Genomic DNA, 142,010 nt, shown 5'->3' on the forward strand with positions numbered 1-142,010 from the left:
CGGCTCCCCACCTGGCTGGCGAGGGGGCCTGTGGTTCAGGCCACAGAGTCTAAAACTACTTGGCTTCTCTGCTCTTCAGTCCTGCAAGTACATATTTAACAAGCTTTTTTCCAAAAGGGCTCCCATCCCCCCCCAAAGCCTCACCCACCCCCAGAAAAGTCTGAGGAGCTCCTCATGCTAGGAGAGTCAGTGGCAAACGGAGAGGGGCAAAGGTCACAGGTGAGGAGGACGGGAAGGGAGGAGGACACACTGGGGCACCCCCAGGCCAAGACCAGACTGACCCCCTCAGCCCCCAGGAGAGGGCGGGCAGGGGGTGAGCTTGAGGGCTGGGTTTATTTTATTGTATTTTACCCCCAGGGCTGGGCCAGGGAGGCCTCTTCCTGGATTGGTGGGGGTGGACGGGGGGGGGGGGGGACACAAAAGGTCCGCGGCAGCGACTGGCGTCCCACCCTGCTGGGAGGGCGTCTCACCCCTAGGAATCTCTGTCCTGAGGTTGAGACCGTTGGTTACCGCGGCTTCAGAGAGCAGAAAATCGTGGGACCAATTCCCCCACCCACCTACCCACACACACGCTCTGGACCATCTAACTGGGGGACCAGGGGAGGTGGTGAGTTGGTGGCAAGCTCAGCCCTGCTGTCCCCCACTCATCTCCCACATGTCTCCGGACGCCCGGAGTCCCCGGTGATGGCCTAGGAGCTGGGAAGAAAGGAAGGCTGTTCCCAAGGGTTCGGCAGAGCCAGGGGTGTCAGCAGCAGGCTGACCTACGCCCCGCTGCACTTCTCGCTCCTCCTGCTGCAGGAGGCCAGGGACGACCTGAGCAGCAAATCCCCCCCCCCAGTTCGTCTCAGTGAAGAAGTAAAAATCCTTCTGGGGCGGCACCCAGCCTGCTCCCCCAGGGAGGGAGCCGTTGTCAAGGAAAGTTCAGAGTTAGTGATCTAAAGGGAGAAGAGGTGGGTACGGTGGACTCGAGGCCGGGAGGCCGGGGACAGCGGGAGAGGACAGTGGAGCGCCAGCCCGAGGCCGGCTGTCCACACAGCCGAGGCAGCTGGCCAGGGACCCGAGCAGGGAGCACGCAGCCGCCGGTTGTCTCTGGACGGTCTTTGGAAGTTGCCCCCGCCCTTTCTCCCAGCACCCCAAGCCCACTCCTCCCCGCGGACACTCCACACCCCCACACCCCGGGCCCCCTCTATTTTCATCAAGTTTCAAATTATCTCCCTCTCCCACCACCCCCTCGGAGAGAGGGAGAGAGAGAGAGAGAGAGAGAGAGAGAGAGAGAGAGAGAGAGAGAGAGAAGAAACGAGGTCGAGTCGGAGATTAGAAAGAAAGAACGACAAAAAATTCGTCGGCCACTTCTTTTCCTTACCGTCCCCTCTCCCTCCCGAGCTGAGCCCCCTTCCCTCCTCATGAATAAAAGAAAAGTCCGAACCTATCAGATCTCTCCCGCCGCCGCCGCCTGCCCGTCCCCCGCCACCACCCCCACCCCCGCGCCCCGGCGGTTGAGCACTTTTGCACAACTTACCCAGCTGATCGCTCGCGCCCCCTCGCTGTTCCTCTTCTCCACCCCAGCCCTGTCACCCCGGGTCGCCTCCCCTCCGGCGCGCGCGTCCCCCGCTCCTGTCCTCCTCCTCCTCTTCCTCCTCCTCCTCCAGGGGGGACGGGGTGTGAGGGCCAGCCGAGAAGAGGTGTGGAGAGGAGGCCTCCAGGAGAGGAGGAGGGAGGCCGAGGCCGAGCCGGAGAATAAATATATAAATAAAGACGCAAAGAAATCCTCCCCGCAGCCGCTCGGCTCGGGAACTCGGACCCGGGGCGCCCGGAGCCTGTGGCCCGCCTGGCGCAGCTCGGACCTCGGCCGCCGCGGTCCTTCGGCTTAACTTCTGGCCGGGCCCGGCGGGAGGAGGCGGACTTGGGGTTGGCGTGTTTGTTTGTTTGAACTTCCCCGTCGCCACCTTCCACTCCCCCCTCCCCTCCGCACCTCCATCTCACCCCCCACCCCCGCCCAGCTTCTGGAAGGGGCGCGTCTGCAGCCGGGTGGGGGGGAGTGTGCAGAAGGGAGGGGGAAGAGAGTAGGGCGGGGGGGGGGGAGGAAGAGGAGGAGGAGGAGAAGGAGAGGAGGAGAGGAGGATCGCAGCAGGGGTGAGAGGGAGAGACGCCGAGGTCCCTGCAGCCGACTCCGGAGTCGTCCGCGGCGTGCGTGCGCAGGCATGGCGGCGCTGCCCGGCGCGGTGCCCAGGATGATGAGACCCGGCCCGGGCCAGAACTACCCGCGCACCGGCTTCCCCCTGGAAGGTAAGAGCGCGCCCGGGGGGCCTTCGCGGGGCGCCCCGGGGAGGTCGGGGCGGGTCCTCCCGGGCTCCGCGCGCGCCCTGGGAACTTTCCCCGCCGAGCGGCGGGTCACCGGGGCCCGGGCTTTCCCCGCGAGCTGCGGCTGCCCCGGGGTCCGCGTCCGCCCCGGTCTGCGTCCCGGGGAACCCCACTGTCCCCCGCTCTCCCGGGCCACCGCGGAGCTCCCGGGGCTCTGCGCCGCGCCGCCGGCTCGCCTCCCCGGCTGTGACTCGATCGGTCCCCGGTCCCCGCGATGGGGTCCCAACCCCTTTTATTTCGAAACGCAAACAAGCGAGGCTCTCGTCCCACTTCGCCCAACTGTCCGCCTCCTCCGGGGCAACTTACCACCTCGCTTGTTTGTTTGTTCGTTTGTTTGTTCGTTTGTTTGTTTGCTTGCTTTTCGGCCCGGAAACAAACTAACTGGAAATGATAAACACATAGAACCGTATTTCCCCGCAAAAACAAAAAAGCCCCAGACACAACTTTTCGCTCCGATTTCTAAAGTCTGCAAACGTCCCGCGAGAGCAACTCGACACCGAGAAAAGGTCCAGCGCCGTCCGTTCCGGGGGGACTGTTTCGGCCCTGAAACGGTCGGCCAAATTCTCCGGCCGCTCGGGGGTGTGGAGGGGACAGCCGGTGGCGGCCGGGCCCGGAGAGGAGACAGGGCCCCCTGCGCCACCCCCGCCCCCACTTGCATTTAAACCGACGGGAGACTCTCTGCCAGCCGCGGAGGGGTCCTCTGGCTTCCCCGGGTCAGGCAGCCCCGGGACGTCACCACGGCGCGCAGATTTTATTTTATTTTATTTTATTTTATTTTTTTAGTCGCCCCTCTTGTCATTGTGTGGGCCCGGCTGGCGGCTGCGGGAGGGATGGGGAGAGCAGGCGAGAAGGGGCGGTCTGGCAGCCTGCGGATCTGGGGAGGGAGGCCCCCCTCGGGCGGCGAGAAGCCGCCGGGTCCCCGAATTAGACAGAGGCGAAGAGAGCGGGCTGCGTGATCAAGTGCGCGCGAGCGGCCACGCAGGCGGGAGACGCCGCAGCCGGGGATTTGCCGGAGTCCTCTCCCGGAACGAATGCAAGCAAAACAGGCGGCTGAGGACGCGCGAAGGATTAGGACAATATTTGCCCAACATGACGCAGAATACTGAGGAGAGCCGAGAGCCGGTCGCTAAAGAGCCTCTTGAATATAAAGTTAGGCGTTCGAGAGCTCTCCAGCGCTAATGGCGTACCCCGCCGCGGAGACCGAGTGACTCTGGCTTGGCGACGCACGATTCCTGATTAAATCCGAGGGTGGCTTCGGATAGCTACTTTTACAAAGAAAAATTGGTGGTGGGGGGTGTGGAGCGGGAGAGTGAGGAGGGGGGCGGCAGGAACAGCTCTGCAGCCCGAGCCTCCTCAAGCCTCCTCCTTTCCAATTATTCTGTGTGCTTCCTCCGCTTGGGCCGCTGTGAAATCGGTGTAATCTTTCAGATCTCTGCAGCCGCGAGTCCCCAAATTGGGGGGATCGAGGCCGGATTAGTGCACCGGGTTCCCCCCCACACCACAACCTTCTGTGAGAAAACTGTGTAGACTTTGCATTAAGGACTGCCTAAGTTCTCCTCTCCCCCAGAACACGCCAGGTATGGCCATCTTCCTGGTACACACACACACACACACACACACACACATACACACTGTGACCCAGCTTCATTCCGGCAAGGACTGCCGCCGCCACGGTTACTGCATTTCTGAGACCAAGTTGGAGCTTGTGGCCCCTGCTGAGCATGCCCCCAGTTTGTCCCCAAACAAAATGAGAACTTTGAGGGTGTTTGGGAGCAAGGGGAACCCACTAAGGGATGTCTGTGCTGCACTGCCGGCTTCATGTCACCAAACCTTAAGCTGTGCGGACTCAGTCCCGCAGCCCTGGCCGCTCTAACTGGAGCTGGGAACGCTGGGAGTCAAGTGGCCTCTTAACTAACCGGCCAAACAGTTGAGTCCGCCGCCAGGATTGTAGGACCGACCTGCTGGGCTACCTCTCTCGAGCTGTCAGGCTCTTCCAGAGGCAACAGGCCTGTGACTTCAAGCCAGGGGGTCATTTGCAGCTGCCCCTAGGATCTCTATTCTCCACCAGGCTCCACTCTCTGTCTCTTCAGGGATTCATATCGCCCAAAGGTGTATCTTCACTTCCTGCAGTGTAGGGTGACTTTGGGGGGCAAACAACCAAAGGCTCTGAAGCCAGGACTCCTTTTGCCCTGTAGAAGCCTCCCAGGACTTCAGGAAGACCTTGGAGAGTAGCTGTTGGGGGGGGGTCTGGGGTCAGAGGGTGCTGTTCTCCTCCTCTGACTCTCGCTCACCGTCTTCCCTCCCTCCTCCAGTGTCCACCCCTCTTGGCCAAGGCCGGGTCAATCAGCTTGGTGGGGTCTTCATCAACGGGAGACCCCTGCCGAACCACATCCGCCACAAGATAGTGGAAATGGCCCACCACGGCATCCGGCCTTGCGTCATCTCCCGTCAGCTCCGTGTCTCCCACGGCTGTGTCTCCAAGATTCTGTGCCGGTACCAGGAGACTGGCTCCATCCGGCCCGGGGCTATCGGCGGCAGCAAACCCAGAGTGAGTGTCTTTGCCTCTGAGGCTGGCAGCAGGCCTCCCCTAGTATCAGGACCTCGGCTGTCACCTCTCTCCTGAGCCCGTGCCACCCAGCCGCCCTGGGTATCTGGAAGCTTTCCCTGGAAAGGACAGTCGGAGCTTGTTCTTAGCTCTCAGATAGTGTCCCATTATTCGAAAATTTGAAGGATGGACTAGCTGAGCTTCAGACTGCCCAAGACTTTGAAGCTGATAATCCCTCACTGGAATGTCCCCACATCTGCCCTCCACCCCCGTGTTGCCCGAGGTGGTGGTGGGGGGACAACAGGGTTAGGAATTATATTTTATTTTGTTACTTGTCCCTGCCCCCATCATGCCATCCTGGGAACCTTGAAAAGCTAAAAGCCCATCTTAGGACGAAGGGCACGGCCACCACCGGAAAGGCCAGCCTGGCTGGCAGCTTTTGGGAGGTTGATACTAAAACTGTTTCCCTTCCCCCATCCCATCTCTCCATTCCTGCTCTCCCACCTCCACCTATGAAGCAGGTGGCGACTCCAGACGTGGAGAAAAAGATTGAGGAGTACAAGAGGGAGAACCCCGGGATGTTCAGCTGGGAAATCCGGGACCGGCTCCTCAAGGATGGCCACTGTGACCGCAGCACAGTGCCCTCAGGTGAGAAGGCAGCTGAGCCAAGGCTGGCCAGGAGTCTGTCTGCGGGTTCCGAGGGGTGGACAGAAGGGTGGACAGAGGAAGGGCATAGATCTGTGACAGGCACTTGGGAGGAAAAGTTCAGCCTAGAGGTGAATCAAAAGCAGAAGGGAAGAAAGGGAGGAAGAGAAAGATGGAAAAGGAGAAGTCTGAAGAAGGAAGGCAAATGGGAAGAAAGGAGAGAGGAAGAGAGGTAGGGATACACTGGAGAGGACTAGAAAGGAATTTAACCTTGAGGCTGGGGTTCCCTTGAGCTTTGGGGAAAGTGATCTGGAGAAAGAGAGACCTGGTCCTGGGGGGCTGGAGTCCCTGGACTCCCCCACTCCTCCGCCAGCACCTCTGTGAGGAGGCTCCGGCCCCAGACTGCGGGACACGGTCCTGTGCTGTGAGGACGGGAAAGTTACCTGACTTGCGTCTAGCTGGACAGACGCCTGTGTGCAGGCGTGCAAGGCCAGGGCACACCTGCATGGCTGCATCGAGGCCGGGGCTCTCTGGGTAGCACTGGGGCCGTGGGCTTGTTGTGAGTGGGGTGCACAAAGATGCGATGCACACTGAGAGGCACTGCGTGGTCGCCCCTGCAGGCTTACCTGGACGTTACCTACGTGCCCCAGGAGCGACCGAGGTCTCTTGGGCCGCGCTGGGGCAAATGCGAGCCTGACATGCTTGGGTGCGAGGGGTCTGCCTGGGGGCTGCCTGACCTCTGCCCCGCCCTCGCTTCCCTGCCCCAACAATTTATACTCTCTCTTTTGCCTTTCATTTCTGAGGTTTAGTGAGTTCGATTAGCCGAGTGCTCAGAATCAAGTTCGGGAAGAAGGAGGACGATGAGGAAGGGGACAAGAAGGAGGACGACGGCGAGAAGAAAGCCAAACACAGCATCGACGGCATCCTGGGCGACAAAGGTAGGAACCAGCCGCGCTCGCTCGGCGACCGCGTCTCCCGGCACTGGCTGGTGCGGACTGACCTCTGCCGCGGCCAGGACGGTCGCCCCGCCGGCCGGCGGCCTGGGTTTGGAAAGGCTTTAGGTGCGCGGCGGCGCGTCCGTTCCCCCGCCCCAGCCTTGGGGGGTGGCCCTGGCGGGTACCACCACCGGGGTAGGGCGGCTCAGCTGTTACCCCTGCGCATCCTCCGAAGCTGGCGTCTGGGCGTCGATCAATGATTTCTAGAAAACTTGGGCAAGCGTGCGGGTGGGGGGGGGGGAGAGAGGACAGGAGGAGGGTGAGGAAGGAGGAGCCCGCCCGGGGCTCCCTAAATGAATTTGTTAACTAGACCCGCACACGATTTCTAAACGGTCCCTTGAAACCCCGCCTGACAGCTGACTGGCCTCTGCAATCAATAAAAATTAGCGCGGGCTGCGCGGGCCGCCTCTCAGCCCCGCGTGGCCGGGGAGGAGTGAGGGCTCCCGGGTGCTCTCCTCTTGGCACGCGCTGCCGTGGCGGAGGCTGGAGGCCAAGTTCCCAGATGCCAAGGGTCGGGGGATTCGGGGTCAGGCGCCCCACACCCTCTGCCGGACCGTAGCTAGGCTTCCCTGCGCTCGCTCCGGCGCTCAGCTTCCTCTCCGGAGCGGCTGAGGCCGGGGTTTCTCTCTCGAACGCCCGCGCCCCGGCTTTCCCGAGACGCGTTTCTGTTTCCGTCGCCCCTCCCGCGGAAGTTTTCTTGTCTGTGTGGAAGTGGGGTTTAGTGGGGGGAGGGGGGAAAGGAAGACTGCAGAGTCACAAAGACTGACCCGGGAAAAGAAGGAGACGGAAACACACATGCCAGGAAGGCAGGATGAAGCTGAAAGGCAAGTTAGGTGTCTCTGGAGAAAGTACCCCTGGCTGTCCAAGGATTCCTCTGGAGGTTTTTGCAGAGTCCCTGCCCAGCACCTCCAGGCCTGGGTCACTCTCTGATTTCTTAGGAGCGCCTCCCAACCTTGAAGATGAACTTCAAAGACAAAAGCCCACTTCTAAAGGCAACACCCGGAAACCCGGGCCCAACTCCTGCAGCTCAGTGCAGTCGGGGAAGGACTGGGGTGGCCGCGGCAGCCGCTTGTCAGGCTGTTGACACCGCCCGGGCCCGGGAGGAGCTGCTGTTCCTCCGGGGACAAAAGCGCCGGGGAAGAAAGGCCGGGAGAGCAGCCTTCGTGCCCCGCTGTGCCAGGCTTGCCTGGGGGGCCTTGAGTGAGCTGCGGAGAGGCAGCCGCGACTCTGCCAAGTAGCCGCTACCTTGACCAGCCTTTCTGCCCAGAGCCGTGGCACTCCTTCCTGGGACCCGGGGTTTATCTCAGTTTATCAGAAAGACAAATTAGAGTCTTTATAAAAACAACAACAACAACAAAAAAAAAAAAACAGTACTACTGGTGGGTCCCGAATTTGAATAATCCTTTTGAGGTTCTCACTGCACCCCAGACAGCTCTAGGAGTTACCCCCAGGAAGCAGTTGGGCTATTTGAGTTGGTTTGGAGGTTGCTCGTGCTTTGTGTATGAAGGGGGATCTTTCTAGTTCAGCGTGTGGTGAAACGCAAGAGGCTTGTGTCTTGAGGGAGCCCGCTGACCTAAGAGATCTCATAGGCCTTAAAAAACAGTGAACAGTGAACCAGGGGCTTCGCTGGAGAGAGGTTTTCCCCGCCGGAGTGGGTCAGAATGCTCTAAGTCTCCAGGGGTTTGGAAACCAGGTCTGGCCTTTGCAGCTGGGGACAGCTGAGCACACAGGTGTGAACCTGCAAAGCTGTGAGATGGAAATGGCTCGCAGGGGGCTGGTATCCTGTGACAGATGATGGGGTTCGAGTTGCCGGTGGGGCATGAGTGGCACTCGGGAGCCCTGGATGTTCTTGCGAGTGCCTGCATCTTTCAGGTGGCTGTGTGCCTGCCTACCCAGTGCGCCTTCTGGTCAGGAAGGCCTGGGGTTTTAGCGGGCAGGGGTCTGCAATTGTGGAGAGGCGGCGGTGTTCAAATAAGAAAGGGTTTTCATTGTGGGCAGATTTGGTGTCCAGCGTGAACCCTGGCCTGTGGGCTGGCGGGCATGTGGGGACCTCCCATCTCTCTCTGAGACTCTAGACATCAGTTTCACAGTCGAATTAATGCTGAAAAGCCCCTTCAGCCAGCAGTCCAGAGAGGGGAGGTGCCCCTACCATGAGCAGGGCAAAGGGAGCCGTACACACACACACACACACACACACACACACACACGCACCAACTTTGTTTTGGCTTCTTGCTTTTTGACAAATGCTTTCTCCCAGGGTCGCCCCTCTCGTGGCGGGGAGCCACCAAAGAGGGGTTTAAGAGCGCGCCTCTTTAAGCACTAAAGAGAGATCCCTCCCTGAGTCCGTTTCTTCCTATCGTCCGCTTGGCGTTTAATAATGTTAAGACTTATTAGAGCTGGTAATGAAAACTGAGGCTGCTGAATAGGAAGCAGTGTTGGAGAGGGGTGTAATAGCTTCCAGGCATGGTAAGAAACTATTTATCCCCAATCAGTCTTCACTCTCAGAGTTTGAAGCACAAACGTTAAGTTGAAGGGTTTTAAAGCAGATTAAATTGAGCTTTTATTTCTCCGCACTTTCATCTCTGAACGGCTCACTCCTGCTTCCCTTGGGCTGATATTCATGAGACTGTGGGCTTTTTTTTTTTTCTTCTTCTTCTTTCCCTCTTATCCTAGTTAAGACTGAGTTATTAGGATTTTTCCTTGTGAGAATTCTCAGGACTGCTGCCGATAGGGGCTGCGGCCGAGCTCGGCTTACCTGGGGAAGGGAAGGGGGCAGTTTGTACCTTTAGTGGGGTAGAGCCTCTCCCCTCCATCCTTCTCCCCAAGAGGCAGGGGATGGGGAGAGGTGGCCTGCTAGAGATCCGAGCAGAAAAAGCAGAGGAAGAGACCCTAGCCCAAGAAACTGATAAGGGCATACAAAGAAGGGTTGGGACATTCTCCTGTAGTCACCGAGATAGGCAGGGTGGAGAGAGAAACAGACAGCAAGGTAACAATGGCTGTCATACCACCACCGGCAGCCAAAGCCCCTGGCATCTGGCTGCGATCAGGTCCAAGCCTAGGCTCCACACCTCAGGCATAGGACTGACTGGTCCCTGGGGTACAAAGTCCGGTGGGGTTACAATTACTATGAAACATTCAAAAAGTTAACCGGGGAACGAAAAGTCGTTTCCCTGTGTGACCAGGAATTACCCATGGGTGTCCCAAGTCCGATGGGAGAAGACAGTTCGGAGCGTGAAAGGCCCTGGAAGGCGAGGGAGAAGAAAAGAGTGGGCCCCGGGATTTAATCTTTCCTCAGAGAGGCTTGGACGGGTCTTGCACATGCCAGGCAAGCACTCTCTCAGCTCGGGCCTTTGGTTTGTTTTCTTTGCGTTTTCCCCCCTCGATCTATTTGAAGAAAGCTGAAGGTACAGGTGTGGAGTGGGATGTGACGGGGAAGGATGGAGAGGAGGGGAGAGCCCGAAGTGTCGGTTTTAGACACTTGTAAAAGGAGGTGGGAAACAATTTAATTTGGCAGCGGCGAAGGCCGCTAATGCGGTTTTCGGTCGTTTGCCGCACCGGAGGAAGCTGTTTTGATTGTGTGTACAAGGACCTGCCAAATTTAATTAGGCTCCGGGGGAGCGAATGAATAGGGGAAGGGGGGTTAGGGCTCCTCGCAGCCCACACTTTTTCTTAGTGTTTTTCCCCCTCCGGAGACTTCACACCTGGAAGGGTCGATGTTGGGGGGGGGGCTGTAGGTGCGAAGGGTGGGGCCCTGGAGAAGAGGGCTGGGCCGGGAAGGGACCGAGACCGGCCATTTATCGGGAGGCGATCTGCGCCCATTTAAACCTACAACTTCCCTCCTCTGTAAATGTGTGTTTAGAGAAAGGTAATTGACACTCCACCAAATCAAAGGATTACCCCGGGTTGGCAATCTAATCAAACACAGTCCAGGCGGGATTTGAGTCTGTTCAGAGGAGGATCAGCTTCGCATAATGGGGGCTCCGAGGAGGATAGGGGGTGTCGGGCAATTCCGCGGCTTTAGGCAGCGCTCCGCTACGGCGGTGAAGGGAGCAGAGCGAGTGTGGGAGGGGGCCCTGAGAGGCCCACGCTCCGGTGGGGGATGGGACGCGGGAAGGTCCCGGGGGGGGGGGGGAGCTCCTAGCGAGGGGGCGAGCCCACACTGAGCTGACAAGACTCCCTCCCCCCAATCTCCCCCCCCCCGGGAACCCCAGACGAGAGTGAGGAGGAGGGAGCCGCGACTCAGCGGCCCAACAATGCGGCGGTAACTGTTACAAAGGCGAACACGCGCTCGCACGCCCCGCATCCCGCGGTAAATAAAGTCCGTAAACCGCGCTGCAGATAAACGGGCGCCTAAATCCGGTGTGACGGGCCGGGAGAGAAGAGACAGGAGGAGATAAGGTTGGGGAGGGGCGGCGAAGGAGCATAATCTAACAGGAGGCGTTCAGAAAAACAAAACTTTATCAAACAAGAAAGCCGGCGAGGGCCGAGCGCGGGAGCCGCGCAGGGCCGCCGCGGGCCGCGGGGCCCGGAGAACGGGGATGCCGCGGGGACGCTGGGGGTGCCGGAGCCGGGGCCCCGGGGCGAGCCAGGGGGAGGGGAGGCCCGGGCCTACAGAAGTTGCCGGGAGCCTAGCAAGTGGGGTCCCCCGCTGAGCGGACGCGCGCGTTCCGTGTTCACCTCCGGGCACGCACCCGCCGAGCGGCGGCCGTTTCAAGGACTCTGTACCTAAAAGATTCGCGTGCACCGAGCGGCCGTTAGAGGAATTAGATATTTACCAGTCTGAAATAAGCCTGGCTAAGAAGAAGGGAGAAGAGAGAGAGAGAGAGAGAGAGAGAGAGAGAGAGGCACACACACACACACACACACATTGAAAAGACGAGGCTGGGGGAAGACTTCAAACGAATTCATCATTTGGAACGGTGAAGGGAGATTTAGCAGACAGTGTTGGGAAGTTATTTAGATATTAATAACACATTTTCCTGAGGCGCGACCACGGCAGCCGTCTGCGCTGCTCTCCAAGCTATTTGGCTGGGTAAAATATGGGCGTCTCAAATGTGGGGAGGCGATAAGGCAATCGGGCCGACCCTGGTCCTGAGTCTGCGACGCGGGAGCGTTAAACCGGGATTAACCTCCCCCACCCGCCACCCCTCCCCTTTCACAGCTTTCCAAATTTTTTGAGTGGAATTTACATGGGAGGCTTTTAAGGCACGCGTAACAGGGACAACGAGGCAGCGAGGTGATGGGGGGGGGGACTTTTATTTTTATTAAGGAGACTCTTTCTGAGAACGGTGGTGGCGCATTACATCCCAAGTCTGTATCCTATGAGGCACAGAGAGGGCCCGGCCAAAAGGCGCTGTTCTTTGTAAAGTTGTGGTTAGTCTCTGGCCATCAACAAAAGTTAAGGCGGCCCCTGTCCGCAGCTCCAGGTAAGGGCGTCTAAGGTTATAAACCCACAAACTAACAGCCTCAGAAGACAATCGGCTTGTGAGGAGGGCTCCCGCTTTGCAACCCCAAAGGGAAGGCTCTCTTTGGGGCCAAGGAGGCCTGACTAAGGGGGGGGAGCATTCCGGGAATTCCTGAAAAATAGCCGCTTCCCCTCCCACTCCGCTAATGGGGTAATTAGGAAACCCAGTTGGGGACCCAAGGTGATTGGAAGACTGAGGTGCCCCCTAAGTTTTTGTTACCCTGGGCCCTCCCTCCCTTATTCCCTACCCCTAACTCCCGCTGAACGTGGGGAGGGGGTGGAAATGGGGTCAGCGCTGTGTGACCCGCTCGGTTGGGACTGGCCCCAATGGGGTCAGGTCGGGGGAGGGAGGAAACTCTCCTTCCCAAATCTAATCAAGGCAGAACGGCGGCGACCTAAGGAGGAAGCCGCGCCATTTGTAGCTAGCTCTCTCCTTAACTTCAAACAAAGTGGGGCTGCGGAGAGGAGAGGCGAAGCCGGGACGCGCAGGGGGGAAAGGGGCTTAGGGGAGGGAGAGAGGGAGGGAGGTGCGGGGAGGGAGGGGGGCATTCAACAAGCGAAGGGGAGGGGCCTGCAGGAGGAAGAGAAGGGGTCGAGGGCAAAGGGGAGGCGGGGGCCAAAGGGAAGGGTGTGGGGGGGGGAGAGCCGCGAAGGCGGGGTCAACTTAAGCCCCGGTGGAGGGGGGAAAGCTCCCGACAGATCCCATCACCCTCGGAAGGGCTGAGGGGAAATTTGTGTGAGCCCCGAATCCAGTTCCGAACGGCCCCCAGGGAGTTTGTCTGGTCCTCTGGTGCGGCCGCTGAGTTGAGCTCGGGCGGGTTTCCAGGGGCCAGGGGGCCGCCGCAGGTCCCTGGCAGTCCTCTGCTGCCGTGAAGTGGCCCAGCGCGCCCGAGGTCTGGGGTCAGCTCGCTGGCTCGGTTCTCCAGGCCCTGGAAGCGCTGGAGGCCCGAGTCAGAGCGGAGAGGCAGGCAGCGGTAGGGGTGGTCGGTGGGGATGGGGAGCTGCATCCGAGGGGGGTGAGAAAGTCGGAGAGGAGGTCTGAAGAAAAAAAAAAAAAAAGGCGCGAGCGTGGAGGACCGCGCAGGAGAGAAGACCGGGCGGGGTGGAGTGTGGGCCGCCGCGCGGGGCCCGGGGAAGGCGGAGGGGCGCGCAGGACGGCGGCGGGAAAGACAAAGGGGCGCAGTGGCCGAGGGCCTGCCCTGGACCGCCAGCGCCACCGGCTGCAGAGCTGGCGGGGCCGGGCGGCGGGGCGCGGGGCTTTTGATGCTCCGCGCTGGGTGACAACCAGTACAAAGGCGGCTCATCGTATTACCGAGCGGCCCCGCCGGCTCCCCAGCCGCTTAATTAGAGGCGAGCGCGCCGGGCGGGTGGGGCGAGGACCCCGGCGGCTCGCGGTGACCCGGCGCTGGGTCTCGGCCAGGGGCGCCGCGGTGCGCGATCTCCCCTCCAGCCGGGTGCGTGGTTCGCTCTTTCCCGCCTTACTGTCCCGCGGCGAAGGGTCCGGCTCTGGGAAGCAACAGCTCGCACTCCAGCGGCTCCAGGGTTCAGCCTGGGAGGCAGGGGATGGGGGGCCGGGAACACTGGAAGGAGAGCAGAGAGACTGCTCCTGGCGAGCGAGGAGGCTTTGTGCTTCCTCGTGGTCCCGTTCCTCCCACCGGTTCTCCGCGGCTGAGTGTTCGCGGCCATCCTTCGCCCGGGCGAGCGACCCAGAGGACCAGGGAGGGATAGAGTGCACCGGTCCCCAGGCCCCAGGCCCCAGCACGCTAGCCTTGTAATTTGGCACGCGTGGAGAAGTATCTCTGGGCCTCGATTTTTCATGGACAGAGATTTACACCAAGATTCCTATCCTTTGGATGGGATTCTGGACCCGTATGAAAGTCAGGTAAAAGCTGAACAAAAGCAACCAACAGAAAGCCCAACCCTTGGCCTGGGTCTGCAGGGGCAGAATTTGAGATACTGTGTGGAGAGGTGACTCTGCTTCTTGAAGTCACTCGCTGCTCGCTCCTCCACAGCCGGTATTCTCTAAAGGGACCGCGCTTCCCCAGAGGAGCCCTGGACGAAAAGATTTCAACGAAGGGGTGGGGGACCCATGGGAGGTGAGAGCCAGCTGTCTGGCCTCGCTGCTCCTTCTCTCGTTCCAAAGCCCTCAAAGGACCCAAGACACAAGTAGTCTCTAGTCTGATTCCAAAACTGGGGCGGCCTCCCAGCTGTGGGTTGGAAGGGCGCTTTCCTAGACTTTAAACACACACACACCTCTAACTATATCTGTCTATCTGTCTATTGTTTGGGGTTGAGTTTGCACCTGTGTAGGTCAGAGGACAACTTGCAGGAGTTCTTTCCTTAGTCATGTGGATCCTGGTGTGGAACTCAAGTCCTCTGGCTTGAAGTGCAGCGCCTTTCCTGGCTGAGCCATCTCACTGGTCCCTTCAGAGATAAGCGCATGTGTGCTGTCCTCTTTCATCCCATATCACTAAAGAGAAAGAAAGGAAAGAACGAAAGAACGAAAGAAAGAGGAAGAGAGAGAGAGAAAGGGAAGGAGAGAAAGTCTCGCCCTGAGAAGTAAATACCCATGAATCTGTTCATCTCTTCTTAGAATGTTGTTGAAAATATGGGAGGTGCCAGGTACAGCGTGCAGTGCCCAAATAATATGTCAGATATCAGGACCGTCCCTGCCATCAAGAAGTTCTGATCCCGGTTGTGGGAACAGACACTAGCCCCAATAAACAGACTTCTTCCCTCCCCGGCCCCCAGTGTGTGTGTGTTCACCTGGGTCTCTGGGAGTGGTGTGTGTGTGTGTGTGTGTGTGTGTGTGTGTGTGTGTGTGCTCGCGCTCGCAGGTATTTGTGAATAGCGAGTGAGCGCATTCAGGTCTGCTTGGGAGCGTACAGCGGGGCGGGCTTGGGGTTGCCAGTGGAAGTAGCAGGCGGCCCCCAAGCTGACCTTTGGAGTCCCAGGCATCCGCTGCCTGGCTTCCCAGCACTGAGGGTTCAAGGCAGTGGTAGAGGGAAGGCAGAGTCTCTCGCCTTCACTGAGCCCTTTGTCTGAGGGGCCAAAAGACCTGACATCAGAGAAGCCCTGGCCGGACAGAAAGGGGGTGGGGACAAGAGACGTAGCTTCAGAAACTCTAACCTGAACTTTTCCGGGGTCCTTCTGAGGGAAGCCCTGGCAAGTGGTCTGGGACCTTTCTGGGAGTTCCTCCACAAGGTCCCCAGCCTCCGCCGGCAGGACAGGTGACCAGCCACGCCTCCGGATGTGGGTTTAATTTCTGACCGCAGATCTTTAGGTGACTGGGAGAGTGGAGCCCCGCCTTCCAGAGGTGTTCTGTGGGGGTATGGGAAGGAGTTGGGGCGTGTGGTGTGGAGACTGGGGGTGGGGGGATCTGGGTTCAAGCTTCCCTGGTTTTATACGTGCCGTGTAGACAGGAAAACCAAAGCTGGAGTTAGCTTCCTAGGCACGTTTTGGGGCTGATAGGGATTAGAGGGAGTTTGAAGGAGAGTTTTGGATCCTCGATTTCCTGAAGGAAGCTTCCAGAAGCGCCCCCATCTCCTGCCTTGTTGATCACAGAACCAAGAGAGTGGTGTACTCAGGCTCCTCCCCAGGCCGCTGACAACCCCCCCCCCCCGCCATTCTTGTAATTTCCTTCAACAGAACTTCCTGGATTTGCCCTTTGCAGGGCCCAAAAACTCCAGTGGAGGAGCGAGGGCCCCAGCTATAAGGTACCTCAGCTTCTGCTTTTGAGCCCTCTGACCCTTTCCTCTTCCTCCTGCTGTCGGAGAATGAACGGAAGTGGGAATGCACCCCACTCTTTTGTCAGGGATGGAGAAGAGTATGGGTTACCACAGAATCCCCATCTTTCACGCATTTATTAGTGGGGCTCCAGCAGGACTGTAAGGGTAGAGTCTCTGGAACGTTCCTGAAAAGTGGGCGGGTCTCAATGTGTTCCGGTTGAGACTTTCCCTTCCGGAACCTGTTGGGGCTGCACTGAAGTCTCATCAGAGAGTGGCCTCAGCCAGGCTACAAATGGGCTTTTGCTCTGCTCCCCACCCCACCCCACCCCACCCCAAAAAAGACTCACTTTTCCCTCTCCGCTTTTTGGTGGGTTCAGATCCTGAAGCCCAGCTCCTGGCAGGGAGCCTTGCAGCAACAGTGATCTCCCAGCCAGCCAGCCAGGGCCTCAGTTTCCTCACCTGATCAGGGCGGAGGAAAGGCACCTGGCTGGAGGAAAGAGGAGACGGGTAGCGGGGAAGATCCCGAGCCTTGCGGGGAGTCCCTTGCTGGAGAGAAGCCCTGGCTGCTCCTCCCCTCAGTCTGCCCACTCTCGCCTCAATGGCCACTTTAGAAATACAAACAACTTTAGAAATAAAGTAACCAAACCCCCAAGGGGCTTTGAAGCAGCGAATGCCTGGTGGCGCTTTGCTGTGGTGTGGGCCAGGGCCTGGCCTAATCTTGCTTTCATTTCCACCGATGGCTGCCGGGGAAGCGCTCCCGGCCTCCCGGCCCCTCAGGAGGCTGATTAGGCTACAAAGAGACCCCATTATCCCGAGGAGAAAACGGGGGGGGGGGCGAGGGGGAGCGAGGGGAAGGCAGCCTGTGAGCTGATCTGTTGACTTAGTGGATGAAGTCAAGAGTCCTGCACACGTGGGGCAACCAAAGGGAGGGAAAGGGGTGGCAGGCCACAAAACCCCCAACAAAACCAGGGCAGATAGCCTAGGGTACGGGGTACAGGGATCACTCTGCTGAGCTGCTTATTGGGTGATTGTCCAGGCTAGCCACGGAGGGCCTAGGTCAGTGAGCCCCACCACTCTAGACCTTGGCTTGCTGGGTGAGGGGGCTGCTGCTGGTGGTGGTGGTGATGGCCTCCACTGCTCTGCCCCTGGAATGTCCCTCCTTTGTGAGCAGAAGTCACCTGAACAGTGGCCTCCTTGGCTGTCAGATGCTGAAAGAGAGGTGGTTGAAGCCCTCCTGGGAGTTTAGGGAGGATAAGAACAAGGATGGTAGAACCTGAAAGATCCTGCTAACTCAGGGTAAGGTTTTCCCGAGACTCCATGTACTCTTGACGAATGGCAGATGGGCATAGGTATCAGAGGCTTCTGGGAAGAGAAAAAGATGTCACCGTACAAACTCAGAGCAAACCACCGCAGGCTAGGTAAATATCACCCCCAGTTCTCCCAGCAGCCTTTCCTCCTCCCAGGCTTCCTTTAAGGCAGAGACCCTCCACTAGGACCTTGGACCATTGCATTGCATCCTTTCCCAGGGTCCCCTTGAGGCAGAGTACATGTGGCCCCTGCCTAGCATGATATGCCAGGCATGGTACTCTTCAACCATTCATTTCATCATAAGTGACAAAGCTTGTCATGGTGGACTATGCTGGGGAGGACCCTCCCGGGTCCAAGTAATAGGTTCCTAAAAAGCTTCAACTGAGGGCTTATTCCGAGGGCGGCGGGGAGCCGCGGAAGGATTTCAGCTGGGGACTGATGGACTGGCAGAGAATGTTGTGGAGGGTGTAAAGGTCCATCCTGTGACCCAGAAGCCGGGGGAAATGTGGGTGGGAGTGGAGAGCAGAGAATTCGGATTCGGATTTGTGGAGATGTGGGAGGGACCGCCCTGCTGATGATGGAGGGAGTGGGCACTCAATCCCTGAGTCCCCTCTGCACTGCCCACCTGGGGGTTCCTCTTCAGACCAGGAGGGCACAAACTTGGACAAGCCCTGAGCTCATCATCTCACAATGCAAATTCAAAAAAGTGACAGGAATGAGCCACCCGGTTTATGGATAAAGGAGCAAGATAAGCAGGGCAGAGGACTGGGTATTCGGAGAGCATGGGGTAAAATTGGCCACCTTCTCATCTCTACAGACTCGTTGTGTTGACTGTGGCATACTTCATAGAGGGAGAAACTGAGGCAGAGGGAGGTGGTCGGTCCAAGAAGTGGTTGGTGCGGAGGAGGGCTCTCGTCTCGGTCTGCTAGACCCTAATGTCCTTGACTCCCAGTGGCCTGGAGGGGACCCAGCTCTGCTCTTGTTTGTCTGGTCTACACAACTGAGGCTCCTGCACCCTCTTCTGTCTTTCATGAGCCCTGGACCCTCTCTAGCCTCAGCAGAGACTCCAGCTCCTACAGGCATCCCTATTAACCACTGAGGGTGTCAGCATCCCCCAAATCTTATATAACAGCTGAGACTGGACAGATGTCTCAAAGTTGGCCTCTGTAAAGGTCCGTTTTCCACCCCGTGAAAACCCCAGTAAATGACAGGGAAATGGAGCCCAGAGGCCCGGTGGTTGCAGGTTGGCAGGAGTTGGAGGTGGTCAGGGTAGGCCTCTTTGGGTCTCTTTGTCTGAACCATGACAGAGCTCAGCCTCAAGCTGTGGTGGGTGGGCAGCGCAGCTCCAATGCCTCCAGGTGAGCACTGGAGGGGAGATGTACAAGGCAGACTTGTCCAGGCTGATGGAGGGCATTCCAGTGAGGCTGGGCTTTGTCCCAGGGAGGAGCAGGTCAGGCTGTTCTCTCAGAGGCTTCTCTGGAGGGGGTGGAGGGGAAACTCTTGAAATCGGAGCCCTGGAGCTGTAGTTATTGGGCCTTAGAGATAAGGTGATAATGCTTATCTGGTGACAAGTGATTGCTCTCCCTTTCTAGTCCCCTGATTAGGAAACTTTCTCTCCTGGCTGACACCCCTGAGAACAGGCAGGGCTGCTTTGAAAACACGGCCTCCCAAGTTCGCCCAGCTTGCTGTATGGCCATGGCAAGCAGTCACCCCCTGTGCTTCACTGGCCCTGGTGGGAAGGGGGTGGTGCTGGCTGTGCGGCACATTAGAGCAGGGGTTTCTTGGGAGGGAGGTGTTAGAAGGAAGATGTCACAAAGTGTAACGAATGGCTGTTCTCTAGCCATCAAGGCAAATGTCTGTCCCAGAGACAGCCTTCCAGGTAATTGGATGGCCACCAAGACTGAGTCACTCACTAGTCTAGAATAAAACACTGGTGCATAGCTGCACAGAGGCCCAGAGAAGGGAGAGGACTTGATAATTGTCACAGGGCAAGTCACGAGCAGCCTGAACACACTATACTCTCCAGACCACCAGGCTAGGTCTTTGCCAGCCCTCCTGGGGCAGAGGCAGGCTGATCCCTGAGCTCAAGGCCAGCCTTGTCTACAGAGTGAGTTCCAGGACAGTCAGGGCTACACAGAGAAACCCTGCCTCAAATAAACCAACAAAAATGAAACAAAAGCAGGTCCTTCCATGGAACCTTCTTCCGGTGTTGCTAGGTTTCTTACGTATCGTTTGGTCCTGTTGAGGATCTGCTCTGGCAGGGCACCACGCCCTGCCTTGTTGCTGCTCCAAGCTCTTGCTCCATCTATGGGTTGGCCTTCTAGGCAAGGTGTCTCCTTCTCAAGCCTGGACTCAACCTGAACCATGGCTTTCATTCCCTCTGCCCTCTGTCTTGACTCTCCCACCCAGCCATAGAGGATAAAAGTCACACACACACACACACACACACACACACACACACACACAGAGGAAGTGAGATGATGCAGAAGAGGCGACTGGCCTTCAGGAGTGCCTGGTTAAAATGAGACAAATTATTGGAGAGGGGCCTGTGTGAGATGGAACAGACACGGAGGCTGGTTAGATGAAGGATTTCCAAGCCAGGTGCACGTGACTCACCAGGGGCTTTGAAATAAATACAAATAGAATTTCCCCTCTTGTGCATTTAAAGATTTACTGCAAAGGTGATGATTTCACATGCTTGTGAAATTTATTAACTTAGTCTTTTTTTTTTTTTTTTTTGAGACAGAGTCTCACATATCTCAAGTTAGTCACAAAGTTACTATGTAGTCAAGGTTGTCCTTGAACTCTAGATGATCCCCCTGCCTCCACCTCCAAATGCTGACATTATAGGCTCACAGTACATGGGGTTCGCACAGCACCAGTGACTGAGCCCAGGGCCTCATTCTGGCTAGCCAAGCACTCTTAAGAACTAAGCAGCATCCGCTGCCCTTATGTCGTTTCAAACAATAAAAAGTATTAGCTGGGGCTGGAGAGACAGCTCTGTGGCTAAGAGCAGTAGCTTCTCTTGCAGAGGACTCACACTGTGGCTTACAACCACCTGGACCCCCAATTTTAGGGAGTCTGATACACTCTCTGGCTGCCACCAACCCCAGGCACACAGGCATGCACATAAAAGAAAATTAATTTGAAAAACAATTTTTAAAATATAGGAATTAATGTTGAAGGATTCACATACAGATCGATGGGGAACCTTTCAGGTTCAGGACAGAACTGCGTGGCCATGGCTGTGTTTACCCGAGTGTCCCTTACAGACCCAGGGGACCTGAATGACAGCATAAAATGGGCCATGTCCACTCACTCCGTGACCACAGTGGTGTCAGGGGGTGAACATGACCTTGAACCCCAGACTGGGTTTCCAATTTTATTATGTGTGCTGTCCCCCTGGGGAGGAAGCTTGGGGTTTTGTTTGTTTGATCATTTTCTTCCCCTGCCCTCAGGGATACAAAACTGTACCCTCAGCTCCGTTGTCAGAACTCACTGTCCCTAAGAGGTACATTTACAGGTGTTTGCCCTCTCAAAGCAGGGCAACACACACACACACCTATATGCCTCCCCTCCCTTCCCCTTCCTGCACCTGCCTCAGCTTCCGGCCTCCTCCGCTTCAAAGCAGCAGGCTGGGCTTTACCTGCCCACCTCTGAGAAAAGCAGCCAGGCTTCAAAGGGGAAGTGGTATTTTAGGTACTTAATTAGACCCAGGACAAGAATGGAGGCTGATGCTTTGGTCAGGCCAGGAGAGGCTGTTGGGATTAACACCCAAGTAACCGTATCAAGGTATCAAAGCCTCTTGGAAGCAGGCAGCAGGCAGCAGGCAGCAGGCAGCAGGAAGCCAGAGACTCCTAGGCAGCAGAAAGACTGGTCCCTTTGGGCTGGCATTCCAAGAACCATACTGACAGGGGTTAGGGGTCACGGTGGTGTGTGTTGAGAGGACAGGTCCCCCAGCTGTCAATCAGGTATTTTTCTTTCCTCCACCCACTCCTTTCCCCTGAGAAATGTGAAGTTAGAGCTATCATTTTATTCCTGCTAGAGATGTGGCTATACGGACCGTGGGAGGGGTCAGGGCTAAGAGCATAGCCATAGAGGGGCAGGACCCACTGCAGGCTGACCCACCGGGGAGCACAAACGAGTGGACACTTTTAGAAGGCTGGAATGGAGCTCTGGAAGGGGAAGCTGAACCATGGGAAGCGAAGGATGGGAGGATGGGCGATGGGAGATGCTGGGGGGCGGGGCCACAGGGCGCTTCAGGGCAGATGCAGTTTGACCTGAGACCTGAAAGGCAGGAGGGAGGCAGACATTTATTGAGGATAACAACCAACCAAGCAGGGAGATATATGTCTGCAATCCCAGACCCAGCACTGTGGAGACTGAGGTTGGAGGGTCACAGGTTGGGGACCTGCCTGTGCTATATGGTAAGATCCTGACCCTGTTCTTAAGAAAACAAAACAAAACAACGGAAACCTCTACTGTTTGTTTGCTCTGACTTTACAGAAGTGAACTCCCTAGGTCCAGCAACACCTGGAAGCAGAAATTACCACAAAGCCCACATAGAGGTAGAAAAACTGACACACGGTGGTCGCGCTGGGACAAGGGCTGGTCCGAGGACATCCATGTTCAACTGGACCACCTTTACGCTAACCTGAGGGTCAGTGCCGAGTGCATTATAGACCTCATCTCATTTAACCAGCCAGCCCTGTCACTGGGCTCAGAGAGGTTCCCTCTGCCACCTGCTGTCACACAGCCAGGAAAAGGCAGAGCCCGGAGAAAATATAGGCCTTCCTCCTGGAACATCTTCAGAAGTTCACAGGGTCCTGTGTTCTTGGAGAATGGCGTCCCTGTGTCCTCCAGAAAAGGGGTTTGCCCTTTAAGAAAGCCTCATGGAGAGCAGTGGCTGGCTCCTTTTTTCTAATGGAGTTCCAGATGGTAATGTTGCCAATTTGATGCTTATGATCCTAAATCAAGAAACCTCAGTGACCAGGGAGGGTGTTGAATGGGTAGATGGCGCAATTCTTGTTAAGGGCATTTTTTTTTCTCTCGTGTGGATTTTGTTGTCCTTGACACTGTCCTGTGTATACCAGGCTTTTACTGGGTTATGTCTTGGGTGATAGCATAGCAATAGTCTCCGGTCATTGGCGTGTGTGTAAGATAGCCTTGTGGTACGGCATGCGCCAGCTGAGTGCTGTGTACATGTAGGTGCGTTATCCACTGTGTAGCTACAGAACAAAAGAGGTGCGTGCTCATGTGACTTTGTGGAGCACACTCTGTTGGATGCCGGCTTGCAGGTTTGCCCACGATAGATAGGAAACGGGATTCTAAGGGGCCAAGTCAGTTTTGCGAAAGGCATCTAGCTGTGAGAAGCCTAGTGGGGACAAGAGGCCTGCTTCAGAGCCCAGCCTCTCTGCTCTGCTCCCCAGGGAAGATTTAAGGGACAACAAAAAGTTTAAAAGCGATGGCAGCGCGCAGTGGCCCGCCTGTCACCAAGAGGTCTGGCGGACGTGTGTGTGATCACATGAACGCCCCCTCCTCACGCTGGCCTCTTGGCTCCTGCCCATTCCTGGGCCCCTAGCCCAGCCCCGTCACACGAGGGCCTTTCTTTCTGTGGTTTGCAAACGCGCCAAAGATTAATGCCTGCAGCTGGCTGTAGCCTCAAACAATGGCAAGACCTAGGAAGTGAAGAACTCGCAGGAGGAGTACAGAGCCCTGTCCAGTGAGGCGGGTGGGTCACGGTCTGCCCGCTTGACTCCAAGTGACCCCGGCTGCCTGCCCTTCCCCCAACTCCAGCTCCAACCTCCAGGCTGGAAGTATAAACAGACTGTAGAAATTCTCTCTGCAAAAGACCAGACCACTTTGCACAAGAAATAATTTCTACAGAGACTTGGTGGGGGGTGGGGGGAGGTCAGGCAGTTAGGGGAGAAGAAGAGCACCCCTCCACCTGAGGCCTGATACCAAAGTCCCAGCTGGACCCCGAAGCTTCCCCTGTTCTCCAAGGACAAGATAAAACTGACATAATGCCAGCACATGTCAGGCTGAGTTAGGAGAACGGACAGGGTACGGTGTTCCAGGCCAGCCTGGGCTACTAGCAAGATCTGGGGGTGGGGGGGTGGGGAGAGGGTGCTGTAGGAAAGACAAAAGCAACCCAGGCAGGGGAATTGCCTTTCTTCTCCCCATTTCTCTTACTCCTTCCCTCCTGTGACAGCTGATTAGCCCCAGCTACCTGAAAACTTCATCCCTAAGCTTCTCTAGAAAGAAAGAAACCAAAATGGGAAAGGCCAGGTGGCTATCCGCACTAATTTTCAAGGCAGGAAGAATGAGAGTTGGGGCTAGGACATGTAGCTCAGCGCTCCAGCACCAAAATAGATGACAGGGCACAGAGCATAAGGAGAGCAGAGCAGGCTGGCTTGTGGCTGGAGTAAAGTTCTAGGCTCAAAGGTATGTGCACGGGTGACTTGCTGTGTGCAGGTAACAAAATGGCAGCCACGAGGTTTAGTCACTAGGCCCAGGTCACAGGGCCAGAGAAAGAGGCACAAGAGTCATTGGGTTCTAGCCTCTCTGGCTCCAGTTCAGGACTGCTAGCTCAACAGGCATGGTGGTAGAGGCAGGCAGATCTCTGGGTTCAAGGCCAGCCTGGTCTACAGAGTACATTCCAGGACAGCCGGGGCTACACAGAGAAATTCTGTCTTGAAAACAACAAAAGCAAACCAAGAAAACAACCAACCAAAACAAAACAAAGCAAAAAAAAAAAAATTGATATTGTGTTTATGGTGGAGTGTCTGCGTGTCTGCCTGCCTGCCTGCCTGCATGTCTGTATGTCTCTCTGTCAGTCAGTCAGGGGAAACCCATCAAAGGGAGAACTGACCTTGCTTGGCCTGCCTAGCTGGCAGCTACAGTGCTATGGAGATTTTTTTTAGCTCCCCCTCTGGAGCCGCCTGTGTGTTCCTTGAATTTGGGCATTATTAGTAAGTTCAGCTCTTTTCTTTCTCGGGGCCGCTCAGGTACCTGACAAGTTCTTTCTGGCCCTTCCTATAGCACACAAAAAATAAAAATAAAAGAAATAAAGACCACAGTGTGGGTGAAAAAAACAATGTATGTCCCTTCTCGTAGCCAGATGTGGGTCTCCTTGGATCAGAAAACAAGGGCTGTGGCAGGTCCCAGCCCATGACTGCTGAGCTCAGAAATGCAGGTGGTGAGTCCCCTCCGCAGATGAAGCCACTTAATTACCACGCAATCAATATGCAAACAAGTGCCAAGCTGGCTTTGAATCAAATTTCTCATTGGGGACTCAGTGGGGGAGGAGAGTTAGGCAGAAGGGGGACCCACCACGGTGGACAGAAAGGAGGGGGCTGGCTGGTAGAGAAAGGGGTATCTGTGGGACCCAGACACTCCAGGGCCACTCAGGGGCCCCCCAGAGCCTCCAGAGACTGGCAGGGGGCCCTGCTTCCCACCGAGAGGAGCTGGGGTCTGTGCCTCAGGGCTGCTGTCTTCAGGAGGGTTCCGAGGCCTGTCAGCTGAAGTCTGGCGGCCTCTGCTAATTCATTTGACTCGGAAATCTCAACTTGACCAGCTTCCCCCTCCCCTCTTTAAAACAAACTCATTAAACTTGTCAACACTCATTAGGCCTGTAAAACATTGAACTGGAGCCACTGGGGGGACTCCGGAGAGGGTGTGCGTTAGCTGTGTGTGAGCATCTGGGAGCAGGCACTCCAGAGCTGAGCCAGGCCCTGGGAGACCCCGCTCAGGCTTGGCCACCGGACCACAAGTCACAACCGTTTGTTTTCTTGCATCTGCCGGTTATCAAAGGCAGAACAATGCGGGGAGTGAGAGCTCCTGAGGAGCTCCAGAGTCAAACTTCAATTGGAGTTTGCATCTGACGGTTTGGTCTATCACAGTGGGTCTTAGCACACTGGGCAATCGCTCTGCCACCAGGCTGCACCCCGCAACCTGAGCCTGCTGCGTTTTTAGAACCCGGCACTGGTGGCAGCGATGATTGCAAGGAGTTTTTACCCAGCTCTGGGTCAGTCTCTGCAGTACAGCCTTCCCTGCCCACCCCCTCCCTCACCCCCCAAGTAAAAAGTGTAATGAAGAAACGGGGTTCTGGTGAGGGGCAGGTTGGCACAGGATCAAGTCTGGTCCTGCAGGGATCTTAGGAAGAGAATTTCTTCTTTGATCCCCAACCTCTTCTACCTGCTCCCCGGACCCAGCCCCTCGCCACGCACTGTGAAACCCTCACCTCCCGGAGTTGGAGGGTCTGAATCTCAGTCCTTTGGTGAGAGGTATGTGTTTGGAGGGGTACCCTAATCCGAAGTTGGAGAAGTGGAGACTTGCAGAAGAGGGTCTGGACCCGAGAATGGAGGGGCAAGGGGAGACTTAGAATGAGGAGGCACGTTTAGGAAGGGGAACTTGATTGCTGGGTAAGGGGTATGGTTTCATCGCAGAGCGTTTTGCAGCGGGTGTGCGTGCAGGAGACCTGGAGTTTGATGGCCCTCAGCATGGGGGTGGGGAGTGGGGGGTGGGTGGGATGGGTCACAGAAGAGGTGACTTTAAAGGAGAGCTAAACGCAGTGACCCTCTCGCACCCCGCTTTTAAACCCTGCCTGTCGCAGAGGATCCCAGATCTCTCAGGTCTGCAAATGGCAGCTGGAAGAAGCCTGCCGCTGCGTTCAGACTCTCCTCTTGGGCCCCAGTCTACAGGGTCTAGAGATGGCCTCCCTGCCTCCCTGGGCCTGCTCTAGGGCCGGGGAAGCAGCATCCAGTCGATGAATAGCCGTTTTGTCTGGGTCCCCTTTTAGGATCTGTGATGTGTTCTTTTTCCCTTTAAAGTGGGGTGTCTGCAGTCTCCGGCTCTTTCTCTCTCCCTTTCCCCCTTCCCCCTCTTATTGAGAATGCCCCCTTTAAAAAAAAAAAAAAAGACGCCAGCCTTCTGCTATTTTCCCCTCTCCTTGAAAATGAGAACATCAGCCATTGAAGTGGATTGATGAACTCTTCCAAAAAGTTTATTAAGGGAAGGTTAGACAAAAGCCCCCGGGCCTGCAGGCAACTGAGCAGTCAGTATATATACTGGGCCCTTTTGTCCCCCCAGGGCCGACGCTTGAATACCTCTCAATGGCCCTCTTCAGAGTGACAAGATCAAGCCAGACAACGGCTTGTTAAAAGGAACTGCTAGCTGTTTCTCTCTGGCGGCCGCAAAGCTGCGTCCCCCCACTTCGCTCCTGCATTAATGTACATCTGCACCCGCGGGAATAATCGGCTGGAATTCTGTTGGTTTTGTGTGGGTTTTTCTTTTCTCTTAAATACACCCTCCTCCTCCTCCTCCTCTGCCCTGCCCCCACCGGCCCCTCTCCTAGCCGCCCCCTTCCTCCCCACAGCTGTCCTGTAGGCATATGTTACCCAGTTCTGCTGCCTGTGTCTCCAGAGTATCCCTGGATGGCTTGTTCTAGAGAGGAAGGAGAAGAAGATAGAGCCTTTATCTCTTTCCGTTCCATCCTCACAGATGCTCCCATGCCCCAGGGGATGGGATGGGAGATGAAAACTTAGCTACATTATCAGTCCTGTAGCCTTGAACAACAAGTTGGGAATCCTCCGTCCCATTTATGGATGGAAATCCAGGAAGGTGGGGAAGAATCTGGGATATTCCCTAGACTTGGCCAACAGTGTCTGTGTTCCCTAGGTCAGATAGGTTTCCCTTGTGGCAAGAGGAAGCTGGTGAGGGCAGGGCAGTTGTTCTGAGAGGCAGGGACAGCTGGATGTCTGACTCTAGGAAGCAGTGTGGGCAAGGCTGTGGGAGAGCCAAAGGAGTGGAACAGGAAGGGAGGAGAAGTTGCCTAGAGAGGATCTATGGATGCTGACAGGGTGGACACTGGACAGAGAAGCCCAACAAGGGTCAGATCTGCTCTCCTCACCTTGGATGGGCAGTTTGCATAGGTGTGTGTGTGATGCAAGTGTGTGTCCATGCATACATGCTGTGGATTGCTATTCTAGAGTTTCATTCTATTGCCGACTGCATCTTGTTCTGTTTGGATTCCCCAGCTCCGGGGTCAGGACACTGTGATAAGTAGACAGGTGCTCAATGAATGTTCCTTGATTCTAGAACCTTTTTGAGATCTAGAGAGTCAGCTGCTTCTGGGGACTGAAGTTCTTCCCTCCCAACCGCAGAGACAACCACCTTCTCCTCTGAACAGCCCTGTCCTGGTATTGCTGGGAAATTGACTATTCTCATCTGGGAAGAGTCCTCCCCTTGAGGATAGGAATAGCATGAAGGAGAGAAAGGGACCTTGGGCCAGCAGCCTGAGCAGGAGCCTTCTGACCCCAATGGTCCTCTCTGACAGGGACCCATGCTCCCACTTTCTCCTTATTGCTTTCTTCTTATTGCCCCTCCCCCACCACCACCCAGCTCCAGGCCATCTAGGCCTGTGGATGGCCCAGAGGGCTCATGTGGATTGAATTCGTACTTTTAGCAGGGTAGCCTCAGCCTCAACCCACCTTTAGTGTAGACCAGTTCTGGTTCAAATCCTGCCCCTGCTGCTTGCCAACTGAGTCACTGTGACCTAAGTCTTTCTGGCCAGCAGAAAGGAAAAGCTACCAAAAAAAAATACTCAGACTGGGACAAATGTTCAGGCATCCAGGCCAGCTCTGTCTGCTCTTGCCCTACCTCCCTTCATGTCTTCTGCCTTACAGATAGAATTGAGAGAAAGGAGAACAGGAAATCCAGACTGTGTGTGTGTGTGTGTGTGTGTGTGTGTGTGTGTGTGTGTGTACTCCAGGTGGGGAAGTGATGGTATAGTCACTGTAATTTAAGAAATCTCCCTCTCACCCCTGTCCACCCACCCCAGTGAAAGATAACTATTTCACGGATGATTCAAGCCAAACTTCCCTGAAGGAAGGGCTGTGACCCATGACCCCCGTAACCTGTATTTAGCACCTTCAAAAGCCCCAGAGAGCTGCCCTGAGCCAGACAGAGGGAACAAGGGAGGGAACAGGGCCATCAGCAAGCCAGGTCCTGAGCTCAGGAATCCTGAGTAAAAAACCAGGAGGGCTCTGGGAGGTAATATCCTAGCCTGTGAGTGAGTAGCCACAGGGAACCAGGGAGGGGGCAGGGAGGAGGGCATGAAGGAGGCAGAGAGAGTTAAGAAGATGCTTCTTCTCGCTGGCTGTGCTGGCTCACCTGTAAAATGGGCCAGCCTTGCCTTCCTTGTGGGGCTTTGCAAGAATACATAAATGGCATAAGTGATAGCAGCTCTCGTGGGCCTAGCTAGTAGAGAGGGCTTGTCTGTGTTGGAAGGGGACAGCACAGAGGTCTGTTCCCAGGCAGGACAGAGGATGGAACAGATACAGTTATTAGCTCAAGGGTGTGAGCTCATGGCATACATATGTTGGCTCATCACTGGCAATGCCAGACGTGTGCAAAAGCCAAGAACAGGGTGAACTCAACTCTGTCCCCAGGGACCCCTTTTGTGATAAACAGGCAAATGTGTCCCCTCTCATTCTCTGTGAGCTGTCTCATGTTGGACAGGTGATGGGTGGTCTCTGTCTCTCTGTCTGTTTCTGTCTGTCTGTCTCTCTGGCATTTTGAGACATGGTCTCATTCTGTAGCTCAGACTAGCCTGAAACTCACCCTGTAATCCAGGCTGGCACAGAATTCATGCTCTCCCCTTCTCAGCCTCCCAAGCACTGGGATGACAGGCATGAGTCACCACCTGGCTTGGGTTTGCCTTGATTATTCTCAAATTGCATTTCCTGTAAGTCTCGTCAGACTTTCAGATCTCTGGGCTGGGAATATAGCTCATCTGATAAGAGCTTGCTGTGCAATGTGAGGACCCAGGGAGCATGTAGGAAGTCAAACATGGCCACGCGCACCTGTAACCTCTGTGCTGTGAGGGTGCAGTGGAGACAGGGGAGTTTGGGGTTTGCTGGCCACTGCTCTAGCTCCAGATTCGTTGAGAGCTAGACCACGGAGATGAAGTGGAGATTGATGGGACGAGATACCATCATCCTTCTGTGGTCTATGCCTGCGTGGGAATACATGTAATCATCTCACACACGCACACACTGAGAGGGGCAGAGACAGAGAGACAGAGACAGGCACAGAGAGATACACAGAAAGAGAGACAAAGACAAAGAAAAAGAGAGATTCTGACCTCTGCTTCTTGCCCCAGGCTTGCTCTGTCCTAGCCATAGCTCTCAGACACCAGTTCTCGCTCATCTTCAGTTCTCTCTCATCTTCAGGTAGGAGAGCAAAGGCTGCTGGGGAGAATGGTCTGTTCCCACTATCCCTACAGGTCCCTTTGGAAGCTGGAATTGGGCAGGCTCCTATCTTAGCTCAGTCCTTGCTCTACCACCTCAAGCACAGAACCATCTCTGTGAGTCGAGGGGGGAGGAGGGTAGGTTCGCCATCTCACAGTGGGAGGAAGTCCCACACTGAGTTCCTGTCCTGGCACACAGTAGGTCCTTAGGGCATCCGTGCTCACGTCCAAGAGGCCCTGGGGTCCCCATGGGCTTCCTGGCTGTGCACAGAGCCTGGGCTCCCACAGGCTGGCCATCCTTTGAAGGTCACTGCAGCCCTTTATTACCACAATGAATCACCCAAAGACAATGGCGTTGACATGCCCACAGCCTGGCCTTCGAGGGGCAGGGGTGGGTGGAGGGCACCTGAGGGTGTCTAAGCAGCTGCCCGTTTGTTTAGGGGTGCAAAACACTTCGCTGGTTTGCACTGCAGCCCCGTGCTGGAATTTTAAAGCGTGTTCCTGGAGAGAATCCAGTCAGTCTGGACCTAGAGGGAGGCTTGCTTCTTCTGGAACACAGCTTGCTCTCAGCTGGGTGGCCAGGGGTTAGCGATGCCACCTTTCTAGGTTGGCTAGGTAAGACAAGGAACCTTGGTGTCTTCAGGCCCAAGACGAACATTCCTTGGTGTATGACTGGAGCTGAATAGAGTCTCCTGCCTTCTCTGAGCTTTAGACTCCTTCCACAGGTGAAAGGTAACCAGTACCTCAGGGATGTGCTGGGGACACTGGTGGCATCCAATTATGAGCCTTTGTAAAGTGTTAGGGTTTGACTATGCCTTCCTTCTGTTCACCATTCATTCCTCATTCATTCATTCATTCATTTATTCATTCATCATCCATCCACTCATTCATCTCCCACTCATCCATTCAGTCTTCTTCCATCCATTTCTTCACTACATATTCATCATTTGTTCATTATTCATTCATTATTAGTGATTTCATTGAACATTATTCACCATTCATTCGTATTCACCTTTCACTCTCTTGCTGGGCTTCAGGTCAGACATCTGCCTGGAATTTCCACAGAAGAAATCTGGTTTAAACATTTACAAACAGTTCGTTGACTTTTCTTATTGAAAAAAAAAAAATCACTTGCTTAATGATTTAAGCAAGAGCAAGAGGAAATCAGTCAAAGTGCACAGGAAGTCTGTCTGTCTGTCTGTCTGCTTTCCACTGCTTAGAGCTTAGATGGCAGGTAATTGAGGGTCTGATATTCTAGATGTTTCTCTCTGGGGAAGTGTGCTTATCCCCACCCGTGTCCTCCAACAGTGGGACAGTGCAGTGACATTGTTGGAATCTTCTCTGGTGACAGTGTGCCAGGAACAGTGTTTGCTAGGCACCCGAGGTTTCTTCCTTAACACCCTGTCTGTGTCAGGCTTCCTCCTTTCCTTTGGCTGCTGTGTTGGTTTGGGCAGGAGAAGCTGAGTTGCGAGGTTCCAATCCCTTGGTTGCCTTTTGGCTCAGTGGGCCAGTGCCAGGGCTGCTTCACAGAGAGTAAACCTAGAGCCACAGAACTATTGTGACTGCTAGTCTCGAAGTAGCTAGAATTTGGGTTGGTTTTAAGTGTGTGTGTGTGTGTGTGTGTGTGTGTGTGCATGTATGCACTCCTTTGCCCAACCTTTAATGTTACTACTCAGGATCCAGCAGCTAGCTTTCTTTTCATTTTTTTAAAAAAGATTTATCATTGTGTGTGCATGTGTTTTTCTGTGCACTTGACTGCAGATGACAGAAAAAGCCAGAGGCTTTGGATGGCCCTGGAGCTGCAGTTACAGGGTTGTGAGCTGCCCTGTATGGGTGCTGGTCCTTGGCAAGAGCACTGCACTTCTAATTGCTGAGCTGTCTTCCCAGAGGCACACTTTGTATCTTAAAATAGTCTTTCACTAGCTGGGAACTCACCAGGCAGGCTAGGCTGGCAAGTCAGCAAGGTACAGGGCTCTGCCTGTCTCTGTGCCCCTGGCAATGAGATGCCCATGGTACTCAAGCTCCAGCCTGAAATCCTTGGGGAAATGGCACCATCTGTCTGTGCGTCCGTCTTCCTATCCACAGCATGTAGCCTGTGATTCTTTTTTGTTTGATTGTTTGGACTCACTTTGTAGACCAGGCTGGCTTAAAACTCACAGCGATCCACCTGCCTCTGCCTCCCTGAGTGCTGAGACTAAAGGCGTGCGTTGGGCTGGAAAGATGGATCAGTGGTTAAGAGCACTGTCTGCTCTTCCAAATGGACCCGGGTTCAATTCCCAACACCAACATGGCAGCTCACACTATCTGTAATGCCAGTTCCAAGGGATCTGACACCTTCCCACTAACACACACGTTAAAAAAAAAAAAAAAAGAAAGAAAGAAAGAAAAAAGGGTGTGCATCACCAGACCCCGCTAGCATGTGTTTATTTAGTACTTGAGAGGGAGAAAATCAGCCTAGTCACAGCAGGGACTCAACACATGCAAATGCCCCAAGTACCATTGTCAGACTGGCTAGGAGAGGTTGGCAGCATCTCTGCTCTCAGTTTTGGGGCCCCCGACAACATACCCATAGCTTGTGCTGTTCATGGATGACTGGAGGTGGTTAAGGTGGGGAGCATGTGGGCTTGTGCCTGGGGCTGGAGAGAAGGGGTGTGCGTGAGCTCCACTGTGGAAATGGTGCTGTTCTGAGGAAGAGCAAGGAGTTGCGGCCTCTCTCTCTACCCAAGGCACAACAGTCAGCCTCAGCTTCAAAGTAACAGCTTGATTCCTTCAAATTGTTCTGCAGCCCGCCCTGTGGCTCATCCCTCGCATCTCTGCACCCATGCAGGAGGCGGGAGGGTGACACATTCCAAATCGGCCTGGGCTGCATACCCTGTTACAAAACCAACAACAACAAAATCTAAAATAAACCAGGTGCGGTAGCATGTGTCTGTAACCCCAAGTCTTGAGAGTAGAAGCAGGAGGATCAAGAGTTCAAGGCCAGCCTTGGCTACAATGAGACCCGGTTCTCAGAAGCCCCCAAATAAATAAAGAAATAATAAACTCAAGACAAAGACAGCTAGAGAGAAAATTAGCCGAAAAGATAGAAAATAATTCTGCCTTCCTGGATGAAAGCCAAGCCCAAAACAATGTCTGCCCCCACGCCTTCACACACATGGTTCATTCATCTTGCTCTGAGGACAGATGCTGAGCTTGTGCTGGCGGGTAGGAACCAGACTCCCAAAGAAGTTGTTGGGGGACGGGTGGTCCGCATTCTCCCTCAGGCCCAGAATGGCTACTGCATGGGTGGACACCTCCCCCAGGGGCCTCTGTTCTCTATAGGTGCAATGACATAGGGGCCAAGGGACCCCGCCTGCTGCTGCTGGCTCAGCCTCCATTATGCCTATGACCATGGGAAAGCCTTGGGAGAGGAGAGGGACCAGCGAGGCCAGTGCAGAAAGCATCTGACTATTTACCAAGCCGAGCACCTCCCTGATCCCTGGCAAGGTCCTCAGGGTCCCACCTCTCACCCAGGTAGTGTGAGGTAATAATTCACCTAAAGACAGGCTTTGAAAGTCAATTATTTGAAACAAGGCAGCCAAGGCCTCTCAGAGAGCTCGGAGCAAACAGATTTTTGGCAAGCACAGACCTAAGGAAACAGGATTGAATTTCCCCCCACTTCACCTGGGGGAAATCCATACTGCCTGTTGGTGAGCCTGGCTCAGAGGCTTAAGGGTAGGGGCCTTTCATGGTTATTGAGGAAAGGCTCAGAGATGCTCCACAGCCCCCCTGACAGCCCCCACACCCCGCCCTTGCCTGTTGCTTCTAGGGTTTAGTGCTACCAAGGCTGGCCAGTTCTTCCTTTGGTCTGACTTCATTTCCTCCCGATTCAGGTTTGGGAAAAAAAAAAAAGACAGCTTGCCCTGCCAAAGCTAAATTAAGGAGAATGTTCAAGTCCTGATCCTTCCACGGAGATTCGGGCGTACCATCAGGCAAATCCCTCTCCCTCTCTGCGGCAACTATCTGTGAGATGGAGGAGGGTGCCGACACCCATGTGAGAAGCTCCTGAGCAAGGGCCGGGTGTGGTGGCGCACACGTTTAATCCCAGCGCTTAGGAGGCAGGGGCAGGCGGATCTCTGTGAGTCCGAGAGTCTGAGGCCAGCCAGGTTTATATAGTAAATTCTGGGACAGCCCGGGCTACATAGTGACACCCTGTCTGGCGAGGGTGGGGGGGAGAAAGAAAAAAGTTCCTGGGCAAATGTAACAGAAAAGGGGACGAGCTGGGGTGGAGGGTGCGTCCTTCTGCGTCCTCTGCGTCGTCATCTGAGTCCTTCTGAGAACCTGTGGGGTGTAAGAACGATTTGTCCTGCAGTCGCATGCACACACACACACACACACACACACACACACACACACACCTGACAGGATCTCTCATAGCCTAGTCTGGCTACACAGCCAAGGATGACCTTTCTAATTCATCTCCAGAGTCCTTAAAGCACAACCACTCCCAGGTCAGGGCTGGGGGGTCAAATTCACTGTGTCCCGAGTGCTCAGCCATCACGCTGTCAACTGAGCTATGACCCATAAAGATGCTTCTCATGGCTGGAGCACAGGAGCCCCGACTTCAGCAGACGGGCCTGAGGGACACAGAGGCAGCACGTGAGGGCAAGTGCAGGGGCGTGTGCCTTGCTCAGCACCTATCGAGTGCTGCGGTGGGGGGGGGGAGGCCTGAGGATTTTGCAAAGCACTCCAAACACAGAGGCAGTGGCTATTCCCGTTTCCAGTCCTACCCAGGCACTTGGGCATACTGTCCCCTTGAGCTAGGACCCCGGTGCCTGTCTGGAACTTCCTCCAGCCCAGAGTAGGCTTGGGTAGTTGTTAAAAAGCTCCCGGGTAAGGCTGAGGGTGTAGCCCAGACAACGGGGTGCTCCCCTAGAATGCGCAGAGCCCTGGGATAGACGCCCCAACACTGTACCAGATAGGATGTGGTGACACATGTTGGAAAACTCAGTCCTCAAGAGGTGGAGGTAGGGAGGTCAGAAGTTCAAGGCCATCCTCAGCTACATAGTGAGTTTGAGGTCATCCTGGGCTATATGAGACCCTAACTCATCTCCCAAGACCTTTATAAAAAAAAGTCCAAAAGAAAAAATCTCATAGGCAGTTTCAGCCACCGAGGCTGAATAGGAGCACTATGGAAAGTCCAATAGCCGCTGCCCAGGCCAGACCCTTCGGGTCACAGGCCTATAAAACCCAGCATTATCAGTCATCATGCGAGAGGGCAGGCAGATTAGAGGAGACACCAGTTCAAGAGAGCGCTCACCTGGCATCTAACAGGCGCCCACTGAAAGCTTGCTAGCCATAATAACGGCTTCCATTTCTGGAGCGCCACTCAGATGCCCTTCCCTTTGCATGCATTTATTTCCATGGGCTTTTCTCTGGAGAAGAGCATTCCTGAGGCAACACACACACACACACACACACACGCACGCACGCACGCACGCACGCACGCACGCACGCATGCACGCACACACACACCAGGAGGAGGGTTGCCTTTGTCCTGCTTTGGGGACCCGGGTGTGTCTGCAGCTGGAGCAGGCCTTGGGCGCATGCCTGTTGGGACATATCTAGGCAACCTTTTCAGCAAACAGTGACTCAGCCACATGGCTAGAGATAAGTCTCTTCCCAGGCTAGTCCTGGCTTCCTCAGGTTTCTCCCCAACATGTCAGGGCCCAAGAGGATGTGGCAAGCTCCTGTGTCAGTTTTCCCGAGGGGCCCGGGGAGGGGCTGGGGCTGAGAGGCGGGGATCCTTACTTAACCCTGTTTCTCCTGTCCTTGATGCCTCTGGTTCCCCCAGGAGCGGAGGATCCCAGTTTGGTGGGCTAACCCTCCATTCCCGGCACTGGGGAAGGGGTCTCTCCTTTTCCCCCTTTCTTGTTTCTAGGGACACCCTCACTGGGGGGTAGGATGGCCTCGCTTCTGAGCTCCCAGGGGAGAGCAGAAGGGAGCCACCAAGCTTTACAGACAGTGATGGGTGACCTGAGGACTTAATGAAACACCGCTCTAGGACAGATGCCCTCACTGGCTAGGCACACTGTCGTTCACCTCACTCTTCAGCGACATACTCCAAGCACATTCCTGGAGATGTGGAAAGAAAGGAAGACGGAGAAGCCTTGATAGCATTCCTTACCCCGGCTCAGCCATCTACTGTGTGACTTCTCATGAACCCCTTGCCCTCTCTGAGATCAGGCAGGCAGGGAGATTCTTGGTGTAGACAAGTAGACGAACACCCACAGTCAGCATGTAAGTTCTGTGACCCGGAACGTAGCTTCGCCTCTGTGGGCTGCTTTATCTGTCATGTAGTGGAGGGAAGGCCAACTCTTTGTGATAGTCAAGCAGAAAGAACTATTCTACAAATGGCTCTAAGGCACCTGGGGCACGGGAGCTGCCTTCAGTGTTCCCTCAAGGTCGCTGGTAGGGTGACACTACCATTTGGAACCTGGGGCTCTCACACGGACATGATGGTACCCGCCTGGCCAGAGGTGCTCCTGCAAGGATTAAATGAGATACTAGGTACCCGGAGCTTGGTTGGCAAAGAGCCTCAATCATTGCAAAAATCAATTATCTCCATGGGTATGGCTGAGTCCATCTCCCTTTGCCAAACCCTGTCTTAAGAGTAGGATAGGAGGGTTTGGGAGCCAAAGAGCGTGACGCATAAAGTGGAGTGGCTTTGGGTGACTCTGCTCAGGTACATGGACACCCTGGATGTCCGGGGTCTCTGTCCCACCTGTGCTGTGCTGGACTCCTTTCGCTCATGGTTGTGGTTCTACCCGCCTAAGCCTGCGTTACTTGCTCAGCAAGCTCTCCTTCCATCCACTTGTATCCCCTGAATCAGGATTCTCTAGCCCAAATTCCTGAAGCCCATGGACTCAGGGTCCTGATCTGCAACAATAGCCACCTACCCCACCACCACCACACACACCCGGCCCCCACCCTTCCCCATCCCCGCCAGGTATCCAATCATCTGTGTATTCTCCTATCCTGAAGGAAGCCTTACTGACCAGGTTTGGGTGGTGCTGACCAGTGAAGCCTTGGGCTGTGCAGATGGCTGCCCTGGCCCACGGGGATACTATCCACCTGGCTCCTGAGCCCATCAGGCCTCACTTAAGAGGATGTTCCTCACGTGGAGGGCTCGTCTGGCTGGAGATGCCTTCAGAAATGGAAATGCAGTCCATTTGTTTGTGATTTACTCCCTGACCCTTAACGGGAACCCGATGGGACCAATAAAGGCTCCCAGCGTGCCCAGTGCCCAGCCTCGGGAAGGCTGGAGCCCATCCAGTTCTCTGCAGGCAAAAGCCATCTCAAAGTGGAGCCGACTGCTCCACTCCCTCCCCCGCCCCACCTCCCACTCACCGCGACTTCCTAAACTTTTGAAAGATGCCTCACTGTTCCCTGGGTCAGCCTGGGGCCACCTGCCTTTCCATGCTGAGGGCAGGATGCAGAGAATTCTGTTTCGGAGGCAGATGAAGGCCTCAAGGGGATGTAGAGCAGAGTGAGAGTATTCTGAGCACAAGGTAGGCAGAGAGAGGGGCCAGGATGGAAAAGAAAATCCAGCTTTCAATTTTCCTCAAGAGGAAAGTGAGTTCGCAAGAGACAGAATAATTTTCCAGCGTGCCGGCCATAAGTACAACCTCCTTGAGACGTGGTGAGTTATTAACGAGGAGAAAGAAAAGCAATTGTAAAACCTCTTTGCGTTTAGCAGAACTGCACAAAACCTTTTATTTCCAGGGGAATCTAATTAGAGGGCAGCAGTGCAGCTGGGGAGGGAGAGCGGCCTAGGATGGGCTGCGAGGCCTCAGTTCCGCAGAACAGTGTGGAGCTATATTTCTATTCCCAGCACCACAGAGGGCTTAGGGGTGCGAGCTCTGAGTGCAAATTCTGCAGCTTGGCTTGGCCAGAAATACAGCATAGAAAATGGTTGCAAGTTCATGCCTATAATCCTAACATTTGGTAGGGATGGAAGGGTTGTCAAGACTGCAAGACCAGATTGGGCTACGCAGGTATTTTGGGCTTTGATCTTGTTTTGTCCTGTATCCTAGACTGACTCGAACTTCCCACGCAACTGAAAATGCCTTTGAACTTCTGATCCTCCTGTTTCAGTCTGTGCGGTGCTGAGGACTGAACTCAGGGCCTCACCCGTGCTAAGCAAGCACTCTACCAACTGAGCCACATCCCCAGGGCACAGAGTGAGCTTCAGGCCAGTGCGGGCACAGAGTGAGCGCTTGCCTCAAAAATGGAAATCAAGACAACCCCCCCCCCCTCCAGAATCATAAGGAACACGGGTAGCCACTCCTGTGCCTGGCTGACCCATACCTGGTATTACAGGGGAGGCTATCTCCTTCAGCCCCACCACACATAGCACCTACCATCATAAGTGTCTACGTCCAGGGTGCTTCATCCATTACCACCAAATGCAGACTCAGTGCACAGAGATCCGGTCCTTATCAGCTCCCCTCCAGGCCATTCATAGCCAACAGAAAGTGGTTCTGGGGCGGAGGAGAGGAGAGAGCTTAGAAGGAAAGTAGAGGCAGCAGTAGGAGCCGGAGAGTGCTCCACGGTCTCCCTAGCCTGTTTGATAGCTTCACCTCACAAAGGGCGACAAAGTGACAGGAGGTCTGGGTTCACGTCCTGACTGCCACCCATAGCTGTGTGATCCTGAGTAAGCCCCAGCCCTTCCTTGACCCTCATTCTTAAAGTGAGCTTGACCTGGCCTCCCATAGGGACCTGACGCAGTTAGGGGTGCGCAGCTTGGTACCCAGTGGGCATCTCAGGTGCCCAGTTTCGGTTTCATCATCACACAGTTATCCCCCAGCTCTCCAGCCGGTCGTCTGAGCGCGGGCTCAGTTTGTCAATGAGAACGTTTCGTCCTTGTTCACAGTACCCAGAAGCAACGGTGTTGCCTCCTGAGAACCAGTGTGTCTTCAGAGTTTACCACCTCCTGGTAGCTTAACACCACCGCCCCAGGATGGCATTTGTGGAAGATGAGACTATTTTAACAAGATTCGGCTAACTGAGCTCAGAGCAGCAACTGCTGCAGGTTACAAGTAACAGGTTCTATCTGTTGACCTGTCTATGTATTTCTTTATCATCTACCATCTATCCATCTATCATCTATATTATCAAAAACACATACACATAGAAACGGCCTAGGCAGCAGAAGATTGGGTTTTGACTCCACCATCACCCTGTTTACAGAGCTGTTTGACTTTCCTGAGCGAGTCCCCAGGTTAAGGGAGTTAGTCCGCAGCCATGATGAAGACACTGTGTTTGCAGGGGGACAGGAGTGAATTGAACATCTGGATACAGATAGGGGATTGGATGGAGGGTTGGCATGTCTGTCGGTTTCCAGGGCTCAGGTTCTCAGCCCTCTTAGAGCAGTCAGCAGGGACCAGGCAGGCAGCCGGTGCCACATAAATCCATCTCTAATGAGAGTCTTGCGCAAGGAGATGCTAACAGACCGCCCAGCAATCGCTCCGGCTTAAAGAGCAAACTGCTGTTGGCATCTGCTGGGGCTTTGAAGTTAGGGCATCCATCTGGACATGCAAAGAAATCACTCACTCATTCATTCATTCATTCATTCATTCATCCATCCATCCATTCATTCCTGTAGGCCAGCTTTCTCTCCTGGGCATCAAGAGTAAGGCAACGAACAAACCAGAAATGAGTGTATGTCATCAGTATATGTGGCAACATATACTCATGTGGGCACATCAAACCATTCAACCGCAGAGCTGTTCTGGGACATGTGCAGTGGCAGTCCTGACTTCAGCCTTTTAAAACCTCTCTTGGTTGGGTGACAGCTCTTTACCCTGGAAGTGTCAGGGTTGTCTCTGACTGCAGAGCATAGCGGGGAAGACTCAGGGTGAAGAGAACAGGACTTAAGTCAGAGCCTAGATGTGGAGGAGGGGTGTGCCCAGAGGGGGCAGCCTGGAGTCTGGGACCTGTGGGAGGCAGTCAGGAGGGCTGGGGACTGCCAAGAACCCTGTGAGGCAGTGGTTATGTCAAGCGGCAGGAGCAGGCTTGGAGAAGGACTCCTGCACGCACGCATGCACGCTGCAACCATAGCGGATGACTTCCAGGCTTTCCACCTTCGCAGTAGGGGAGGAGAGCTGTAGGTCTTCATGGCTCTTCCCTCTCTGCAGAGAGTCCCACCTTGTGTGTTGCTGGGATCGGTTCCCGCAGAGCCTCGAGCGGTCCTCAAAGCTGCCAGTGACCAGCCTTCACAGGTCACACTTGGGATCTAGGCTGCATACACACATTCTTAGGCCCACCCGGTGATCCCCCTGTGGGAAGCTTGGGAGGCATTGTTGTCTTACAGTACATTGACTGAATACAGTCTTAGCTCTGAGGCCCTTTCCTGGCTTTGAACCCAGACCTTACATCTGACCATCAGCTCAGGTCTCCTCACCTTTCTGAGTGTTTCCTGAGGAGTCCCGACTGCCCCATACATAAGGGAATGGAGGATTCTAACTGCTTTGTGAGCTCCTGGAGCATCTCAGGTCCAAGCTAATCCTTAATCAACAGCCATCTCCTTCTTCCCTCTATCACGCCGTTACGGACGGACAGAACCCGTAAAAGGCAGCCAGCTGTTCAACAGGCCCGTACTGGTCACTTTTGCAAATCAATTTCTGCAACTCTGAGAATGAGAATCCCCCACCCCGAGAGCACCAGAGAGGCCGGATGTTAGAATTCACACAAAGCACCCAGAGAGACTGTCTAGTCTACCCCCTTCTTGTCTGGAAGAGAAGGAGCATTGCACCTGGTCCAGGTGATACAGTGTGTCAGAGCCAGCTGCCCACACCCTCCTGACTACCTTCCCTGCTGTCACCCTTTGGGTCCTCACAGCCGGGCAGCTCTAGGGAAGCTTAGCCCAAGTTCCAGATTTATCGTTCTTTTCCAAGTATGGTGGTGTCGTCAGGATGGGGTGGGACAGGGGTGACGGGGGCACCTGGCCAAGGGCACAGAAAGAAGTTCTGGGTCGGCCCTTGCCCTCATGGCAAGTGATGGCTCCCACCCTCTAGGCTGCCCACCAGAGCCTGTGTCAGGCCCTGATTTCAGGCCAGTGTTTGCTCTGGACCACGCCTCGCAGGGCAGGGGTGTCTGCCTGCTGTAAGACGTAACCGTAATTAAGAAATAAGCCACTTTGCCCAGCGCCTTGGCAATCATTTGGCTAAGTAACTAGCATGGTCCAATGCCTCAGAAATCACCATTAGAGTACGCTCCTTATGGCCATAAAATTTCTCGTTTTCTGCCTCTCGTCAGCCTCCCCCACCATCTTCGCCTTGCTTTATTTACACATTCGTCCTCAAACAATGGCAATAAACTCTTTCCCAGAGTGTTGCAAATCAGAAATTTGTCCACATTTTTCCACCACCTTCCACTGCGGACCTGACCTGCTCTGCTTGGGAACAGCCTGGCCAGGCCAGCTGGAGTGGGCTGGGCAGCCTAGATTGATGGAGGGTCGTTAGACCCCAACCCCCGACCGGGGAAGAGGTTGCCCCGGGAGAGGGCAGGAGGGGAAGAGGCAGATGCTCTGGCCAGTGACCAGCCAGATGTAAGGGGCCTCATGGGGAAAGAGAGAGAGGAAGAGACACACACACACACAGAGAGAGAGAGAGGCAGACACACACACACAGAGATAAAGACACAGAGACAGATACAGAGAGAGACAGAAGCGAGGAAAGGAGGAGAAAGGAGAGGGGAAGGGCAGGGAGAAGAGGGAGAACTTGGCTTACCTCTTCCCTTCTAAGAGAAGAAAGGGGCTTAGGAGACGGAAGAAGCAGAGCTGATCCCATACAGCTTGCGGAGGAAAAGCATTCCCCCCGACCCCACACAAGAAAGATGATTCTAGGTTGTCCTTTGGCCCACACATTAACACACACCCCCAATTTAGTTTTCAGACTCCTTCTGGAACTCCAACCCATACTTACCTTATCTGTGGTCCTTTCTAAGGTGAGAGGCATTTATGACAGCCAGCCCTACTCTGTGTTGAATTCACACACTGTCTTGGGCTTTGAGGTAGAGTGATGAGTAAGCCCCGTACAGCCAGGACGCCTTCCCAGGTTGGTCTTAGACACCTAGGACCACCCCTCTTCTCAAAGATGGGGGAGCAGGGCTCAGGGTGGGTGAGACTCAACAGAGATCGCAAGGCATGTTGGTGACATTTCAAGCTTCCTGTCTGGAGTTTTTATTTTATTTATTTATTTATTTATTTGTTTGTTTATTTATTTATTTATTTATTTTTAACTAGCCCAAAGGCTTTCTGGGACACTTCCCATGGATGAGGCTCTGGTCCTCTTATCTGGGTGAGGGGCAGGGCTTCTGCAGTCACACACACACATTTGAGACACAGTCTTTTTTTTTTTTTTTTTTTTCAATGCAGTTTATTCAGGAACATTGAACAATCCTCGGACCCCGGGGAAAGCCAGCCCACAGCTTAAATAGCCTCTGGGTAGCCAACCCGAGACACAGTCTTATGTAGCTCAGGCTGGCCTCCATGTGCTACATTGTAGGCGTGTGCCAGCCCCTGGATCTGGAGTTACAGTCGGTTGTTAGCTTCTATGTGGGTGCTGGGAATCGAACCCAGGTCCTTTGCAAGAGCAGCCAGTGCTCTTAGGTGCTGAGCCACCTCTCCAGCCCTTCATCTTAGTTTTTTAAGTGAGATGTAGTAGTTGCCTTCGTCTGTAGGGCACAGGAGGCATTTCAGTGAACACAGAGTATGTAGTTCACTCACCTACCCCCTCAAACACATGTCATTCCTTTGTGCTGGGGACAGGGACACTCCTGCGTCCTGGCCATTTAAAAATATCCCATCATTCATTGTTACCGTTGTGCCCCACCACACACTGGCACGCTAGAAGTGTGGGTGTGAAAATCAGAAGGGGAGGATAAAGAAGGATTCATTTATGTGGTCATATTTTTCATTCATTCATTCATTCATTCATTCATCTACTCTTGTATTTACTCTTTGCTTTTGGATTTTGGGTCAGACAAATCTTCGCCTCTGTGGCCCAGAGTAAGCTAAGTTCTCTTTGTTGGGGGTGCTGGTGGTGATAGCAGCCTAATACCGTGGCTCATTCATTCATTCACTCATTTATCCACCTATTCATTCTTTGCTTAGCTTCCCTTGACACCTTCATCACTGATCTTTTTAGCAATGACCAGCCCAGCACTTGTGGCTGGAAGGAGGCAGACAGATCCCCCAGCCTGAGCCACCAGCTCTGGTTCCTCCCATTTCTCTGGAACCCTTGTCTGCTTTGGTTGCTCTGGCCATGTCTTCTTAGAGAGGACTAAAGGCACGAGGTGGGTGTCCTGGGCTCTACTCTGCCTAGTACTCTCTGCTTGGCACTTATTGTTCTCTCTGCTTGACACTAACAGTGGCCTAAGTGAACCCTTATTCCAGTCATTGGAATAACCCAAGGAAAGGCGGGGGAGTTGGCTCATTTGGGAGAGTCCTTGCCTGGCAAGCAGAGGGACTTGGGTTCAATCCCCAGGAACCACCACGACTCAGGCTTGTAATCCCAGAGCTGGGGAGCTTGAGGCAGGCAAATCCCTAAGCCTGCATGTTAGAGTTCCAGGCTTATCAAAGACCCTACCTCAAACCAAAAATGAGGAACGACATCCAAGGGTGTTCTCTGACCCCCGTGTTTCCTCATGTCCCTCCCCACCCATAGGAAGAGTGTAATTTTTGGAGCTCAGCTCCAGTTAAGGTAGGCCTGTCTCCAAGGCACCCAGGTTATTCCATACAGCGGCCACCTCTACCCACAGTCCATATTAGCCACGTGGGACAACAGGATAAAGAGAATGAGCTGGAAAGTTCCCCAGGACTTTGACCTTCCATCTTCAGGCAGATAAAGCCTAGCTTTGAACTCTATACCCAAGGACCCTCAGTGTCCTTGGCTCTGGTGTTTCCCACCCTGGACACCTGGCTTCTCTTCTACACATGACATATGCTTGGTTCCCAGCTCAGTCCAGGAGAAAGAAAAGATTACTGAATTCTGACCACACGATGCTGGTCCAAGCAGTACTACTTCCTTCTTCCTGGATCCGCCTCTTCCTGTTAGGGATGTATACACAGCGCCCCCTAGTGCCTAACAAAAGTACTGTGCTCTTAGCACAGGATTATGTTAAAAATGCCCCACATTGACCCCACATTTTATCATACAAATGATCATTCCAAGGCTCAGATTTTGAAAGTACAACCTAAAGGAGTTAGGCAGGGCTTCCTAGCTGAGAAAGAGTTTTGATAATTTGGAAATTCAACTCCAGCTTTCCCTGAAAGGCTATGTCAGTTTTTTTGTTGTTGTTTTGTTGGGGGGGGGGGGGGTTGGGAGAGTGAACCATCTAAAGACTGGGGCCTGCCCCTCAACAGTAGAGGAACCTCTAAGGTAACAAGGGTTCTGACAATCTGGAGTCCTTCAGACCCGAGGGGGTGGGCGTTTACCCTCTGGCAGACCAGAGTCTGCCTTGAGAAATAGGAATAGCTCCTGCTGGAATGATGCACCACCTTCCTAGACAAGGGGTAAATAGGCAGAGCTCCTGAGGTGGGCTGGCCTCAGGCTGTGGAAAACCTCAGAGCAGAGTGTTGGAGGCATATCCTCCCTACCCCTGCTCCAACTGGCCTTCTTGACTGTGGTCACGGGCAAATCCCTGAGACTCTAACCTCAATATAGACTCTTACGTCGGTCATGTCTTAGGTCTTGGCTGAGAAGCTGGGGTTAATGGGGTCCCTCGAGACCCTGGACATTTGGGTTCCACCATACCCCCACATAGGGTCGGGAGAGAAGGTAAGAGGGCCTGGGAATTGATGGAGACCCCTCTCTATGCAGAAAGACCCTTCAGTCGCTTCTGAGCTCCAAGCCCCCTCCCTTCTCCCCAAACTGGTGGGTGCAGAGCCTGCGTGGGGCAAGGTGCATGGCTGAATCCTGGCCACCAGGGCTCAGGGGAGATTGTGAGGGACAGTCCAGGGTGGGACAGAGAGGGCAGACTTTCACAGGACAGAGGCCTGGGACCTGAGGTTGAATTGCTTGGTGCTAGACTGAGGGCCCAAGAGGAACATGGGTAGAAGAGGAGGGCAGGAATTGGGGGTGCTTCATCCCCTTGCAGGAGTCCCCACGTCTCTGCATCTTGCGTGGGCCAGTTCCCGCAGACCAGCCTAGTGTGTGCACACCTGGTGAGCTGGTTACAGCTGAGCACTCTGCACAGAGGGGGCGAAAGGATGGGAAGGCGCCTGCCACTCTGAGGCCGGCGGCCCCCAGCTGAGCTGTAAATGACTTTTCCATTTGCTGAGGCCTGGGCGCAGGCCTGCTTGGTATTCAGGGACACCGGGCCCATACTCGCCAGCTCTCGGCTCTGCCCGAATTACTTGATTAAAACGCATATCAACTATTATGTGATTCGTTTCTCCACCGCAGCTCCACACCAGGGCCTATGTTAAACTGTAATAACTGGGATGGGAGGTGGAGGGAGAGAGGGGTGGGGCACGGAGCTGGGGGGGGACTTCTGTGATGGGGTGCAGGGTAGAGAGACCCTGTGCCTCTTGGCTAATGTTGGCTTCCACTGCTTGGGGGTGAGGAGGCGCTGGAGGTGTGCACCTTCAAAAGCCACCACTGTCTGCGGAACCTCTCCAGCCAGGAAGAGGAGGGAAAGGCTGGGAAGGGGGCAGCAGCCACCATGACTTCAAGATCACAGGCTGCTCGAGAGAGCCGCCGTGGCAGGTGTCTGCGGCCAGCCGCAGAGCCAGGCTCCTTGGCTTTTGTTCCAGCCTCGCTGCTCCATGGCTCCAGTGGGCACCTGTCCAGTGGGCCAACCTCATCTTCTGGCGTTCCAACCAATGAGAACAATGGTTTCGTGTTAGCAGGGTGAAGAGTCTGCAACCCTCCCACCCCACGTTCGTGGAGATGGGTGTTGCAGGGTGTCAATCGTCAAAAGGTACTTAGGATCACTCTGCCAGGATATGGGCAAGCTAAATACCTGATGTGTGCCAGGCACCATCCGTGTCACAATCAAGAGTCTGCGGGCCTAGCAAGGCCAGAAGACCCATCCACAGACATGGCCATTGTCTGTGGAGACCAAGGCATGACTCTGTGTTGGAGGATGAGTGATACGTGGAGGGACCAGAGGTCCACTTTGGGTGTTATTTCCCTCAGGACCTGTCTTTTGAGACAGGTTTTCTGTCTTATTAGAACCTAGGGTTTCACCAATTAGACTGGGGTGGCTGGCCAGTGACTTCCAGGGACTCACTTGTTTCTGCATCCCCTGTGCTGAGATTTCGGGTCTCCACCTCTGGCCGGCTCTTTATGTGGGAGCTGGGGCTTGAACTCAGGTCCTCACACTTGTACAATGAGCACTTTGCCGACTGAGCTATTTCCCAGCCCTTCATCTCTGATTTCTGATGGGTTGAGATTTAAGAGCCTCCTCCCACCCCCATGCAACGATGCTGAAAAGGTACCTGGCCTGGCTCAGGGAGCCTTGCTGGGAGGTCACCGGCTGGGAGGGGCTGTGCTGGATGAGCAGGCTCCATCCCACAGCAAGGACATGGCTAGAGGCAGAGGCAGGAGAGGCCCCTTTGCATTTGCATAGGAAATGATGAGTTTGATTGGGAGCCTCCTGTGTGGACACCCAAATAGGGGATGGTTACCAGCTTTACTATTTCAGAGACTCCTTGGCATAGCCCAGCACTTGGTGATGGCTTCATGGGATGGGATGGGATGGGATGGGATGGGATGTAAAAAAAAAAAAAAAAGACCCTGAAAAAGGCAGAAGTCGAGAGGCTGGCGGAGGTTATAGCCACTCCCAGAGACTTCCCATTCTGTCTGTCTCCCACTGTTAGCCTGTGCTAGGCCATCTTGGGCTTTGATGAGCATCTCTGGTCCCTTGCAGTCCTTGGGCTTCCCTGGCTTTTGCAGGTCACGTCATGGTCTCAATGTCTGCTGTCTGTCTGCCCTGTGTACCCTACAGTGCTTCCCACCCTGGACAGGAGCAATGTCTCCTTCATCAGCCTGGAAGCTCCATAAGACAGATTGTTTCTCTCTTCATAAGATTGGAAGCCCCAACTTAGAGACCATTCTTCCTTGCTTGGAGTGGGCCTCCCACTCCTCTAAGTGGAGACAGGATTCGGGAACCCAGAGAGGGCTCCCTACTTTCCCTTTCCTTCGGGGGCATCTCCAGACCAGCAGTTGATCCATGAGGCAGTTGGGTCCACTAACTGCAGGGAAAGTAGGAAGGCAGGGGTCACAGCTGGCCAGGAGCTGCTCCCCGATGCCCACCCCAACCCTGCTGATGATTTCATGAATGCTTCTCCGTGTCTGCTTTCCCCACAATCCTCCTCCCCAGGCCCGATGCCCAGGCTCCAATCAATCCCAGCCTTCTTTGCCCAGAGGACTCAGCCACAGCCTGCAGGGATGCCATCACCCTTAGTCTTGTCGATTAATTTAATTCAGAAGGTGAAGGATGATTTCTAGGGGTAGAAAGGGGGTGCTGAGAAGGTGGGGTACAATGAACTGAATCAAGGGCACTGAGGGCTATAGAGGCTCTTTGTGTTCCTTCTCAGGCCTCTCTGATCCTTCCCTCTCCCATATTTCTCTCACCTTTCTACCATCATTAATAACGATGGTCCTGTTGTGTGCATTGCATCCCAAATCACTCTCCATCTACTTGGTCCCAGCCCCAAAGCCTTCCGGGGGTATGGGGTGCATAAATATATTTCATCCTCTCTTCCTAGTTGGGGAAACCATGGTCCCCAGAGAGGAAGTGACTTCTCCAAAGGCACATGCAAGTGCAAAACAGTGGCCTGAGTCTAGCCTTCAGGCCCTAGATGTACCAAAGTTGACTCAGGAGACCTCAAACACACAAACTGTCTCTAAGCTACATCCGTCCACGGCAATGAAGAGGCTTGGGCTTACGGACTGTGCAGCCTTCGAGTGACTGAATCTCTGTTTCTTACTTGGACTGTTTTTAAGAGACTCTGTAGCTCAGGCCTGTCAAGTGAGGCTGCACAGAGCAGGCTGCAGGAATGGAGGTCTGCTCTGGGGGTAGGCCAGAGAGTTGAAAACTGAAGTCACACATAGCCTGTGGCCTTGATTTCTTAACTCTCTGGATCTTTGTGGGCAACAGGATAGACCTGTTCTTACTATCCAGAGGGTTGTTATGGCAATGCTTCACCCCAGAGGACCAGCTCTCTCAAACAGCATGGGTCTGTGGGCCCTGCTTTGCCGCTCTCCATTTGGGCTTGGATTTGGTGTCTCTAGATCCATAGATCCCTGATCACTAAGAATAAGGGACAGGGAGCCAGGGAGGAAGCCAAACCAGAAGTTCGTGGTCTGTCCAGAAAATCTGAAAAGCAGCGAGAAAAGGGTGAGGAAGGAGCATGAGGCTATCCATGATAGAGCACCGTGGGTTTCAGCCCACAGCAGGCAGGGTGGTCCCTGCTCAAGCTTTTATTCCTGACCATTCTGACCTCAGCTAGTGTCTGAGCTCTGAGGGTCACCTGAAGGGACATTGCCTGGAGCTGCTCCTACCCTGCTTACTTCCTCCCCTGACCTAACTGCTCTCCTAGTCCCCATCAGGACACTGAGGCCATTGGTATGTCTGGCTTGGAGTCCCAGGTGTGCTGGGGAGAGGACCCCAGGTTGCCATGTATGCCTACCTTTCATGTTTTCACTGGGTGGTGGGCAGCTGGCAAGCTGTCTAGAAAAGAACAAGGAGAGAGTTGGCTCTGACCTTAGGTGTGCAGCCATTGGCTCTCTGGCTATGGAGCTTAGTGCAGTAATCAGACACAGCCTGGCAGTGGTCGCTAAGAAACAGAGAGGAGTCCTCAGTGAACAAAATACAGTGATGGAGGGAACGAAGGCACTGAGGAGGAAGCCAGCCTAAGCCAGGGCATTGGCCAAGACTCTTCCTCTCCCTGTGTGCCACCTGGTTCCTGGCAGTGGACGCAACCCCGTGGCAAAATGACCCCTTTTACCTTTTGATGCACAGGTCTTTTGCGCATGCTCTTCCGTCATCCTGGCACACTTTCCCCTCGACTCCAGATGATTTCTAAATTGCTGTATTTTTTTTTCTCTCGTTATCAGTGTGTTGTGAGTCGGGTGGAGGGCGTGGGAGCTGTTCATTGTGGGAAGGGCCTAGACTCTCATGTAACCAATCCCTGAGGCAGCTGATTGTGTGCTGGTGGGTCGGTCAGAGACCAGGGTGTAGGCTGCAGTGTGGACACTTGCCCAGAGACTTTGCCCAGCCTGACTTTCCGTGACTCTGTTTCGCCATACTATGAGCAGGCAGCTTTTGAGGCTCTCTAGCTTGTCGCTGACTGAGCACTCTAGGCACAGAGTCCCACCTTGCCCACTGTGCGCTTGGCCCACTCAGGAGCATGGTAGGTGCTTTGTAAATGGTCTCTAAATGAATGAATGAGTGAATGAATGCATGAATGAATGAACATAAAGTCCCAAGAATCCCAAAGATGGCATAGCAAAGGGAAGGAGGGAGAGGAACAGGGCTGGTACCCTCTCTCGTCCTGCTTCCTCCCAAGAGCTCTCATCTCTGCATTTCCCAGGGCTGCTGGGATTACAGTAAAGATCACCTGCTGATGTCTACTCCACCAGGCCAGAGAACAGCTAGAAGCTTAGCACTGGTGCGATGCAGAGCCAGTTCTGTTCCCCAGGTCTTAGCCCCAACAGCTGGGACTCAGAGCTCAGCCCCTTCCCGAACAAGCCTGGCCCCTGACTCCCTCCCGCCTCACCTAGGAGACCAAAGCCTTTACCTTGCATGCTTTTCCCAAAGGTGGAGCTGCTCCTTGCTTCCCGGCTTATGCTTTCCTACTTTTCTCAGAGACCGGCTTAGACGCAGTGAAAACACAACCACACTCCTCCTGCCTCTGAGCTTATCCTCCTTTGAGAATTTTTTAAATTTTATTTTACATTTATTTATTTTGGGGGAGGGGCACACACCACAGCATGTGCGTACTTGCGGGATGGGGTTATCTCCTTCCACCATGTGGTTTCCAGGGAATTGAACTCAGGATGGCAGGTTGCTGCAGCCTTTACATTCTCCCCACCCCCCGCCCCAACCCCTGCTCCCCCTAGAGCCGTCTCGATAGCCCCCTATCCTTTGAGTTTTGAGAGATGTATTTCATCAAGTCTTAGGTCAGGGGCTTCCATGTCAGCGTAGATAAATCTAAATGCCCAGCTGGAGGGGACTGGCTTTAGCAGTGGACTACTTGGGGCAGAAAGCGTTTACCCAGGCTCCTGGGCTGGGCATGGAGGCTATTCCCCATCCTTCATGGCTAAGCCATGGTGGGCTCAGAAGCCGCCTTCCTTTGGGAGACACTGGACCCCCAGTGCAGTGTCCAGAGGAGGACACAGGCGTGACCTTGTGCCCACCATGTCACCTGGCTGTAGGGAACCGTCTGGACGAGGGCTCAGATGTGGAGTCAGAGCCTGACCTCCCGCTGAAGCGCAAGCAGCGGCGCAGCCGGACCACGTTCACTGCCGAGCAGCTGGAGGAACTGGAGAAGGCCTTCGAGAGGACCCACTACCCGGATATTTACACCCGAGAGGAGCTGGCGCAGAGGACCAAGCTCACGGAGGCGCGAGTCCAGGTGAGCAGAGATGCAGCGCTCGCTGGGGTCAGAGGGGGCAGAGGATGGGGGAGGGAGGATGGGAGGAGGGTCCTGAGTCTGTGCTTGCTCCATGGGCGATCCTGGAACCAAGCATACCCTAATGCATGCAGCCCCGAAGGGGCAGCCCATGTCGGTAGGTCATGATTTACAGATTGACAGAGAGTCGGAGAGCCCAAAGGGGAGGAGGGAGACAGGGAGAGATGAGAAGAAAGAAGAAAAGGGAGAATGGGAACGAGAAGTGGGGGTCGGGGGTATTCAGAGAAGGGGGCAGGCACATAATCTCCAAATCTCCCATGAGGAGGAAAATTACCCAGCAGGCCTATCTTCCTCAGTCAGGGAATGAGTTTCCCATTGCTAGAAGAATGCAAGATGTGTTCTGGGTAATTTCAAACCATCGGGACTGGGAAGGCTCACCCAAGACCTTAAACACCGGAAGTACACGGTCCCTAATCAGAGGGCCCGTGACAGGAGAAAATGCAAGCTGAGGTTCAGGTCCTTTCGGAGAAGGGGAAGGGGGAAGGGTAGCCTATTTCATCAGCCCCAGGGTGAGCCCCGTGGATCTCTCCTCCAGAAAGCACGGACTAGACTCATCTCTGCACCTACCTGGACAGGGCTAAGGCTGTGGAGGAGATGTGGGGGAGGGCAGAGTGAGGGGATGAACCTCTTGCATGGCAACCTTGTCCTGGGCTGTCACCTTTAAGGACAGAGGAGGTAGGTCAGCAGAGGGGCCGCACCAAACCATGCCACCCTAAGAAGCAGCTCCCCTCGGCCACCCCACGGCTGCAAGCCACAGTGTTGAAGGTGATGGAGCCTCAGACTCAGGCATCAGGTTGGGATGGTCACTGCTCCAGCTCAAGTCACAGATACAGAGGCTAGGGCTCAGAGAAGTGGCCGGTGGGACACAGAGATAGACTGTGGCAGCCTGGCCTGGCTCACACCAAAGCCTACGTTGTTCTTTCTGTGCCCAAGAGAAGGGAGCTGACACAGGAGCTGGAGTTAGAAAGCAATAAGGGAAGTCCCAGAAGAAACTGGCCCCAAACCCTCCGGGAATCTGTGTAGCTCCCTCCACTCTCCTTCCACTCTCCCACCGACAAGGGGAAGAGGGTGGGTGTGGCAGCCGGCTAGCTCATCCCATCCCCTCCCTCCTGGTGATACCGGAGCCACAGACTGCCTTCTCTCTCTCCTTGATCCCTGCAGCTGTTGTCCCGGGATGCATTCCTCCCAACTCCCTCATTGCCTGTCTGGCAGCCTCAAGGCTTCCCACCGCCAGGAGCCTGGCAGCTCTTAGAAAATCTCCTGGCTGTCAGGACAGTGCTTTCATTGGCCCAGGGGACCAGGAAAACAGGTGTTGCTCAAGGCCCTAGGAGGAATGGAGAAGGCCGAGCCTTGGCAAACCACAGAAAGGCCACCAGCCACAGATTCACTGGGCCCCTCTCTACCCACTGCCTGTGAGCTCCCAGAGTAGGATAGAGCAGAGGAAGAAACAACAAGAGAATTTTAAGAGTGGACAGAGCCTGACTGAAAAGCTGAAGATCTAGCCCTAAGAGAGGTGTCTTGAAGCACCCAGATGCTCAGAGGCCTTGAAGGCAGGACTAGAGCTGATAGGGCATCCACTCGGGTCCAATAGAGACGTATGCAGGAGGAGGCCCTAGGTGGAGAGCCTGCATCCCTGACACTGACCAGCTGACCACCAGCAGCTCAGCTTCCTCTTTCAAAAGGAAGTTTGTACCAGGAGCTCAGGGTCAGAACTCAGTGGTCACCAGGACTCTTTTGGTTTCTGTGGTCACTAGCATAGCAGATGCCCAGCGAGGGCAAGAGACCACTGTCTATGAAGTGTTCAAGCAAAAACACAATGTCGATGGATTGGGAACCCTGGTGAGGGGTTACCACTGTGGGAGTGGAACAGGGACTCAAGGCCCTGGCTGCTGCTGTGACTCCCCAACTCTGTGTGCCTTGCGACTTAGCCTCTACTTTGAAGACTCTGTGCTTTTGCAGGTCTCACCACCCTGCATCAGCTCATCTCAGTGTGTGGGTGAGTGGAGTGGTCAGGCATGAGGTTGGAATCTGCCCCTAAATAATCCTCCCTGTCCCCAGTGTCCTTTTCCATAACAGCAGGGTCTGCGTGCCTCTAGGGTTACACGATTAAATGCAAAGCAACAAGATGTTAGGGCCTGACTGATGTGTGAGCGTGTGGCTGAGTGGGTTGATTGCTTGCCAGCCATGCACAAGGCCCTTGGTTTGATCCCTGGCACAACATAAATTGGGTGGCATACACCTATAATCTCAGGAGAAGGAAGGAAGATCACAAGCTTAACACCATCCCTGGCTACATATCAAGTTCGAAGCCAGCCTAGACTACATGAGACCTTGTCTTAAGAAGGAGGAGGAGAAGGAGAAGAAGTTAGATGTTAATGAAATACACCTTTAATCCCAGCACTCAGTAGGCAGAGGCAGGAGTTTCTGTATGAGTTTAAGGCCAGCCTGGTCTACACAGGGAGTTCCAGGACAGTCACATAGAGAGGTTTTTGTACCACCTTTGTTTCTTTCTTCATCCATCTAGTATTTACTTATTTAGTGAGCATTTATTGATCACCTATGGGATGCTCCCCCTGCAGGGTACAGGGAATGCCTGGCCTCTGCCCAGGATGTCCTAAACATGATGGGAGGCTGAGAGTTACTCAGCCAGGAGCAGATAAACAGATGATGGTTCACATAATGGAGGCCCAAGCAGGGCCTCCCTTGAAGGGGCAGGGGCTCACCTGCCCCATCTTAGAAGCAGAATGAGGGTGAAGACATAGAAGGGCTTTTATGGCCAGAAGTGCAGCAGGGTGTGTGCCTAGTGTGTTTGTGTATCTGTGCATGCCCTATTCTAGCAGGGCCTGAGCTATGTGACCAGGCAGGATCTCAGCTCCCACTTGGCACAGATGGTGCCAAGGCCCTCAGGAAGTTCCGTATGCGTGTTCCCCTCTGGGAGGGCTTCCTGGAGGACCTGGAGCAAGGCTTGGAGACCCTGCCATGGGAAGAGCTCCGGACTGAGTGTCTGGCCAACTTCTCCAGGCCTTCCCTCACCCTGTCTGTCCTGTGGCCGTCACCTGCTTCCTCTAGTTCTCAGTTCCTCATCTGTCCATCAGGGATCATTCTAAAAGACCTCCCTGGGTAGTGGTGCCGAGGCCCCGCCTCTGACGTTCCGTGCAGACCACCCTGAGCCCCACAATGGTGGGCTCTGCTTCTTAGAAGAAGATACTGACCAGCTGGGTGCTGCCTGCTCGGGGAACCACCCTATCCATGTCTCAGCTCTCTGCAGGGAGCCAGGCTCAGCGTCTTCTCCCCTTCAGGTCTGGTTCAGTAACCGTCGCGCCCGCTGGCGCAAACAGGCAGGCGCTAACCAGTTGGCCGCCTTCAACCACCTTCTGCCTGGAGGCTTCCCACCCACTGGCATGCCCACCCTGCCACCCTACCAGCTGCCGGACTCCACCTACCCCACCACCACCATCTCTCAAGGTGAGTGTCTGCTGTTAGAAAATAATGTCATCCGTTGTTCTGACCTTGGAACGCCTGATCACTCAGGGGTGAAGAGTTAAGCTCCTCTTCCCCCATGCCCTGGGCCACAATGGGCCTTTGAAACCCCTCAAGGAAGGAAGAACCTTTGGGCACAGTTTTTCCAGTAGCTTCTAAGATGCCGAAGAAGGGGAATGCTGAGGGAGGGAGTGGACAGAGAGAGCCCAGGATACCCAAGGGCCTTGGGAAGTTTCCTTCCCCAGTTTTCCGAATGGCCCATCTTGCTCCCACCCCAGCATACATAGGAAGCTCTTGACAGCTACTGCACAGGGCTGCCTCCTGAAGGGCCCAGAGGCTGGCATTCAGGAGGCTAAGGAACCAGAGATACCTGCCCATGATTCTCAATAAGAAATCAAGTCAGTGTCGAGGGCAGCAGGGACCCAGCCTCAGAGGGCTGTGCAGAACAGAGCAGAGAAGAAACGCAGTGGCTGGAAGGAGAAACAACTGGACTTTGGTCATTTCAAACATGGTTTGCTCATTGGCCTCAACTATAAGCCAACCTGGCCGAACCTCAGTCTCCCCCAGCACACACAACCCCTCCGCCATAAGCTAGGACTCACTCAGCACGGGTGAAAGCACCTGGCAGGTCACTGGTACCCACAAAACAGTGATAGGACGAGTCTGGGTGGATTCTAGATCCCATCGGGTACAACTTACAATCCGGTTTGCATTTATTGAGCATTTACTGTATGCCCAACACCAAGCACCAAGACCTGTGTGCAGGTTGCCTGGAGGTCAGCTTGGTGTCAGTCAAGCCCTGGTCAGGCTGTAGGGCTGCCTGTGAACCAGCTTGTCTCAACCCAAGTCACTTGAGAAGCTGGTCCCTTCCCTCCAGATGGCACCACTGGGTGGAAGAGTTCCAAGGACCTCTCTGGGTCTCTCCTCAGATGGCGGCAGCACAGTGCACAGGCCCCAGCCCCTTCCACCATCGACCATGCATCAGGGGGGGCTGGCTGCGGCCGCTGCGGCAGCTGACACCAGCTCTGCCTACGGAGCCCGCCACAGCTTCTCCAGCTACTCAGACAGCTTCATGAACCCCGGGGCCCCCTCCAACCACATGAACCCCGTCAGCAATGGCCTGTCTCCTCAGGTAGGTGGTCTCTTTGCTCCATTTGAGGTCTCATTGTCAGACTCCTGCTGGCCCAGAGGGGCTCAGGGTAACCCAGACTGTTTCCCTCCCATAGGAGAAAAGGGTCACTCAGGACTCAAGGGTCTCAGGAAGCCCCTGGCTGCTGGGGACCCGGAGACTGAGTGGGAAACAAATAATGCTTCTTCCTTCTGTTGCCTGTGTCTGTGGCCATCTCCCTCTTGCTGCCAAGCAGAAGGTGGGAAACAGTTGTCATTCTCCCCAAATCAGCAGGGACTGATTGTAGGGCTTGCCTTCAGCCCAAAAGCCATTCTGAGCTTGGATAACTGACCCATGGAGCCTTGAGCATAGGAACTCAGGTTCATTCCCGTGCAGTTGATGACTGGCTTAGTCACTCCTGGCTCCATGGAGTCGTGGCTTTGGAGAAAGATAGAAAGATAGTACAAGGCTTGGAGTGGTCATGGCTGGGTTTGTTGAACAGCCCTGTTGTTTTGGAATCTGAGTGATCTTGGGGAGCTGATGGTTTTGTTTCTGTCTCTCCCAAGGCCCCCTGAGAAAACGAGTTTATTCTGCCTCCCACCTGCTGCTCCCTCTTCCTCTTGTCTGCAGGAGACAGGCTTGGCCTGGGAGGCAAACTGATCTGAACAGCTGTGTTGCATTGGGGTAGAGGGGAGGTCCAGGCTTTGGGGAGCTGGGGACTGAGAGCCTCCTTCTGCTTCTCGGGGTGGTGGTGGGGCAGTGTGCATCTAGGAACCTCAGCTTCTCCCATTTACAGGATCTGTTCCTAAGACCCTGTCCAGGAGCCCTCGCTGTGATCCGTGTGTGGCATAGCCTGGTTCGGAATCGAGCCAAGCAGACATTGGTTTTCTTGTCCTCCTTTTGCTCAGGCAACATATTAATAATTAATATGACAAACCTGTTATCTGAAGAAAGAGAGCAAAGGTGGCTCAGAGGAGCTACCTCACTTGGAGTTCTTGCCTTGTAAGCAGAAGGACCAAAGTTCAGATCCTCAGCCCCCACGGAAAAAGCCAGCGGTGCTGGTGCACATCTGGAGTCCCAGCACTGGGAAAGCAGAGACAGGAGGATCCCTGGAGCTTACTGGCCGGCCAGCCTGGTGGACTGTGAAAGATGTGTTAGAGAATAAGGGGAAAGTGATTGGGGAAGGCACTCAACACCAGTGCCTGGCCTCTAGCCATATGCGCACATTCATGAGCATGCACACATACACACACACACTCGGACATACACATATGCACTTGCACACATATGCGCACATGATCTTGAGTGCTCCAAAACCATATGCACAGCTCCTGGTAGGGATATATAGACCTCGGAGGCCTCCAGGTCAAGGGTGATGCCATCAACTTGTCAGGACCTGCCAGTTTTGGGCTGGCTCTCACAAGACATCCTAACTCTCTTACTGGTACCTAACATCAGGTCAGCCTCTCTGGGGTTTGAGGTCATGATTTCTGTTGCATTGATGTCAGTGCTAGCTGGCTAGCCTGTGCTAACTTTCCAGTGTCATCACAAGGGAACAAAGAAGAGGGTTCTCTCCAGGTGGGGTTCAGGGATGAGGTAAAGGTGAGGAGGGAAGCGCAGGGTAGAAAACCAACCTATTAAAGGGGAGATATCCCCTAGGGACTGGAGTCTGGGCAGGAAGTTCTGTTTTCTGCCTCTGCCTGGAAGTTCCTGGATTGTATCCAGAGCCTCTGTCCAGATGAGACCTGAGGTGGCTTCCACTGGCAGCCCATCCATCCTAGTCTCTGGGCTGAGAGGCTTCAAGGACTTGATGGATTGGCTGTCTCTGAGCCCTTTAGGTTCCCACCAAAGGTGTGAAGACAGATGGAGGGTCTGGACAGCAGCAGAAGGGACATGGACAGAAACAGCTTCAGGGGAGAGGTGAGGGCCAGCAGGTGTGTGTGTGTGTGTGTGTGTGTATGTGTGTCCCCACTGAGGGTGGCGAGGGTACTCTCTGAACATCAAGGGTTGAGTGAAGTCTGGTGCTAAGTCAGAAGTCTCAACATTTCAAAGCCCCTGCTCAACTCGGGGTTCACTCTGCTCCTCACGGCTCTGGCGTCTTGGGAGGAAGCTGTAGGGGGAGAGGGGATGATTCATAATACAAGTTGACCCACCTTGTCCTCTGCATCCAATAAGAAACCCCCCTAAGTCTCATCTAAGCCCTGTAGGTGTGCCACTTGGGCCACACTGCTGCCGGGATCAGAGGTCTGGTCCCTGTCACCCGGAGAGTGTTAGCCTTGCAAACTAAAAGGTGTTTTTGTTCTTCCAGAAGCTTCAGCTGGGAAATTTGGGGGTAGGACCAGGCTGTGCATCTTGCTGGTAGTCCATGGTTGCCTGGGGGAAAAGAGATCTTTTCCCATGCTTTGACTAAGGCCCCTGTCTCCACCTGGTCTTGGAAATGGCTGCCTCTGGGTGTCAGGGACCCTTCCACCCCCCCACCCCCACCCCCGAGAGGCCCGGCAGGATTCATAAGAAATCCCTTTGTTCCTTGAAGTTCTGCAAGGTTCCCATTCTGGAGGTGGCACCTCAGAGGACCGATGTACCTAGTGCGGGCCAGACACCAGGTGCTGTCCCTGCACTTGGCACAAATTAGTAAAAACAAGTGGGGAGCTCCTGCCCTGGGGTGCTGCCAGAGCAAGGATGTCTGCAGTGACTGGACAATGCTTGCTGCTTTCCTGCAGCAGAACCTGCTCTGGTTGTTACATTCATATTTCAACCCATGTATGGGTCAGGATTCAAATTCACACCTCAAGAACCCCAGGTCCTAACATCTCAGCTGGATGGAGGGAAGGGTTCCCACGAGCCATATTGTGAGTTAAAAAAAAAAAAAAAAACAGAGGTCTGAAGGCCTCAGGTTGGAGGCTGCTGGCAGAGAAAGCAAAGTCAGTCAGAAACTTTTCCTTGAAGCTTGAAACCTTCAATGCCCCCCCCCAACCATCTTATAGCCCCAGCCATTGAGTGTGTCACATGAGATCTAGTCTGTCCTGAGTCCTTCCGATGAGGTGCTGGGAAAAGAAAGCCTTTCCGGAGACCTCAGCCTCGCTTCTGATGTCTCCTCTGCTTAAGACTTTGTTCCTGGCTGGGGACCGCTTACTTGAAAAAGGGACTTCAGAAAACAGCTCCTGAGAAACTGGGCATGGTGGTGAACACCTGTGATCCCACTCAGAACTTGGGAGGTGAGAGCAGGAAGGTCAGAAATTCAAGAGCATCCTTAGCTACTTAATGGATTCAAAACCAGCTTAGCACACTGTCTGGAAAAAGGAAAGGAAGGAAGGCAAGTGGGCAGGCAGCACTATACATGGGTAGTCCTCAGTACTATACATGGGTAAGATGGATAGTTGCTTTTAGTCCTTTCCAGGAACATCATGAAAGACCCTTGGGACAGGGAAGATACCAGCCTGATGGAAGGGTCCCAATCCAATGGCAAAGTAGGACCCCTGGCCTTCGGATAAGCATGGCAGAGATATTTCTTGTCTCAGGTGCCCTGGTGTAATGGCCAAAGCATGGCCCTCCCTTTTTGAGGTCCAGTGGGATGTAGAGACAGACATGCTGAGCTGCCAAATGCGTCCATTCAAGAACCCAAGCAAGGAGTCAGGAGCAGGGTTCTGCCACTAAGGTGACTTCAGGCTGCAGGCAGGGCAGACTTCTGAGATGTGGGAGTAGAAGTCATTCCCTGGTGTTCCCTCCTCAGCCACTATTGTTACACTTGGGAGTAGTGGAAACTGAGGTCTGGAGAGGGCCTGGTGTGGCTGAGATTCTCAAAAAGTCACACTGCAGACCTTGAGTCAAGGGCTCTTGCTGGTGTGTCACAGAAAGGGTTGTGGTCAGAGGTCATACTTGCTCCCTCCTCCCTCACCATCATCTTCATTGTATTCACAATTTTCCTCCAAAGCAGTCTCTATTTAGGCCATTAAACACATGCCTGTGATCTCAGCAAACTAAGCCTTTTTGTCTCTTCTTGGCTCTTTCTTCCTTTTCTTCCTGTGCCTATAATAGTTAAATGGCAGCCTTATGGGCTGCGGTCAAGAGTGTGACTCAGAGGCAAAGCATTGCTGACCCTGCTCTCAGCGCTGGATTTAACTCCTAGCAGTATAGGTGTAAATAAATGACTAAATAGGTCAACAATAATTACAGTGGTCATCAAACACAAAGTCAGTGCTGAAGGCAGGCCAGGCATAGCAGCAGGATGGCACCTGCTTCATTCCCTAGAATCATAGCAGTTGTCTTACAACCTCCATTCTACAGATGGGAAGACTATTTCCCCAGGGCCATCTATCCATCCATCCATCCATTCATCTACTTACTCACCCATCTACCTATCCACCCATCTACCTATCCACCCACCTACCTACCAACTCATCTATCTAGCCATCCTCCCTCAATCCCATTTATCCATTCATCAACGTATCCATCCATCCAACCAGCCACACATCTGTCCATCCTCTCATTTATCCACTTATCCATCCAGCCATCCATTCACCCATCTACCAAGTCCATCTGTCTACTCATTCATCTGTCTACCAACAAACCCATTCTGCCATCAATCCACTCATGTATACATCCACATATCTGTACATCTACCCACCTGCCCGCCCACCCATTTATTCTCTCATTCATCCATTCATCCTCCTATGCACCCACCTGCCCATTCATCCACTGTCTATCCCCCTAACCAATCCACACATTCAGCCATCCCATAGTGTATCTATCTATCTATCTATCTATCTATCTATCCACCTGTCTACTCTCCCATTCTTTGTCCCTCCCATTTATTCATTCTAGGCCATCAATGCATTCACCCATATACCTCTACATTCCTCCCATTTATTCATATATCCATCGAACTACCTATTTATTCAATATACATATCTATCTATCTATCTATCTCTCATCTATCCTATCTATCCATCCACCCACATACCTATACATACTCCCATTTATTCATATATCAATCCAACTATCTATTCACTCAGTATACCTGTCTGTCCATCCATCCACCCACCCACCCACCCATCCATCCATCCATCCATCCATCCATCCATCCATCCCATGAGCTCTGTCAGTCTCTGGCAGGTTCTAGAAACTTTCAGAACTGGGATTGGAACCGTCTGCCCAGAGCTCACCTTGCTATTGTGCTGTAGCTGCCTTAGGGGGTTGGTATGAATGTCTGTTTAAAAGAGATTGCTGTGATGGTCCAAGGAAGTTGAGGTCCAAAGCCACAGAGGCAGCCAAAGGCAGATCAGGGTTCAGAGTCTACATTCACAAACAGCAGTATCCTCCTTCGCCTGAGACAAAGCTTCACATCTTCATGGCTATTGACAAGTGCTATGTCCCAAGTGTTTCTCAATGGCAGGTGCCCCATTCTGCCCTCATCATAGTCCATGACCTCCAGGGGAAACAAATGAGCAAGGTCAGACACTTGGCACCAGAGACCATGTAAACACTTGAACTATCTGAGGCCATTCAATCCCTACAAACCTCGTTCCTCTTGGGAAGGCATTCTCAAAGAGGCTAAGAAATTTACAGAAGGCCACAGAGTGGTTGAGTAGTGGAACTAGGGTTCTAACTGAGATCTACTTGACCTCTGAACCTCACCGCCGCTGACCCTCAATAGGACAAGAGCAAGACACATTGGGACTCTTGGGACTGGATTTCACCTGCATAGGAGACTCTCAGCCTCTCTCGCCTCTCACTTCCTCATTGTCCCCGCCCCTTTATTGGTGACATTGCATTTCTAATAAGCATTTAAAATGAGTCTTGCTGGACCAGGGGTGAGGAAGGAGGAGGGAGCAAGAGACGTGTAGGCAGGAAGATGGGGCGGTGTGGGGGGGATCATGGGGTGTTAAATAGCCCAGAATTTTTAAAAACCTGATGCAAATCATTGGTAGGAGAGAAAATTACGCGCAATTATGCCCTGATACTGGAAGGTTTTGCCTAGCCCAGGCAACAAGATCTCATTAACAAGCAGAAAATAAGATTGAAATGGTGTGTAAAAGAGCTGAAAAATGAATTTGAATGCTGCGTTTGTCCACAATTACCCCCTCCTTCACACATATTTTATTGCAATTTTTTTATTATTCTTAATCCCTCCATTCCTCAAAGCAGATTGGGGACATCCTGGCATTACCGGGGCATTGGGAGGAGGTGTGGAGGATCTTCTGCTCCCCTGAAACGAGACCCTTTCTCTTCAACATCTTCCAAGGTTGGGATTTGGAGGGATTGGAATTCATTTCTCAGGCTTAGCAGGTTGTAGGGACATGGGGCCTTAGCCCTAGCCAAGTCTCCCCTGCACCCCTCCCACCAGCCTTTTCTTCGCCTCCCTTCCTAAGTGGCTCTCCTGCCATAGCTTCCTTTCTTCTGCCTTCCCAGGGTCTCTGTGTTCTCCTTTTCATGGGAAGCCTCTCACCCAAGCCCCACGTGAAATGTGGGATGGGTCATAAGAATCCTCAAGGCAGACACCAAGTTCTGATTCTGCTACTTAGTCTAGGGCTGTGTGACCCCAGAGCAGCTTACTTAACCTCTCTGGGCTTTATTTCCTTCACCCAAAAGGGGGGATATTATCCCTGCTTCTCAGAGGTACCACGAGGACTAAAGGGAAATCTGAGCAAAGTACCTGGCACACAGTAGGTGCTTGGTAAATGTGCATTCTCAGGCACCCTCCCACCTATGCCTCAGCCTCTGAACTCTGACCTTCACCCCTTTATTCCCTCCCCTCTCAACTCTTTTAACTGGCTGGGAAATGGTTGTGCTACTTTCTTCTTTAGAACAGTATAGTGTGTTCAGCTGACCCAGCCTGGAAAGAGCAGTGCAGGGGTGCAGGGGAACAAGGAAGCAGGGGTGCAGGGGAGCAGGGGTACAGGGGTGCAGGCGGCTCTCTTCTCTACAGAAAGCACAGGAAACCGCCTACTGTGCGCCCCAGAAGGGGAGCTGGGAGGGAAAGGGGGGCATGACTCAGACTCTGCATGGCATTCCCAGGATCAGGGCAAAGTCAATGGAGTCATTCCCACCCTCCCTTTCCTGCTGTTTCTCATCATGACTGGTAGTGCTGGTGCAGGGTCAGGGGTCAGTTTTCAGGCAGGAGTTTGGATTTTCTTGGACTCGTAGACCAGTATCATATGTATGTATGTATTTATGTATGCATTTATTTATCTATTCATTTATTTATTTATTTATAATAGCATCTGTCCTCCTCAACTGGCTTTCCCCATTCTCAATAATAGTCCATCTCTTAGTGATGTAGGCCACATCTGCCAGCCCCCAGTTAAAGCCAGACGGGGCAGCAGCTGGGAGACACATCACCATCACTCTGTTCTCCATGGGTCCCTCATACTCCAGGCAATGCCACCCCCCACCTCCAACATTCTTGGCAGGGCCAGTTTTGGCAAGGAATTAGCCACTGCAGAGGTATGAGCCCATGGTCTTGGTGGCCAGCTTTAGTCCTGGCCTGGATCTGCAGAGCCTCCCTCACCGGTGGTAAAGACCCTGCCAGGGTCTGCTATCCAGCCATTCTGCCTTTGTCTGAGGTCACCCACCCCCGTGGAAAAGCTGAGTTATTTCCCACTGGCTGCTGCTCCCGACGCAGCCACCTGCTCTCATCCATCAGGGGCAGAGGCTCCGGTCCCCGGGGGAGACACTGGGCAGCAGCCTCGAGTGAAAACAGAGCCCTGTTTATGTCTCTGCTTTCGCCCTTTATCCTGGGTGGAAGGAACAAGGGTGGGGGAGGATGGGAACTGCCTCCCTAAATCAGAATGGGAAACCTCTGGGCAGCTAGCTGAGGAGCCAGGACTATGCCTGTGAGGATCAAGGTGAATGGCTTGTGGACTGGTTTGCAGAGTGACACTGGGGACTTTTTAATGACCGGAAGGACAATGGCTGCATCTCCTGGCCCTTTCTTAGAGTAGGACCCTGAGAGTTTAGCTCACTACAGAAATAACTATATCTACCTAAGCGTCCCCGCTCATCCCTGGAAACGTGTGGCCAGAGCCGCCGTCTGTTTCTGTGTGGGGCCAAGGGGGCGTCAGGAGAGGCAAGAGCCTACATGAGGGCTCTACATCTCCAGCAGCTGAGGGAGCATAGTGTCCTGCTTGGTGACACACGCCACCCTCAGCGTCTGGAACACAGTAGGCCACCAGCAATTGTTGGTCAGCCCCAAGCCTGCGGGCTTGATGAGGCACAGCTGGTTCCCTGGGGGCCTTGGAAGCAGCTGCGCATCTCTGGTCTGCGCTTGAATCCTTCGTGATGCCTGTCAAGTTCATGGGACACAGCGCACCGGGGAGGCTGGGAAAGGGATCCGAGGTCACCTGTGCTCCAGCAAGTTGCATTCTGGGGAGGACAACACCTCTTCCTCACCTCACCATCCTACCCCCAGCCCCCACCATTGGAGAATTGACCATGGACAGTTCTGTCAAGGTTTCTGATTCTGCGGGAGGAACAGAGGGGATCCGGAAGACAAACGGGCTGCAACATAGCAGAGACCAAGACAGCCAGTAACAGAGATGTAGCGTGGGCTCAGTGACATGGTCTGCGGGTCGGGGTTTCCATTCAAGCTCCTCTCTCCTCCTGAGCTGCCTGGGTCTCCCTCTCCTCATTCACACCACCCATCCGCAGCCTTAGTTAAGTGAGGGGCTTGAGGCATAGCTCACTAGATGGTGTTTGCCTAGCACACAGGAAGCTGGCTCCCATCCCCAGAACCACACAAACAGTGTGGCAGTGCACACCTGTAATTCCAGTACTCGGGAGGTAGAGGCAGGAGAATCAGAGGTCAGTTTAGGCTACATATCAAGTTCAAGGCCAGCTTAGGGTACATGAGACCCTATCTAAAGAAAGACAAGAAGAAAGAAACAGGCATTTCATGAGAATGAGCCCTTGCCACATCTTGTACAACATAGGGACGTAATGACTGGGGTTCTTTCTGTTTCTCTCGCCCTCAGCACATCCTCCTGTGGGGAAGCCTTACTAAGCCTAGCCTGCTGTGGGACCAACAAGATACTGGTTGGAAAAACTAAGAGATCAGAGCTCTCTCCCAGCTCTAGCTCAGATTTACTGTGTGGTCTGAGGAGATGTATCCCTGCCATGGGCCTCAGTTTCCCACCTCGTGCCATGAAGATGGGCCAACTGCTACCAAGGCATCCTCCTGTTTACAGCAAATGACTGCACCCATGTCTCCTTCCTGCCTTCCTAGGACCCCAGCATGGGCTGCAGGGCTTCCCAGAAGGCCAAAGATTTAGCCGTCCAGAAATGCTTGGTTTAGTGGAGGGGAAAAATGCAAATGGCCAATTGGTCTCCCTTTCTGAGTAACACAGGGGCTCAGGGCAAGTCCAACCCTGAGGCAGTCTAAGGCAGATAGGAGGAGAGAAAATGAGAGAGGTTAGAAATCACTATCACAGCCAGACTAGGAGCCTTGAGGCCTGGGATTCCTGAAGGAAGTGAGTACTGCTGGGAGGCCACGAGGACCCCAGGGAAGAGAGGTGGGATCACATGGAGGGTCTCCAAAGGGCCACCCTCTTTCTGCATCCTGGACCCTGCACCTGCTGTTCTTTTGTCTGGGCCGCCCTTCCCCACTGCCCCACCACCTCCTGGAACCCAGCCCCACGCACTCTTTTAGACTTCTCCCCCTGGGAAGTGTTCCTTCGCCCCCTCCTACTGGGTTAGCACACGCTTCCTTAGGCTTTTATCAGTTTTTTATCAGCATATGGAAAGTGCCTGCCATTACTTTTAAATAGTAATAATGATGATTACATTTTTTTTGAGTGCTCACCCCAGGCCAGATGTGTGCTGAGCCCAGTATGTGGGTCACTTTATTCCATCTTTAGAACATACCCTTGGAGGAGCCCCAGAATCATTTCTGCTTCACAAATGGAGGCAGGTGGAGGCATGGAGCAGTTTAACCAAAGGGTGCAATTGGTTGAAAAGTTAGCACAGGGCAGAGCCTGGACCTGAATCCAGCCTGCCTGGCTCCAGACACTCTGTCCTTTCCCAAGGCCTGTCATAAAGATGGTTGGTGGGACTCTTTAACCTCAGTTGAACACAGACCCCCCCCCCCCCGCCAGAGGCAGAAGAATAGAAGTCAAAAAGAGGAGAGCAGAGGCCAAAGGCTGGCCAGCAGAGAGCAGGGAGGAGCTGGGGCTGGGAAGGTTATCTGCTACATCCAGGCAGCCTTTCTCCTGCCTCAGTTTCTCCCCATGTAAACTGAGTGTAAGGATTAATGGGTTTGCAGATACAAGTCCAAACTGCACATGCACAGCCACTGTGGCTGCCTGCAGACAGGAACTGTGTCTTCTTAGGGACCACACTGGTCACAAGGGGAGAGTTTAGCATGGGCTAAACCTCATGCTTCCGGATCCCTTTCCCAGCACCTCTCAGCACCCCTCGTGGTCTTCTTCATTTTCTCTTCACACTTTCCCTTTGCTTTAGGCTCCTCTCTAACCAAGGCTCCACCCACACAACCACCCAACCACACCTTTCAGGTTCTCTCTCCAGCTGGAACACTTTTCTTTTTTAGCCCCCTTTTCAGTTGGACAGGTGTTTGACCACCTACAGAGTTCCACTAAAGCAAGACAAGAAGGACTCTGGGTATAAGGCTTCTGGGAATAGCTAGGCCTGGACCAGTTCCCTGGAGTAGGTTGGAGACCCTTGGAAGGGCAGGGCTGACTTCCAATGACTGCCATCATTCCTGTATGTTGCCTGTGGGTCACTCACCCCAGGAATCCTCTGCACTTCCCAAAGAGGATGGCCAGCCTTTTCCTTTTCTCTTCCCATACTTCCCTCACCCAAGGTCTCAGCCCAGAATTCTCTCAGGCACACAGCTGATAGGAAGTTCATTCCTCTCCTGTCCCCATCTTTCCCTTGTCTCCAGCCCCATTGTTTCTCAGGCCATTGGCCCCACCCCTGACATCCTCTTGGACGCATCTCTCCCTCCTGCACACCTGCATGAAGGTGAAGGCTCATCTCCTCCAGGATATCCCATCCGGCTGTTCAGACCCTCTTCCTTTCTCCCTTGTTCTCTCCTGGCAGTTCCAGCCCCCACCGCCATTGTCCCCTAATCTCTCTTATTCTTCTCCACACGGCTCCTTTCCCAGGCTCCACAGAAGGCCTCTTCTTCCTCATTTTCAGTCCTCCACCCCTGCCATGATTCTTCATTTCTCTGGTCAGAGCATCCAACCTACAGTGGATTGAGGCTGGGCTGGGTGCAGGGTCCCTAGGCCTTGTGTGGGGGTGGGGAACAGTGAGACTAGGATGGGGACACTGACGGGGTGGGGGTGGGGGGCGGGGGGGGCGGGGCGGGCAGCTGACTGACGCCCCTCCAGCTCTGCTTCTGCTTCGGCTGCCGCGCCTTTGATCCATGGCCTGAGGCCGCCTGACAGTGGAAAATGCGGGGAGACAAAACCACTCAGTCAAAGTGATTCCCAACAACTGTCTCCCCGAGATAAGGACTCGCCGGGCTCCGCAGCCTGCTTAATTCCCGCTGCCCGGCCTGGGATCCCATGCAGCAGCAAGCTGACTGCCAACAGAAGCAGCTCTGAGAACCAGCCTGGTCCTGGGATCCAGGATGGGGTGCAGTCCCAGGGGTGAACATCAATGGGGGGAAAACAGGGCAAGGGGGCTGTGCATCTGGTGATCTGACAGGATAGGCCCCCTTCTCTTGGCAATTTTGGGGAGTCCTCCTTGCTCCACCCTCCCCAAGGTGTTTGCTTCCTTCCCTGGAGCATTCTCTTCCTCCAGCAAAGTCTTGGTTCTTGGCTTTTCCACCCTCTACTTTTCCCAGCTCCTCTTGTTCCTGGGCTTACTGTATTAGCTCTGTGCCCTAACTTTCTGGATAGCTCTTGTTCCCTTTATAGAGTAAGATCCAGACTGTTTTATGGCCAGTATCCCCAGCACAAAGCTTTACACATAGCAGGGACTCGATAAATGTTCAGTACTAGGGACAGAAAGAGGATGAGCCTTGTTTGGCTCCTGTATCCAAGAAATAGCAAGAAGCCATCCCCAACGCAGAAGCCTCCAGAGAGGGAGGCTTGTCTGAAATGAAATAGGGGGTGGTCTGTAGGTCCTAGTCAGCCCCCCCAATGGGCATGCCTTCTTGCCATGATAGACAGGTCTCTAGGAGGCTGGGCTGGGCTCTCTGTCTTTAGCAATAGGGTTCAGCATGGAGTCTAGAGGACTCCCACTTATTGGAACTTTCAGAAGCTTCCATGACAGAATGACCCCTTCCTACCATGGTGTTTGGAAGAGAGAGCTTTTGTGTTTGCATGTTGGCAGAAGCAGAGGTCACAAGAACTGAATTCAGCTCAGGAGTTCTGACAACCAGGGCTGGAAGGGGAAGTCCTGGCAATCAGTGAACACCCATGGGTGCTAAGGTGGGTCTCTCACAGGCTAGGGAGATAAACTCAGTGCCAGTGATTTTCCAGAGCTGGGTGTGTCTGTTAGAACTCAACTTCCAGGTTGGTCCGTGACAGCCATGACAGGTCTGCAGTGGGCCTGGAGAACTGAGTTTTAAAAATGGCATCAGTTATCTGAGTTATGTCATCAGTTATCTGAGGCAGCCCCTTGGCAGCCTGGCACTCCTGACACTGAGTTGACAAGTGTTCACCTTGGCAGTCTTTCTATGGCTAGAAACCCTGTCAAAGGCCTCCTTGGCTTCAGGATTCATGGGTCTTCCAAGCACCCCAACAGCATCAACATGTCAACCCCCTTTTCTTCATACTATAACTCTGAAGCAAAGTGTGGTGGTACATGCATGCCATCAGTCCTATCACCTGGGAGGCAGAAGCAAGAGAATGGTCATGAGTCTCAGGCAAGCCTGGGCTTCACAGCAAGACCCCCTCCAGACTGGGGAAATGGCTCAGTTGGTAACATGCTTACTGCACAAAGCATGAGGATCTGAGTTCTGTCCCCAGCATCCTCCTAAAAAGCTGTATGAAGTGCTACACACTTGTAACCTCAGTACTGGGGACACACACACACAAAGAGCACTCAGGCTCTCTGGACATCTGGTCTACCCAGAACAGTAGACCCCAGGTTCAGTGAGAAAACTTGTCTCAAAACATACGGTGGGAAGTGATTAAAGAAGACACTTAAGGGAGCTGGAAAGAACGTTCAATGGTTAAGAGCACTAGTTACTCTTCCAGAGGACCCAGATTCAGTTTCTAGCAACCTCATGGTAGCTCCTAAGTCTGTAACTCCAGAATCTGATGTCCTTTGGTTTCTGTGGGCACTGCATGCATGCACAGACATACAGACACACCAATACACATAAAATAAAAATAAATAAATAAATAGACTCTTGATATCTGCTTACCCACCTCTGGTCTTCACATGTATATCCAGGCATGTGAAAGCATGCCTGCATATGTACAAATGCACACACGAGCTCGCACACACATACATAACACCCTCTCCAAAAAGGAAAAACAAAAGTGGCTCTGGGAGGGTCTGTTGGGAACTGTACTAATACTTTAATAACTAGACATCTCAGAGCTGGTAGACACCCCAGAATAGGAGATAACCCAGAAGTGCCTCTTGTCTTACTTGGCACCTAGAGAGGCCCCAGACCTTTGCTGCCAGAAAGACTTGGGTTATTAAGCTACTGCTGAGGCCAGGCAATGTCCTGACAGAGACAGCAGAGACAGAGGCAGCCTTGTGGAGTGAGACAACAATGGCCAAGGGGAGAGGAGATCCACCCTGCCCTCTTTCTGTCCCTCCATCCTGCCATGGCTCAGACCTCAGCTCTCCAGGCCCAGAGGACTGCCAAGCCAAGCTGGCCTGAGGCCAAATGAATGAGAACCTCTCATCAGACCAGGGCTTCTGATCAGAGGCGTCAGAGGATTAAGGTCCCATGAGGGTCCTGGCAAGTGTCTTATCATAAAGGAGACATGTCCAGACTGAAATTGAGACGTGGTGCCCAGGGGCAGAAGTTCCTGATCTCCACCCAAGGGGATCTTTTTCTCTCCCAGCCACAGAATGTGCCTGAAACTCTCCAGCATAGTTCCCTGAACCCCCTGAAGGCTCACCCCACTCGCAGGCAACTTCATTCTGGGGTGAAGCAGCGCCACCATTGGGCTTCTGTTCTGCTTTGAGCCATGGAGAAGCGTGTTTGACACCATTACTGTATACAGTGGCCGAAGTAATCGTTCTGTTTGGTTTTCACCCTGCTGGACGTGGAACTCAGTTCCTTGTAGGTTTTGGGCAAGGGTGCTGCCGCTGGACTATATCCCAAACCTTATTGGTTGTTGTTTTGCTTGTTTGTGTTTTTGGTTTTTGAGATAAGCTTTTACCCCATAGCACAGGCTGGCCTGGAACTTGCTATGCAGCCAAAGCTGGTCTCAAAATATCTGAGTTTACAGGTATGTGACTCTATACCCAGCTTCACAAAGCACTGTTGTCCACAAGGTCTGTCTGATGGTGGCTAAGCACTGAGGACCTGTAGTCAGCCTGCACATTTGGCTGACTCAGATGTGAAGTCCAAGGTCAGCAGAGCAGTGTCAGAATCCAAAACCCAGCTCAACTGTGGGGCAGATGCCCTCCCCTTCAAAGGGCCACCTCTGTAGGAGGCACAGGCTTGTTGTTGCACTAGCTGCTTAGATCTAGGCTGCTCTTCAGAGGATCCCCAGGGATACTGTGCCCTGAAGGGGGGAGCTGTGCTGGCCAGGTACCCTGGATGCCCTCCTCTCCCAGCAATCCCAACTTAAAAGTATAACCCCCTTGGCAACAGAAGGCGAAGAAAGGAGACCATGTGAGATGGAGTCCACAGATCCCAGGGGCCAAGAGGAAATGGCAAGGGAGTGAGACAGCCCAAGGGCTCCTCAACCATGAGGTCTGTAAGAGCTATGTTGACAGTCAGCGGGACCAGGCTCAACCAGAAGGCGTACTGGGAGGCAGGGAGTGAGCAGAGGGGAACAAAGAAGTAGATGTGTATGGATACGTGGACCAGAGAGACACACTGGGAAATATGGACAGAGAAGGAAGGTGGGTCTGAGGGTCAGAAGAAGGAGGGGCAGAAGGCAGAGGAGGCAGGGAGAGGGAGATGAATCGAGGACAGAAGACTAAGAGCAGAAGGACCAGGAGGAGCTCAGTGATGGGCAGAGGCAGGGAGAGAAGCAGAGAACACAGGGGAGGCAAGAGTGGCAAAGGCTGATGGAGGGTCAGAGCCCTCCCTCAGTGAGGCAGAGGTCAGGAGCCTGATGGTGAGGGCCCAGGGCACAGGGGCAGGTGTGGGGAGCGGTCAGAGGGCTCCATGAGGAGGGGACCCAGCATTTCTCTGTCGCAAGAGGAGCACGGATTGGAATTCCAGCCCCACCAGCACCCAGCTGCGTGGCCTTGGGTTGCCCTGGCCACCAGATCTGCAGTAACTCAGGCCCATTTTGTCCCCCAAAAGGATGACCTGCTAGCATTGTCACAGTCTTCCTGCAGCACCGACCCCCACCAATCACGGCAGGCATTTTTTTTCAGGGTTTCCCGGCCTGAGCCTCAGATGTCCTGGCCTCCCAGCATAGCAATGGTGGTCCCCAAGGCCCCAGAGCCTGGGGTAAATAGTCCTGCCCTTTTGCCAAGTGTTTTCCTTTAGTTCCAGATGCCACCCTGACAGGTGCTTCCTGTGATTAATGTTGCCACCCCCTAGCCCTGGGACCAGCTCCTCTTCCCCAAGCCACAGCTGGCTGTGGGTGGGCAGCACGGGATGCTGCTTGGCCTTTTAGAATCTTCTCCTGGCCTCTCCCTTCCCCGGAGCCCCCAATGCACACGGGGTACAGACCAGCTTGGACTCCATCGGTGACACAGGAAGGAACCTGACATTTGTCATTTCTCACCAGAACCTTGAGCAGCCTGTGGTCTCTGCACAGAACAACGGTAGAGGGGACCCTGCGTAGCTGGAAGTATACCCAAGATTAGGGGGTCTTAGTCATCTTAGGGGGCTGCTCTCGGACTTGGGGACCACAGCAAGAGTTAAAACGGATCATGTCAAATCAGAGAACATCCTTTGAATGAGAAGCAGGATTGACAGCTGTGCGACCTTAAGCAGCTGACTTGACATCTCTGTGCCTCCAATGTCCTAGGTACTCTGAGGGGTATATGTGTTCCTGATCTGGCCCCGTGATCAGAAGACAGTAATTTCAATTATGTATGGCTGAATTTGGAAGTGCAGCCAACTCCAGGGTCATGGAGTGGCGGCTCAGATTGGAGTTGGGGGTATTAGCATAGCGTTCTAGTTTCTCCCCGTCCTCCCTGTTCCCTCCCCTTCCTGCACACCCTACCCAGTCAGTGAGCCCCTATCTCAAGCCGCATCTCTCCCGCCCCAGGATGGGAACAGACAACATCTCAGCGCAGTCCCCAGCCTCTTGTTTGTTTGCTATGGAGCCCTCCATGCCGTGGGCACGTTTTTTTGCTAATTTTGTAGTTGCCTTTATCAAACAGGGATTCACGGGCGCCTTAGCCTTGATAAGTGGATTAGTCTCTGCGCTAAACAAGGAGGTGCGGGGCGTGGGGGCTGCTCCACAGACGATGTTTGTTTGCGGAAGAATGGAGCCTGCGTTCTCTGCCCTGCGCGGGCCGTCTTTGGTGCTGGAAGGGCCATCTGCGTGCCTTGTCTCAGAGCTCAGAGCCATAGCTTAGAACTTGCTGCAAAGCAACCAGGGAGCTAAGGGGAGGGGCTGGGGCTTGGGGGACCGGGAGGGGGACTCTGGGATTCTTTCCAGGCACATGATCCACCTGGGCTCACCATCCTGAACAAGGGAGCGTCTGCTTGGGCTGAAATACTCCCAGTGGCTTTCCTTTCCTCCCCTCCCCAACAGCTCACCCCCCTCCCACTTTCTCCATCTTCTTGGCCCTTCCAGGAGTGCCCTTGTGGCTTGGCTAGGGATCCAGGCTCCAGGCTCGGCTTTTGCACAGTTCCCTAGTCCCACAATAACACATTTGCAGGGCCCTGGAACTCTAGAAGCAAGAGGTTGTATCTACGCTGAGACTCTAGAATGTTCCTGGGGGCTTCCTTAGCTTTGGTAATCCCTGAGGAATGGCTGTCTGGGGCCAAAGAGCGTGCTCCAGTCACCCCAGGTCATAGTCGAGGAGTACTTCTCTCTGGAGCCATGAGCCGTTAAAATTCACGTCAGCTCTTCTTTGCTGTTGGAGCCAGGAGACACTAGCATTGCATCAAGTTGACCCTTGGTCTCCAGGAAGTCCCACCGTGGTTAGCTTAGTGTGTGACTTTTTGATGGTCCTACCAGATGTCGAGACTGAGAAAGAAAGTGAAGACCTGGGCCACCAAGACAAGGCACAAACATAAACAGGGAATTGGGGGAAGACCCTGGACCAGTCACGGCCCTCTCGTAAAGGTCAAGGCAGGAAGAGGCCAGAAAGGTGTGCTGGGTAGAGGTCAGCACCAGTCCCCACAGAAACCAGTGATGAAATAAGGAAGGAGCTTGAAGGGTGCTCAGCTCAAATAAACCATGAATGCTCTCTGAGAAAGTGGGGTGGGGTTCCCCCATGGGCTCCTTTGCCCTGGCCCTTCTTAGTGTAAGTGTCTGGGGTGTTGGGATCTCTTCTCTGTGCTGGCTGAGGGGCGTGGGGAGCAGAGGTGCTGAGACAGAAGGGCTTGGGTACAGCGGAGTGCCACAGGCCCTCAGCTGGTCCTTAGCCACTCAGTCTCCCAAGCTGCCTCCAGCTGAGTGTGATTTTGCTATTTATTTACATGTAATTATTGCTATGAGGTGCAGATATTAACGCTGTCAAGAGCAATTTGCTCTGACATTTTTCACTCCCTCAGTGCCCCTGCCACTCTTGATGGGGCCCAGGGCTCTCCAGACTTAGGCACCGCGCGCTCGGTGGCCCGGCCCGGAACCACCCAGCCGGCAAGGAGCTGCGTCAGAGGGTTCACCGGGCTCTTCTGCAAGCCCATTAAGCTTTGAAATTGAATTTGGTCTGGGAGAGGGTGGGTGCTCCCCACCCTGCCACCGTTCCACCAGCCTAGCTGGCTCAGGGCCTCCCAGCCCTGAAGTCCACAGACAAAACTGGTGGGCATGGGCCTGTGCTTTCCGGGGGTGGGGGGAGGCATGGGCCAAAGGCTCCAACGATGGCAGAAGGCAGCATAGAAGACCTTAAGGGCCATTGTCAGAGAGGCCTCGGCCTCATAGAAACATCATCCCAAGACGGATGTGGCCACTCTCTCTCTCTGTGTCTCACCGTCTGGTCAGCCAAGAACGGGGCTAGGGTAATAGGTGTTAGAGGGGAAGGAACTGATTTAAGTTTAACACTCAGAGTCCTGGCATGGGGAGAGGGGCACACCTGTGATCTAAGTGTCAGGAGGTAGAGACAGGAGGCCAGCTCAGCTCCAGGCCAGTGAGAGACTCTGACTCAAAAAACCACATTGGAGAGCCACAGAAGGGGAACACACAGGGTTGTCGCCCGGCACACCTCACACCCATGTACATCAGTGCATATGTACACAGACAGAGAGAGAAGAAAAAAAAAATACTGAGAGGCCCTGGGGGCAGGTGGCCGTACCCATGTCACAGGAGAGGTCGCTATATGGAGCGATCCAGGAGTCACTGTGCAGTAGGAATGGGAGCTGGGCTGGCCCCACCCCCACAGTGAGTTTCTCCAGTAGATGTTAGGAAAGGAATTGGCTTTTAGTGTATATCTTCTGGGTTCCAATCCCAGCTCCTCCTGTGACTGGGAGGGTTCGCTTCCTGGAGCTTCCATTTCCTTGTCTTTAAAATGGAACCTTTGTGTTTTTTGGCTTTTGTTTGTTTTCCTTAAGACATATTTACGTGTGTGTGTGTGTGTGTGTGTGTGTGTGTGTGTGTGTGTGTGCGCGCGCGCGCGCGCGCGCGTGTTGCCCTTGGAAGCCAGAACAGGACACCAGATCCCCTGGAGTTAGATACGGGTTTCTGAGCCACCTGATGTAGGCACTGGGAACTGAACTAGAGTATCCTCTCTGAGGGCAGCAAGTGCTCTTCTTAGCTACCATTCCAAACCCAAAACAGCCATTTTTCATTAGGTCCACACTCCATTGGGTCAAGGCTGTGGGATGGAGGCCCACTCATCCTTGCTATGGCCAGGAGGTGGCCTGCTCATTTGGAGACATCTGATGGATAGAAGGGACAGCCCCACTTCAGACAAATGGTGCCTCTCTCAGCTGGTGTCTTTCTGGTTGGCAGGACAGTGGCTTCCTACACATAGTAGGTGGGAAGGAGTGGCTTCCTGCACACAGTAGGTATACAACAATGTGAGTCTATCCATTTCTGGGGCCAATGAAAGAAGAAACTGAGACCCGTGGGTCCTTTTACCCTGCTGTGGGGAATTGGCCCTCTGGGGTGAACAGCAGGCCTGAGCCATCATGGCCGTGGGTCCCTAACACTCTCTGATGTGTGCCAGCTTGTCTGCCCAAGATACTAATGAGGCCTCACTGCCACCACTCAGTCCCTGCCACCGCCAATCTACATTCTTCTCTCTGACAACTATGAAGGGGACACACACACACGAAGGGGAACCGAGGCTCTCTCCTGCTTGCCTCCCCTCCCCCTCCCACCTCCTCCTCCCCCTCAGCTTGGCCAATTAGGCCCCTGACACCTGGAGCCGCTGACAAACTGTTTCTGTCACTTGCTCTCTGTCTTTCATTAGGGCAGCGGAGGAGGGGGAGCAGGAGAGGGAGGGGAGAGAGATGGGATCTTTCATGCTTAGTAAGACCGGCTACATTAATTACAAAACGGCCATTTGCCGCGTGAAACTCTGCTAATTAAATTTATGCAATCATTATCTTTAAATAGTCATATCTTTCCCAGCGATCGGCTGGTCCTTTCCTTCCCGAACCCCTCGGCCACCGCTCCCAGCAGTCATTCTAATCCCCTGGCCGTGTTTATCCAGCTATCTGAGGTGCTCTTCAGTCTCACCCCCTCTGCCCACCCCCACCCCACACGGACCCCTCCAACCCCAGCCAGCTTAAAGATCTGCCCAGGGAGGGATGGCTAAATAACAAATCTAACATGTTTCCAGATCCTTCCGGATGTTTCTAGATATCTGGAGAGTGGCACTTTGTCAAACAAGTACCGATGTGTATATGTTCTTGACTTCCAGCCAGAGGTCATTCTGTCCACACCTCCTGTCCTGCCTTCCTAGGTCCGCAGACTGGGGAGGGGTCCTTTGGGAATCTTCAGGATGGGGAGGGGCATAAGCATGCCACTAGACCCTATCCTTTGGGTTCTCATGTAAGCAAGCCTGGCAGGTGCCAAACCTGGCCTGGAGAGGGAAAAAAATAAAGGATCCAATCCTTGGTCCCCTCCTGAACATACCCGTTCAGAAAACGTTTGTTGGACACCTACTGTGTGCCAGGCACCCAGTCCGTCCTCAAGCAGCTCCTGCCCATCCAGGGCTGTTGTGCACGGCCACGATAGAATGTAAAGTGTCAGTGTTGAGGTATTTGTGAGCGTGGGGATCTGCGGGGGTGGGGTGAGTGTGTCCTGCTCACAGCAGCACCCAGGATCAGCCTGAGGCAGTGGGGGGTGGGGGGAGCTGAGGGCTGCCCCTGTGAGGTGAGGCCCCAGCCTCTCCCTGCTGAGCCTTCCCCGGGAGGGCCCTCCAAAATCTCCCCTGGATCCCTCCTGATGCTGGCCCCCAGAGTTCTCTTTCCTCTTCCCCCCTCACTCCAAGGGACCTTGCCTGCAGCCCTTACTCTGCACACACACCAAACTCTCAAGGGCTTGTGTGCACTTGCGAGTACATCGATATATCCATGTACACACAGATAAACGGTGCCGTGAGCACAAATGCACACAGACATTAAAAGAGTCTTCTAGGAATGTGTAACACTCCCCTGTGCGTGCACAGTCCTGAATATGATAGCCCTTTGTGCATGCACATGCACACCCAGTTAACAGCTAAGCAAGCATGCACCCAGTACTCATACATGTACGCGCACACATAGCCCCACACACAGACACGACCTTCACATCCATGTCTGTGTGCAGACAAAATTCTCCATATGGCAAACCACTGTGCACACACATGCACACAGAAATCACCCATGTACACATCTAACAGCCGTGTACACCTGCACTCAGCGTGTTCACACACGCACGTGAACCACACATGGAGCACACGCCTACTGAGCTCCTAGGCTGTCCGGTAAAGCACACCTCAGCACAGCGACAGACCAGAGCATGGCCCTGAGAGCCAGAGCTCAGCTCTCACTGTTCGCCCAGCAGGTGATCCCAGGCAGGAGCCTGAGCCTCAGTTTCCTCATCTGCAGAGTAGGGCAGGTACCGGGCTTGACAGGAACAGTCTCTAGGAACTGGAGGGTGACGTGCTCGGGCAAATTCGGAAGAACCTCCCCGGAGGCTAGAGGGATGTAGGCGAGGGGGCGGCCATGTGAAGTGGGGGATGGGGCGCGGCTCACACACAGCTGCTGGAGGGGCGGGGCAGGCAAGACCTGGGAGAAATCTTGTTTGGAAGTTCCGAGTCAGCACCCCAAGCCCATTACTGCTGTCCACAGGGGGCTGGGGGGGGGGGAGCTGGCGTAGATCCTCTTAGCCGAGAATTGAGAGTCTGGAGAGAGAGAAGTGGTAGCTGGCTGCCTGGGTGGGGGATTTCTTGCTTGCACTAATCCCAGCTGGGGAAAGGTGGGGGAGTGGGGAAAGGGGGAGGGGGTCAGCAGGGGGGAATGATTGCTTCTGTGTGACTGTGTGTGTGTGTATTGGGATTGGAAGAGGGTGATATAGATGCTCCAGCACAGGGGAGCTGGAGAATGCAGAGGTGAAGACTGTGTGTGTGTGTGTGTGTGTGTGTGTGTGTGTGTGTGTGTGTGTGTGTTGTGTGTACCCCATGTCTTTGCCTAAGTGGCTGTGGCTATGTTTTGGAGCTACCTTTACAGCAACTGCAATGATGACTCCTCGGCAGTTGGTACCCGGGGATATTAAGAATATTGCCAAAACCTAGACACGTGGGGCCAGTGGACAGCCAAGCAAGAAGAACAGAGATGAGGTATCAGTTCTGTTCCTGTCCCCTGCTCAGTCTCTCCTGATGGAGTGTGCCTGGACCCTGGGCTACCCCAGCTCAGCCCAGTCCGATGATAGTCCCATGTTTGGATAGATAGACACTTCTGCGCAGCTCCAACAAAACGTGCCTTCCATCCTGGCTATGGAAGGATGTCCCATAAATCCCTGCTCTGGCTGGCTGCTTTCAGAAGCCTCAGTGATGTGTTAGTGAGGTAGGAAGCCAAGAAGGACGGAGCTAGACCAGAGGCTGGCGGAACTGTGTTTTCTGTGCCACATCAGAGTTCTTCATGATGAAACGCAGTCTGGGACAGGAGTAGGGGTGGGTGGGTGGCAGTAAGGCCCTTACCAAAATGTGTGTGCAGAGGCATAGGTGTTCTTGGTGGTAAAAGCGGTCTTACGATCTGTTTGGGGATCAGAAGAGGGTTGTCCTGTCTGTGTGACTAGATGTGCCTGTACCAGAGTATGAGTTTCTGAGCAGCCCAAGAGTAGGCATCCTCACAGACTCGTCCCAAATCTTCCCAGGCCACCTCCTCTCTGATGAGCACCGTGCCTGAGAGGGCGTGCCTTGCTAAAGTGACCCTCGCCTCCTCCCTTTTGGAGAATGCAACCGATTTCTAGATGGGACGGGGGCCATCCCAGTGCAGAGCCAACCTTCTTCCAGACATTCACCCCAGGCTGGAGGAGGGTCCCCTGTGTCTGCTTCCTGAGGTTCATTTCCACCTCAGGGGGGTCCTGGAGCCCCTCCTTGCTCTTCCCTTTTAACCAAGGTTTTAGCAGAAGACAGCAGGGAAGAAGGACTGGCTAACCGGCTGCTAGGCACGTCCTCGGCATCTTCCTCCACAGGTTAACCCTCTAGGCAAGCTTCAGCATTATTCCCACCACAGAGATGGGAAGACCAAGGCCTTGTAGGTTAAAAGAACTTGCAGCATTGAGGGGACAGGGAGCCAGGTGTGAGGGTCAGAGTGGGGTCAGGGGCACAGTGGGGTCATGACTTATGGCTTAGTCTTGAGTACCTACAGGAATGGTTCCCAAAGCCAGGCTGCTTGTAGACCATGGTGTTCAGGGGCAGCCTTGTTCCACGCATCTCAGAAGACGAAAGCAAACGCCTTTCCAGGCTCCAAGAGTAACACCCCTTCCCCCAGCTTTTCTGCCTCCAGAGGGCCCTCAGGGAAGGTGCTGTATATCTCAAGGCCTCAGAGAAGGAACAGTCAGTCTCTAACCTGCAGCTGGCCACAGGCCTCTTTGACCTAATGGTAACGACCCCCCACCCCTTACCTTCTCCGTCCCAGGGCCCCTCCCCTCCCTCTCCCCACCACCCAGAGCCTACCACACAGCCTCGGTTTAGCTATGGCACCTCTAATTTCAGTTTCGCTCCCCAAGCCACGCTGGGTTATCACAGAGGGTGCAGCGCTCCGAGCTCAGGCTCTTCGGTCCCAGGCCCTCAGGCCAGCTCAGGAACGGAGGGAATTAATTACATTCTACCATCCCCTTTTAAAGTAGGGGAGTGCGTCAGGGCGTCCACAGAGGAGGGGCCGCAGAGCAGAGGCTGTGGAAGGGGGGCCCCCACCCCTGAATGCAGCAGGCCTCTCCCCAGGGGCAGAGGGGGGTGGGTGAGGCTGGCCCCATATTGATTTAGCCAGGTTCGGGCTGGGACTGATTTGGGGTAGGTGGTGGGGGTGGGGTGCTGAGGAGGGGTCGGGGAAGGGGGAAGGGAGGAGGGGAGAGGAAGGTAAGGCTGTCAGTCAGTCTGATGGACAGCCCCGAGATTTGCCTTCAGATAAAACCTTACAGATGTGGAGGTCAGTATTGATTTTGAGTTAGTAACGGTACCTTACCAAGAAGTAATACATTAGTGAAAGCAAGGTCACCAGGAAAAAGCAAACCCCACCCGGGAGAGGCCTCGGCATTCCTGGGGGGGTGTACATTACCGCATCAGACCAGGACTTCCTCAAGTTCAAAAGTGTGCAGGCCCAGACCTCCGCTGGGCCCCACTGTGGGCAACATGCTTCCTGCTTCTGTGGCACACAGGGACTTCCTACAGAGGTCCCCAGGGCTCTGTACCATCAGTCAGTGGTGGAAAAACCCTGGGAGGCACCACCAGAGAGGCCTGAGACCCAGGCACAGACCCCAGAGTGGCTGCTGGCCAACTGTGTCAAACCCAATGGGCCTTTCACTTCCCGGTGCCTTGGTTTCCCCACTTACAGGTTAGGAATAGGAAACCCATTTGCTTGAGGACCACAGTGACCTGGTACAACCCTGGCTGAGGTCTTTCTTCTACGGTGGGCACCAGGCTCTCTTAGGTTGTACACTGTCTGTTTCCTGGGAGGCTGCCCTACTGCAAATGAAATGGAAACCGTTTGATCCACGGGCCTCCAGGGACCTCGGAGCCACCATTCACACCTACCCCAGATGTGGATTTGATTTGATGTTCCAGGCCAAATCCCATGGAGCAAATCCCATTATGGGAAAAAGCTCCCTGGGCCGAGCTGTCTGCTAACTGGCAGGGTCCAAGGCCTTCAGAGCCACCGGGCACAACGCACACCCCTTCCGACAAAGGGCTGCGGGAGGCCTCACAGCAACCGGGTCTGCTTACCATGCAGCCCTGGCTGGGCTGGGACTCCCTCTGTAGACCAGGATGGCCTTGAACTCCCAGAGATCCACACACTTCTGCCTCCCAAGTGCTGAGATTAAGAGCACCCAGAACCACGCTCAGCATTTTTTTTTTCCTGAGACAGGGTTTTTCTGTGTAGCCCTGGCCATCCTGGAACTCACTCTGTAGACCAGGCTGGCCTCAAACTCAGAGATCCACCTGCCTCTGCCTCTGGAGTGCTGGAACTAAAGGTTTGTGCCACCACCACTCAGTCTTAAAATGTTTTTTAAGAAGAGTTCGTTATTTTCCATTTTACGTGTCTGTATATGTTCCTGCATGGCGCTACATGCAACCATGTATGCAGGGGCTCAAGGAGCCCAGAAGAGGGCATCGACTCCCCTGGCAGGGATTGTGAGCTGCCTGCTGTGGGTACCGGGAACCAAACTTGAGCCCTATACAAGAGCCATCAGCACCCTGCCCCCAATGTTGATCTTCTGGCTGTTTCCTTTTTTGTTTGTTGTTTTGTTTTCAAGACAGGGCTTCTCTGTGTAGCCTTGGCTGTCCTAGACTCACTTGGTAGACCAGGCTGGCCTTGAACTCACAGAGCTTGTCTCTGTCTCTCCAATGCTGGGATTATAGGTGTAGACCACCATGCCTGGCTCTGGCTGTTTCTTAAGCCTGCTAGGCCCACCCTAAGGCCTTTACACTTATGGAGTCCCCTATCCGGAAAGCCCTCAGTTGAGCACATTTTGCAATAGCTGGGATCCTTTTGGACACGTTAAGCAGGTCTTTCCTGAGCCCACCCCACTCCCCTACCTCACTCCCCTGCCCTGTGGCCCTTTGCCTCCACAGTAGTAGTTATGCTTTCTATCTGTGTGCTTATTTATTGCTCCAAGAGGGAGTTCGGTTTATTCTTCGGTATGTCCTAGTGGTTGGCTTAGTGTCAGGTGTATAATAAATGCCCAGTAAGTATCATCAGAGCCTATGTGTAAATCCAGGGAGCCCTTCTGAGCTCCCTGTAGGCGACAGACACAAAGCACATGCCAAGACTGCAGAGCAAATGAGAGCCCATACTTTGTGCCCATAGCCATGGCAGCATTTTAAGATGTGTTCATTGGATGATAAATGAACACATGAACTCCATCTGCTTCCGTGAACACAGTATTGCTGGGTCACAAAGCGACCCAAGAAACTGGACTGACAGAGAAAGCTCAGACCATAAGAAGCCCATGCTGGAGCCCTTGATAGTTCTTGAGTGATGCAGTCAGCTCTGGCTGCCATCTTGTGTGTGTGTGTCTGTCATAGGGAATGTGGGCATATGAGGCCTCTGGAGTTCCACCTCCTTTCCCTACCTACCCTTACTCTGCCTCCCCTCCTACCATCTTTTCAGAGCTGGCCATGTTGGTGACAGGCAGTACTAGAGAATCAAGCTGGGGCCCAACCTCCTCCAGGAGCCTCTCACCCTAATGTATGTTCTAAAAGAAGGAAAGGGGCTGCTGAGTCCATTCTGGGGATCCAGACTTCCCACAAGGGAGAGCAAGGCTCTGTTTGTGGAAACAGGATGAGTGACAGTATCATCATTTAGGTGGGGAAAAAAATAGGATCTTGATTGAGAATCAAACACAGTGAGGAACAGAATGGAGTTCCCCAGACCCAGATCAATTTTCGAGTCCTGAGCTCACCCCAGAGTTCCTTCATTGCACCCCACCAGAGTTTTCCCAGGCTTGGGGACACACATCTTGAAGATCAGAAAGCCACAGACCCAGTTCAGAGCTTAGCTGTCCTCACAAAGCCCCAGCACCTGCCATTGCTCCTGCCCAGGCAGAGCTGCCAGAGGCAGAGAGTCTGTGAGCCAGGCAGACAACACAGCGTGTTCCGGGTGCACCCCACCTAGCCTCAGACCTCCCCAAAGACATATAATGTCTCTGTCATCTTGGAGGGGTCCACAAGATTCCATCCAGACTAAAATATCCCACCATCAGAGCCTGTGGACAGTCTGCCATGCCCTGCCCTTGGCTCTGTTTAAGGCCAGGTGCTCAGCTCACAAAATCTAGGCAACAAAGGAGGTGCTCCACCCCTCTTTAACGGCTCCCCAAGAAACAAATGACTGCAGGGCCCCGGGGTGAGACCCTCCAAAGGGTTTGGGTGGGTCATCTTGGTCCTTGAGAATCTGTGGCTGGTGATCTGGGCCATGAGCCAGGTGCTGGCTTTCTGACCAGCTAGCTATGAGCTCTGGCAAAGGCGTAGTTCTCTGTTACCTCACTGGTTTGTTTTTGTTTTTTTGTGGTCTCCTCCTCCTCCTCTTCCTCTCCCACCTCCTCCTCTTCTTCTTCTTCCTCCTCCTCCTTCTTTTGTGAGACAGGGTTTCTCTGTGTAGCCTTGGCTGTCCTGGACTTGCTTTATATACCAGGCAGGCCTCAAACTCACAGTAATCCACCTGACTCTGCCTCCCCGAGTGCCAAGATTACAGGCATGTGCCACCGTGCCCAGCAACCTCACTGTTTTTATCTGAGAAATGGGTTCTTATCTCTTCCCTACATGTCTCCATAGGTTGGAGATGTCAAGTAGGTGAATGGCTAAGATGTTTGAAGGGAGGGACAACTGAGGAGGCTTGTGGGAACAGGGTTTTATTTACCCGGCTTTTAGCCAGGCTCAAGGCAGATCATGTCCCGGGCAGAGCTCCCCTCATCCTTCCATCTACCCTCTGACTCAGCCACCCTCACAATCCCTTTCCCTGGGACTTCAGAGGTCATGGGGTTTCCGGGCTGTCCACACCCCCTCAGTCACACAGCTGTGAAGTATGAGAGATCTGCTCTGTCCAGGGCTTGAAGAACTTGTGTGTCCGCCCTTGACCTGGTCTCCTGCCTCAGAGCCTGCTCAGGACAAGCCGCTGGAGAGACAGATGTCCTTCAAGGGGGCCTGGCATCACCTTCTCCTGTGCTGGCAGATAGTCTGATCCCTAGAGACAGGGAAAGAGGTCACAGCAGAGCTTCAGGGTCAGCAGGAGCAGCCCCACCTTCTGCCCAGAGCTGGGCAAAAGAGCTCAGCTGTGCTCACCTGGTCAAGGGCCTCTTTCCCGTAGGGCAGCATCCCAAGAGCTCACTAGAGGCCTGGGTCCTGCAGGACAGGGCTCTGAGGCTCTGCTTAATCTTCACATTTAACCCCTCTAAGGTGCCTTCTCACTCTGTAGGGACTCTCCAACTGCATGGTCGATCCCTACTGTCCCTCGAGTGCCCTGTGGCAGGTCCCATTTGCTCCAAAGCTTTTTTCTGAACCTCTGGCAGTTCACAGCCAAATGCTGTCTCTATCAAATGCCTTCAGTCTGTGCTCCGAAGGTCTTTGCTCATTGGCCAGACCCTTTTCTTCCATTCTCCCACTGGGGCAAGGGCCAGAACTGGGCTCTGAAGTTCGATGGCCTTCAACCTGGGGCACGGGGCAAGACTTGTCACCACTACTTACTGGATGACTGACAACCTCAGTGGCCCAACATCCATTCTCCAGGCTGAGGCAGGAGGGAGTCCTGCTGCTGGCCCAGGCCATGCAGGGTCCTGGGTAAAGGCTAGGGACAACAGACAGAGTCAGGGAAGGTTCTCAGGGAGCTGTTAAAAACCTGGGCTAGCCAGGCATGGTGGCACATGCCTTTAATCCAGCACTCAGGGAGGCAGAGGCAAGCGGATCACTGTGAGATGGAGGCTAGCCTAGTCTACAAAGTGAGTCTAGGACAGCCAAGGCTACACAGAGAAACCCTGTCTCGAAAAAACAAAACCAAACACCGCAAATAAGCAAACTAACAACAGAAACAACATGGGCCTTGGGCTGGCAAGATGGCTCAGTGGGTAAAGGCACTTTCTGCCAAGCCGGATGACCTGAATTCAACCCCAGTACCCACATGGTGGAGAGAGAGAACTGATTCCCCTGGATTGTCTTCTGATCCCCACATGCATGCTATGACAGGCACCCACACACACATACACAAAAATAAATACACAAGATATTGAAAGCACAGGCTTTGTACTTTGGTGTAGCAGAGGCGGGAGCTCAACATCCAGAATGCTCAAGAGTGGCACACAGTCTTAGGACAGCAAAGGCGTGGGGGCCGCAAAACCAGGCAGAGCAGCCTTGCTTCTCTGATGGGGGAGGAGCAGTCACCTAGTTAGTGGAGAAAAGCTCTCTGATTTGTGAGAGAGACATCGTCATCTATTTAGAGCTCTTAGGAATGTATGCATCAATGCACACATTAGTTCATTCGCTCATTTACCCCTTTAGCTGATAGGCCTAGGGTACCCATTATCTAGTGAGCGTATTTGTTCATCCGTGCATGCGTTCATCCATTTATTCATCCCTTCAGCCAATAGTCCCATGGTGCCTTTTACCTAGTAAATTTCTCTCTCATGCATGTGTGCATTCATTCATTCATTCATTCAGCCAGTCAGTCAGTCAGTCAGTCAAGTATCCAGCTGATAGGCAAAAGAGTATCCCTTATGTGGTTAATTCCTTCATTCATTCAATCGATAGATCCAGAATCTTGTATAATTAGTGCATTTAACTCATACATGTATATGCCCATTCATTTATGCATTCATTCATTACTTCACTCATTCAGCTGATAGGTTTAAGATGCCCTTTGTAAAATCAGTTCATTTATTCATGCATTCATCTGCTGGTTCATTCATTCACTCCTGCTGCTGGTAAGTTCAGGGTGCCTCTTATCTAGTTAGTGTGCTCATTCAGTCATTCAGTGGGAGGGTCCAGGGTTCCCTTTACCTAGTTATTAAATTTATCATCCATGTATGTGTGCATTCATTCAGTCATTCACCCATCCAGCCGATAGGTCGAGGACGTCCATTGTGTAGCTATTCTTTCATTCACGCATTTAGCCATTGGTTTGTCCATTCAGCTGATAGGCACAGGGGCGCCTTTTGCCTGGTAAGTACAACATTTCACTCATGTGCATACCCATCCAATCATTTATTCACTCATTCAGCCAATAGACCCATGGAGCCCCTTACCAATCAGTGAATTTACTCATGCATTCAAAGGGACAGAGAAGTGACAAAGGGCCTGTCCTGCTCCTGGAGCTCTGGATGGGGAACAGCCCCCTGGGCTCACACCTGAGTCTGGGCCCATCTCCTGCACAAGGCTGTGACACTGCTGAGGTCTACCCCAGGCCTGCAGGCCCAGGCCCTGCGAGCTGGCGCCCTGGGGTCCAACCTCCGGCACTGCCTGTCTCTCCCGCAGGTGATGAGCATTCTCAGCAACCCGAGCGCCGTGCCCCCACAGCCGCAGGCCGATTTCTCCATCTCCCCGCTGCATGGCGGCCTGGACTCCGCTTCCTCCATCTCAGCCAGCTGCAGCCAGCGGGCCGACTCCATCAAGCCCGGAGACAGCCTGCCCACCTCCCAGTCTTACTGCCCACCCACCTACAGCACCACCGGCTACAGTGTGGACCCTGTGGCCGGCTACCAGTACAGCCAGTACGGCCAAAGTGAGTGTTCCCCTCACAGCCCAGCTCCAAGGGGCAAGGTGGTGGCCAGGGTGGGGGAGGGGGTCTTCCTTTAAAGTGTTTTAGAAGTCATTTTCTGACTTTACGTGTGTTGCTGTTTCGCCTGCCTGTGTGTCTGTGCACCTGCAGTGTCTGCAGGCGCCAGGAGAGGGCATCAGATCCCCTGGAATTGGAGTTACAGATGGTCGTGAGCCATCCTATGGGTGCTGAGAACTGAGCCCAGGGCCTCAGAAAGATCTGCTAGTGCTCTTAACTGCTGAGCCATCTCTCCAGTCCTTTTCAAAGATTCAAAAGTGTGTGTGTGTGTGTGTGTGTGTGTGTGTGTGTGTGTGAGAGAGAGAGAGAGAGAGAGAGACATGAGTGGGAGCATGGATGTGCACATGAGTGGAGCTCAGAGGACAACTTCTAGGAACTGTTTCTCTCCATCGTTACATGGGTTCTGGGAATCAAACTCAGGCTTATGTTTTTACCCTTTGGGCCATCACATAGGCCCTTTCACAGGTGGTGAAACAGAGGTCCATAAAGGAAGCAGAGGTGACCTAAGATGTTCTGAGCTGCTCATCAGACACAGTTGGCTCAGCTCTCAGTTAGCGAACCCCCCTTCCCCTCACCTCTCTCTCGCGCACACACACACATACACACACCCTCTCCCCAGTTCCGGCCCAGGAGCCACATGTGCCCCTATATTCTCTAAAGGCCACACTTTAAAGTCTAAGGAGAAAGGGTCAGGATTATTTTTATTAACATATTCTATTTAACCCAATATACCCAGATCCCTGCTTCATACAATCCACACGCGACTACCCAGAAAGTCGTTTGTCTTCTGTTCAGACTCTGTCTTTAAAACCCAGTGGCTTTTGTTGCTGTCCTTTGGTGGTACTGGGGATTAAACCTAGAACGTCACCTAAGCTAGGGAAGAGCACTGAGCTACATCCACAGCCCCCCATTTTATTTTGAGGCAAGTACACTAAGATGCCCACACTGACCTGAACTCACTCGGTAGCCCGATAGGACTTGAATTTTCTCTCCTTCATCAGCACTTAAAGTTCATGAAGGTGCCATTGGGGACACCCAAATCTTTCTATATAGACTCTGAAGTTTTTCAATGTGAAAGAACTAAAGATCGGTTTTTACATTTAAATTAAATAAAACTGAGTAACTATCTGAGAGTCCCTCAGCGTTGCACTGCAGCTAGTGGCATGAATGGGGGGCAGTACAGTGAGGGCTTTGCTCCCCTTTCCCCCCAGACATGGGAATACAGGTGGAAGGCTCTGTGTAGCCTTCTGTCACTCCAAGTCTCCAGTGGGTCCCACAGACCCACTTCAGCCCTTGTCCTCTTGGTGTCTTGCCTTGATATAGGGACAGCGAAGCCTCAGACCAACAGCTGGGCAAGACAGGCTCGGCCACAACCTCTGGCCGCCACGGCCACCTGAGGGGGCGAGCGGCAGGGCAGGCCCAGACAGGATGGGGGAGCCAAAGGTCACGAGGCTGCCCTCCTGTCACCTCTCAGTACAGGCCTCACCTGCTGGTGTCAAACTAATCAGGAGGGCGTGTGGAAAGAGTGAGGCCCCCAGCCTGAGGGCACCCTCTCCTCCAGCTGCCGCCTGCCCACCAACCGGCCGCACTGACCTCTGCTTCCTGGGGCCCCCCAGCCATCTCCACCCGCATGGCCTTGGCCTCCACGGTTAAATGAGGGCCAGCTGTGTGGGCCTCTACCTCCCATGTGCTCGTGTGTCCCGTTTGCATGTGTGTGCATCAAGGGTATGTCACAGTCCAAGTGTCTGTGTGCACATATAACTATACACATGTACATGCAAATGGCTATTCTGTGTACACACTGGTATGTGTATATGGCTTTACATGTATGAGCATACCCGGACGCACATACATGTGACAGTATGTGATGGCAATGTGCACGCATGTTTGGATTTTCATAGGTGGGTTCTTATGGGCTGGTGTGTCTCTCTGTGTGTCTGTGCGTTAGCATGTGAGTCTGCCTTTTCAATGTGTACGGTGTGTATGCAGATTAAGCGTGGTTGTGTGCACATGTACATTTTGGTGTGGATATGTGCTTAAAGGTATCTATGGTTAGGCACACGTGGGGGGCTTGCATGGGTGTGATGTGTGTACCTGGGTGTGTTCGTATGTGATGCTGGGGGTGTGATTATGTATACAGTTATGGGTGTGAATGTGGGCACGCAAGCATGGGAACACAGCTCCACACAGCACCTGCGAGGACGATGCGTGCCTCCACGTGCACAGGAGCCTTTCCAGTGAGTCCCTGGCTGACCCTCTGACCTAGCGCATGTTCCCAACCCAACACAGGACACACATGCTCTTGATAAAACATTTGAGAGCAGCAGCGGCAGCGCAGCCCGGCCCCAGGCAGGCGTTAGTCACACCCGGAGCCTGGAGCCCCTGCCCTGCTCCAGGGCGCCTGCCCAATTCGGAAATAAAATTAACCCCAAAGTCAGCACGGGGGTGGTGGGGGAGGGGGATCAAAAGGGAAAGGGCCCAGGAGGCCAGAAAGGAAAAGCGGTTGCCCTCCTCTCCTTCCTCGCCCCTCCCTTCCTTTCCCTGGTCCTCTGATACTGCAGAGGACGAAGGGCTCTTCTCATGCCCTACCCAGACTCCACTCACTGAGGTACCTCTTCTACCGCACATCCCAGCACAGCACACACACCCGGCCTCAGCTTTCCCACCTGCAGGACACACACCCGGCCTCAGCTTTCCCACCTGCAGGATGGGGCTGGGGACGAGACGCATCATTTCAGAGGCACCGTCACGCTGTCCTCTAGTGTGTTGCTGTTCTGGGGTAGCCCAGGGACAGGCCATGCTCCCATTGTTGAGAGGCCATGCGGTTGCCTCTCAACATCCCTGAGCACACGTGAGGCCAGGTTCCCTAATCAGCTTGGAAAGTCACACATCCTGATCTACCTGCGCCCCCCCCCCCCGCCGCCTCCTGTCCCCCGGTGCTTGAGTTCAGCCCCACAATGCTGTGTCAAATGTGCGCTCCTCCTCGCAGACCTTTCACAGTTCCTGCTCCTCAGCTTGTTAGGCTCAGAGAGACGGAGCAGTGTTCCCAGGGTCCCACAGCAGAGGGATCGCTACTCAGCCCCCTGACCTCAAACCACAGGTGAACCGGCCTGGTATGAGACACTTGGCGTTGATTTGGTGCACGTTCTCCTGCGAACAGACCCCTGTGTGTGAGTGCTGCTGACCATATGCCTGGAGTCGAGGCGTGACTGTGCCAAGTGCACGTGCAGGAGGGGAGGGGAAATAATTGTTAGTTGAGCATCTACTATGAAGTTGACCTTTCATCTGCAACAGAGTGCGCACACAGTTGTCCCCACTGAACTCGACAGAAATGGCATCTTGGGAAGTTACTAGAGAGGTATCCGTGGGCAAGGTAGCCACACCTGCATCCTGGCCCTCAAGCGCCACTTTCAGGTGTGCTTGGAGCATGCACGAGACCCAACTCCTATGCCGCAGAACCCTCCCCCATCTCCTGGGGCCACTCACCTTCCCAGGGACACCTTCACACCTTCTTTTCTGGCTCCGGCCATGTCCATCCATCTGCCCATCTCTCGCTGTCCCTGGAGTGGGTGGGGGCAGGGGCCAGGGATGGGGCACATGGTAGATTAATATGGCCCCGGTGTTCCCAGAGGCCAGGGCCATACTAATGATGGGGCTGATAGAACGCAGGAGTGTGAAAAGAATTTTAATAGATCTGACAACTCTAATAAGAATTTGTGTCTAGAAGGGTCCTCCTCTGGGGCCTCGGGCTGACGAGGCACTGATGGCTGAGATCTGTTTACTGGTTGGCATTGCTGGCCCATCTCCTGCCAACTCTTGATTAGTGTAATTGGAGCCGTTCAGAGCCCAGGCGGGGTGTGAGGCAGGAGAAGGGAGACACGGAGGGACAGAGGGACAGCGAGGGCTTTTGACAGAGTCCCTAATGAGGAATGTCACCTCCCTGCCTTCTCGCCAAGCCCTTGGCTCTACCCTAGGACGAGGCAAGCAAGCCCTACAGTTGACCCCCTTAGATGCTCTGGAAGTTGCTGGGGTCAGGAGGAAAGTTTGGCTTCTGGGTGCTTCCTTGCCTCCCTCAAGGAGGGGCTGAGAAAGCTCCTACTGTGTGCTGGGGACAGGTAAACGGGGAAGAAGCACAGAGTGGGTAGACGTGCCAAAGAGACAATTCTTTATTTTACTTTGTGTGTATGCAGTTGTGCATGGGGAGGTCAGAGGTCAGAGGTGAGGCTCAGGTATCCTCTTCAGATACTATCCACAGCATCTCTCAGTGGCCTAGGACTGAAAAAGCCAGCCACCAGGCAGGCTGTCCATGGAGCCCCAGATGCTTCTGTCTCCTTGGTGCAGCCTCCTGTGACAAAGGAAAGGTCACCCGAGGTGATGTGTGCCCTTTAAAAGTCCATGACATTGCCTGAAGCAGAAATGGAACAATGTGGGCCTAGGAGTAAAGTGTCTCAGTCTTGAGGGCTGTATGCATACCAGAGGCCATTGCCAGGGAGACTCAGACCTCAGGGTCATTCCCAGGGGCTGCTGGTGAGGCCCAAGGCTAAGGAGTTATCACCAGGCTGCCTGGGTTTGAAAGCACAGGAGGAACCAGCTGATTCTAGTTACAGCCTTTAAGGACCTTGGCTCTACCTTCTGTCAAACAAGATCAAGGGACAGTCATGCCACCTGGCTTGCAGAGCTGGAATGTTACCTAAAAGTACAGGGCTAGGAGCAGGACAGACCAGGGCTAGCTCTCCATGGCTTCTGCTTCTATTCCTTCTGTGCCTGTCACCCGTCTAGGACAGTGGCTTACTGGTCCATGCGCCCTGGCACCCAAGGAGAAATGAAAGTGTGGCCAGAGCTTCAGGGTCTCCCCAAAGCTCGAGCTGGGAATCCCTCGCTCCCCACTCTCTGCCAGGCAAGGCTGGCCACAGCTGTCTCTGCTCCACCAGCTGGGAGCCTGAGATTGAGCGAAAGACATCACAGACTTTCAAGCCCAGGGACTCAGTGTAGGGCTTTTTTCCACACACCCACCTTGAGCCAGGTTAGCTGAGGCCACATGAGATGCAAAGACACCCCAGGACATTTGCACATCCTTTAGGAGTCTGGACAGGGGGCTTGTCCTTAGCCCTCTATGTGACAGCGAGTTTTAAAATGTCCCCAACTGCATTTTGCAGATGGATAAACAGACCTGAAAGGGAGTATCAGTTTGCTCAAACCCATGTGACTCCTGGCCACCCTTTCATCCACGCCACCATTAAAGGTCACATTTATCCTGGGCCTGAGTTCAGGCGTGTCACAAGCTACCCTGTGACTGTGTGTGTGGATGCTGTTAACTTTCCCTGCAGTTCTTTTGTCCAGGTGCTTTATATCCCTTGATACAAACAAGGAAACTGAGGCTGAGGTGGTGTGCCCCCGATCCCAGTCAAGATTGTTCAGGAGTGGAATTTAAATCCAGGTCATAGCTCAGCTACTGGGATTGTCCCTCTGGCCTCCCTGGCCTAGGCTTCGGGCTCTATCTCCCCCACATACACACAGTGCTTTAAACAGAAGGTGCCAAGCTTGGAGAAGCACAGAGACCATCTACAGGAAGCCTTGGAAAGCAGGTGACAAAGGGAGCCTTGTGACTCTTTGTGCATAGCTTTCCAGCTTCCCCCCAAGCCCTCTGCATCACGGGAGTCCTGTAGGGTGCACTGGCTACAGTCACGAGGCCCTGCCTAGAAGGTAGCATCCTGCACCCCAGGAAGCCTTGGCCACATGCCTGTCCAGTGCCTCGGTCAGGGCAGATTTCGGCTAGAGCTTCAGGCAGGGCAGAGCCACATGTTGGCAGGCCGGCCAGCAGCCGTAGCTAGCTGCACGTGACAGACACCTATGTCTCCCTCAGGTGAGCTCTTAACATTCACAAAATCTGAGCAAGCATGGATGTTCACCCTGATGCATCTGCTCACGTGGGACATGTGCCTCACACACGTGTGTGCTGGCGTGCGTGAGTGTGTACATGTGACAAATGGCATGGGGAGGGGTTGTTCTGTATGAACATTCATGCTATGTTCAGCATTGCCATGTGAAGATACTCGTTTCCACTGGTCTCAGAGTACTTCCCCCACCACACACAAACACACACACACACACACACACACACACACACACACACACACACCCCACTCACATTCACACCCATCCCCACCAATACTAACCTGTTTTCTCTGGGTCTGACAGGCTATGAGTCTCAGCTCTCACTCTTGCTCCTGATACCCTCTTGGCTCACTTGCAAAAGCCACTTTGGCTCTTGAGCAGGGCCCTTGCTCTGCCTCAGACAGCTCTGCACTTAGGGTCTAGCTTAAAACAGAGAACCTTCAACCTCAGTGGCACCTGGACTCATTCAGCAGGCTTCACTAGCCAGGATATGAAGAGGGCTTGAGGGAAGGGAGCTGAATTCTCCACTGAAAACTGAGATGCGTGTCTGTACTTGCTTGCAGAGCTAGCAAGACAGCTGGACAACTAATAAACAATAATCAAATTTTTGCTGCATGGCTAGAAAGGAGATTCATAAAGAGATAGATGAAGAAAAAAAGGCATGGAGAAAAGATAGAGGGTGTCTTAGTTTTATTTCTGTTGCTGGGACAAATACCCTGACCAAAAGCAATTTAGGTAAGGAAAGGGGTTCATTTTACTTACAATAACATGTCATAGTTCCTGATAACAGGGAACTCAAGGCAGGAACTTAAAGCAGGCCACAGTCAAGAGCAGAGAGAAACAAACATACACATGCCACCTACTTACTTGACTTCAGCTAGCTTTCTTTATTCTTAAACAGTATTGGGTTCCCTGCCCAGGGAATGGTCTCATTCACAATGGGCTAGGTCGATTAATAATCAATTAGTAGCCAAGACAGTTCCCCACACATGTGCCCACAAGCCAATCTGATCCAGCCAATCCTTCAACTGCTGCTCACCTCTCAGGTAACTCTAGGCTGTATCAAGTTGGCAATAAAAACTAACCAGCAGGGCTGGAGAGAAGACTCGGTGGTTAACAGTACTATCTGCTCTTCCAGAGGTCCTGGGTTCAATTCTCAGCAACCACATGGTGGCTCACAACCATCTATACTGGGATCTGATGCCCTCTTCTGGCGTGTAGGCGTACATGCAGATAGAGCACTCATCTACATAAAATAAATAAATAATGCTTTACAAAAACTTACCAACAGAGGAAAGAGGGCAAGATGGCTAGCTGGTCAGAAAGATGAATGAATAGACAGACAGACAGGAGGATGAATAATGAGGAGAAGAGTGGATAGATTAATAGGAATGGGTGGAGGAACAGATGAACAGATTGGCAGATGAATGAGTGGAAGAATGTGTGTATGGATGAATAGAAAGAACTTGGTGAATGGAAAGCGGATGACTAGATCATGAAGTTTGGTGAGTATTCAGACAGAATATGGATGATGGGAGGACAGGAGGGTAGATGGTTGGAAGAAGGGGTGGAATAGCAGATGGGCAGAAGAATGCATGACTAGAAGAATGAATGGATAGATTGGCAAGATGAATGGGTAAAGAGATGAATGGGTGGACAGAAGATGGATGAATGGAAGAATGGATGGAATGCTGTTGGATGGACAGATGGATAAAAGGATGAAGGTTAAATGGGAAAACACATGTAAAGAACCTGTTTCTAGAAGCTTCTCTCTCTTTCCAGCTGCTGTTGATTACCTGGCCAAAAACGTGAGCCTGTCCACACAGCGCCGCATGAAGCTTGGGGAGCACTCCGCCGTGCTGGGACTTCTCCCTGTGGAAACGGGCCAGGCCTACTAGGGCCCCTGGGGAGACTTGCCCCAGCCAATGGCCCACCCTTCCCAACTCCTGAGCCTCCCCACCTCAGTCCCCTCATCCCCCTGGGGTCTTGGGAGGTCAGGAAAAGAACCCTTTCCCTTCCGACAGCAGCCCTTGGGAGACTGACAGCCAGTGTGTTATTTACTCATGGTTAATGACCCACCGTAGCCCCTTGGGTCTGCCTCTCCGTCTATCTCCAGAGAGGTTCGTAGCCATCTTGCAATGATCTCCAGCTCACATCCATCTTCTAGTGTCATGGCCTTGGTCCTGTCTCAGCATAGAGGTTGAGGCTCAACCTGAACCGAGCACCTAGTCATCAGAGGAAAATGGTGCCAAAGAAAAGGCCCTGGAGTCCTTGACCTCTGAGTCCTGGGGCCCTGGCAGCAGGTACAGGTGGAGCTTGTGGGTATCCTCAGCCACAGAGCTGGGAGATGTCTCTTGCTTGGCATCAGAACTGCAGCCTCTTTCACTAGACACTGAGATGATCCCCCGGGTGTCCCCAGGGGAGAAAACAGGTACCATCTCAGCTTTGCCTAGGAATCCAGAGGACTTTGGGACTGTCCCCACATACCCTGCTGAGCGTCAGGGGACCAGGAAGAGATTCTAGCAGGGGGCAGGGCACATGGAAGCAAAGCGTGTTGGCCATGAGCTATCCCAGAATGCCAGGCCCAGGTCCAGCATCAGGGCCTGCAGAACTCCTAGGCTGCAGTCTGATAGAGGTTTGTGCACTGCATCAGGGCCTGGGGAACCCACAGGACCTGTCAGTCTCCTCAGCTGGTAGGAGAAGAGAAGGTCTTGAGGTAACAGGAGGCACAAGATAGGCTCAGAGGGTCTGAGGGCGCTCAGCCTTCAAGCATGCACCCCTGGAGTGCCTCACATCGTTTTGCTCGCAGCTGGAACCCAGTGTCATCCATGCTGGCCCTCTGAAAGCGAGACTCCACCTTTCAGCATGCAATGCTCTTGATGGCACTGGATGCAGAAAGCCTTCTCAGACTAGGCAGAATTCCTGGTCTACCCCAGAGAAGATGCTCCAGTCTCCTTGGCATCTCAGTGGAAGGCCATGTCCCTGTTCTTTTTCGAGTGGCATTTTTTTCAGTGCTGGCTGCTCTCAGTTGAGAGGCTTTTGTCACCTCACCAGGCACGGTGCATCTGGGGCACTGTTTTTAAGCCACCATCCCTGGGCAGAGGAAGTTGCCAAAAGTTCCAGCAAAGAGGACAAGGCGCCTTCCTTAAGCATTCCGGGGGCTTTCTTTTTAGAGTTGAGTCTTTGGAGGAATGGATTGCTCAAGTCCTCCAGTTCTCTCCTTCCTGAAGTTCTTCATCACCCTCTATTTATCAAAACTGCATCCATCTTTATCCTCTCCCTCACTATAATCTACATTCGGACCACCTTCATCCAGTGCTGGGATGCCATAGCACCAAATCCAGGAAAACTGGGCCTGCTTGCTTGTCCCCACCTGTACACACGAGGCCACCTGCTGGCCCAATCCATGCCTCCTGCCCTCAGCCAGCAAGACATTCCAAGAGAGGGGGGCTGCCACTGAAAAGCCCTCGCTGACTTCCTTCTGCCTGGGGAACTGGACTGGCAAGATACTCGGAGACTTGTCTACATGAACATGGGACCGATGATCACCTATTTCTCATCTTTAGACCCGTCATCTGAAGCCTGTCCTGGGCCATGACTAGGATGGCTCGTATCGGAGAAGCCTACTCATAACCGGGGACAAAATGACTCTCTGGTAGCATTGGGCACCAGACAGATGGGGCTCATCAGCCCAGTCCAGGTTTCAAGAGAGGAGAGTTTTGGGCTCATCAAGGTCTAGGAAGCCACACTGCCCCTTGGAATCTCAGTTTCCCCCTCGGTAGTTGTCACAGCTGCAAGCACCCCTTTCAGAAGACCAAACGCATCTTCCTCCACATTCCTCGCCCCCTGGATGCCTGGCTCTGGGTGCACCTGAGTCTCCTCTCACACAATATGATTCAGGAGCAGGGACCTCATGCAGGGGACATCCAAAGGGCCTCGCCCCAGCCCAGGGAGCAACATTCCAATGCTTGGACCAAGCACAGTGATCTTCCCACTGGGGTAAATGCCGCCGAGACCTGCTTGGGAGAAGACAAAATGAGTTTTCATTCCATGCAACACCTCTGAACATTCCCCAAGCCTCCATCTTGGTATAAAACGGGACTTGTGTTCTGAGGGGCCCTTGACCCCCCACAGGCTTCCCCAGCCATCTCGTGTTTTTTGTGTGTGTGAATCTGTCCATCTTGGTCTGTACAACTCAGCCTTGTTTGGGCAGCTTGCAACTTCACCAGAGAGGTGATGTCAGTTAGCTGAGAGGCACCAGGCCTCCATCCCTGTGGGTTTGAGCACAGCCTAGAAGAAGGCCGGGCTCCCAGTGGCCAGGCTGGACCAGAAACACCCACCCCCATCCCTGTAAATAGAGTCAATAGCAAGAGAAGAGGGCACCCTCCACGTCACCTCAAGTAGCTACTGGTTCTTCTGTGGAGGCCCCTCTGAACTCCTTGTATGTTAGTTGAATTATATGGTGTTGTGACGTATGTTTATAGAACATTGGCTTTTTATATATAAATCTATATACTTAAAAAAAGGAAAGGAAAGAGGCCCCCCAGTGTGTGTCGTGCTAGTGCCAGACCATCTGTAGGGATTTGTCTACTGTGTGTTCAGATTATGTGTTCCAGCCTTCCTTGGATTCCTCCATTTTTTTTTTGTCATCTCCTCCACCCCCAATTAGGTAATTCTCTCTTGCTATGAAAATGAAAGTACTGATGGTAAAAGCTAAGCTTCTATTCCCTTATTTTGTACTCAGTTTACCTTTGCCCTTTTAGGGGACCAGAAAAAAAAAAGCGAAGGAGACAGAAACTGGAAAACAAGAGGGTAGGAGAGAAGAATGAGGGGAGGGGCTGGCTGGGAAGGCAGGAGAGAAGGTCGGTTTTGCAGCCGGATGATGGGTGTGGTCCAGGATAGAGCCCAGACTGGCACACTCCACCCAGGTCTGGTATTGTTTCGCATGGGACTGGTAGAGTGTGCTCAGAGCGGAGCCGGGCCTTGCTGAGGGACTCCACAGTTGCCAACCCAGAAGACTTTGTGTAGCTCCCCTGGGGGGCTGGCGTTCTTCGCAGGCCCCTGGACATGTCCCTCCCTATCGGATGCATTGTAGGGTGCACGAGCATCCTACCTTCTGCAGAAGCACCCAGGCAAGACCAAATGGGGGAACTCAGGCTGCCATGTTGGAAATGCTTGAAGACGCCTGCACATTTGATGTTCCACACAGACCCTCACAGTGCTGGAGAGCATTCCTTTTCCCCTGGTAACCGAAACGTGGTTGCTTCAGCATTTGACTCGGCCATTTTTCCTCCACTCAAAGTGAGTGCGTGTGCATGAGGGGTGTGAGTGGGGTGTGCGCGTGTGGGCGGGTGTCTAAATATAATCGCACCATAATTTATTCAGCTATATGGAGTAGTAGACTAGAAAGACAAACTGGTATTTGCTTTAACTACCTGCTGCTTGTAAGCGCTGCCTCTGTAACTCAGGCGTAACTGTCATACATTAAAAGAAATTAAAAAACATCGTGAAGGTTCTGTGTCCTCAGTTGACTGCCGTCCTGTGGTTGGGACCAGGATGTCTGGGAGCTGCACAATGGGTTGGCATGGGAATGATTCTCTTGCACCCTGTGTTGGTCAGGGCTCTTCAGAGAAACAGAACTGATAAACTGAATATATGAATACTCGTATGTATACACACAGAAAGAAAGATTCCCTCAGAGCTGTATCTAGCCACTTGGGTTTTAGCTAGTTCCAGACACAGGCAAGTTGGCCACCACAAGTCTAGCTGTTGTCAACTTGACACAAAAGCATATCTCCTTTGGTACCAGGAGTAGGGTGCATACCCCCCCACTGCATATGACCACCCAGTACCAAGGAGTCATTGGCATGCTGTTTGAGCCTCTTTGGTATGAATAAGCACCAATGCAGATCAACAAAGCTCCACAAAGGTAGCTACTGAGCCTTTCTGTGGGCTCAGGGGAGCAGCCAGAGGCCGAGAATGGGGGAACCTCTGAGCAAACGTTGAGCTGAGTGAGAACCTTCAGTGGCTCTCAATCTGCCTAGGCCAGAATTCAGAAGCATCTGCTTCCCCAAGAGCAGCACCATGTGTAGCCGGTGATTTAAGGGCCCTTAGGGATGGCAACAGAGCCCAGGAGAGGGTCCCAGAGGGGAAGAGTAGCTGGGTCTAGCTTCAAACAGTTTTGACCAAGAGCGCTGAGTGTGCAGGCTGGCTTTCTGTCCCATGTCAGTCATTGGCCAAGGGAGGAGGGATAGGGGACTTCCCTGCACAGCATCTCCAACTGAAATGGCCCTTGGGTGCAACAGACAGGGCGCTATGGGGCCTGTCTTAGGGTTCCTATTGCTGTGAACGACACTACAACCATGACAACTCTTATAAAGGAAAACACTTAATCTGTGCTGGCTTACAGTTTCAGGGGTTTAGTCCTGTCATCATGGCGGGAAGCTTAGCGGCATGCAGGCAGACATGCTGCTGGAGAGGCAACTAGAGTTCTACATCTAGATCTGCAGCAGGAAGGGAACTGGCTTGAGCTTCCGAGACCTCAAAGCCCACCCCCTAGGGACACACCTGGTCCGACCACACCGCACCTACCCAGCAAAGTCATCCCCACTAAAAGCCCTACAGAGGCCCTTTTTTTTTTTTTTTTTTTTTTTTTCAAACCACCAGAAGCCCTTAGCAGCAACCTGCACTTTGGTTTGGGGACAGATGTACTGGTTTGTTTTAGGGGACCTGAGCAGGAAGGACCTGAGCAATCTGTTCCATGAGTGTGTGGTGGCCTAATGGCCGGGAAGCCACCCCAACGTGCTGGTTTCCTTACATGAAGTTCTGAATAGGAAGGAATTGGTATAGAATGGTACTGGGGGAGGGCAGCACTGGTCAGCCATTCCTGATGACCTGAACCCATCTAGCCAAGGCCAAGCAGAACCGGGAAGAAGGCTGAGTGTGCCCTGGGCCTGAGACCAGTTGGAAGCTACTCTCATTGTACCTTCTCCACAGAGTTCTTGTGTGTGCCGAGCCTCATACACGCTCTTGATGTTATAACTGGTGATCTCAACCACAGCCAATCAGCACCCTTAACCCTCAGTTAAGATTTGGGGACAGTCAAGGCCTCCCCAAGTTCTAGCCTCAGCTCTGCATGAGACTGGCTGTGGGGCCTGAGGCTGTTTTCTTTCCCCAGTTGGACTGGATCTCCCATGTTTTAGAAAGCAGGCTAGATAACGTCTAAGGGCCTTCCACGTTCCCACGGAGATCCTCTGAACTGAAGGACCCGAAGGCAACCCACAGCAACCCACAGAATAAGATACCAAGTTGTAGACTTTGCCCTCGGGGACCCAGAGAGCTTCCTGACCCGCTCCTAGGAAGCATTCTTAGTATTTATCTTTTTTCTGACAACCTTTGACTATGTCCCAGGGAAAACTGAATGGCCTTTAAGAGGACACACTAGCGCCGGGTGTAAAGTCAGATTTCTGTGTACGAAGACAAAGAATGGGTTTACCTAAGACAGACACTTGTATGTGTCAGCCATTTCCCGTGATAGCGTAACACCGCAGCCTAGGTGGTTTCATGGGCACAGTCACCTTACGGTGGGTCCATTTTCAGGCCTTCCCGTGGATGAAACTGAGCAGCAAGAGGCTAGAGGCTGCTCAGACACCAGACACATGGAGCCTCTGAAGTGGGAGAGGTAGCCAGACAGGCTAGCAGGATCTCAACTGTTGTATAACTTGGTCTTCCTACGAGCTTCGGGCACTCTGTCCTCACCCTTCCTCAGCCTGCATGATCTATTCTGAGCAGAGCAGAGGTTTACTTTCATAATCCTGGCCATGTGAGCAGCTGTTGGGAGGAGCGGGGCTAATTTCTCGGAGGCTTAGGGGAGTGGGCTCAAATCTCCAGCCACCTCTACTGCCTCCCCTCAAAGAACTTAAACATGGTCCCTCTGATCAGGCCTCACCTTTGGGCGCAGGTCCCTTCTGTGAGACCACAGGCAAGTCACTTCTCCCTCAGTGGTCCCACCCTTCAAACAGAAATAAAGTCTGTCCCTCTGTGTCTGAAAGACAGGCAACAACCCCTCGGTTTGTTGGTTCAAACACCAACAGCTTGAGGAGTGGGGGATGTCCCTTGTCACCCTTTATTAGAATCTTAGTCCTATTTCTGTTGCTATAACAAAATACTCAAGATGGGGAATTCATAGAGTGGGCATAGCTAATGTGATGGCGTAGCAAGTAAAGATGATGGCTGGTCACACCTGGAGACCTGAGTCCAATCCCAGAGTCCAAGAAGGCATGGACTGGCTCCACAAACGTGCCCTCTGACCTCCACACTCATGCTGTGGCGTGCACGCCCACACATCATGCACACACACACACACACACAGTGATAATTTTACTTTAAATCTGGACATTGGTTTGGCTCATGGTTATGGAGTCTGGAGAGCTCAAGGGTGCAGGCTACGTCTTCTCAGCACCGGGTAGGGCTTCCTGCCACACAACAACATGATGAGATGGGCTATGTAGCAAAACGGGCATAAAAAGGTAAGGTGGGTTGAGCATAGCCAATGAGAGAGCATTTGCCTAGCATGTGCAAGACCCCAGCCCCGCAAAGACAGATGTTCGTCTAGTTGCTTTTCTGATCCAATGACCCAATACCTCACAAAAAAGCAGCTTGAGGAGGGCTTGCTTTGGCTCATCGCAGTTCAGAGGGGAAGTGGGACTGTCCTTCAGAACGACGTCATTCTTCCTTAACTTGGTTGTTTCTGGTTATCTCAGCACGGCAACAGAAATGTCATCGACACGCATTTGGTGAGTCCGAGGTCCTAGAGTGAAGTGTCTCAAAAAGTGGTAGCTGGTGCCTGAAATATGACACCAAAGGTGGTTCTCTGCCCTCCACATGCTTGCTCACCTGCCCATGTGTGTGCACTTGAGCATGAGAACACACACACACACACATGCACAATGAAAGCCACTTTCAAGATCCCGGAATTCTCCATCACGGTGGGCTAGAGAGGGTCCACTGCCAGCTACAAAGAAATATTAGTGAGAGGCCACATGGATAGAAATGGCTATCTCTATAAACCGAGAGTCGCCTTGTGCGACAGTAAGGTGGGACTTACCTCCTTTAGTGACAAGAACTGAACCCCACTGAACCCCAAGTGAGCTTGCAAAACTAGCTTCCTCCCTATGGAACCTTCGTATGAGAGACCATTCCATACCCACACGTGATCCGCACTGTCCAGATCTGCTCTGCTGGGCCCAGATCCTATGAGATGTTCAGTGAGTGTTGTCTGATCGCCTCACTTGTGTAACAGTGAAAACTCCCACAGAGGGACAGGCGACAGTCAGAACCTGCAGGTCTGACTGAATTTGTTCTTGGGCCTACAAAGAGGGCCTGTATATAGCATTTCTGAAACACCATGACCAGAAGCAACCTGGAGAGGAAAGGGTTTATTTCATCCTACAGCTTGTAGTTGGTCCACTAGAGAAGCCATAGCAGGAACGTGGAGGCAGGAACCTGGAGGCAGGAACCTGGAGGCAGGAACTGATACAGAGGCCACAAAGGAGCGCCGCTTACTGGCTTTCTCTGACTGCCTGCCCAGGGTTAGGCTAGGTCCTCCCACATCAATTATTAAGACAATACCTGTAGGCCAGTCTTATGAAGGCATTTTCTTAGTTGTGGTACCCTCTTCCCAGATAAAGCCAGCTTGGGTCAAGTTGACATAAACTAGGCAGCATCATTTTAAAGCACCAAAGATCCAGTGTGGCTATGGGTACATTCACTTCCATTTATTTTTCCATGTCTCACTCCGAGTCCCCTGACATCTCATGACCAAGGCAAATGTCAAAGCCAACCTCAAAGACAAGAAGCAGAGAATGCACTTCCCACCTGTCTTAAGGTATGGAGAAGGCTGGAGTCCTGATTTTATCACTGAGGAGCAAAGAACTGATACATATTGTTCAAGATGGCACCCTGTCTGCTCTGACCTCCTCTGCTCCCTTGAGCAGAGTTAATCAACAACAATTACTTCCCAGAGGGCTGAAGCCCTTGGTGTCCCTTTTCCCTGTCAAATTGATTCAAGTCAGACATCTAGGCCTCTAAGACATTGAAACCATGGAGGAGTGAGGACCAAAGGTTAGAGCATCTGAGTAAGGGTAAGTTATTGAGTCACCAGTAACTGTCCTTCAGAACAAAGTCATTCTTCCTTAACTTCTTTGTTTCTGCTTATTTTTAGCATGGCAACAGGAAAGTCACTAATACACATTTGGCGAGTCCCAGGATATAAGTGTGTCCCCAGGAATATCCCAGGTACAGGGTTCAGGTAAGGCTCAGGGTAGAGGAGAATGGCTTCCCTGAGACCTTGCAGTGGGCCACATCCTCCTTACCCTTTAGACCCCCCTTCTTTAGGAAGCTAGGCTGAGGTCCCATGTTAGCTGCCTGTACCGTAAAGACCTTTGTTTTTCTGTGACAGACACCTCCTAAGCACTATTTGCCTATAGTCTTCAGAGAGGCACTCTGAAGTCAGCCTACATCCCAACCTAGGCACCACGACTGATTAATCTCACGAAAGGTGACCAGCTTTCCCTGAGGACTTGATTTAACTTCATGTAGAATGCTTGATGATGGCATCAACCTCCAAGGTGTTTGGAGGATTCAAAAAGGTCATATGATTTTCTTATGGCTATCAAAGTTACCGGTCACATGACCTCTTACTACAGAATGCTCACTTACTTTATACAGATGAACCAGGGGCTTCCTAGTAGCCAGTGGAAAAATCAGAAGCCTACTGAGTAGCATAGGAGCATAGGTATTGATAGCAATGAGAAGAGAAGAGACGTGCTAAGGAAAGGTCCAGTATTTTAAGTAATTTCTCCCTGGTGTCTTCCAAAGAGGCTACTGGATGATAACAAATGACAACTCAAAATTAAACCTTTGAATTATGTAAAGATTTATTGTAAGGGTTTGCTTATCATAAACATCTTCAGGTAAAAGGTGAGGAGGAGAGAAAATAAAACAATAGACATGTTTCTTAAGGGTTTCCCCTGTTTGGAAGGTCATTTAGGAATCGCCAGAGATGGAAAGTAATGCCACCAAGAAAGTCACACAGAACATAGATTTGTAAAAACTGGGTTGGTGGGGGTGGAGAGATAGCTTAGTACTTAAGTACTTAAGACTTAGTACTTAAGCAGTCATACTGCTCTATCAGAGGACTAAGGTTCAGTTCCAGCACTCACATGACTGCTAACAACTACTGTCTTATATGTCCGTTCCAGGAGAACTTGTGCCCTCTTCTGGCCTCTGTGGGCACTACAATCACAAGGTGTACACACATGCAGGCAAACATTCATACATATAAAATAAAAATAAATAAACAAACTTTTAAAAAGCTGAGTAAATATTACATGGCAAAGAGCTGTACAATACACACTTTAGGAAACTTTCTAGAATGCAATTAAAAAGCTATTCCATAGATTTTCTATATCAGTTTTGTCATGGTCTTAACAATCTTTGCCCTTTAAAGTCTGTTTAGGCCTTTTACATTTAATATAATGACTAACATGATTGGATTTAGATCTAACACTATGTCGTGTTCTGTTTGTAACTTGCTTTTGTTTGTCTCTTTGTTTTATTGCTTTGGATTGGTCTTAGGTTTTGTGGGTTTGGTAGGACTTCTGTTTGTTTCTTTAGGTATTAGGGATCCAGCACAGGGCTTCAGGCATCCTAGGCAAGAAGGCTAAGCTACAGCCCTAGCCCTCAAGTTGTTTAAACATACTTTAGCTCATTTATTGCTTTATTTTGTCCTTTAAAATCTTTCTAAAAATTTTTTAACTATTATTGTGAAGACATGTATGCCGCAGCACACACCTGGAGGTCAGAAGGCAATTTTGTGGATGTGATTATCTCCTTCCACCTCTATGTGGGTTCTGGACATTGAACTCAGGTCTCCAGATTTGTTTTGAAAATTCCTTTAACCATGAGCCATCTCACCAGACCCTTGTTTTTTTTAAATATATTTTATTATTATTAATAGGTTTGTTATGAAAATTATACATGGATCTCATTGTACTTTGCTCAGCTTCATTTGTCATCTTTAATTTTTTTTTTAGGGTGAGTATAAGTAAAATTACATTTGTATAATGTACAAGTGTAGATGTAACTTTTCACCTAGAATTAACATTTTTGCCTACCAAAAACTAAAAATAAAAATAAAACAAAAAAGGCAAGTAGAAACCAGGGATACTGGTAGGTAGTTTACAAACCCATGATGGTTCCTAAAACACAAGATTATCTGACCCAAGATATGAGCCCAAGGCTGATACTGTGTTTTGAGTGGGGTCGGGAAGGAGTTTGTGCCATCACACAGAGGCTGTGTGCCCGTGAGCTCATCAGCCATGACTGTCAAGACTCGTCAACATGATGGAATTTCTCCGTTTGATCAAAATCAATCAGGTTTTTTTTCCAGAAACATCGGGATGTGGCAGGATACCCATTTCCATTCAGGCACACTGTCTTACACTGTGTCCTCTTCTGGTCTGGGCAGCCAGCCTGGAAATAGGGATGGGCCTAAGTGTCTGATGGAGACGTGACATCAGGAGTGGTGTGTCCCAGCAAGTAGTTGTACCATGGGCCCAACCTGGAGACAAGGAAGAGGTCTGGGATTGGGGATAGGAACAACCAGAAGAGTGACTTTGGAACCTCGTTTGCTACTGGGTAGCCCTGGCCTGGGACTCACTCCACACAGACATCTGCTCACCTGTATAATGTGTGTGTCATTATCTACATCACAGGACACACTGAGGGTCATCCAAGAGATACTGAGTTCCAAGGCCCCAATGGCACAAGAGGCTCACTCAGGGTCAATAGCCAGGGATGGAGGCAGCTCCCATAATTCCGAGACTAGCCCCTTTCCTGCACACTCACTCACTCCATCCATCAGTCACCCATTTGTGGTAAAAGACTAGAAGGGTGACGTGGAGAAAAACCATGGATTTTATTCTAAGAGAATGGGACAGTCCCAGGAGTCTTCAGAGGTGGGTGCAATGTGATTTATGTTAGAAAAGAGTAATTGTCACGTGGAGGCAAGCATGCAGGAAGAGAGGAGGGAATGTGAGGGATTTCGCTGGCGTTTCAAGTTTGCCTGAGAAGAAAAGTGATCTGAAGTCTGTCCATTTCAAGTTTAAAACAAAGATGGATCCGGCAAAGGGACCTGCAGAGTCTCAGCTGGGGAGAATGGTGAACGCAACAAAGTTCCAAGGACTTAGTAGCCATTCTGAGAAATGTCCCAGGCAGAGAATCTAGAACACAGGAGCCCTCACCTATGGGTAAACACTACCACAGCCCCTATGCTTGAAGACTGCCAGAAGTTTTTGTCTACAATTGGCTCACTTCTACACACCAGTTAGGATTAGCTAGAATCATCTTCTCGTGGACTGGACTCTCTACCTAGGTGGAGTGAGCAAGACTGGTTCCAAGCTTCCAGCTCTCCTAGCTCAGGAACCATATTTTATCTCTGTTTAGCATAGCTTCATGACCAGCCTGGGGAGTTCTGGAAGCTCCCTGGCTGGCATCCTCACCTAGAACAAAGGGATTGAGAAGTGGGACAGAGTTACCTCTACTGAACCCAGGGATATATGATAAAGAATGCTGGTACTTCCCAGATCAGGAGGGAACTGATTGGTCACTAGACAGGGCCTCCAGATGACCTGTTCACAATGTCTTCTACACAAGGCTCTGCTACAAGCACATTGATGGTGTCAGCCCAGGCTCCTGCTGTTGGGATCAAACAGAGCAGGAAGTTAGGGCTTAGCCCTGTCTATGGACTGTTTTGCCCCAATCATTCAGAACCTCTTAGATGGAGCTCAGGAAGCATCACCGTTATTATTATCATTATCATCATCATCATCATCATCATCATCATCCTCTTCATCATCATTATCATCATCAGGACCACCATCATCATCAACAGCATCCTCATCATTATGATCATCACCATAACTACCATCACCACCATCATCATCAACCATTCGTGGTGGTTTGAAAGAGAATGGCCCCCATAGGCTCATATATTTGAATGTTTGGTCCCCAACTGATTGAACTGTTTAGGAAGGATTAGAAGGCGTGGCCTTGGAGGAGGTGTGCCACTGGGGGTGGGCTTTGAGATTTCAGAAACCCATAGCAGGCCCAGTCTCTCTCTCTCTCTCTCTCTCTCTCTCTCTCTCTCTCTCTGCCTCCTGTGTGCTACTGTTCTAGCACCATGTTACCATGTTTGCCTGTGTGCTGCCATGCTTCCCACAATGATGATAATGGACTAATCCTCTCTAACTGTAAGCAAGTCAGCGATTAAAGGCTTTCTTTTATGAATAGCCTTGGTCACGGTGTCACTTCACAGCAACAGAACAGTAACTAAGACACCACCACCACCATCAGCAACTAAGACACCACCATCAGCATCATCACCAGGAACATGCTGGTCACACTTTTGGTCACTTTGGGTGGAAGGGACCAATTTTGCAAGTGGGAGCTGAAGCCAAAAGTAGATGAGTCTATCTCTTGGTCCAGAGTACCTTCTGACATCCTTGAATAAACAGATGTTAGCAAAGTTTCCAGAAGATGCCTAGTACAGTTCTTCTGGGAGGAAAATCCTAATCCTAGCTTTAACCTCAAAAACTCAAAGAAATTTTCTGCACCTTTGACAAGTGACTAATAAATAACTCTGAATGAACTTGATGTGTGCCACCTGCCGTATCACCCTGCAGAGCTGGTTTTCCTCCTGGCACCCCAACTCTTTTACATAAAGGGTTGACACTGGGCTAAGCCCTCTGCTTACATTGTTTTAAGGGCCGGCAAATTTTTCCCCGAGGACCCAGGTAGCAAATATTGTAGGTTTTTTGTGGATCAGGATGTTGCGTTCTATACAGTTCAACTTCATCATTCTAGAAAAGCAGCCACCTGGAGGCCCAGGAGTGAGCTGTGTGCCAGCAGCACTTTCTTTTTCTTTTAATTTTTCCTTTATTCTCCATATATGAGTGTTTTGTCTGCATGTATGTGCACCACACGAATGTAGCTCCCCTGGAGGCCAGAAGAGGGCGGTAGATCCCCTCAACCTACTGACAGCTGTGAGACAGCATGTGGATGTGGCTCATTTTCCAACAGTTAAGAAATGTTCCCTGAAGATGGGTGCATCGGCACATGCCTTTTAATCTCAATGCTCAGGAAGCAGAGGCAGGCAGATCTCTGAGTGAGAGGCTAGCCTGGTCTATAGAGCAAGTTCCAAGACATCCAGGGCTACACAAAGAAACTCTATCTCAGAAAAAAAAAAAAAGAAAGAGAGAGAGAGAGAGAGAGAGAGAGAGAGAGAGAGAGAAACACCCTAGCTGTATGGCTGTGGCAGGAGGACACGTGTATATAAATTTGATTGTTACCTCATTTTTAAAGAGGAGAGGTCATAAAGAAGTTAAGAAGTCTGGGGGTGTGGCTCAGTTTGAAATGTGCTTGCTGCTCAAACGTGAGGACCTGAGCTTAGATCCCCAGCACTTGTGTAAAGGCTGAGTGTGGTGGTGTGCTTCTGTGGTCCCATCGCTGGAGGAGCAGAGACATAAGCCTCCCTGACCTCACTAGCCAACTACTCGAGCCAAACTGGCAAACGACAGAGTCAATGAGAGACTGTGCCTTAAAAGATTAGGTGAAGAGCTGGTCAGGCTCAGCAGGCAGATGCTTGTGGACAGGCCTAACCACCTGGGTTCAGCTTCCAGATCCTACAAGGCAGCAGAAGAGAGCATATATCTAAGCGCCCCCCCGTGAGCATGAGCACACTTACACATACCTGTCCACTCATGCACACTCCTGTGCACACCTGTGTTTGTGACATACACCTCCTCCACACACACACACACACACACACCCCTGCTCTAACGCTCACACACATGCATACACACAATTAATTAAGAATTACAGAGACCCTCTTGCTGCAGTTTGGCGAAGCAGGAAGGTGCCACTACACTGAGGAAGTATGTGGTGGAGAGAAGGTAGAGAAAGAGAAGCTGAGTGGTTTGTGCACCATGAGGAGAGGCTGAACTGGAAAGGATCAGCCTGATGTGCGATGCCACCTGAGGCCATGGTGATGTTCTGGCCTGTGCTGCCACTGAGTGTCATGTCTGGGTCCACAGCTGTGCAGCAGCAGAGGTCTGTGCCGATGTCTGCAGCCCACGATACTACCAAAGGTCAGGCTGGTGTTCACCAGCTGCAGCTGATCCCAAGAGCATGAGAGCAGTCAAAATGGCCCCGCCCCTCACTGGCTGCAGCACTCAGAGTGGACCCAGCCCAGAGGTGGATGTGGTGGTGTAGGTGTGGGAGAACAGCCTGCGAGGGCAGGGATAACCACTGGAGAGCTGGTCTTGCTTCTTGCTGACTGCTGCAGGCAGGAGGGCTGGCCCTGCCCCTCACCTGGGCAAAGCAGGAGAGCTGGTCCTGGTGGTGTGGGCACAGGAGAGCTGGAGGCTCTCCTACCAACTCAGCTACCACCAAGGCCCAGATCCAGGGCTTTGAGTTGGCCCACCCCAACATCTACCCCATATGTAAACTGTGACAGGGGCCAGTCCTGCAGAACCAAAGCTGCAGGATCTCCATGACACAATGCAACAGCAGGATATCGGAGAGGAGTCTTGGTGATGATACAGTGTTGCTAGTGTAGCAGAAGCTGAAGCCACAGACCAGACCAATGTCTCATTGCAATAAACATTTGCAAGTCTGGGCAAAAGGGTATATTGTGTAGCTCACAGTGACACAGCTTCCACAGTGAGATTTTTGTTTGGTTGGGGTTTGTTTGTTTGTTTGTTTGTTTTTCTTTTGTGTGGGAGGATGCAAGGGCAGAGAGTGAATGTGGCAAGATGGAGAGATGAGTGGGATCAGGGTGCATGATGTGAGGTTCACAAAGAATCAATTAAAAGTTTTTTTTTTTTAATTACAGTGGAGAGTGATTAAGGAAGACAACTTATGTCTACCTCTGTCTTCCACAAACATGTGTACATGCACACACACACACAGAGAGAGAGAGCATAGACAGAGTAAAGGCATTCATTGTATGGGATCCCACAGCTAGCCAGTGGCAAGGGAAATCATTTTGAAGCACTAGGACTCCGGAGCCAGGCTCTTCACCATACAAGCCCAGAAAAGGAAGTGAGGTACAGAAAAGAGATCACAGCTCACAGTGGAGCCTATCGTCAGACACTTCCCAGGCCCACTAACTGGGCCCAGGTACTAGGTGGGACTCCATCCTTTCTGACAGCTCGCTGTCCTCCACTCAGCACACCTCCAGATGTGCGAGGTGAAGGTGGGGGGGTGGAGGAGCGGGAGCGGGAGGGGGGGCGCACAGTGTGCACACACTTCCTCATGCACTCCCGCATACAGGGCTTCCATATCCCCGAGATGTCCACCTGCTTTTTATGAATATAAGTGGATCTGTGACAAGCATTTCAGCTGCATAGGCGCCATTCATACATGGGGACAATTTTACTAGATAATAGACCATCGCGCAGGATACAATTTAAATTAAAAAATGCAATTTTCACCTTGAAATGAACAAATGATTACAATTTCTATACAAATTAAGGCATTCAGCCTCTCTTTCAGTAGTGGCACCAGCCCATGAAATATGACATAATTACCATGAAATACATTTTCAAATATTTTGATTTTTTTGTCCGCCGCTTTTTAAAAAACATAGGCCGCCTTCTAGCTCTCCGGGTGTGTGCTGGCATTTTCCCACCTTCTGGGAAAAACACATTAAAAAGAAAAGCCGAAGCCCCCCCAGAAGATGAAGTTGGCCCCCTCCCTGCCCTCCCCTCCTCCTGCCGCCTCACCCCTCTGAGCCCCCTGCCCTCCCCTTCCCCTGCCTTGGCTCAGAGATAAAATTGAAAAAAGGCAGACAGGAGGAGAGGAGACGCAGACGACCAGTTCCAAAGCCTGAGATTTATCTAAGTTGCTACGCTTATCTGCAGGATCGCATCTGTTGGTTATCTCCAGCCAACCACTCATCTCGCTCCCCTCTGGAAAGCTCTCCCCCGGCCCCGTGCATCCCCCCACCCCCGCCCCTGCCCCCCACCTCCACTCTTATTTTCTAATTATTCCCCACCCCCCGTTCCGTTGTCTCTTTGTGGCTAGAGAGGAAAGGATTGAGCACACACAGCCTGTGGCTTGATCTGGTCTGATGGAACTTTCGGGGCTCAAAAGGCAGAGATGGGGAGAAGCAGTCAGTGGTCTTGGCTCCTCTTCCCTGGGTGAAGTTCTTGTGACATTGGTGAAGGTCATTCCTATCCTGCTCTGCCTGGTCCCTGTATCTGTCTGTAAGGCCGTCTTGAATGGTCCATCCCCTTGGCCTGAGCTTGGGCTAGGTTTCTTGGGCAGAGACTTAAGGACAGATCTATGGCCTTTTCTCTGATTCTTGCTTCTGGTTCTGAGCCTCCCTGGATCACCTTTGTGATAGGTTGCAGGACTCCCAGCTCTGCAGTACCTGTTCTCTCAGGACTTGGCTTCCACCTGCTGCTGGTTCCATGACATCCTCTCTAGCCCCCTGAAGAGTAACTGCTCAGGCTCTTCCTTGGGCTCCTGTTCAGCTGGTGCAGCCAGGCCAAAGTTTCTTCTTCCTCAGCTTGGCAGTCTCCCCACCTTCTCTGGGAGATGAAAACAGCTCCACCAGAGTCCCTCCATTCTGCTTAGCTGGCCCTGCCTCCGCAGTGCCGTCACCTGCTTTCGATGCACTCGCAGCTTCCAAGTGTCTCACAGGGAGGACTTCCCGAATGGGGATGCATCCAACCCTTCATGGGGAAAGCAAACAGGTATTATAGACCAAGGTAGAGAACTGTCAAAGCAGCCACGCCTCCCCGTGGCTTATTTAGAAGGTGCTTTGTGTGCTTAAACCACCTTTTTGCTCTGACCCAAACTTCCCAACACTCTGCCCTTCCGGGTAACACCAGGATCATACTGTGCTTCATAAAGCAAGACAGGACATCTTAGTGAAACAAGAACAAATTTTAAGACCAAAGACCCCGAGTTTCAGAGTTAAGGCCTTTTGTTTTGGTTTGGTTTGGTTTGGTTTGGTTTGGTTTGGTTTGGTTTGGTTTGGTTTGGTTTGGTTTTTCAAGACAGGGTTTCTCTGTGCAGCCTTTGCTATCTTGGACTTATAGACCAGGCTGTCCTCAAACTCGCAGAGATCCACCTGCCTCTGCCTCCCTGAGGGCTGGGATTATAGGCCTTGTGCCACCATGCCTGGTTAATTGCTCTCCCTGTCTTGTAACCTTGGTCAAATCTCCTGGCCTCTGTGCCTCAGTTTCCCAGCTGTAAGATGGGGTCATGAATCTTCTTCTGCTGGGAGACTGGAGAAAGGCCTCCAGCAATGCCCGGTGGGCCATCAGCAGCATACACTGCTGTCCTTGTTCTCTGGCCCTCCACTTGCTAAGGAATTTAGAGACGGTTAAACAACACAGGTCCGGCCAGAGGGCTTGGCAGTTAGAGACGCTTGCTGAGCACCCCTGATGACCTGAGTTCAGTCACTGAAACCCACGGCAAAAGAGGAGAACGGAGCTGATTGCCAAGAGTTTTCCCCTGATCGCCAGTCTTTGTTGTGGCACACACACACATACACACACACACACACACACATTTACATACACATCAGAGTCATAGGCACACATACAAGATAGCAATAATAAAACACTGCTTAAGAAATCAAGAATGGAAGCTAGAGAGATGGCTCAGAGGTTAAGAGCACTGTCTGCCCTTCCAGAGGTCCTGAGTTCAATTCCTAGCAACCATATGGTGGCTCACAACTATCTATAATGAGATTCAGTGCCCTCTTCTGGTGTGCAGGCACACATGCAGAACATTGTATACACAATAAATATATCTTTTTGGTTGTGAGTTTAGCCTTTAATGGCTGAGCCACCTAAATATATCTTAAAAAAGAAAAGAAAAGAAAAGAAAAGAAAAGAAAAGAAAAGAAAAGAAAAGAAAGGAATCAAGAATGGGGCCATTGATTGGCTGGTGAAGTGTTTGTGAACTCTATCACACAAGTAAAAAGAAAAGCGAGAGGGAGGGGAGAGCACCATGGTGCTCTCTGTGGTCTTAGCACCGCAGAGACAGAAAGAAGATCCCTGTGGACTGGGCCTGGTGGCTCTGGCTTTTAATCCCAGCACCAGGGAGGCAGAGACAAGCTGATCTCTGTGAGTTCGAGGCCGGCCTGGTCTACAGAGTGACTTCCAGGACACCGGAGCTATGTAGAGATAGCCTATCTCAAAGAAGAGGAGAAGGAGGGGGAAAAGGAGGAGCAGAAAAGAAAAAGGGGAGGAGGGGAAGGAGAAGGAGGAGAGAGGAGGATCCCTGTGGCTCGCCGAGCTGTGTGTGACGAGCTTCCGGTTCAGTGAGAGGCTGTCTCAAGAAAAATAAAATGGAGCCTGAGAGAGGAAGACACCAGTGTTGACCTATGGCTTCCACAGGCACACACACACACATTCATGCGCACATGTGTCTGTACACACATGGCTACGCTTACACATACTGGTGAACACACCCAGGCAAACACGCTCACACACATACTGACATATTCACACATGCCACACACATACTGACACACACACAGGCATACACTCATACACATATCACACACATACACTGGCACTAATGGGCACTAGCTTCCTCTCTCTCTCATAAACACACACACACACACACACACACGAGGGACCATGCATACACACAGGTTCACACACGTATGCACACAGTTGTAGATTTTACATTCTATTCCCAGATGCATATGCCAAAAGCCAGTGCCTCTCAGCTCGTAACCGATTCATCTATAATGTCACCACTAACCCTCCTAAACGGTCTATGGCAATTTTTTTCTTCTATTCCTACCCCACCCCCATATATAGCTTCAGCAACAGCAAGATTTTCTCTGGTCACCTCACTGTGGTCCAGTTATTTCTGTAGAATAATTTTTCTAGCCATGACTGTGACATCCATGTGAGGTCTCACATGGAGACACCATAGCAATGTTCCCTCAAATGATGACGCAGCTCTTTCTCTTCAGCATCGTCCCCTCAGACGCTGGCATGGCTCTCACTCTTGGGTGCAGCTTCCTTTAGGCACACTGAACCGTTCTACCCTCAGACCACGTATTTTCAGTGCCTGGTTGGAGCCACAGACAGGAAGACACTTCCACCTTGCTGTCGCCTTACCCGGGGACCTGGTAAAACTCTGCAGGCCGCAGATACATCCCAGCCTCTCTCTGAACTCTCTGGCCATGTTGCTTAAATGCAGTTAAACGGTTTGTTCATCCTGAAACTAAGACATGAGTACCGCAGAAGTCCGAGGCCCTCTGATACAACGGACACAATTGGATAATAGTTATGGTTGCTGGTATTTGAGCAGCTGGGACAAGGCCTTACAATGTCTTTACAGGCTCGGGGAAGCCAAGCCCCAGGGAGCTTCAGGGGCTTGCCCGGGGCCCCACAGTTTGTTAACCTTTGACTGCTGGGTCCCAGCTCGGTCATTTGTTGAGCCTGTAAGTATAGATCCTGAACCTGTGGGATCATGACCTTGAACCCAAATAGGACCGAGAGCTGTCAAGAAGCTGCCTAAAGCCTTCGCTGAAACCGTTAACTGGGTGAGCTAATCACCAGCCCGCCTCCCTCCAGAGGAAGGAGTGCCTTTTGAAAAGATAGCTGCTGCGAGAGGCTCCAGGCCTCAGAGTGGAGGGATGGGACGGCGGGTGGGAATGGCGGGAACCCAGGTCTGCTGCTCCTGGCTGAATCCCCCTTCTACCGTGGTCTGGTGCCAGCCTCGCCAGGCAGCTTGAATGACTCGGGAGGTCCTTGCTCTCCTGGGAAAGTCATGGACTTTGGGCACTGGGGATGACTGGGGACACAAATGTTGAATTTGGGTCTCTTGAGTGAGACCCCACAAAGCTGAGCCAAAGAGTAAAATGCAGACGAGGGACAGAGAGATGGCTCAGCAGGTAAAGAAGCCTGCCACCAAGACTGATGACAAGTTCAATCCCCGGGACCCACGCTGTGGAAGGACAGAACCAACTCCTGCAAGTTGTCTTCGGACTTCCACAGGCCTGCTGCAGCGTACACACACACACACACACACACACACACACTGAATGACTGCCAAACCAGCCAGTCAGGTTAGCCCGGAGTGTAAAGTGCTCGCTGTATGCTTGAGGTGGTGGTGCACATTTGTTACCTAAGCGCTGAAGAGGGTAGAGCAGAAAGACATGGAGTTTAAGGCCAGTCTGTGCTAAATAGTAAGACCATGACTCAAAAACAAAAACAAAACAAAAAAAAAAAAAAAAAAAAAAAAAAAAAAAATAGGGCACGCCTATAAAAATAGGGCACACCTATAATACCATCAGTCATGAGTCAGAGTCAGGCAGAGCTCTGCGAGTTCGAGGCCAGCCCAGTCTACATAGCAAGTTTCAGGACAACCTACAGACTACATAGAGAAATGTTGTCCCAGAAAAGCAAAAATAGGCAAATAAACACAAATAATTATTTTTAATCTCTGCAAGCAACAGAAGAACCTGGGCATTGGACTGAGGAGTTGGCTCAGTGGGTTGGGACATGAGTTGGGGTTCCCAGAGCCCACAGAGAGCCACACGGCTGCTATTCTAGTGCTTCTGTGGCAAGATGGAAGGTGGAGACAGAAGAATCCCTGCAAGCTCGGGGACCAGCTAGCCTGGCATAGGCATCAGTGAACAATAGACTCTGTCTCCAACAAGGCAAAAGGCAAGAGCAGACACCTGAAGTTGCCCTCTGACCTCCACACACTCTGTGACACATGGGACACGCCCCATCCCCCCTCCACCAATACACCATACAAAGCTTAGAAGGATCATGTGACCTACACTACAGAAGGGAAAATGAGAGATGCCCTCAGCCTGTCCAGTTCTGAATCATGAACATATGTGAAAATTTGCAAATGTAAAACATTCACGGAAGGCAATGGGTGGACGGCCATTGAAAGTACAGTCCTGGAAAGATGGCTCAGTAGTTTAGACCTTGTTCTTGTAGAGCACCTAGGTTTGAACCCAGCACCCACATGGTGGCTCACAGCACCCCTAAGTTCGGTTCCAGAGAACGAGAAGCCCTCTTCTGACCCATCCCCCAACATGAGCACAAGGCTCATACCAGGGGCACAGACACACATACATTTAGGCGAAACATTCAGACCCATAAAATAAAATAAGTACATTTTAAGAAATGTTTTGGAATTACAACCCACTAGGAGGGTGTCAGCCATGAAAGCATGAGGACAGGCCCCAAGCTACCTCCCTACATGGTTCTCAGGTATAATGGCCTCAGACTCAGGGCTCTGCTCTGTCGGGGTCTGACTTCCACCATCACACAGTCATTTCAGGAAGCCCAAGTTAGTGAGGAGCTGGAATACTGGGAGTATTTGATGGTTGAGATTTGATCTAGAATGCTATGAAGACAGAAAGCTGGGGGGGGGGGGAGTTGGGGAAGCTAGCCTACAGGTAGAACATGATTAGCATTCATGTAGCCCATAGTACCAATCAGGGAGAGATATGGAAAGAGAGGGAAATACAGAAAGAGACGAAGACAGACAGAAAGACAGAGACAGAGAGAGAGGGAGAGAGAAAGAGAGAGGGAGAGGAAGACACACAGAGGGGGAGGGGGAGGGAGGGAGAGAGAGAGGGAGGGAAAAAGAGAGATTTCTTCTTCCACATGTCCCAATGTCTCCAGTATTAAGAATCCCAACTTGGATATCTACATGTAGAAAAATGCAAATAAATCCATACTTATCACCCTACACAAAACTAAAGTCCAAGTTGATCAAAAACCTCAATATAAAACCAGATACACTAAACCTGTTAGGAGAAAAAGTGGGGAAGAGCCTTGACCTCATTGGCACAAGAGACAACTTCTTGAACAGACCACCAACAGCACAGGTTCTAAGAGCAAAGGTCTAAATGGGACCTCATGAAATTGAAAAGCTTCTGTAAAGCAAAGAAAACTGTCGTCAGAACAAAATGACAGCCTACAGATTGGGAAAGAATCTTCACCAACCCTATATCTGACAGGGGGCTAATATCCAAAATATATAAAGAACTCAAGAAGTTAAACAGCAACAAATCAAGTAATCCAATTGAAAAATGGGGTACAGAGCTAATCAGAGAATTCTCAATAGAGGAATATCGAATGGCAGAGAAACTCTTAAAGAAATGCTCAACGTTCTTAGCTATCACGTCCTTAGCATTGTAAATCTAAATGACTATGAGATTTCACTTTACACCCATCAGAATGGTTCAAGTGACAACACATGCTGGAGAGGATGTGGAGAAAGGGGAACCCTCCTCCATCATCCATCCTCTCCATCATGGTGAGAATGTAAACTTGTACAATCACTTTGGAAATCAATCTGGCACTTTCTCAGATAGTTAGGAATAGTGCTACCTCAAGATCCAGCTATACCACTCCTAGGCATATATAATCAAAAGATGCTCAAGTATACAGCAAGGACATTTGCTCAACCATGATCATAGCAGCTTTATTTGTAATATCCAGAAGCTGGAAACAACTCAGATGCCCCTCAGTTGAGGAATGGATACAGAAATTGTGGTACATATACACAGTGGAAGATACTACTCAGCAATTAAAAATAAGGAAATCATGAAATTTGCAGACAAATGGTGGAAACTAGAAAAGATCATCCTGAGTGAGGTACCACAGAAGCAGAAAGACACACATGGTATATACTCACTTATAAGTGGATATTAAACATATAATATAGGATAATCATACTAAAATCTGTACACCTCAAGAAGCTAATCAAGAAAGAGGACCCTGGGTAAGATGTTCAATCCTCATTCAAAAAGGCAAAGGGAATGGACATCAGAAGAGGGAGAAAACAGGGAACAGAACAGGAGCCCACCACAGAGGACCCCTGAAAGATTCTGCCCTGCAGGGTATCAAATCAGATGCTGAGATTGATAGACAAACTTTGGGCAGAGTGCAGGGAATCTCATGAATGAAGGGGGAGATAGAAAGACCTGGAGGGGACAGGAGCCCCACAAGGAGAGCAACAGAACCAAAAAATCTGGGCACAGGGGTCTTTTCTGAGACTGATACCCCAACCAAGGATCACTCACAGAGATAATCTAGAACCCCTGCACAGATGTAGCCCATGGCAGCTCAGTATCCAAGTGGGTTCCCTAGTAAGGAGAACAGATGCTGTCTCTGACATGAACTCTGTGGCTGACTCTTTGATAAGCTCCTGCTGAGGGGGGAGGAGCCTTACCAGGCCACAGAGGAAGACAATGCAGCCAGCCCTGATGAGACCTGATGGACTAGGGTCAGATGGAAGGGGAGGAGGAGCTCCCCTATAAGTGGACTGGGGGAGGGGCATGGGAGGAGAAGAGGGAGGGAGGTGGGAATGGGAGGGGATGAGGGAGGGGGCTACAGATGGGATACAGAGTGAATACACTGTAATTAATAAAATAAATCTTTTTTTTTTTTTTTAAAGAATCCCAACTCAAGCCCAGCGTGGTGGCACGGCTTGTAGTTCCAGAACTCAGAGAGGCAGAGGCAGGCAGATCTCTGTGAGCTCAAGGCCAGCCTGGTCTACAAAGCTAGTCCAGGACAGCCAAGGCTACACAGAGATGCCCTGTCTTGAACACTGGCCCCCTCAAAAAAAAAAAAAAAAAAAAGTCCCAACTCAGCATCTAAGTCTACAAAGTCCCAGCAGTCAGGCACCTGGTCCATTCCCATGTGCCCCAGCTGCACACACGGGGGCCTCGGGGATACCTTTGTGAGTGACTCTAGCTGCATCCTGCCTCCTCAACAAGAGGAGAAATGTCCCCTCTGTTGTCCCATGCGGTGCAGTGGCCTAAGCTCAGCTATTCTAGGCTTGAATCCTGGCTCTTGTACTACTGGCTGTGTGTCTGTGTGTGCTACTGTGTGTGTTTCCGCTTGTGTCTCCGTGCATGCATGTCCCTGTGTGTCTGTATTTGTGCTTCTGTGTGCATGTCTGTGTGTGTTTGTATGTGTGCTTGTCTTTGCGTATGTCTCTGTGTGCTTCTGTGTGCATATCTGTGTGTGTTTGTATGTGTGCTTGTCTTTGCGTATGTCTCTGTGTGCTTCTGTGTGCATATCTGTGTGTGTCTATGTGTACATATCTACGTATGTGTGTTTACATTTATTTGGTGGTGGTGCATGGGAGTCACAGTGCATGTGGAGGTAAGAGCCAGCTCTCTCCTTGTGTCGACTCCAGGAATCAAACTCGGGTTTGGCAGCAAGCACCTTCACCTGCCGTGCCATTTCATTGGCCCTCGGGTAACTTTTTAAGCTCTGTTTCTGTTTCAAACCATTAAAACACAGTTGCTACCTATTTCTTGCTGCTGGACCAAGAGCTCAGTCAGGGAGTGCTCATCTTACAAGCTCGAGGACCCGAGTGTGGTTCCCTGGGATCCACACACAAACCCAGGCATGGTGGTAGGCACGGGTAATCTCAACACTAGAGAGGTAGGAATGCGCAGGCCCTTGGGGCTCACTGGCCGGCCAGCCTAGTCTCCTTAGTGAGCTCCAGGCCAGTGAGAGATCCAGTCTCAGGACACATTCAAGGCCAAGCATGGTGGAGCACAACTTTAATCTCACACTTGGGGGGCAGAGGCAGGTGGAGCTCAGAGTTCCAGGCTACCCTGTCTGAAAAACAGCAAAGCCCAAGGAAGCAAGCAAGCAAAGAAACAAGTAAAATTTTCCTCTGGCCTGCACACACACACACACTCACACACACACACACACACACATACAAAATTAAGATTATAATGGCCACTTCTGGCATGGTTTTTCAGGAAAACAAGTGCCTGGTAGCGGACACTCAACATATGATGGAAATGACGGCTCGGAGCCCTTTCTACCTGACCTCCCTGCTCTTTATTCCACACACCCAGGCTCTATCTTTCACAGATCAACCCATGAGCCCTGTTTAGAGGTTCCCTTCATGTGCAAACCCTCACCTGTTCATCCTCCCCCCCAACCCTGCCTCTGAGCACCAGCCCCAGCCAGGCTAGGTTTAGCTTTTTCCCATCCTCCCACTCCCATCCCCACCCCATAGCCTTCAGCCCCAGCTTTCGAGCCCAGCCGCCCAGTCTCCAGAGACTAACATCCAGCGCTCTCTTGTCTCTCCATATTCCCATCAGGCTCTCGGTGTTTCTTAAATGCTTTATGGAACAAAAATCAGCGGTGAGTTTTTCCTAAATGACTCAGAAGCCGGAACTGGTGATGCCAGCCTGTTAACCCAGCTACTTTAGAGGCTGGAGCAGTGGAATGTCAAGTTAACGTCGGCCCACTCAGGAATGCAAGGACTGACCTGAGGCACAGGGACACACCCCATACCTTTTCTTATTAGAACAACTGGTAGGTTGGATTGACTGGAGAGCTGAACACATAACAGCTCTCCCTCTCCTCCTTCTGTCCTCTCCTGATCTGTGGACAGGGACCGCTTTCCTTCAGCTCCATGCCATCACTGTCGGTAGGGCCTGCAGCCTAAGTCCCTGGCCTCCGTCACGGTCCGTTGAACGTGACCCTGGCTGAGTGGCAGGCTCATTTCCAAAGGGGCTCATGGGAAGAGCCAGCCAACCAAGGAGTAGCTCAACTGCTTGAGAGGTCTACAGGGGATGGAAGTCGGACACTGAGTGTGGGGTAAAACGGTAAAATGGAGAATTTACTGAATACCATTCGATAAATATTTAGGTAGTATTTTCTGTGTCCTGGGAATTTGGGACTCAAATGACCTTCAGGTGGGGAAACTGAGGCTCAAACAAGGGATGGCAGGTTGGGGACTAAAGCCTGAGTTTTTGCCCTCCAAGCCTCTATGGGAGTAGGGCTCCCGGCCAGAGCAGGCTCTGGGAGGGGAGCCCTTCCTTCCTCCCTGTAAGAATGCGACCCACTTCTCCCTGGAGCCCTCAAGAGTAGGCCTTTGTACCTAAAATTTACAGATCAACAGGTTGAGGTAACCCACTATCTAATGAAGACCTACTATGTGCCCCAGTGGCAATGGAGACCTCCAGAGTTGGGGCAGCACTAGCAGTGTGATGTCTTAGCTGGTTTGGCAGATGAGGTAGGCCAGCCCTCATCCCAATGTACCTGGTCTTGACCCCCAACAACATAGGCAGTGATTTCTTGGGCAAGACTCCTGACCCTGTGCCTCCCATCTGAGACTGTCCCCCACCCCAGCAACCCCTGTACTTCCCCTGCCCCCTATGGCCCCCGACTGTCACGGATTATCCAGGGGACCCTGGGGACAGGGGAAGGGACATCTGGATTCAGTTATGAGGCCTAGCTGGGGGTCGGGGGTGGGGCCGCTAAGCCAGCAGAGTAGCGGACCTAAATCAGTTTCAGAGCTTCGGCTGCTGCAGCCTGGTGCTAGCGGGTGAGGGGCCCAGGGCCTCAGATCCCGGCGGGCAGGAAGGTGGATAGGGCAAGCATGGGGCCTTCCTGAGCGGCTGGGCCAGGCCAGTTGAAGCAGGATTAGGAAATTAGTTCAGGTGGCCTCGCTGGGTAGGGGCTGGGAAAGGGAGCCGCAGGCTGTGGCCCAGCCTTGGCTCAGTCTCCACCTCCCTGGGGGCAGTGGGCACCTCAGCTTAGCAGGAATATGGTTCGGTTTAGGGGCTGACCCTACAGAACAGGACAAATCAAATTCAGCTAGACATTCCAGACCAGTCATTTAGGCTAGGTGTGGGCCTAAGAGCAGTGTCTCTGCGGAGGTGGGTAGAATCTGTGCAGGGCATGTGGGTCCTCACCAAGGGGGCATTTGGGGACTTCCCAGAACATCCTGCTAGGAGGGGGGCAGCCCACATGACTAGGCAAGCTCTGTCTTTCCTCTGTGGGGACACTGGACAAGAGGAGGGCACAGCAACATAGTTTTGGGATTCGCCCAGCCTCCTAGGTTCTGAGAATGTCTGCTGGCATACACACTCCACACGGTGGGCACAGGGAGCCTGGGGGAGGGGCTGAGGGCGGCTTGTTGGAGACGGGCACACAGGCTGGTGAGAGGACGAGGAAGGCATTCTGGGCTGGGTACCCAGAGGAACATCGGCACTGACAAGGCAGACAGTCCATTGGCTGGGTGGGCACCAACAAGGAAGTGGAGGGGTCACTGGGTAGTGGATTCACTACCCAGTAAGAAGAAGCTGTGGGATGCCAGACAAACGGCTCACGCTTCATCTCAGAGGCAGTCGGAAGCCACTTAAGACCTATGAGGAGCATTGGTGCGACTAGAGACTGGGTGTCAGAAGATGGTCAAGGTGACACAGAATGCGATGAAGAAGAGAGGGAGCCAGTGCAGATAGCATTTACTGGAAACTCCCAAAGATCCAGCCTTGGGCTCCCCACTTTGTCTGTCTCTGACTCTCTCTCTCTCTCTCTCTCTCTCTCTCTCTCTGTGTGTGTGTGTGTGTGTGTGTGTTAACATGTATGTTGCATATTCATAGGTGCATGTGTGTGTGTGTGTGTGTGTGGGTACACCTGTGTGCTCCTGTGTCTGAGGACAGAGGGCAGCATCTGGTGTCTCCCTCAATCACGTCTTCACCTTATGTTTTGAGGCGAGGGCTCTCACAGAACCTGGAGCTCACTGAGTAGGAGAAGCTGGTCAGCCAGCAAGCCCTGGGTCCTCCTGTCTCAGCTTCCCCAGGGCTAGGATTAACAAACATTTACAAGGGTTAACTAGGGTTTTCATTTTTTGTTGTTTTTATTGTTGTTGTTGTTTTGTTTTGTTAACGTAAGTGCTGAGGATCCAACTCAGGTCTCCACAGCCCCTCAGCCTTCTTCTGAGCATTGCAGTATCATGCAGGAAGTAGCATTATTATCCCCCCAAGTAATTTTTGTGTTTGTTTATGACAAGGCCTGACAATGTAGCCCAGGCTGCCTCAGACTTCTGCTTCAGCCACCTGAAGGCTGGGATTACAGCTGTAAACTGCCACACCTGGCTAGGAAAATGTTACCAGGAGATACCCTCTCTCTGAAGAATGGTTCAAATTCTGAGCCCATATTACACTAGATACACCTATGCATAAACCAACAATATTAAAAAAAAAAACGGCGCAGAGGCTTTGGCGTTGAAGAAACTCGGGCTCTTTCTTAGACCATAAGCATGTAACTCAACCTCCCAGATCCCCATAAATAAAAATGATGGCTTCTCTGGAATGTTGTGAGTACTGTATTAAGCAATAAATGTGAAGTCTTAGTCCCAGGACTGGCACATAATAGGTATCTAATACACGATGCTTAGGTCAGAGCCTAGAGACTGCCTGGTTGATCAGGCCAGGTGACACCATGAGGACCCAGTCAGATCCGAGTTCTGTGGGAGCCACGTTCCTGTGGTCTGGGTGGTGTTAGCACCTCCTGAGGCAGGAGCGGGCCCTCGGGTGTGCGCCTTCACCTGCATCGGCTGCAGGTTCTCATACCTGACTCCCAAGTCAGTGCTCTTAAGGCTTCCGATGAGGGTCAGAATGACAGTGGTGGCGCTGGGACAGGGACCAGGAGGCTGGTGGAGACTGGAGGCACGGGGCGGCCAGTAAGATTAGAAGATAACTAGCTGCGTGTGGTGATGTGCGCGCGAGAGGTGCAGGCAGGAGTTCAAGGCCACCCCCAGCTGAACAGCGAGTTCGAGGCCAGCCTGAGCTATATGGGGCTGTGACTGAGAAAACAACCGAGGACAGGGTTGAGTCCTCCTCAACTTGAGTTCCCCATTCATGGCCTGGCCATGAAAAGCCCAGTGTCTCTCACACCTTGATGAACACTGTTTTAATTCTCAGACGAGGTGGCCTGTTCACTGCCACATGCCCCTGATGACAGACAAGGGTGCTGAGGCTGAGGGGTGTCCGGTGGCTTCACTGAGAACCCATAGCTAACAGCAGCACACCCTACTAGAGCCAACCCCTGCCTGGCTGCAGGCCACCTGCCTGTCCCCTAAAGCCAAGTCCCAGGCTCCTCTGCTGGTGCAGGGGTCACTGGGGTGAATTTCCTGTGTTCTGTGGATCTCTAGAACAGAGTGACAGGCAGGACAACTCTTGCCTTAGAGACAGGGGTCTGGACTTTGAACACCTGCCTCCCAAACCCTGCAGACTGGGTTCAAAGCCTCCCTTTGGTGCTTCCTGCTGTGTGTCCCTGAGCAGGAGGCTCAGTTTCTCTGTGCCTCCAGTCCTTCACCTGGGAGATAAGGCTCGTGGCTGAACTCCTAGAGCTCAGGGTCAAGTGCTTCAGGGTTGTTTAGCACTTGCTGTATACATTTGTTCCAGGTGTCCCTGGCTGGATCCTGGCATCAGATTGGACTCAGCGCTGAGGGCCATAAGGTTCTGAAAGGTGGAGGCTCCCAACTAGGATAGCAGTGTCAGAGTCCAACACCACTGGCTCCAGCCAGGGCCTTGAAGTCTTCCTAGGAGAGTCATATGCCCCATTGGGTCGTGGCTTCACTGCTGGGGAAGCTTGACCCCAAAAGGCCAGGAGGCCCCCAGACAGCCCAGTGAGCCCAGAAACCAGGCTGTGGGCCCACTCCAAGCTCAGGACACTAGTCTGACTGACCAGCGGCCTTCACTCCCTTGGGGCGTCTGGGACCATATAGGGTATCCTCCGGTGTTTTCTGAGCATCTACTGTATACCAGGCATGGTGCACAGCCCTGCAGGTCCACCTACAAAGTCTCTGCTCATGGTAGCCACAGCGCAGGGCGGGGGACCAGCGAGAAATGACCTGGAGAGATGTCCCAACACAGCAAGGGGACGCGGTGAGAGCTACAAAAAGCCCGAGGAGATCAAACACGCTCGAGGGACCAACGATAGAAACTGAACCCTGTGGCATGCACTCCTCGTGAAGTGGGGCTGAGCAGATGTCGTAGAAGCCGAAAAGGAATTCCTGGCTGGGAAGTGTGTAGAGATGGGGACGGGTCCCGCGCCCCTTCCAAGACTCATCCACAAAGGGCTGTCAGCTGGGGAGGAGCAGCGGTGTGTGTGCCTGTGTGTGTGCATGTGTGTGTAATGTCCGTGTGTGCGCATGTGCATGGGCATGCAACAAGCCCTGCCCTCCTGAGCCTCAGTTTCTTGTTGCAAAGTAGCACGCCAAGTTCAAGGAGATGTTTAGTATAGCTTTGGCAGACCCATCTGGTTGACCACCTGCTGTGTTCCTGGCTGGGTACCTGCTGGATACATTGTAGAGTGCCTGCTGGATACACTGTTGACCGCCCCCATGCATTGCTGAGCGCTTACTGCATACGACCAGGCAGGAACTGGGGACCTTGTCTTCCCCTGACTTTATCTTTTCCCCACCATCCTGGGCATCAAGAGCACCCAGCCTTTGGCTAACCCAGCAGCCTCAGGGCGGGGAAAGGGCAGCGGCTCCTTTAAGGCAGGCCCCAGCTGGGCTGCCTGGATATTGGAGCGGGACCTAGATTAGGTGGCAGAGGCGCAGGGCCTAGGCCAGATGCGCCTGAGCGGGGCCTCATTATGTATTCATGAGCTGTGAGGAAAAGAAATAAAAGGATTCATTATCGCCCAAACTGTTACTAATGACACGTACCTGGAGCCCTCGCACCTCTGGAAATCCAATACGACACAGTCCGAGAGAAAATGCATTCCTGCCCAGGCACAGGGCCGCTGCACACTCTCCCCCCTGCCCTGCTCATTGCCATTCACTGCGGCGACATTTACAATTCTCCTACCATTATGTCCGACCAGGGCCTCTGAGCCCCTGTCACGACCTGCACATTAGCTGAAAATTGGAAATTCTACAGCGTGGCCGTGGCCGTGGAAGGCCAGGAACACAGCGGGGAGTGGGAGCCCAGAGGTACGCCACGTCCAAGCGAGAGGTGTGAGCGGGGGAGGAGGGCCGCTGTCCTCCCCAGCTCACCCCGAGTTAGGTCACCAGGTCCACCCTGATGCCCAGGTGGACTTCAGCCCCTCCCCCTCCAGGGGAGTCTTCCCCCCTGAGGGACAGTTTGGATCCCTTCAAAGCTCAGCGGAAGTGTCGGCAATCGGGCAACTGGCAACCCCTGCTAGCCTTGGTTTGAGAATGCAAGCAGGTGCGTTTAAAAGCATGGCCTCTCCCGGGCCAGTGGGTTGACCCCGGGGACTCCTTCTGCAGGGAGCCTCGGGCTCTGCGAGACCTGCATGCCCATGGTCAATGGCAGAACTGGGGCTGGCCCCTGGGCTGCGGCGGTCTGAGACCGCCTCACCTGCACAAGGTAACTCCAAGCACGGGCCAGAGCCCTCCACTGGTCTCCTCAGCCATCCCATCATATTTCAGTGACTTTTCCCCCAGTGTAACTATGCCTCCGAAGTCAGTTTTGTCTGAAGACCAGATTAATCCCTGATTCTGTGTCGGTGCTGAATTTGCCAGTCGGAGCTTTGTGACCGCCCACTGTAGGCCTGGCTCACGTCGGGTGAGAAAGGCCAGCTCCGGACCATGAGTTCCTAAGTTCTTGATAACGCACCTCTCCTCTTTTTCAAATCCTTCATGTGGTCGGATGTGGTCGCCTGACTAAGTTCTGGTCGGTAGGGTGTGAGTAGTGTATGAGAGCCTTGTGGGTCATGCTGTAAAAAGAAATTACCTCCCGGTCGCTGGGTTGCAGGTGAGATGGCAGGAGCTGCTGCAGCCATCTTGGGAGAAGACAGTCCCTGGGGAATGCATAGCTGTCACTAGTAAGCCTGGACCTCTCCAGTGTCACTTGGGGAAAACAGAAAGGATTCAATTAAACCTTCCAGTTTGGGTAAGCCAAAGCATCATTGGGATTATCCGGTCCAGTAGCTTGGCTGTAGCTTGGCTGATACGTTCACCCATCAGCAGCCTCCTAGGAAGCTAGGACTTGGCCTCGCTGCGTCAGCACCTCTGTGTGTTGTCAAGTAGACCTGCAGTAAACGTTCAGCAACTGGATGAGTGAGTCCACTCACAGTGGGAGAGTCAGCGTGTTGCCTTTAACACGAGGCTTGCTGTTTCTGCAAGTGTTCACACCTCCAGGAGAAGCAGCCATTTGAAGACATTCCTTTCCTTTTGTTTTCTTTCTGCTGTCACGTCCTGCCCTCCAGACAGGAACTACGTAGGCCAGGCTGGCTTTGAACTCACAGAGGTTCATCTGCCCCTGCCTCCTAAGCACGGGGATTAGATATGTGTGCCACCACTGCTTTTATTTATTTCTTTAAATGGGGTCTCGTGTAGATCAAGGTGGTTTTGAACTTGCCCTACAGATGAGGATGACATTGATTTCCTCATGCTCCTGCCTCTGACTCCTGAGTGCTGGCATGACGGGTGTGCACTGCCGAGCCTCTTTGCAGTGTTGGAACCACACCCAGGACAGGCACTACATCACCTGTGCCCACGTCTCCAGCCCGCACCCCTGCTTCCACATGGAGAAACTTCTGTCAGCTTGGAGCTGGTGGAAGGAGTCAGGTCCAGATTGCAACCTGACCCTGGGGCCTCCATCTCACTCCTCCTCTGACCAGTGGACCAGTCAAAGAGTCCACAGAGTCCTATGGCATGAATGTTCTGGAAACTGAGGACCCAGCCACGACGAAGGCAAGCCGAAGCCTGGACCTGCGGTGCCTCCATTTCATTGTGAGGGAGTTGTGAGTGGCCCGTGCGCTGTGGGAGAGAAAATGCATTCCTGCCCAGGCACAGGGCTGCTGGAGAGGAAAGTGGTTTTGCCTTCAGGGGTTCCAGTGTGGGGGTTTAGACTGATAGGCAGTGCCCAGGCTGGACGGGGAGTATGGCAGCGTGCTGGAGGGGACAACAGTGACTTAATCACTGGAACCATGGCATTCTCCACTGATCACCTGTGTCCACCTCATCTCCTGATTCCCACCTCCCTTGTGCCAAGGGCCAGTTTGCACCCCAGGGCTTTTGCATGTATAGTTCTCTGAGTCTACCCTCCTCATTTACACACAGGAAGGTGAGTGGTCATGTCACCTGGCTCAGGATATAGCCCACTTTCAACCAATGAGTAGAGTACATAGGATCCAGAGCCCCAGGCAGAGGCAGGTGGATCTTTGTAAATTCAAGGCTAGCCTAGACTACAGAGCGAGTTCCAGGACAGCTAGAGCTACACAGAGAAACCATGTCTCAAAAAATCAACCAACCAACCAACCAACCAACCAACAAACAAACAAACAAATAAACCAAAACAAGAAACAACCCTGCTCTCTCTCAGTTCTGTCTGAGCTTTCCAGAGCCTCCACTTGACTTACACGCTTCAATCTGGGCAACCCCTCCCCTCTCTCCAGGCATCCATCTTCCTTGGCTGTGAATGTGCTGAGTGACTTCATCCAGGTGGAGACAGCATTCCCTGCTGCCATCGAGTGCTCTATCAGAGGCCCGGGACACTCAGATTAACTCACAGATTGTCACAGCCACTGTCCTGCAAAGCTACTCACCTTCCTAGCCAGGTGTGAAGGTCCCTCAGGTCCTGGACCCCCAAGGGCTCCAGTCCCCAATGGTCACTATCATAGAAACTGGCTGCAGCAGGCCAGTCACCCTCATCTGGTGGGGCAGCTTAATGGGGAGGCTTGATTTAGACCTCTGCTCCTGGGGTGGGCAGAGTGATGGAGAGAGGCAGATACCAACCTGGCGAGCTGAAAGCATCTCCAAGACAGCCCTGGGAGACAATTCAATTGTCCCCATTTCCCCACCTGCCCTCCTCTTTGTATCTTCAACCCAACATGTTTAGGTGAGCTTGTACTTTGTGCCAAGGACCAGAGATGCTGCACACAGTAGAAGCTGCTGTTGCCTTTCAGCAAAGCTTAACCATTTACAGCACGGAGTACCCACATCTCAGCAGTTGCTCAGCTTCGCCAGCTGTTTCTCAGGTTCCTGGAAGTTCATTTATAACACCAGGGAAACAGCTGGTGAGATGAATTAAAAGGCCCAATGGAGCCAGGGATCTGGGTTCAACTCCCAATTCAATGGCCAGGCAGCTAAGGGGCTCCAGTGGGCATCTGGCTCTTTTGTTGTTGTTGTTAATTTGCCTTTGTGTTTTCCCTGCATGTATATCTGTGTGAGGGTGTCAGATCTTGAAGTTACAGACGGTTGTGAACTGCCATGTGCGTTCTGGGAATTGAACTGGATCCTCTGAGAAAACAGTCAGTGCCCTCAACCTCTGCACCATCTCTCCAGCCCCGACAGCTGGCTCTTGCTGGTCTACACAGTGCTGCTGTTCTTCATTCTTCGAGGAACCTCTCACACGGTCTAGACAGTTCTCCAACCCACTCAGTAGCTGAGGACGACCTTGAACTCTTGATCTCCCTGCCTCTGCCCTGGAGCGCTGGGCTCCCACATGTGGACCACCTCAGCCTTCACGTTAATTGTGCATTCACTGTGTGCCAGGGACGGTGAGTTAATCAAACCCTCACGGCCATCCACACATTGTAGGTGATAAGAATCAGACAGGGGACGACAAAGAACGTGCCCAAGGTCACACCACAGCAGATGCTACAGCTGCACACAAAACCAGGCAGGAGCCACTGTCACCACGCCAGCCACCTGCACCTTAGGCCAGAAGATGTGGCCCCTTCACCTGCCACAAAGGTCACACAAAACAAAGTCCGCTGTGGTGGCTTCAGTCTCAGCCACCCATTCTGGGTGCATTCATACAGTCCTGATGGGTCTTGTTTGCTTTGGGGGCACTTGCATTCACTGGGAGGGGGGGGTGAGGCCAGCACCTTGAGCATGCCAGGCAAGCACCCTGCCACTGAGCTACATTCCTAGAGCCAGCTTTGGTTGTTATTGTTGTTTTTAGTCAGGCTTTCCCCAGACCTGCTAGGAGATCCTTGAACTTATGAACCTCCTGAGTGCTGGGATGATAGGTGTGAGCTGCGGTGCCTGGCTTGGTAAGTGCTATGAATACTGGTTTGTTTGTTTGTTTGTTTGTTTGTTTGTTTTTCTATAAGAGATCATTGCTATGCCTTCCTGTCAGTTCAGGAAAGCAGAGACCATCCTAGCAGCTGGGGGGAGGTGGGGGGAGGGTCCCTGAAGTGAGCACTGGGGTTCACCACAGGGCTGTACTGCCCTCTCTCCTCCTCCCATCCTTAATCTCACCAATTTCCAGCTGTCCTTTCTAGACACCTCTCCTTTCCCGGGCACCATCTGGAGGGCGATGCTTCAATCTCCTGGAGAGGTGACGTGCTGGATACTTCTTCCTAAGTTGCCATGGTCACTGGCTAGCCTAGGTGCAGAAGGACTGGCTTGATTTAGCCAGCTGAAGAGCCGGAAGCAGGTGCCACCTCCTGCCCAGGCAGGCTTCCTGCCAGATCTCCCTCCCTTCCTCCAAAGCTTAGGGTTACAGGCATGAATAAGTGGTGATGGCTGTGGGATGCAGAGGAAGCCACTCCGTGACCATGGCTTCCGGCTCTCGGCTCCAAGTTCAGCTTTTATATCTGCTTCCCATTCTACCTGGAATTCTCTCCTCCCAGGAGGGAGAACTGTGTGTAGTTCTCTTCCTCATTCTTCCCTTATCACATGTTCTCAAGTTCAAGTCTGTGCCCTCTCCAGAAGCTCCCACCTCTTTCCAAACACCCACCACCCAGAGGGACTGCCACCAGCTTTCTGCCTAAACCCAGGAAGCCAGGGGTCAGGACTCTGAGCCTAACATCAGCCAGCACCATCAGCACCTGGTGGGTCTGCAGCAGGGGAGGGGAGGGGCCGTAGCTCAGCTGATAGAGTGCTTGCCTAGCATGCAGGAAGCCTTGGGTCAGAAAGGGTTTCCCAGCAAAGTGTAAACCAGCTCTGGTGGCATATGCCTGTAATCCCAATATTCAAGAATGAAGGCAAGAGGATCAGACATCCACAGTCATTCTCGACTACATAAGAGAGTTTGACTCTGTCTCAAACAAACAAACAAGCAAACAAATGTAAGTCTTCAGGGAATGAAGGGCCCCCAAGGACCCCACAGCCTGGAGCTCAGGGCCCCCTTGAAGTAGTGGGCAGGAGGCTGGGTGGACATGTGGGCCTGTTTAACTCAGAGCATCTGTGCTTGCATCTGCCTCTAGTTTGGTCCAAATCATGAAGGCCTTGAAGCTACTGGGTTCCATTAGCAGCTTCACATTTTAGCGAGAAAGCTGGCAAAGGCCAAAGAGGTGCTCCCCTCTTTGAGAGAGCCTGGCAGGAAGGAGGACCTTGGAGGCCCAGGAACGACACAGGAGGTGACGGTCCCACCTCCATCATAATGGCTGGCAGAAGCTGGGCAATCTGTCCAGAGGACTAGATCTCTCTGTTTTTCACCTGACTCTGCCTCTGCCACTTCCATTCCTTCTGATACTGGGCCAGTTACTAGGCTTTTCAGGTCTGTCTTTCCATGGCCACAAAGAGAAGAGAAGAGAAGAGACTGAACATTCATCCTCATGAATGCCTCAGAAACTGACTAGGAAGCCCAATGATTCTGTCTCTGTCCCAAGCACTCAGGCCCTGTCTTATGGTTTTTTGAATTTGGTATGGGTTTTTGTTGTTGTTTTGTTTTGTTTTGTTTCTCAAGTCAGGGTTTCTCTGTGTAGCCCTGGCTATCCTGGAAATGACTCGGTAGACCAGGCTGGCCTTGCACTCAGAGTTCTACCTGCCTCTGCCTCCAGAGTGCTGGGACTAAAGACATGCACCACCACCCAGCTTAGTTAGGGTTTCTATCGCTGTAATGAAATACCATGACCAAAAGCAAATTCGTGAGGAAAGGATTTCTTTCATCTTACAACTTGCATGTCTTTGAGGGCAGGAACTCAGGGGAGACATTCGATGCTGACATCTAGCCTACACACACACCCACCCACCCACCCACACACACACACACACAGACATAAAATGAAGACTTGGTCTTGGCAGGAACACATCTGTGACCTTATGAACGATATCCCAGCCATTCATGGAGCATCCTTTGTGTCTGTCCTGGGATTTTTGTTGTTGTTGATTTGGTTTGGTTTGGTTTTTGTTTTGGTTTGTTTTTTATCAACTTGATACACCTAGATTCATCTGGGAAGAGGGACTTCAACTGAGAAAATGCCTCCATAAGACTGGCCTGTAGGCAAGACTATAGCTCATCTTCTTGGTTGCTGACTGGTATAGGAGGGCCTAGCCCACTATGGGAGGTACCATTGCACAACAGATGGTTCTGGATGGCAAAAGAAAGCAGGCTGAGCAAGCCATGAGGATCAGTCAGTAAGCAGCACTCCTCCACTCTGTATCAGTCAGTTTCTGACTCCAGGTTCCTGCCTGGAATCCTAGCCTTCCCTCAACAATGGACCATGCTACCTGGGACACAGAGACCCTTTCTCCCCAAGTTACTTTTGGTCATAGCAGTTATCACAGCATTAGGAAGCACACTGAGACCGTGTCTCTGATCCTTGTGGAGGGATGGTAGTGAAATCTCAAAAGCCTGGTGGACCCCAGTGAAATCAGAACAATGCCTTTCTGGGAAAGGCAGCCCCAGAGGACCCAAGGGAACACGCCATAGCTCACAAGTTCAAAAGACCCCACCCGGCCCACTGGCTTTCCACAGAGAATCAATTTTCAAGGATGTTTCCCAGAAGCTGGTTGTTACTCATCCCCACCTCACCCCCCCAGCCGTAGGCCACCTCCTCTCCCAAACTTCCTAGATCCCACCTCTTGGGTCCTCACCACAACTGGGGGGCAGCTGGGACAGGCAGGGCCTTCCAGCAACTGGATACAGTACCCCTGCACCAGCTGAAGCCCTTGGCAGTGCTACGGCAGGGGAGTGCCACACCGGGGCCAGAGAAGCCTTTCCCAGGCTGGGGCTTAGAGCAGAGGCATCCCAGCCAAGTGGACAGAGCCAGGAGTGACTCTCTGCTCCCCAGGGGGTAAGGTTGCTGCCAGCTTCCCATGCCATCCTGCTGCACATGGACCCAGGAAGCACACTGGTCAAGGCAGGGAGTGGGTGATGAGCTGGGCAAGAGGCAGACATGTGCCCAAGGAAGATGAGCAACGTCACAGGGAACAGCACTCTAGGCAAGAGACACCTGGGCTGCCTCTGTCGCTGACCTTGGGGACCCTGGGATAGTCATACCTCTTGTTTACCTGACAGTTATCACAGGACCGCCTTCACTCCCCCCCCACACACCGGGGGAGGCCGATGTCTGGGGGCCGCAGAGATAGAAAGCTGTAGTAAGGAGCAGGCCAGAGCTGAGGCAGAGCCCAAGGAGGTTCAGGGGCTCAAGGGCAAAAGTGGGGCCACTGGGAGAGGAAAATTTCTTCTAAGATTCGAGAAGACACTCCAGGCCCAGGAAACAGTCATGTGGGGTGGGGAGGGGAATCCATTCACTAAGGATTCTAGACATAGGGGTAGCAGGGCCAACCAGATCACTGCCTGGGCCGCTGTGGGCCAGTGTGTGAATCTTTAACAGCGGTGGAAGCCACCAAGGGTGAAACCATGACAAGTCCTAGACCATGAAGCACACACAACCAGGACTGTGTAGCCGGGCTGAGGCCCCCTGTCCCCTGCCCCTACCAGCTCCATGGCCCTGAAGAACCCAGTTTGAAGACCGCCAGGGAAGATGCTTTCTAAGTGCCCTGTTAGGGTCCATGAGAAATCTAGAGCTCCTTCTCCAAGCAGCACCGTGGCTGACACCAGCTTCCTCATGCCTTGCATACAGAGAAGAGGGGATGGAGAGTGGGGGCCAGACCCAACCTCCACCCTACCAACTGGCTATGCCTTGGACTTCTAGCTAGCCTAACAGCAGTCACAGGGCCAGTCACACCAACAGGCACCTGATGTCCAACATGACCTTCACGCTAGCCTCGACACCTCTCAGCTCAGTGCAGCCCCGCAGTTACCACAACTGTCGCTTTAAGAAAGCAGGCGCTGCCGTGGCCGTGGTGGCGGCGCACGCCTGTAATCCCAGCACTCAGGAGGCCGAGGCAGGAGGATCTCTGAGTTTGAGGCCAACCTGATCTACCGAGTGAGTTCCAGGACAGGCAGGGCTACATAAAGAAACCCTGCCTCAAAGAAAAAGAAAGGAGAGACTCGGAAGGACTGACCACAAGAGAATCTGTGGAAGTCAAGCTGCCTGTGTGCTCCCTGTCTAGTGCCCCTCCCTGCCTCCTTCCCCTCTTATTGCCTGACCCACCCCAAGCTGATCCGTCTTTACACTACAGGCACAGTAAATTCTTCTAGTCCCAAGTGGCAGACAGCCTGCCGAGTTAGCCTAACTGCCACCAGACAGGGAAGACACAGAGGAACGCTCAGTGGTCATAGTTACCAGGACAGGCAAGAAGAGTGCCCTCGATTCAAAGCCCAGGGCCCAAAGCGTGGGCTTGCGTGGCATTGGTAGCAATGGGCAGAACACCATCAGCTTAGGTACCTCCCCTTAGTGATGCCCTGCCCCGCAGGTCCAAAGCATGACACAGGAGGACACTGAGGTTCTAGATTGCTCTAGTGAGCTCTAGCAGTCAGGTGCTACCTCTGCCGTTTCTGTTTGTGAGAAGGTCTTTGGCAACCCAGTCTGGTCCATAACTTTGGCAGAACCCAGGTTCGCCTCTAAACTGGTTATTTAACTCCTGGCCTCCACCTGCCAGGTGCGGGGATCTCAGGCAGGTGCCACCATTCCCAGCATCCTGCGTCCACCCTTCCTCATCGGTCTAGCCACCTCCTCCAGAAGCACACCTAGCATTTATTGAGCACCTACTGCATGCTGGCACATCCCAGATCTAATCTCTGGTCTTCCAGAGCAGGTAACACGGGCCCGGAAACCGACTTGAGCCTGGCTTCTCCCAGACTTCTCCAAAGTACCCGGGAGAACCGTCAGTACCCTGAGGCAGTATCCTCAAGCCCCCACCCAGGTTAGAGGGTAGCTGAAGCTAAGCAGGGTCCTCCTCCCTCTCAAAGCCCCAAACGCACCCCACCCCACCCCAATCCTCGCAGCCCCAGGGCCCAGGCTAGTTGGTGTTTTGGCACCATTACCAACAGCTGCCCTGGCAGCAGGGTTTCATCTTTCCAGGCTGGGAGGGAGAATTCTGCACACACACACCCCTGAGTTCTTGTTCCCAGCAAAAGACCTTGGCAAGACCCCCTGATCCTGTGCCTTTCCTGGGACGGATGGCTTCCAGCTGCCCACACCCAGCCTGGGAAAATTCCTCAGAGCTCTGCAGGTCCTTGGATCCTGAAACCCGAGTGGCTCCTTCCATCTGCCCAGCCAACAACCAACGAAGGCTCACTCATCATTGTCCAGCACCAAGCCTGCCAGCTAGATCCACCGCAGAAAGATGAAGGCGGAAACAAGGGGGGGCTCTGGACGGATGCAGTCTCAGCCACTGGCCACCGTGTGCCAGGCCCTGGGCTACAAACTCTCGGTGGATTGGAATCAGCAATGGCCTGGGGAGTTTGGCCTCTTACATAGAGGGAAACCGTGCCTCCGAGATGCTTCCACCATCGATTACAAACAGAGCTGCACCGGAAGACAGGATGCTATGGGGTGGACCATACTTTATCCCTTTATCTTACAGAGGTGGGAAACTGAGGCCCTGAGAGGGAAGATGTCTTCCTAAAGGACACCACCCAGAATATCAGGGCTGGCTGAGCCTGGGAGTGTGCTAGTCTGTCCTTCCTTGCCTCTGATCCCTCAGATTGTAGGCCAGCCTCACCTACACCCCCGGCCTCACCAGCATCCCCCCCCCCAAGACACAGAGGCTCTTCCTAGCCTGCAGATCTGACCATGTCTCGCTGATGCTGTAAGTGTCCCTTGCTGCTCCCCAGCAAGCCTCCACGTCAATGAGCGATGCAGTCCCCAATCCTCCCTCTTCTGACAAATCTGCCCTGCCACGCTACAAGTTTCTGGCCCAAGTAGATCCTGTCCTGCAAAGCCTCTAAGCCTTCCTCCATATTTTCCCTCAGGCCAGCTTGCTCTTCCCCTCACTACTGGGGCTACAGTCCACCCTGTCGCTGATGTTAACCATATGCCTTTAGGATGAAAGCCCTCTGAGGCCAGGGCTGGCTCCTCCCTCTTTGGGATGGGGGGGTGCAGTTCCTGGGAGATCTCTGTCCTTCCTGGGCATCGGGGTGATGAGCCAGCATGGCCTTCAGCAGACTGCATTCTCATGTCAGCTTCCCCACCCCGGGTGATGTCTGCCAGGATCGGAGTGTGTGCCCGTGGTTGAGGGTCCCAGTCTGCCCCCAGCCGGTCACCACCTCTGTCGAAAGCCTGGAAGCACAGAGCCCGGCTTAGAGAGAGTGACCACAACAGGTGTCCCCAACCCCCTCCCTGCCCCAGTAGCCTTTCCCACATGTAACCGCCAGCTGGGAAGATGGATGGGCCTACCCCCAGCCTCTAGGCTGAGGCTGGGAACCCAGCTCTTGTTCCCGGGCATCACATCCCTGCCTGGAAAGGGCTATAAAAATGTTCCAGAGCCAGACATGGGATGAGAGCCATTTTTCCAAATCGTGGGAGATTGTTGTTTTGGGGTTTGGTTCTTAAGGAAGAAAAAACAAAAGAAATGAGAAGGGGAGAGAGAAAGACGATCCCCGGGCTGTCCCATCCCCCATCTACCTGCCCAGCCTCCGGTGCTCCAGGTCGAGAGTAGCCCCCCAGGGCTCAGCTGAGCATCTGCCAAGTGGACCAGCGCGGTTTTCAGCTCCATTTGCTTGAAACAAGAACCCAGGCAAGACCACTGAGGCAGAGCAACGAGGCAGAGAGGAGCAAGAACCGTCAGGGTTCAGGCTTCTCCTCAGCTCAGCACTTAGCTCAATATCCAGTCGATGCAGGACTTGCTTTTCCCTGCAGGGATATGGGCACAGCACCCTTTAGAGCATTGGTTCTCAACCTTGCTGATGCCATGACTCTTTAACGTAGCTCCTCATGTTGTGGTAAACCCCAACCCCAAAATTATTCTCATTGTTACTTTATAACTATAGCTTTGCCACTCCTGTGAATCATAATGTAAATGTCTGTGTTTCCCAATGGTCTTAGGCCAACCCTGTGGAAGGGTCATTGGACCTTGAAGGGCCGCGGCCCACAGGTTGAGAATCGCTGCTTTGGAGGCTGGGCGCTATTATCTTAGAGTACAGTGCCTGTTACCTGGCCAGCCACAGTTATTTACGGCAGACCTACTGTGCGGTCAGATACTGGGTAGAGCAGCTGTGAACCAGTAAGCTGGCTCTTCCCCTCAGGGGCTTAAGCTAGAGGGAAGCAGAGACAGAGTTATCAGGGAGGTATGACTTGTGCTGCAGGGGAGAAGCAGGGAGGGTCAGCACACAGCAAGACTGGAGAAGTGGCCAGTTTCTCTAGAGTAAGGTGGAAGTTGAGTCTTTAAATATGACCAGGAGCTGCCTGGTGGCCTTGTTTCCTGAGGAACTTAGGACAGCTCCTCCTTACCCATAGGGAAACTGAGGCACAGATAGGCTGCATGGCTCATTAAAGGCTTGACCTCCTTGCCCCCAGAAACTGGGTCTTCCCTCCCCTGTCCCAGGCGACCAGAAGAAGAGTGGGGAGGGTCTTAGCAGAAAGAACATGCTGGGAAGGGGCTGGAGTTGGTGACAGGACCTCCAGGGCTACAAGAGAAGCCAGGCTCCACCCAATGGGTCCCATCCCAGCCTGAGGCGTCCCGGCTTGCCCAGTGACCACACTGATGGGGTTTCAGAAGCTGATCTCCTAACAGTCGTCCATCAGCCCAACACATCCAGCTGTTGGTGTGACACCTGTGTCCCCAGGGCCTCCTCCACTGGAGGAAGCTCTTCCCAGAGTTCCCTTCCCTCCCCTAAATGACCCCTGCTATCCAGGGGATGGAAACCGGAGACCCTGGAGCACAGCTCCTGCTAAAGCCTGCACCCCTACTGGCACCAAGAAGGGACGCCAATCCACTCATACGAGACCCTCAGTCACGGGGGCACTCAGCGTGGGCTGCCCTGATGCCAATTGTGCTCTCTTGATTATAGTTATTACTAAATTTAAGCCTCAAGACAATTTGGGTGCATTGGTATTTTTCTCAGCCAAGAGAGATGTTCAAATTGAGGCTTCAAGGTCACCCAGTTGCTGAATGGCCACCTTCTACCAGAGAACCCAATTGCCCCATAGCCAAGGGAATCAGCGCTGCAGCCCCCCACCCCCGCCCATCCTGGTAATGAGCTCTTTACCCTGTGGCTGCTCCCTCTAGCTGCAGCATCTTTCTGAAGATACCCTTGCAGATGGAGCTGGGTCATGGTTTCAAGCCCACTCTGGGCCTCTTTGTCCCTCAGCCTGAGCCCTGAGCCTTGCCCACTCACTCACTCACTCACACACTCAGCTTTGAAAGGAGTCTGAGCCCCATGGAGGCCCAAAGCAGGGAGCATCAGTAGTGAACTCCAACCCAATTGTTGGGCCACCTTGAGTCATGAAAAGTCCCAGGAAAAAATGAACAAGCCCCCCCCCACCAAAAAAAAAGTCAAGAGTCTCTTATTAAGTGTTAAACAGACCAGGAGGGGGACTAAAGACCCCTTGTGAAGGCATGAGAAGCATAGGAAGATAAAGCAAAAAGTTGCTGGAAATTCCAGGGAGAGGTCAGGAGCCCAGAGAGGGAGAGCCATCTGCCAAAAGACACTCAGCCACAAACTGGCTGACCTTGATCATAACTTCTTAGCTTTGAACATAACTTCTTCGGCTTGGGCCAGATGTTTCTCTGAGCTCTTCCTCCCTCAAGCTCTTGGTGGGGGGAAGAGGGGAGGAGCAGAGACCTATTATCTCTGTATACTCTGTCACACCCTGCAGAGCGTGGACACTGGAGGAGAGCTGTGCCCCCATCTGGTGGAGCAGGACCACAAAGAGTTAATCAGGCCCTGCCAGTCACCTTGATGTCTCTAAGCAGGCAGGACCCCAGGCGGGGATGGGCTTGGGTTTCCTGCCACCCCAGCCTGGCCAGGCTATAAAATACAATCGTGTCTCCCTGCTGATTGATGGGCTGAGGGAACGTTGGGGAGAAGGGGCTGGGGCGAGATCAGGTTTTCAAGTCTCCGTCTTGATATTCTATCCGGGACCTTCTGGAACTCTCCATGGGCCCATCTTGCTGCAAGCGCTGGAGGAGGCTGGCTGGTGGGGGGGCCGGGAGGTTGGCCCTCCAAGGTCAAACCTAGGCTGAAGGTGTCGAGTTCACCTCCAGACCCGAGACACCCCAAGTCCTCTTCAGAGGGACTGGCTGGGTGGCCTTCATTGCTTGAGTGCCCGCTGTGTGCCAGGCCCCATCCTTGTGGGACTTACCAGAAAGGACGACTCTGAGGTCCCTACGCCCACTCAGGGCATGCGGGACTGAGGTCTGGGACACAAGTGAATCACTAGGCATTGCCTGAGCTCTGCCCAGGATGAGTGGGGTTCTAACCACACCCTTTACCAGTCCAGGCCTCATCTCCAAAATGGGCATTGAGACTGTCTTTATCTGCCAGGTGAGTTCTGACATGGCCCAGGGAGGCATGAGTCTAGGACTCTTCACATTGGGCCTGGTCTTGGGAAATCAGACTCTGGAGGACCACTTGGAACAAATGAGTGAATGAGTGAGTGAGTGAATGAATGCCGCTGGCGTCCCAGCCTATGTTTGGGGCCCTCTGTGTAATATCTCATTTAACCCCCAACTTGATTTGTGCTGTGGGGAAACTGAGTCTCAGGAATCCTTGCTTTCCTATTGAAGCCTCTAGCCCTTGGTTTTGAACTTGAGACAAGAGCAGAAGAAGGGAGGCGAGAGGAACCATTCTAGATTCTTCTTTTGACCCTGGTTGGCAACAGCTCCCGGAAGCCGAAGCCTGCACACACCCCTCAGCCAGTATCAGGGAAAGCAAGGCACACAGAGGAGAGCCATACGTGGATGGTCTGGAAGTCCTGACCTCACACTGGCCCCAAGCTAGTCAGGTCTGGAGTTCCAGCTCCCAGGAGCCCCTCCCAGGCCACGCTGACCACCCCATTGTTTGCCTTATGGCCTGGGACCCATCACCGCAGGTCTGGGGCTGCAGCTCTGCAGTCAGAGAGAGGCTGCTTTCATTCTAGTCTACCAAACGAGGCTGACCCTGGGAAGAGACTACACTCCTCCTTCATCCCCGCAAAGCAGAGGTGTTCGTGGTTGGTTGCTGACCGCATGCGCGATCGGCCCCGTCAAGGTCCGGTGTATACCCCTACTCCAGCCACAACAGAACTTTGAGGGCAGAGAAGCCTCACCCTGCAGCTGGCTCTCGGCCCCTCCCCTCTGCTCTCTTCTTCTCAGCACCCCCAATCCCCAGTGCTGGGTCCTTAATCCCCCCAGAGTGACGTGAAGCAAGTGCTTCGAGGAGCCAGAGGATCACACGAACCAAGCGAAACCCAAGCCCCCCACATGGCCCCAAGACCCCACGGAATGTCAACAGCAGATTAGACCCCTCGTTGTTCCCAGGATTCAAGAAGGGTGAGCTGGGGTTCCCACACCACCTTCTGATGGGGTGAGAGATTTGCCTCCTGCCCCCCAAAGCCTAGAAAACCAGATTTGTTGACCATGACGTCTGCTCATGGTACAGAGAGAGGTTCAGAGAGGGCGAGGGGCTGCCTGAGGTCACACAGCAGTCTTGGCCTGTGTCAAGGTCAGATTCAGGGCTTCCGGGCTTCCCGCACAGCCTCCTCTCTCTCCAGGCATTTACCCTGGCCATGACCTTGACCAGCTCAACAGGGCTTTTCTTCTTTTATTTCTTGTGGTTAATACCACAGCGCCTTACAGGGCCTGGGCAAACCCGTCACCCTCCTACCTCTCACCTCACATTGCTTGCAAACCCTTGTGCTCTGCAGCATGGGGTTCTCGGACTTTTTCTCAGAGCGCCTGGGGGTGCCATACCACAGCTGTGGGGGTTCACGCTAAAGTTCTTACTTCTGGTCAGAAATGGCAGCATTTGTTTGGCTACACAGGACCTGCGTCAGTCCACCCACGGGCCTGGCCTAGTCTCCCTCGTTTTCCCAGCTGTGTCATATGGCCTTGTGTCATACATACACACACACACACACACACACACACACACACATACATGGGCTCCTGGAGTTTCAGGGCTAGGCTTGGAGAAGGCCCTGTCCTTCAAGGGGAAGGGAAGAAATTCCCTGAGGAGAGACTGTGCCTTAAAGCCAAGGAGGCAGAGCAGGGAGCCTGCAAGCCCTGGATCTCTTCTTGACACAGGGCAAGACTGCTTTCTGGGGTTCACCCTCAACCCCACTGCTTCCCTCTACACACCCACCCCACCGTGATGCAGGACTCAGGATCTGGCAATAGGGGCTCTCCATGGTCTAAACCATCCACCTTCCCTTTTTCCCCCAGTCACTCCATGTCTCCAGGAAAACAAAGCCCCTCCCTGAACCCACAGTCACTGCCTCCTATTGGATGGTCCCTCCCACCTTGTCCTCACTTACCTTCTCCATCTGCAGAATGGGTGTTTCTGAAAATTCACCCTACCTTCCAACAGACAGCTGTTGTGTCTCAGAGCAGATGTGGCGCCTTGAGCAGAGCCCTGCCATGCTCAGTGATGGCCACAGGTGACGTCATGTTCCCTCAGCTGGGTGACACCCTCAGCACAGGTGTTCTCTGACATCTCCTGGGAGACAAACGTCAGCTTACCCCACATCAGTGCACAAACCCCGCAGACCAAAGAAACAAAGCCACCCAGATCTAGTTAAGTAAACCAGTGAGTTTATTGGGGTGACTTAGAGGAGCGGGGCCCCCCATAGCCAGCTTCGTCACTGAAAAGCCCCACCCTCCAGCAGGGTGACAACCAGGAAGACTGTGATCTGCAGCTTCCTGCACAAGTTCCAGGCAGCTCCACCAGAGAGCCCCTTCCTCCTTAAGGCGGCTGCTTATGCGGCCTGGGGAGGGCTGGGGAGAGCTGGGGAGGGCTGGGGACTAAGGAGGGACTGGGGAGGGCTGGGGAGGGCTGGGGAGGGCTAGGGAGGGCTGGGGACTGAGGAGGGACTGGGGAGGGCTGGGGGGGCTGGGGAGGGCTGGGGAGGGCTGGGGAGGGCTGGGGAGGGCTGGGAAGGACTGGGGAAGGATGGGGAGTGGTGGGGAGTCTCCAAACTTTCTGGACTTTGGAAATCATAGAGGTCTCTCTCCTCTTCCAGGAGGCATGGCAGGGCTTTGCTCATGATGTCACATCCGTTCCAAGACACAACAGCTGTCTGTTGGGAGGTAAGGGGATTTAGTTGAAATGAATGGCTGCAGAGCCACCATCTCCCCCCCCCCCTTTTTTTTTTTTTTTGCTTTGTTTGTTTGTTTTGGTTTGTTGTTTTTGCTTTGAGGGAGGTTTGGGTTTCTTATTTGTTTGATTTCTTTTTTTCTTTTCTTTTTTCTTTTTTTTTTTTTTTTTTTTTTTAGCCAAGGTTTTCTCTGTGTAGCCCTGGCTGTCCTGAAACTCTGTAGACCAGGCTGGCCTCAAACTCAGAGATCTGCCTGCCTCTGCCTCCCGAGTGCTGGGGTTAAAGGTAAACACTACCATGCCTGGGTTTTGTTTTTGAGTGTATGATGCAGGGTAAGCAAGCGGCAGACTGCATTCGTGGAGGTCAGGGGAAAACTTAGTGGAGTGGGTTCCAGGGATTGAACTCAGATCACCAGGCTGTGCAGCCAGCGCTCTAATTCACAGAACCGTCTCACCAGCCCCTCCACTTGAGTTTTAAGCCCCTCAGAGGGCGAGTGCACTGTGAAGGCCGGAAGCTGCCTTAGTTTCTTTAGTCTCAGTTCAGTGATCGGTTTGTCTGTCTGGCCAATGAGCTCCTCCCGTCACCACTCCCCAGTGTGGGGTCACAGATGAGCAAACACTGCTTCACCTGGCTCTTACCTGGATGCCAGGGATCCAAACCCAGGTCCTCGTGCTTGCACAGTGAGCCTTTTCCCTCCGAGCCCTCTTCCCGGCCCTGTTCTGTGTCTGTATTACCCCATGCCTCCCCTTTCTCTAACCACCCACCTTCACTTTCTCCACCCCCCCCCCGTCACTCCATGTCCCCAGGTAAACAAAGCCCCTCCCTGAACCCGCAGTCACTGCCTCCTGTTGGATGGTCCCTCCCACCTTGTCCTCACTTACCTTCTCCATCTGCAGAATGGGTGTTTCTGAAAATTCACCCTACCTTCCAACAGACAGCAAAGTGTTCTAAGCATCTAGCAAAGAGTCCATATTTGAATGGATACATACATAGCATGGTGCACTGTAGTCCCAGACCATGGGAGCCAAGGACTGTGGAGCTCCAGCAGAAAGGGACAGCCCAGGAGACACACTGAGGTCTTCATCCTAACGAGCAAGCACAGAAACAGGGACCACAGGGCACCAGGAGTTTGGACCCCAGTGTCCTCTGCTCACTGACAGCAAGAAGGGATAGAGGCTCTAGTCAGATGGCAGAGTCAGCTGCCAGGGTGGGAGAAACAGAGCCTTGGGGGAGGGGCACCATTCTTGGTCATGTGCTCAGCTCATTGCTTACTCACGGGGCACCTATCTGCACCTCTCTGGCCTGTTTTAGGAATGAGAGCTTCGTCAGCGAACAGAGTAGCTGGAGTCCTCAGCCTCAGAGCGTTCTCATCTTAGGTTGCAGAGGCAGACCGCAAACTCAGGGAAAGAGAGAGAGAGAGAGAGAGAGAGAGAGAGAGAGAGAGAGAGAGAGAGAGAGAAATGACCGAGATGATTGCAGATGTCCCTGAGCACTGCAAAGAAAGTGAAAATCAGCCACAAGACACAGAGCGCCACCGCCAGGGTAGTCAGCCAGGGCTGGCTCAGGTGCAGGGAGACAGCCAAACAGAGGTGAGGTAAAAAATGCTCCATGAAGAAGAGGCAACAGCACGTGCAAAGGTCCTGGGGTTGGAGAAAGAGGAAAGAGAAGTTTTTTGTCTGAAGCAACCAGAGAAGCAGCAAATACCTAGAATAAGGGGATGAGACCAGAGCCCTGGTAGACAGGGACAGGTCAGCAAGGGGCGTACAGGCCGGCCCAGAAGCCTCATGTTTGTGCTCCAAAGTGGTGGAGCCATTAGAAGGTCTTAAGTGGCTAAGCGATAGGGACTCCCAAGGGTGCCCCTGATGCCTCATGGAGAGTGGGCAGAAGCACACAAGTGTGGCCAGAAAGAAGGCCACAGGCATCCAGGTAGCCAGTTCCCAGTGGTGACAGAGCCAGGATCTGGGTGCCATAGAGGCATCATCAGCTTATTTCTGGGTGGACGTGAAGGTGCAGAAAGGAACTGGGGTGACTACTCTAGGCCTTAGAAGGAGTCTTTGTTCGGATCCCTGCTTGAGTAAAGGCCTCCGAAAACGCACGCCCCGTTCCCACGCGACTGAGAGCAGAAAACGCCCTGGAAGCTCAGTGCGCACTTACGAAGTGAGACCACCCATGAGCACGGAGGCTCGGGAGCCAGGAGCCCTGAACAGCCGCTGGGAAAGTCTGAAGTGTGCCGTGGAAAGTCCCAACCCCGGCAGCCACACGGGGCAGAGTTG

General features: G+C 52.9%; 1 protein-coding gene across 2 annotated transcripts; it reads left to right on the top strand.

Annotated features, from left to right (window-relative positions):
- Positions 1–2,122: 2,122 nt before the first annotated feature.
- Pax7 (paired box 7) lies at positions 2,123–96,113 on the top strand. Of its 2 annotated transcripts, none has more exons than XM_021631239.2 (9): positions 2,123–2,286; positions 4,674–4,909; positions 5,425–5,554; positions 6,355–6,489; positions 49,726–49,925; positions 53,282–53,447; positions 54,392–54,594; positions 84,412–84,658; positions 92,390–96,113. In XM_021631239.2, the coding sequence occupies exons 1-9, from the start codon at positions 2,202–2,204 to the stop codon at positions 92,503–92,505; spliced, it is 1,518 nt and encodes a 505-aa protein (XP_021486914.1). In that variant the 5' UTR covers positions 2,123–2,201; the 3' UTR covers positions 92,506–96,113. The 2 variants fall into 2 exon arrangements, with proteins under 2 accessions (XP_021486914.1, XP_021486920.1); XM_021631245.2 differs by having other exon boundaries at positions 6,361–6,489.
- The last annotated feature ends 45,897 nt before the right edge of the window (positions 96,114–142,010 follow it).

Source organism: Meriones unguiculatus, chromosome 3 (assembly GCF_030254825.1).
Source record: "Meriones unguiculatus strain TT.TT164.6M chromosome 3, Bangor_MerUng_6.1, whole genome shotgun sequence".
In the NCBI taxonomy this organism is placed as follows: domain Eukaryota; kingdom Metazoa; phylum Chordata; class Mammalia; order Rodentia; family Muridae; genus Meriones; species Meriones unguiculatus.

Coding starts and splice junctions, on each gene's coding strand:
- Pax7 (XM_021631239.2), top strand. CDS start 2,202: ATGGCGGCGCTGCCCGGCGCGGTGCCCAGGATGATGAGACCCGGCCCG. Junction 5,555..6,354: donor CCGCAGCACAGTGCCCTCAG/GTGAGAAGGCAG, acceptor TTCATTTCTGAG/GTTTAGTGAGTTCGATTAGC. Junction 84,659..92,389: donor GTACAGCCAGTACGGCCAAA/GTGAGTGTTCCC, acceptor CTCTCTTTCCAG/CTGCTGTTGATTACCTGGCC.